The sequence below is a fragment of the Vollenhovia emeryi genome, unplaced genomic scaffold, assembly GCF_000949405.1.
Source record: "Vollenhovia emeryi isolate VEMERY1.0 unplaced genomic scaffold, V.emery_V1.0 DF939198.1, whole genome shotgun sequence".
NCBI classification, from domain to species: domain Eukaryota; kingdom Metazoa; phylum Arthropoda; class Insecta; order Hymenoptera; family Formicidae; genus Vollenhovia; species Vollenhovia emeryi.
The window spans coordinates 105,987-250,165 of NW_011967168.1; the positions used below are offsets into that span (position 1 = coordinate 105,987).

General features: G+C 45.5%; 4 protein-coding genes and 1 non-coding gene across 6 annotated transcripts in view; 3 read left to right on the plus strand and 2 right to left on the minus strand.

The window, feature by feature from the left end:
- The first annotated feature begins 939 nt into the window (after window positions 1-939).
- Trnas-aga lies at window positions 940-1,012 on the plus strand. Its single transcript has one exon. It is a non-coding gene; the product is annotated as a tRNA-Ser (tRNA).
- A 19,768-nt stretch (window positions 1,013-20,780) lies between these two features.
- On the minus strand, window positions 20,781-69,651 carry LOC105561886 (ankyrin repeat and SAM domain-containing protein 1A-like). Of its 2 annotated transcripts, XM_012012242.1 has the most exons (18): window positions 69,395-69,651; window positions 60,560-60,640; window positions 60,267-60,423; window positions 59,870-60,015; window positions 59,583-59,705; window positions 56,672-56,898; window positions 55,893-56,109; window positions 53,906-54,118; window positions 53,238-53,511; window positions 52,346-53,026; window positions 49,175-49,349; window positions 32,776-33,096; window positions 32,264-32,388; window positions 31,808-32,188; window positions 29,751-30,065; window positions 28,935-29,093; window positions 28,709-28,846; window positions 20,781-28,594 (listed from the first exon to the last, which is right to left on the minus strand). In XM_012012242.1, the coding sequence occupies exons 1-18, from the start codon at window positions 69,496-69,498 to the stop codon at window positions 27,983-27,985; spliced, it is 4,449 nt and encodes a 1,482-aa protein (XP_011867632.1). In that variant the 5' UTR covers window positions 69,499-69,651; the 3' UTR covers window positions 20,781-27,982. The 2 variants fall into 2 exon arrangements, with proteins under 2 accessions (XP_011867632.1, XP_011867633.1); XM_012012243.1 differs by lacking the exon at window positions 53,906-54,118.
- A 136-nt stretch (window positions 69,652-69,787) lies between these two features.
- Window positions 69,788-77,591, plus strand: LOC105561885 (transmembrane 7 superfamily member 3-like). The gene is made up of 8 exons (XM_012012241.1): window positions 69,788-69,986; window positions 73,255-73,596; window positions 74,032-74,300; window positions 74,505-74,676; window positions 74,960-75,127; window positions 75,228-75,368; window positions 76,413-76,676; window positions 76,746-77,591. Exons 1-8 carry the CDS (start codon window positions 69,893-69,895, stop codon window positions 76,976-76,978), a joined length of 1,683 nt encoding a protein of 560 aa, XP_011867631.1. The 5' UTR covers window positions 69,788-69,892; the 3' UTR covers window positions 76,979-77,591.
- A 3,167-nt stretch (window positions 77,592-80,758) lies between these two features.
- On the minus strand, window positions 80,759-105,424 carry LOC105561887 (paired box protein Pax-6). The gene is made up of 9 exons (XM_012012244.1): window positions 105,412-105,424; window positions 97,761-98,013; window positions 97,061-97,241; window positions 93,603-93,879; window positions 91,349-91,513; window positions 90,884-90,966; window positions 86,212-86,438; window positions 85,628-85,890; window positions 80,759-82,722 (listed from the first exon to the last, which is right to left on the minus strand). The coding sequence occupies exons 1-9, from the start codon at window positions 105,422-105,424 to the stop codon at window positions 82,634-82,636; spliced, it is 1,551 nt and encodes a 516-aa protein (XP_011867634.1). The 3' UTR covers window positions 80,759-82,633.
- A 31,834-nt stretch (window positions 105,425-137,258) lies between these two features.
- Window positions 137,259-144,179, plus strand: part of LOC105561889 (torso-like protein) — a 20,534-nt gene continuing 13,613 nt past the window's right edge. Inside the window, exon 1 of the mRNA XM_012012246.1 lies at window positions 137,259-138,033. The gene's annotated coding sequence lies outside the window, so the exon portion shown is untranslated. The remainder of the gene's footprint in view (window positions 138,034-144,179) is intronic.

A 144,179-nucleotide genomic window follows, 5' to 3' on the forward strand; every position in this document is an offset into this window, starting at 1 on the left:
CCAGTAACTGTTGTATCGCGATACACGAGAATGTTCAATTTTCGACGAGAGACGATCTTAGCTTCCGAGACACGCGCATTTCCAACAATAGAAAGTTTACCTAAGTCTTCTGAACTGTCAGCACGCGCTGATTCGCGAAATCAACGGGACCCGCGCGTTTCCCTGCCCTGCAAAATTCGTGCGAAGTGTTCGAATGTGTCCCGTTGTCTCCCCGGCCGTTGTATCGGCCGTTTATCAAATAGCTGCAGTTAATCCGGTTACGGGCGGTCGCGCAAGGCGGCGGAAGACAGCGGCGGGAGATCGCAAGAGGGAAAAGCGTGGCGCTTACGGGGGCGGATAGAGCGGGGGGTTCGCTGATTGCAGCGAGTAATGACGGGGGCCGAGGGGTGTGCAGTAGCCTGGAAGTAAGTAAAAATTTTAAATTTAGTTACACAGCTCTCGCGCGCGACCCCGATTCGGCCATCGTCGTCGAGGTTTGCGAATGCCGCGAATGTATGGCGGAACGGGATGAGTCAGCGAGTCGATAACAGTGTGACTACGCAACGACGACGAAGACGTAAGGCAAGCCTGGCAAAGTCGAAATACATATTTCGCATAAAAATATATCCGAAGTAGGGAGTGTAGAATGTTGCTAAACGTATCGTTCAAAATGCGCAACGATCAAATATTCCGAAAGTCTTTCTTTAAAAGATATTTAATTCTTAATTTAATAAGCGTTTGTATTTTACATTTTGTTATTAAATTGTCCGTGACTATATTTTAAAGACTACACCTTAATACCTGCGTACGGCTCGCGTCGGCCTTCCCCACCCTTCGCTGGTTTTATATTTAATTCTGTGGGTATCATAGACATAATATATCTAGAATTCAAAATTTTATTCGACCACAGCTGTGGCCACATTTGTTAATTTCTCTGTCAATGCAGAAAATTTATCATACGCCTTGGTGGTCGAATTGGTCAGACGCTCGCCTAGAGTGCAGAGAGGCCCAGGTTCGAACCCTGGCTGAGGTAATATTTTTCGCAATAACTTTTCTGCATTGACAGAGAAATTAACAAATGTGGCCAGCTGTGGTCGAATAAAATTTGGAATTTTAGTATTATACTGGCAATTTGAAGAAAATAATATATCTAGACCGAGCATTGAGCAGTGAATTATCACTGAAAACAGTGAATAGTCACTGAGTTACAGTTATAAGTATACCACTGCGATTTTCAGTGGTATACTTAAAGGCCTAAGCTGTGTCCACGATGCTACAACTTGGTCCAAGTTCCAGCATCTTGAACGCAGGCCTTTGTAACTGCAAATCAGGTTCTATTCTCTGTTTTCAGCGATAATCCGCTGATTGACTTTTAGAGAGCAGAGTAAGGAAAAAACTACATTTTATTTAAACGAGCTGTATATGTTCGACGTTAGCGCCCAGTCAGTGGGATAATATCGCGAGGAGGCCGATGATCCGGGTGTTGTTCGTGCTCGTGGGGAACGACGGTGGTATCGGCGTCAGGAGGGTGGTTGCGAGCTTTAATAAGGGCTGCCGAATTTCACACTGACTTGGCGGAGCCGGGCCGGGAGAAGGTTTTTCGCGGCGACGAGACCCACCCCCGTGCAGCGGCCCGGAGGTCCGAAGGGACGCCCGGGGTGAAACCGAGGGCCGGCAGGAAGGGAAAAGATTCCAGGGGGGATCGGCGAGATGGGAGGGAGGCGTGCGGCTGATCGGCTCGAATAAAGTTCGGCTCGCGCTCTCGGCGTGCGCGCGTGCCCGCGCACGCACACGCGCGTCTCGTATATATGGCTAGGCGAGCTAAGCGATCGACAGCCGGATTATTGGAGTATTAGAACTTGTCTCATAACTCACGAACCTAATGGCCTCTGACCCGGCGATTCGGCGATACGCTGCGTATTGCCTTTGACGCGACGGAGGATATATGTCGGTCCGCCGCTCTGCACTTTGCCCGATTCTGCTTTTTTTTTTCGCCTTGATGTTTTTTTCGGCAGCTCGAGGATAGGCAGTCAGGCAGTTACTAGGCTTTGGATACTTTCGGTACGTTTTTCCATCTTTTGCATTGTCGAGGCGTGCGCATAGATTTACATCAATTTTCGGCTAGGAAACTGAGGTTCTCTGATTTAGCAGTATATAACAAATATTGAATCGGCATGGAGTGCAATACACAAAATACATAGATGCAAGAAAAAAAACAGTACTGCAACAATGACGTGTAAATTACTGAATTGTCGCCGGGACACGGCTTATATCAAGCACCGAAGCGGAATCAAGATTACAAAAATCGGGGCGCAGAGCCGAGATTCGTCTCGCGAGGGACACTTCGGTCAGGAAAGCGAACAGCTGCGAGCGCGCCGGCTCGCGCTCGAGAGAGCGCGTCAGGCGGACTCGCAACAGGATTGTTTTAATGCCATTTAAACTAATCGAATTAGAGAATGAACCGATGTGACGATACGGCACGATAAAAAAGAATGGGCGGACGGCGCGCGGGGACCGCGGCTGAGACTCGAATAGGCGAGGGAGTGGAAGGGCGGCAGGGGGGGGGAGGGGGACAGGGGGTGGACGGATGGGCACGCAAAAGGGGCGCGTGGATGTGCAACAACAACCCCCCGGCCTCCTGCAAACTCCGCAGCTGCCAGGCGCAGCGCCCGCTCGACCGGAAGTAACGCGACTACTGCCTACAACACGTCTCCGTCTCGCTCTCCCGCTGTCTATCTCGCTGCTGCCACCCTCCTTCGCTCCGCGCCTGCTTTCTCTGTTTCTCCCCGTCATCTCTCTCTTCCTCCTGCTCATCATCACCCGCTGCCGACTCGCACACCCCTCCACTGTCATTTACATGCGTACACACTCGGGGGATGATGCCGCGTATCCTCTCTGTCTCTCTTTCTCCCTTTTTCCTCTCGTCGCGGTTGACTCCGCGCGGGAACGCGTGCGGAGCGCGATTCGCATCGGGCGGAAGCGAATCGCGCGGCTCTCTTCCGCGTTATGAAACTGCCGAGGAGAAATGCGACGTCGCGACGCCCGTGTCAACGCCGACTACGACGTCCCGACGCGATCGCTAACCGAAGAGACTGGCGGCACGCATAACATTTTTGCACGACCGCGTAAATGTTGAAAACCGGAGGGCAGTTTCTCTTTATGCAACTGACTTTTTATAAATCTGACATTTCCTCCCGAATCTTTTTAAATCGTACTCTCTAAAAGTCAATCGGTGGATTATCACTCAAAACAATCAACAGCCACTGATTTGCAGTTGTAAGTACACAACTGAAGATCGCGGCGGTACTTTCTAAAGTTTTTGGACTGAAAATAGAACCATGGAGTAAAATACTCGCTCTATCGGTTGTCGTCCTCCGACATGAAATAGTTATAAATCGTGCGTATCTTATATATGAGTAAATAAATGATAATTAACCGTACGTGCTGTCTAAAACTCAATCAATGGATTGTCACTGAAAACAGTGAATGGTCATTGGAGTAAATATTCACTCTAATAGAGTAAATATTTTACTCCGTGGTTCTATTTTCACTCCAAAACTGTAGAGAGTCTACTTACAGCTGTAAGTCAGTGACTATTCACTGCTTTCAGCGATAATTTGCCGATTGGTTTTTGGAGAGTACGAAGAACGGTCAGCGCAGTCTCTCTTAAACAATCGCGTCGTGTGCATTCGACGTATGACTTGACACGCGTCTAAAATGGCAATATTTTTAATGACACATTTTCTGTCCGATTGTCCACGTTTGGTTCCCGCAGCGTACGAAACGTACTCGCGTCGAATCGGATTTCTTCTAGATCAACAACTCGGCACGTGCTTGTCGAATGCGTGCCGTCTGCGAAGACAACATGTCCTCCGACGTGCAATAGTTATAAATCGTGCATATCTTATACATGAGTGAATAAATGACAATTAACCGTACGTGCTCTCTAAAAATTAATCAGTGGATTGCCACTGAAAACAGCGAATAGTCACTGATTTACAGCTTTAAGTATACCACTGCGATTTTCAGTCGTACACTAATAACTGTGAATCGGTGACTATTCACTGTTTTCAGTGACAATCCACTGATTGACTTTCAGAGAGTGGGAGAAAAAGTGGGGGGGGGGGGGGAAAGACAGCCAGTCGTTGAAACATATTGATGACTATTCAAGATCCGCAGTGGACTCCTCTTGGGTGTAATTAATTCACGCATTTGTGATAAATAAATTAATGCGCTATTATTTATCTACAATAATTAGTAGTAACAATGCGTTGTCCGTTATGAGAAAATTGATCGTTAAGCCTCAATATGTTAACAAAACGTATCGAAACATTGCGACATTAACTGTCGCGTTGCAATAAGCACCACAATGTAATATGTGCACTTAAACGACAAATTAAATTGCGCCGAGACACCCCAGCATATATCGGGTATGTAACATGCCTGTTGCCTATTACAGGTCTCCCCTTTGTTCTCCCTCTTTACCTGTTCTCTTCGTCAGTAAATTACGCACACCCTCTTCTCTCATTAATGCATTCAAAAGCCACTTCAATACTACGTACTCGTCTATTCGAAGGCATGATTATTCAATGACGCTATAACGAACGTAAATAAAACGTATAATTATAAAATATTCCTTGTCGGTATCACGTAATAATTAACGAGTTAATGTCCCGTATACGACGCAGCCGTAAAAAAAACTACGTTAATAAAATCGCGATTTGCCACGAAGAATATTGCGGTGCGGTATTGCGATATAAAAATAGTTCTCGAGAGGAAAAAAAACCGAGGAAAGTTGCGCGAGACAATGACGCAGCAGCGAACTAGGAATGAGTTGCGTGTCTCTCTTGAAAATCTCCAAAGTATTCTCATCGTCAGACTCGCCCTGCCATAGCGGCGGAACGGCTCAAAGTTCTTTGCGAAACAATTTTTCAATTAAGAACCGTGGACAATTAGCGATCGCCTTGGAATCACGCGAAATCTTAAGATTCACGCTGCCAATTTCGCGAGCCGGGAGACACCGGGAGAAGAAGTACCGAACGCAAAAGCATAAAAATCGCGCGCGCGTCGTCGCGCCGCATGCCGCACGCCGCATGTGGCCCGCGCGCGGCGCTGCGCCTCCACGCGCATAGGAGCTCGCGCCGATCCAACCCTCCATCAAGAGCATCGCGAGAGCGACCGGTAGCAACCCTCCTATCGACGTCGCTCCGCCTCCTGCCACCACTCTCGTTGCACCCCGATAGCCGTCTGGTGCGCATAGTCGCCTATGGGGCTGCAGCTCTCGTCGGTGCAACGCCATCGGGATCCGCCACAGCGTCCCTTTTCACTCTGTGCAACCCTTCAACGATGCGCCCGACTGTCTGTCCATCCGCATCCCTCTCGATCTGCATTCCGTCCCATCCATCTCAACCGCCGCGCCGCGGCAGATGCGAGCTCGTCGTCTCCAAATCAACGATACTAACTTTTCGCGGATGCTCCTCTTCTCACCCGCCCCTCCTCCCGGCTCAAAACTTTCAAGCTCCAAGTCCGCAGCTTCCATTTTCCCCGGCAATACGGTGTTGCTCGTCCCTTTGTTTATCGGGTCGCGCACTCATGAACGACACGGCACTATTTATATTTATATTTGGATATACAGATACGAAAATAAAAGGAACGTATCTCTCTCGTCTAGTTTGTTTTTCATCAAATATTTAATTTTCAAGAAATATCGCTTACACATTAAAGTCCTTCTTTCTATATCATATTTAACTGACAGCTTATGAAAAACGTTAAGCTTGCGTGTTGTAAACAGTAATTTTTATTGCTAAGTATTATCGTTAACTGATATTTAGACTTAAAGCACACATAACAGATTTCGAAATTAGATTTCAGGTGAAACAGTAACATAATATGATTTTTTTCGATTAAGTGCTGTTCAATTTACTTAAGACATTAAATCCGTTTATTGCGCCAGAGCGAATACGCCTGTCATTTTCAGCTGATTGTTATTTTATCCTCGCAATTTTACGTGCCGCTATTCTTTATTCGATATTAAAACAAATATGAAACGTTTCTATGTTAGTTGAATATCAGTCTATATAGTTTAAGGATAAATCGGTTCTCAATTAAATGACAAAATATATTTTTATTAATCCATGTATTTACTGGGTGATACAATCTTGCTGGGAAATGTAAGATTTTGCTTTGCACAGGCAGCTGTAACATTCTTATACTGTTCTTACTTATCTAATTCTAATACATTAACAAACAATCGACGCTCGCGTTCTTACGAACCAATATTCATCCTAATGCAAATTCTGTAAGAAATTTGCATATTCTTGAGGTATGTTTTTGAGCTTAGATTTACATCACAGATATTCGTAACACATCGGCAATATATTGTGGAGAAATTATTTTGAAAACTTATAGGCAAAGATTTCACAATTCGATAATGTCCTTCGTAACCGAAGATGTTTGATGTTATCAAAATTCAGTCAAATAATTTTGCTCAAGCGTAATTAATTAAGTATATTTAAACATTTTAACAAATTAATGAAAATTCGTATGGCTCAAATGTGCGATAAACACAAATTTAAAGGAATTAAGGAATAAAGTCGTGATAGGGTTAGTGTCTAAATATTTCATGTTTTAAATTTATTGCGAGAACCGAAGGGCAAACCGTTGAGGGCATTGTGGTGTGCAGATTTGCGGCATTACTGGGCATTACTAGGCATTACTAAGCATTTTTGGGCATTAGGCCTTGCTGGGGCATTAGAAAGATGAAATAACATAAAACAAGATAAATAAAATAAAATAAAATAATAAGCTAATAAGAGTTCTTCAATTATCTAAGTTCTAATTATCGCCAGCGATAATTTACGACGTTAGTATTTAATTATTTAATATTAAATCTAATATTAAGTTATTTAATATTAAAATAATAAGATAAAGTAATGCCCACCGGGCATTAGTAGGCATTGGTGTACAAGATTTTGGTCAGCGGTTTCCCCCTCGGCGAAAACATTTTAGTTTTCCGTCTTACACCATCGGTTGCAGCGATGTTACATTTAATAATTATAATATTCTGTTGCGCGTATTGGCATAAATTACGCAAGTGCCAGGCATAAATACCGAGAAACTCTCGAATTGCCGCTTACTATACACTTTCTACGAAGAGATATGGATAACTCCACGGCCCCTTATCCGCGTTCTCCGCGTCCTGTTTCGTATCCTCGTCGTGACTCACGATGAAGAGGACACATCGACTTTAAACCTCGGGCAAACGGGCAACCTCCAGACCCTGCTACGAATCTCCTTTCATTAGTTGGAGTGGGAAACCATCCAGCCAGCCAACCTACCTGCCAACTAACCATACATCCAACCACCGCAACGACCTACCCACCGTCACCACTACTACTACCACCACCGGCGCGGCGTCATTGCGAACAAGCCGAAGCCTCCATGATCCACTCTCGTTCGTGGTGCCCGGCTCCTGATCTTGCGTGCGGTTGACTCGTTTTCAATGAATACAATGCCGCGGCAGATCATATCGAATATGAAAACGGGAAATCAACGAGTGCTTCAGCCGTCCTGCTGCTCGACGCCACCGATCCGCGTCGGGATACCCGTCGATTCGGCGCTTTGTCGAATTAAGTAGGAACGATAGCCCGAAAGATGAAACGAGAGAAAAGGCCTGAAATATCCGCTCGAGCGTTGGACTCGTTGAAAGTTCCGACAATATGACGAGGCTCTCGATTTGATGACCGCCGCACCGAATTAGTGGACGTATGCATATTTCCCCGATGACATTTACAGAGAGACAGGCTAGCTTGTGCACCGATCTCTTTGTGTTATAACTTTTCACCGTCCGTGGATACTTGCGAACGACAGTCTCTTCTAGAAAAATAGTAAAAAGGCACCAACGTTGATTAATTTCAACTGCAGTTTCGAATAGCTCTTGCCCCCGCTCTAGATCTATTTCTGGAAAAGACAAAGGTGTATGTGTGTACAGCGGTTCGTAATGATTTACTTAGATTATGCCTTTTCTTTGTACCTAGGCCCCGCTCGCGAGGGTTCGTATTGAATCCACTTCGTTAGGCGAACCACTTCCCGTTGTTTCCAAAGCGCAAGCAAACTATGCACTTTATCCCCTAAACAACTACCAGTGCCTTTAACCCACTTACAGCCCCAACGTGCCGTAGACAGATATTCACAGCCAAAGTCCGCGCTCGAGTCGATTAATCCCGGTATAGATGATGCATCGTGTAATATTTAGCTCGATCGGGCGATGCAGAATTATGCGAACGTACGAGCGGATGCACATCCCACGTAGGCAAAGCGGTTTATCCGTGGTATGTGAAAAATATACACGCGAATAAAAAAAAAAAATTCGATTAGCCAGAAGTGTATCGGATATCGGAATCCTCCGCATCATTTCACCACGTCTTCATACGTAACATGCATGTCATATATAAAACACAGAAAGTTACAAGAAAAGCGTATTCTCGTAACGTGGCGTCGCGTCGATAGTAAAGGATGATAACCTCTTACGTCAGACCTTTCAGTATATATATGTATATTTTTTTTATTTCACCTGTTGGCAACTAATTATATATTAATAACATCGATCGAACGGTAATTAACAGTGTTTAGCTTCGTGGAAAGTTGTCGCGTACGCCGATTGAAGCGAACGCTCCGCAATTAAACGGAATAAAACGTACGGAAATTTGTCAAAATATTTTTTTACAGCTTGTCGTGCATGAGAAGAAACATGGTAAATAAGATACTCGTTAGTTTTGCCGTTCGGTAATCTCCGTTGGGCTCAGGACACATTACCTCGCGAAATAATGGAGACGTTACGATAGCAAGGTGGCCTGCTCGCAGATGTCGTGCTCGAGATAATATTTTTTTTACGTGGCGCAATAAGTCGTCGACTTGAAAGTCATCGAGCTGGAGACACGTTGTGGACGGCAAGGTCCGTAATTAACTTGCCGTAATTTTTTTTTCCTCGTGGCGTGCGTCGCGATGACGGCGCAATACTCGGTCGAGGGAGTCCAGGATGCGCGCACCGGGCTGACCGAAGGACCCTCGATCTCCCGACTGCTCGTACGTAGGCACGAGTACGAGGCAGAAGCGTGAAAAAGGAGGCAAAGGCTTCTTTTATTACCCGCTCCTCGGCGTTGTCGCTGCCGCTGCCGACGCTGATGCTTCTGCTCGGCTCTTCAGCCCTCCCGGTGAGAGGGATCTCTCCCGGTAGTCGGTGCACAAAGCTTATTATGCCGGCTTGGCTCTCTTCGTCCAAGGAGCTCCGGGAACGTGCTCGCTCTGCCATGGTACAAGTTAAGTTGATGGCACTCGACGAACATCCTTCCTGTCTACATCCCTGAATCGGCGGAATGCCTTTACCCTGCGCGTCTCTCGCGCGTTTCCTCTCCCGACCCTTTCACCCTTCGTCTCTATCCGTCGACAACATCGGTCTTCCATCTTTATGATGTGTCATAAGAAATATATCGGATAGATAATGAAATCCTTAAGTAATACGTGCATATTCGAAGGAGACGGCGTGTCTCATGTTCACTCGAATAATTGTTGCGTTCAAGCCTCGTAGCTTTAAGTCGAGACGAAGAAACCGCGAGAATACGTCGGCAATTCGCTCGGGTAATGCCGATGTTGTACCGCGGAGCTCCGCGGCTCAACTGATCGCCGTCTACCTCGAAAAGCCTTATATAGGCTTCCCCGAATTTTGTGGTCCACTTAACTAGAAAACCTGGTGCTTATCCGACTCCGGAGCCGCTGCAAAATTACACGCTTCGGCTTATCAAGCCGTGAAACCGGTATTAAGCGTCAGACGAACGAACGCGCGGGAGCCGCTGCACGCGCGCGAGAGGAACCTTCGCCTGCCTTCGCCAAAGAGCCAGAATGCACCAGTAAGCTCGTTTCCTGGGGTCCCTGTGTGTAACTGTGTATAAGCATTTCGTTCACCTGACCGATCACCCAGACGATATACCGATCAGAAAGTCCCGAACGACTTGCAAGCGCCGGAGGGACCCACGTCCAATTTTGCAAACAAACTTCTGTTACTGCAGCGACGTTGTTTGCGCTTATTGCTTAATGAAAATAAGAGAGAGAGAGAGAGAGAGGGGGGGAGTGGAGAGAGAGACAGTTAATAGATACATGTAAAGCATTATAGAATAGTGATAAAAAAGTTTAAGCTCGTGGAAGTTGGACCAGCGGGAACCAGAAAACAACTGTGGGGAAAATACCGCTAAACTTTTATAACACAGTTATGAATATTCCCTCAGTGTGCGTGTATTATTATTAGAGTGGAGATCGATGTGCTTTTTTTTTAGCAAAGTACGTGGAAAATAATCGTAAAATTAAAGAACTATGAACAATAAAATTCACAAGGCTCTGACGTGAAATTACAATTGGAAGGAGTAAAGGATATAAGATCCAAGACGGGATGTTAGTGTCCGAGTGGTTTTAAGTTTTAAATTTATTGCGAAAAATTAAATAATTATGCTCTGTAATTCGCCTAGTGTATTAAAACGGTCGTTTACGATGAAATGCAACAACGTAACAAATCGCGTATCTTTGTTGACAGCCTCGCTTAATCAATCGCCGTAACATGATATTATATGAAACGATGTCAGTGGATTGGAATTCTATTAATTATTTAACCCGTATTTCATCAATCTCTCGAGTACTCGCCGCCTGAGTGCTTTCGAATCAGCTGCTTTATGTCATATTGTAAAACGCCGTTAAATTGCGCGGCGTAATTGTACTCGGTAAATTAAATCAAACATTCCTCATTGATTCTAGACGAAATTGAAATCAAAATCCTATTAGGAATATGCGAATAATTATGTTGTTATTCTCACGCAATTCTGTTTGCTATTCCGATGCACGCATATTACTCTTTTATTGCTATTATGTTCAGCATCATCGTAACTTCGCAGCTAATAGAATTTGCCTCCATATTACATTGCTTCGTTATCCGACCTTTTTCTATCGCTCCAAATTGATTAATTAAGCACCGTTTGCAGCGATGAAGGATATCGAGTCAAAGGAACAAAATAACAGTACATAGGAGGCGCGAATTGTCGATAAAGAATAGTTGTGTAAATAACATTTTTCGTATTTTAAAAAGTATAATCGCTTCTCGGATAACAGTATCTAATAAAAAAGCGTGACTTTCTTCTAGTGGTATTTTTCCATAATTTTATCGAAACAAAAACTGCACAATTTTATGTTATGAAAAAAATTATCGATAAAAAAATTCGCATTTGTAAAAATTTCATTCTAAATGTTCTTTTAATAATATAATGGCGTGGTACGGTCGTTGCTTTATTCTTCGTTGGGGAAACAAAGGCTGTAACTTCGCAGCTTCGAAACAAAAGAGCAATGGAGAAAGGAAAAGGAGACGGAAGAGAGAGCGATACTGAGGGAAAAAGGATGGTGATGGCAATAAGGCGGATGAGAAACCTGGATACAGAAACAGATGCTTGCATTCTTGTTGCCTAGCTTCACCCCCTTCAAGCCAACCCCGTGCAATGACTGACTGTAGAGACACGGCTCCGAGTTCTCTCTTCGCGAAAGCTTTTTTTTCTGCCTAATCTCTGACAGTCAGTAAATGAAGCTCACGTCAAAGTGCGAAGAGCGAAAACTCCTTTCGAGACAGCATTTAACAACGAATGTTCAATCTTTAAAGGCTGATTATTAAGCCGGAGAGCTGTAGAAATGTCATTTGTTGCTCCGAAATGTTCTTTGTGGATCAACAACCGGGAGCGGATGTTTATTATACCAAAATTATTCTATACAAAAACTTTTACGTTTACAAATCCTTTTCATAACAATGAACGCGAGAGAAATGTGTGAATTGGATGCGCTCGCCACAAAATATCCGATGAGAAATTAATGATATTTCTACGTTGTCAAAGCTTTCAACGGTAGCGATAATGACATAATTTTGCTGGCGGTGTGACGTCGCGCTTCTTCCGCCCTTTTGGCATCGTATTGTTCCGCGTCCAGCCTGCGAAATGACATACGATGTTCACGCATGCGTTAAAAATGGGGAGCAGAGAGATATGCGCGAACGGTGTAACCAGGGAACGTGCGAAATGACGGCTGTGGATTTCCGCAGAAACAATTTGGCGTCTAAGAAGAAATCCATGCCATCATTTTAACGGAGAACTCCATAACGCTTTTAAACGCGTCTTAGTGCCAATTGTCCTCAAGGTTGCTTTTTACTATTTCTCATATTTCTCTTAAAATCACTCGATTAAGATCGAGGGGGAAAACCGCTGACCAAAATCTTGTACACCAATGCCCACTAATGCCCAGTGGGCATTACTTTATCTTATTATTTTATTTCATCTTATTATATCTTTCTAATGCCCCAGCAAGGCCCAAAAGATGCCTAGTAATGCCTAGTAATGCCTACTCTGGGAAAAAAAAAGACAGCAACCTATTTTGGGGCCCACAATTAGTAATCGAATTATTTGGATTGTTCGTAACGCTCTAATCTTTTACGAATTTTACCCCGCGTAACTAAAAATCGCAATTAGCTATTCTATCTATATCGAAGATTTTTAAGTAATACTAATCAATTCTCTCAGTTAGTTCTGTCGATGTTCAGTAACGCAAAGATAATTTTCACTTAAGCTAACCGAAATGTTAAGTTGCTTAATTACAAAATAAAAACGGTCAAAATTTTTCCCAGAGTAGAGTCACGAACAATCAAAATAATTTGATTACTAATTGTGGGCCCCAAAATGAGTTGCTAACTGTCTTTTTTTTCCCCAGAGCAGTAATGCCGCAAATCTGTACTTTCCCCTCGATTAAAACGTCGTTTCGTTAATTTTTGTACGCAAACAAAATGATGGACGTGCGAACGATTAGGAACGACAGCTTCATGCGATTGTTATTAAAACAGTTTTAATGAATCGCGATTGCGAACGTATATTAAGATTAGTTTAATAACAAATCTAATTGCGGGCTTTTATGGCGAGTCACGATCGAAGACCCGGAGACCCATGATTTTTATAATCTCTTTTTCTCGCGAAACGAATGCCTCTCTCAGTTGATTGGTGCCATGGAGACCGACGTGAGAATCGACTGTACGTCCATGACGGCATCGATTTCAACTCCGGCGAACAATGCACGTGGCTACGAGTGCCCAGAAACGAGAAAAGCCCCTCACTCTCCCGCCGAAACTTCGTTCCACCCCCGTCGCAACCCCTGGCCGCCGCCGTCGTGTTTCCTCCGTGCATCCTACGGCGGTTGTGCGCGCGACGTCGGGTAAGTCAAGCGTTCCGCACACAATGGAAGCGGCTTAAACGGCAGTAATTATATTTGCGGGTGAGTGTCGGCTGGGTAGAGCGAGAGACTGTGCGAGTCGACGACGAAAAGACGCCCGGAAAACGTACCGTCGATGACAGCGCCGACGTCGTTCCGCAAATGCACCGTGCGCGGACGGTTGCGGAGAAGCCGCGGAGACCTCGTTACGCCGTCCCTCGGTCTGTCCTTCCGAAAACGCGACATTTTCGAGACACCGTCCGAGCAATAGCGCAACGTTTGACGTGTCGTACACGCACCGCGCCTATAACTCGCAAACGTCGGGCATGCGACAGGGCGAGCGAATGCGGCTCACCCCCGCCTCGTTATTAATGGCAATACAAATCTCGAGAGTCATCGTGCGCTCTTCAATCTGAATGCCTTCTGCTCGTGACGTCACGCGGAACCGCGCGATTACTCTACGGTTCTTGGACCGCTTCTCTCTTTCTCTCTCTTTCTCGTATCGTGTCGTCAAACGCGTTTCGACGTCGCTCGCCACCCTCGTGTCCGCTATCGAGTTTGTTGTGTTTTTATTCCCGGTGAATGACTCAATCGACTCGACTTTGGGACCGCGTAGCATAAGTGCGCGTAGAGTCGCGCGTGCCCCCAATGGGAGAGCACTCGAGAGCGCGCGTATCACCCACGGAGACCCACGCACGAGCCCCGGCCTCGCCGGCGCGGCGCGAGCCGGGTAGGAAAGCGCGCAGGCGGGGAAGTAAGGGACGAGAAACCTTCAATTAACTTCCCTGATTACATCGTGCCCACATGTGGTGGCACTCTTCAAGTCCGCGTCGCGTGCGCTCGGCTACGGCTCTTAAATTATTTAATTGCACCGCGCGCGTTACCTCCCCACTACAAGCACGGGGCTCTCGCGCTTTCTTTGTGCCCGCCGTGCGCCGTCGGTTCAAACGGACTTAACCGTCTGGTCCTCTCAGATCCGTCGGCCGAGACGAATAAGTAATTGGAGTAAAACAATCGCGACGCCCACTGATAACCGCCGCCGAGACAGTGAGAAACCGATGGGTGTGTTTTTTTTTTTATATCACTCGTGAACGGAGGTCCGCCAGGAGCTGCCGCAGCAACTGTTGTAATACCGGATAATCTCGTTGAAAGCTATTTTCTATTTTAGTTGCGAATTTTCGGAGGCGCTCTCATTCGACCCTTGACAATTTTTACGTAGGGGCACGGTCATTCTCTGCCGTTGCCTCTATTAAATCCTGCATTCGATTTTTGAAATGCCTTTCCCACAGTTTCGAAAATAAGTAATTTTTCAGCAACGTCACCACCGTTGCGTCCGCGGCAGCTTTTCTCTCTTTTTCCTCTAAAAAATTATTACATCCCAACGCAACCAATAAACCAGCCGGAAATCTTTTTAAAAACATTGAAAAGCATAGCGCAAATTTCCAAGCTACAATGGAAGTTTGTTAACCCAAATAAACCGAGGAGTCGCGAAGCGCGAGAAAATGATACCGGAAGTACACCGGAAATACTGCAATACGATGATCGGCCGTACCTTGATTATTTACCGCTATTTATAGAATTGTACTTCAATCATGCATTATTAAAGACACATGCTACCATCAAAGCGCGAACCATCTTCCTCTTTTGACGAGGCGCGGTACAGCGGAAGTGACAACGAGGAAGGACGTTGGCGATGTAAGCGTCGGCCTTTGGTGGGCGGGAACATCGGCTCTCTCTATTACCGTGAATCGAATGATAATGAGATTGTTTGACGGCGTCGGGTGCGCGCTTCGTCGGGCCTTCTCTCTCTCTACGGTCATCGCCGGGGGCTACTATTCTCGAACTATTCGGCGCGCGTAGTATACACACCTACAGCTTCCTGCCACTCTCTCTCCACGTGCGCCTATGCATGTGGGCATATAAACGCACACCCGAAACCACCAACTATAATGCAAGCGCCAGCGGTGCATCAGGCGTCAGTAACGAGATGCAGGAAGTGCGGGCGAGGGTGGTCCACTGGTGCGATGCGCGGTTGAGAGAGAGCATGATGAAAGTGGAATGGAAATACAGAGGGAAAGAGAGACGGTGGAAAAGGAGAGTGTGAGAGAGAATTAGAATATAGGGGTGAAGGGGGAGGGGGAGGGTAAAAGTGAAGAAAGTAAAAAGACAAAATCGAGAATCGAGAGGGCAACGAAAGAGAGAAATGGAGAAGAAAGAAGAGAGGGAGAAAGAGAGGGACGTACACACGAGAACAGTGTAGGTTGACTGATACAGCTTCGGCATCCACCCTCTTCCCTGAGGGTATGAGACCGAGGGATGAGGTCGAGGGCACTGATATCCGCCCAAATGACTGCCACGTAATCACCGGCTAATTATCCGATAGATACCCGGGAGCTTCCTCTCTGTTTCTCTCTCTCTCTCTCTCTCTCTCTTCTCCCCTCCCGTCCTCCCTCCTCTCACTATCGGTCTCTTCATCTCGGTATCGGCTGCAGCCGTTGCGAGACAGCGCGGTGAATTGCCAAAGGGAGGATGAAACCAGGAGCGAAACCGAGAGGAATACTGCCAATATGGCGTATGCAGGTGGCCGTCACACGGAAAGCGCAATTCCTGCGTCAAGCCTAACCGGCGAGTGTCAATATCAGCGGTGATGACGATTGTTTTAACGTGCGTTGGATACGTAGCTAAAAAAAAGAGGATGTCAAAGAATTAGCGTCTTGTTTCATTTGTGCTCAGTAATACGTACACCGGGTAAAATGTCCGATTAAATATAATGGGATAATCCAATTACATAGTAACAAACGGATACATCCGATCGAATTGTATATCCGATGAACAATGTGATCGGTTTTTCAATCAAGTTTCAACGATAACTGCATTTCATCGGGTGTATTCATAATTTTTTCTCAGTATAAAAATGTATTGTATGTATTGAAAGCTCGATTCGATAATTGTTTGCTTCTCAAATATTGGACGAACTTTGCAAAGTAGCGGTTTGGTACAATTAGCAATATGAGTATCGTCGGTAAGCAATTAGCTATACGAAAGTAATATTCATAAGCGACTGGCTAACAATATTTCAGAAACTAATCTCAACGATCAAGTGACGATAACCGGATTCGTAAAGCGTTATTAGGACGTTTGTAACGCGTTTTCACATCGTTGAACAGCCGCTTGCCTATATTGCTTCATTAATGAAAACAAGGTCAGTAACCACTCTCCGGGGGCCTCTATGACGGATACATACGGACAGCTAATACGTGCAAACTAAATAGCAAAGCGATGCTAAATCCATCACCAAACATTGTACACACCGCGCTGTTAATATCAAACATCGACGTTTCAATTAAATTAAAATTAATACTCGATTCCACGTAATTTTATTGAAAAATATACAATACGATTTTACCAATCTATTCATCGCCAAGAAAATTTTACGGATAATATTTCGATTCGATCGCACATCTTTCAGTCGCGGGACAAGTTAAACACGCGAGATTAGATCTCTGATTTTTAAAGGTATACGATAGTAAAGATAAAGTCGATGCTATCGATAATGAGATTAATCGAACTTTTATCTTATATTTTATAATGTAGTCTTTTTGTTATTAAAATGTGAAAAATCGAAATACGCTAAGCGAATAATATCTCGTCTGGTCCAAGTGCTGCGAGGATTCCCGCATACCCGTGATCCTAATAAGCAGATTATAAGATAGCACAATTTATCCAGAAGCGACTGTGTGTTGCGCGGGAGAAATAAAGTGTTCGCTGTAATTCCATTTTAATAATGAAATATCGACGGTAAAGAATTCAGCCACTTTTTGCCGTGAAATCCAATTACTTACCCGGAGGCGCGCCTTTAGCCCCGTCGTCCAGGTCGCGGGTCACCGTTATCCCGGAAGATTTACTTTCATCGTGGTCACCGGCGCGGAAGACCGATCGGGCCCGCCCGGGCCACGCTCGATTCGCACGCGCGGTCGAAAGTCGAGTGCAGTTCGACGCCGTTCTTTCGATTCCGCGCTCGAGATGCGGAATAATTAGTTAACGGTGTATACGTACCGTGTACGAGTACACACATCCGTGTACTCGCGTCGTGTGTGCGTTGCGTCGCGCCGCGTCCCTGTTATGTGCACAACCGTGCGCCGCGTCTCTTAGATAACATCTAGATCCCCGTCCTAAGCCTGACTGACGTTTCTGTGCAGGCGCGTACCCCGAGTGTCCTCGTCGTCGAGGACCACTCTTTGCCGATCCCGTAGATCCCGGCGGATGTTTTCTCGCCGGATACCCTCCCCTGCATCTCGACAATCTCGTTCGGGTAAGGTCATCTTCCACTTTTCTCCCTTGCTTTCTCTCTTTCTCTCTTTCTCTCCCTCTCCCCCCTCCCCTCTTTCTTTCTTGCGTGTGCACGGTGAAAAACATAATTCGACCTTTTTTTTTCGGCCACGTGGCAGCGCGACACAATGCCGATTCATCGCGGTGACACGTAACAAATCTGGCCACGTACCGTTTGTCTCGGAGTTTGTACAAGCATTCGTCACGCTCGGGCGGGAGATACGCGTCGTCGCTGTTATAATAAAAGGATACGCCCAAAGAGTTACTGCGGCGAATAATTGCTTTTTTCATCGTATTTACGTATATGTGACGTAACAGTTCTTTAACCACCGGGTACGTTACATGTGACAGTGACGTTGCGAAAATTTCGGAAACCTCGTCAAACGACAATTCGAAAATCGAATACAGGATCTCTGTGGAATTAACGTCGAGGAAACGATATGTATCCTACGTAAATATTGTCGCAGAGACCGAATGGCATCGCCTCCGGAAACTTGCGACTAAAATAGGGATTTGTAGAAAGTAACTTTTGATGAGACGTTTTGTGAAACGTTGCAACTGTAACGGTCTATTATTACAGACTTTCGTCTTGATTGCAAGAATCGGTAAACGCACCTGCCTTTCTACTTCCTGTGGAATACATTTATCCAATGTACATGGCGCGTTGTAATGCCAATTTATTAATTAAAGAAAATATCGCAAATAGAATGAACCGAGTATTTTTGCATATTTAAGTGGACGGACTGGCTGGTCGAGAGGAGCTGACGTAATTATTTTCAATTCTGACATTACGGTCATTTTCGAACGGTCTATAGTTTGCGTATTAACGCACGCGTTTTTTGCCCTTATCGGCGAATAGCTGTTCCGCCGGCGGGCGAAATAAACGAGAAGAAAGCGAGAGGTCGAGGGCGCGTGGCCGGGCGGTCCGATAGGAAAAATACGGTCGCTCGTTCGAGTGAAGTATTTCAATGAATATGAAAGTGACGGGCGCGTAATCCGGGGCAAATTTATCTGACCTCCTGGATATATCTCCCTCGCATTGACCTGGGACCACTGAGGCGAGGCGGGGCAGACGGACAGAGGGGCCCGAGCCCCTCTCGCGGCAGATAACGTATCGCGGCTCGCGCCACCGTCGTGGATCCCATTCGTTTTATCCGCCGCCACTGCGTATATTACGCCTTGCCGCGGATCCGTAAGGATTGACATATAACTCGTGCCCGATGACCTTTTTACGCTCCATCGGAGCAAGCCCGGGTCGGGCAAGGCCGCGACGGGCGCGTTAATTAATTTGCACAGCCCACGCTCTCTCGTCTCGCCCAGGCTCTCCGCTCCGCTTTCCGCTCGTCTTTCGGGAAACTTTCGGGGCAGTGACTCGTGTGACACGCTCGTAAGCGCCGACATTTTTTTCACGTCAGTCAAGCAAATATTCCCGATTCTTCAACTTTATCACGCAAGAAAAATTAATACGTTAATATTTGTACTGAATGTATTGTAATTATTAGACACTTAACTTTGATCACCAGGATTGATTGCGTCGGTAGACGCATTCTAACATTATTACTAAACGTTATTCTATTTCGTGCGTTGTACGATGTGAACAATTAAGACCAGATTCTTAATTGATGATAAAAAAAATCCGAGGATTCAGTGGCATTGCGGTCGAGATGGTGAGATGATCGATGGTACAGCGAGGCGATGGCAGTTCCTCGAAATTGGATCGTTCGCAGGACGAAAGAAGCGAGGATGTGGGATCGAAAAAGGGAGAGAGTCACGATTTGTCGAAAGAATAGGCCTGTCGACGGAGTAGAGCGCGATCTCGTCACCGAAATTGACGATTTGCTCTTGCCAGGCACGTCGTCCTTCGCGGATTCAGGATTTTCGGGATTTCCCCCCTCGACCGAGTTGCGCATCGAAGCCGTCACGCGCTTGTTTGCACGCACCTGCGTATACATATAACAACGTCACGCACACACCGCGTGTTCGTTTATTTCTTTTGTTCCGCCCCGTAGCCAGGGGTGCTTGCTCGAGAGCGCGGGGGTGGTTCCGACAGCCGGAGAGAGATGTGTCAGATCGCGGTGATAAGCGGGACGAAAGTCAAGGATGAGGAACGCGCGCTGTAATATCGCTGGGTTCGTTACGAAAACGATTTGTCAAACCGAAATCCCGCAAATTATATCGCCATGCGCCCTTATTTCGACTATACGAACTCCTTTTTCTTTATATCGCGCGATAATGACATGGAAATATCCCCGGAGGGAATTTTCCCAACATTTTCCCTCCTTTTTCCCTTTCAGAATTCCTTTCTAATATTTTCCCTCTTTTGCTCTTGCCCCCCCCCCCCCCGTGCGGCCTATGTAAATTTTTATATAAACTCTTCCGAGATTTTTGCATTATTATATGTATTTCGTTGCTTCATTGGGTGATCTTTTAAAATAATATTTCTAAAGTCGAGTCTTCCCGGCGCAATTGTTGTAGCCCAAGAAAATCCCAGGGTTTTTACTCCACGGTTTGTAATTGCGTTCCCGATGAAAGCCACGGGAAGTTCCGCTGTCTCAGGTGTCAAGACTTGTGCGGACTAACTTTCTGAAGACGTAGCCGGCTTGCCAATTGATTCTCAGCACTTTCCCGACAAATTTTAACGACGAAACTTCCGGGCTTCCTATTATTTTGCTGCGTTTCACCGGTACGATTTTAGGTTTGTTTGGGAAGATAATAGGCAAGCCTGCCCGCCGCCACGGCAAGAGAGGCCCGCATCGTATAACAATTTACTGGCTAATCGAAAAACTTTGTTAAGACTGTGAAACTTGGTTAATTAGCATCTTTACCGAACTGCCTGCTTACCTTGCGGACCGGTTCCGTCGGTCGGAAAAGGAAGGAAGAAATTATACAAAGTACAAGCTGCATTATCGATTCGGCGACTAACAATGCCAATTTCATTCGGAGGAAGTTAGGATCGCCCGTGGTGCGACTACATTCTCTAAACTCTAAAGAATAAACGTCGTCCCTATGTTCATTAGCAAGAATTGTAAATTAATTTCCTTAATACACAACAAGTAAATTTACCGAAAGACAATGTCGTAATCGAATAGATGAACGTTTAAATGAATCGACTTAATCGGATTTAAAGTAGGTCAGCCGGGAGTAGATCGGGAGGGGTGGAAGCCGCTGGTCCAGGCGCAAATCAACACACAACGATGTCCCGCAAAGTATCTGTTTTATTTTCTTCAAGGCGTTATAGATATCCAGGGAATAATCTCTCTCATATATATATCATTCTAGTAAACATGAACAATAATAAATATAATGTATACAAGAACGTAGGGGGGAGGGGCAGTTTGCGTCTAATCAGGCTGCTCGGTATAAAATAGCGCATTTATTATATGGCATTCTCGGCAACAGTTCCGTACGGATTTGTTCCTTTTGATTTCAAAAGACACCGACCGTTCCTGTGTCTTTTTCTTCTCTCTCTTTCTCTCTCTCTCTCTCTCTCTCTCTCTCTCTCTTTCTCGTTCTCTCTTTCGCTCTCATACTCGCTCTCTCTCTCTCTCTCTCTCTTTCTCTATATATTTGAGTACGTACTTACACTCGACCGCACAAATCCTATGTCCTCGACCCGTCGCCGACTCGCCGGGACCTCTCGAGTGTGCGCGCGCGCGTGCGAGATCGTAAAGCGTACATAAATATTCATAGCGCGAAGTTTTCCCGACGAATATCCTATTCACCCCTGTCCGCCAGTGTCTGAGAGCCTGCGACTTCGCCGGGTCGACGTCGAGGAGAACCGACGTCGCGTCGGTTTCGCATATCGCACGGTCCTACGATTAGCGAGCACAATCGCCTCTTTATTGTTCCACCGCGAATCTTCAGAATACGCAACGATCAAGCCACTATTCCCTGCCACATCATAGAATCGTAAATATCCCGAGATCGATCATTGTTAGCGCTTTAACACCTATTATGAAGGGGAAAGTAGGAATGTACTCGTTATATGTTTTATGTGTGGCGTTTTTAAGTTTTATCTGCGCGTTCCTCCATGGTACAAGTACAAATCATTCAATGGACATGGCTAGTGTCAAAACTCGTATGTTTTTATAAATGATATTTCGCTATTTTACACGTGAACCTGCATTCTATCGCACATTCCCACCTTCCTCTATCAATTGCAGCGTACCGTGAAGCCACGATAGTGATGTTCCCCGTGGTAGAGAAGTATAGAATTTTGTCCTGTTTCCAGACAGTAGCGAATTATGCCCGTTAAAAGGCGAGAAAAATCTATCGCCACTACGCTAAGAATTGATCGCTTTAGCGACAAGTGACATAAATGCAATTAAGCGACGATTGCAATTACATCGGTATGTTTTTTTTTTGTAAAAGTATTTAGCGTAAACTCACACTCGCGTTATTGCCAAAATCTTGATTCGCAAACGATTGCGCCATAGCCGCAAATGCTGTCGAATGCTATTGCGTAACGATAAACGGATGACTCGTGGAAAACTGATTATTTCCTTCATTGGCGCGCGGCGTGACTGCAACGTAGGATAGCGATGTTCGCTGCCTCTACTTCTAACAGATATATCCGATATATCCGTACAAATATCGACTATCTATCCAGCCGTTTCGCACAAGTATTACAGCTACTCGTGAGGTTCGACGAACACTCCGTATACACATGTGTTGACAGATTGCGCACTACACAATACGGATTGTTCCCATAAAAATGATTTAATTGAGATAATTGAGCTAAAAGAACTGAGATTTTATCTTGCACCTCGTCTCTTTTTGATTCTGCGCCCAAACAGAGAGAGATCTTTTAAATTTCAGTTAACTTGAACCAATATTTTATGGAAATATCGCTGTGCGTGGGACAGAAAAAACCAGAGTTATATCCAATTTTTTTTTTCGAATACTTCATTCGCGCTATATTCGAAAAAGCGTGACCATTCGATACCAGATTCGTCTACTCTTCCGTTTCAGCGATCGCGGCATTTCGCGCCGTGACATTTCAACTTTTAAATCGCTTCTGGTTCGCTTATTTTACATTTATTCCCGCTATATACACTTCCACACGTGCGTATAGATGAAGATTCATTTTTCACATTTCGTTCTTCTGGCCCAATTATTCATCTACTTTCGACAGAATTCAATTTTATACCATCTCGGCATTTCTATAATGCAATCTTGGATGTAGAGGATACACAAGCCGTCGCAACACACTTGATTTCTTTAACAAGAATTTCTATAGGAGATCTGAAATTTACACGGTACAGCTTAGCACTATAATAGAGAATGGCGCTAATAAAAAGTCGTTTCAATGTATATGTGCAACGATTTAAGTGATTACAGATAGGTAGATTGTGTTTTCATTTTACGCAAGCGACAGACACTTTTTTTTCACAGGTACCAATTTAAAGTTAGTACGAATTATGGCTAACGAAATTATTGCACGAAGAGCTGAAACGTAAAAATTATTACGAATGATTAGCGCTTACCAACGAATGTAATTATTTATTTCGGCAGTGAAAAATTCTTTTGTTTGGCACCCGCTGCCAGTCTCGCTGAAAAAAATGATGGTCGCGTTCGAGGCGAATTTGCGCGCACTTCTTTTCGACTCTCTGACTTTATCGAGGAATTCGAAATGGAAAATCTACGTATGAGTAATCACGATCTGAATTAGAATCGACGAAAATAGTCGCAAGAGATACCTAACCAGCTAACGAACAGCATTACGTTACATTAACGAAGATACGAATACGATTCTTAAAAGCGCTAAATCCACCGTCTTTCAATCTATCTCTTTACGTGTATATTTGAAAAGTGTAGAAGATCGATATATCGTTGGAATCTGGTGGAGTGAAGTGAAACCGATGAAATGTGGCTTTCCAAAGTGTTGACGGCATCAGGAGGAAAAGATGAACTCGCGAAAATTATGTCTGAATTCAATCCTTATACCGTTCGAAATTGGACGCGACGCGCCGGACGAGAATACACGTGTCCGCGATTATCTAAGCTAAGTTGATAATTAATTGCGCACTCGTCCGCGATAACGCGTCGTCAATTGTGCGCGTATAAATCGCGATTCTCAGCTGGCCGCATTAACACGGACGGAGAACAATCAAAGGAGAGTTAGCGTTCGTTCGCACGTAAAAACATGTCTGTCTCGAGGAATGCCGCTCTTTTCGCCGCATCTTTGTGCGCGCATTACTCTACACATTCATCTCGCTTCACGAACCCTCACTGGCGCAGGTACGCGGATTAATACCGGGGAATATCATTTTTCGGAATTAATAACTTTCCGGGACTAGAGATCAACTCGTATAGAGAGTTCGTATATTAAAAAGTACAGAAGTTCGTGCTCTGAAATATTAACTCCCGGCTTTAATATCCTTGCTTGCGCGAAAATCAGGAACAGTTGCATTTCACGTGTAACGATCCGCGAAATGCATCCAACTATGGCCTTAAAAGCGCACGAATTCGCGCTCGCGGCCGGAACGAAGGTAATATCGACAACTGTACACAGATTTTTTTTCTATTTACCATACAAAGTACTGCGGATACGCTACCACCGGAATCAGTTTACAGCGATTCGCATTTACGCATGTAATTAAACCGCTATTGTCGAAATCTGTATTGTATAATATAATCCGCATTTTTCAATGTTCGGCCTTATTACACATAAAATAACAACGTCGTAACAAAAAAAATCATGTTTTATTGCCAGCCTTCGATGAATAATAACAAAAAATGTACAGAAATAATAAGTTCATAAATTATGATGTCATGATATAATTTTAGAATGCCATTCTTGCGATACTATTTATTTATCTAAAGTTCTACTCAAGGGAATATAAATACATACTAGCGAATTGCACTGTTACCAGGACCTTTGTGGAGTTAACCGACGACGTGTCAAAACGCATTTGCTATGCAAATTTGATTGGAGTAAAGCAAACGAAACTCTCACGTTTATAGGATTGACGTGCATGCGATAAATACATTCGATTATGTAATTACACACAACACCACGTCCATACAAAATTAATCAACTTGAAAAAAAAATTGCTGTACTGTTAATAATAATTCTAGCGTTAATCCCGTTAAAATTATGCAACATTCATTATTCAATTATACAGTCGTGAAACATAACTTTGTATAAAAATCATAAGAAGTTTTATTTTAACGAATTATAATGAAGAACAATCGCTATGCGCTATACGGTAATCATCAAATATACAAATCACAATGATGAAAGGATCACACAATCTCTTTGGTATGTCAATGGAAGAAACTGATTCGCGGTGGTCCGTGTAATTTCTATATATACAATGTATATATGTACACATACTCTAAAAATTGTATATAATATCGACAGCATAAATCTTATGCCGTTATCGCGGTAGCAACGGGCACAAGGTTAAACTCCATACCTTTGTGAAAAAGCGCAGCGACGAGACACTGCCACTAATATCTCAACGATCCATAACGAGCAAAATGCTTTCGCTCGTTCTTGCTTGGTCCGTGATTCTTTATGTGCTATTTGCGCTTTACATCTTTCCAAACCCATCGTGGTAACGAAAGTGCGATCGATATTGATCTCACCCTTGTCTTCCGGATCGATACAATTACGCGCATATAAAAGAAAGGACGATACGAGGAGTAAATCACCGTCCAAATGTGTATATACGCGCTTTATGTATTAATTTTGCAATATCCAAGTATTAGACAGCGGTCTACTAATATACTCGTTATTTTTATTAATAGATGTCTTTCTTACTGTATTGGCCGGTGCTTTAACCCTCAGAGTTACCGAGAAATATGTGCGTTTGTCAGTCATATAAATGTATAAGTGTCGTATCCAAAAATGGAAAAGGGAAGTTATTGTTCTCTGTTTCCTGCAGTGTATGTTCCTGAAAGACAAACAGCGAGATCGAATCGAGAATGTACACGATGGGGCTCACGCATTGGCACTATTTTCAATTGCTCGCGCGTTTCCGCTGCACGAATTCTCGCAGCCGGGCAAATCGGTGGAATTTGCTCGCTGCTGTGAAGAAAAAAAGAAGCAACAATCGTGCGGCCGTCATTGACCGCATTATCTTCTGCACGTTACGTACCTGCTTCTCCTCCTCGGTTTCTACGCGATATATCGTTAAATGGTACCTGTCGACACATCGATAGAACATGCTCCCTACCGATACTACCCACTAAACATAGCTGCTAGAACATGAATACATCAAATGCGTAGAATACTTAGTTACACTTCGCGGCGAAGGATTACTCCGCCGTCGATGTCCATGGCTGTTCCGTAGATATCTTATAATCGTTAATGCATAATGGGCTACGTTGTAAATGTGATAAATACAAAGTGTGCGCACTGCTATCGAGGTGATGGTGACGATGGTGTATCGTTTTGGCAGTTTGTCGGTCTCTCTTCCCCCGCGATGGCTCGATAAATTCTGTTAATTTCCCCGTCCTTTCGCGTAACATCTTTCGCATATATAAGATATAAGTGTGTGTGTCAGACTGCGTGTATGTATGTATGCATATTTATATTTATACTTCTTTGGTTTAGATGAGTGAACATACGAAGAGGACGTATTCTAAGTCTACACAAAGTTTCGTTTCGCTGTAGCGATTCTTTCCCTTACACGTTGTCGATTGTACGAGACAGATATATATATATATATCGTTAAATCGGTAGTTTCACAAGGCAGCTACCCCAGGTCCTTTAGGCCCCGCGCGTAGCAAAAATGGATGAGTATCCAAGTTACGCACGTTGTTATCGATATAATGCCATGCTGCCCGGATTCGTGTGAACCGATCAACCTCGATTCTTCTCTGTATCGTATCTCTGGTTAGATCATAGACGGAGAAGACACTTAACAATGCTTCTTCCTAATTAGAGGTGATGCATGGTGAATATACTCTGAATTGCGATCAATCGTGATACGTTTGAAAGCGGTCGCACGTTCTTATTTCCTGCTTCTCAACGGGTAGCAATCGAGTATCAAACAAAATTCGATAGGCATTCGATGCTACGTTCGCATGTACTTCCTGTCCGCGAGGCTCTCGCCGGATAAATATATTAAAATTCTTCTCTCTTCTAGTCCCTCTTTTTTTTCTATATTAAATATTATTACTAAAGTCGCGAAATATAAAATGAGATACGGACTCTCAGTCTTGGAGAATAAAATGTCGAGGAAACGGTGGCAACTCGAAATCGGAACTTGGGAACAGGGAATGAGAAGTCACGAAGAGAGAGAGGGAGGGGGAGGATACGGAACGGATTCGTTGGTCACCGTTAACGTTTACGAGGGATCGATATTGAGCATTGGCGCGCTTATTATCGCGCCGTACCTTTTCCTTTCGTGTCCTTTCTTTTCCCGTGATCCGATGGCGAATGTCAGCGTGTTCTATGCCACAAATGGCATTTTCAAGACAAATAAACGCCCGGGCACGTATACGCGCCGGGCGAAAATCGAAACCGCCGAGCCTATCCAGATTAAAGCTGCACATTGAGAATTGCACATCCAACATTATTGTAGCGATTTCACGCCTCGCTAAATAATATCGCGGCGAGCGTATTTCAACTCACTCCCGTTACCGTTTAATGACGTAATAATACTGCTTACTTTAACGACGCGTCCTAAGGAAGAAAGATCTAATGCGTTTCACATTGTCCGCCGGAAGTGCGCGCCTGTGAACGATCGCTTGCTCGTCTCGATGAATCATCTTGGCCAGTGCGCGTCCTGCATGGCGTTCAAGATCAAGATCACAGCGTCATTATTGTAGAGTCAGTCGCGAATGCCAATCTGCGAAGGTGCGATACGTGGCGAGGAACGACGATCTTACTTACCTCCGTCGTTCTCGAGGCCATACATGTGTCATTCGTTATCCCACAATAGTTGAATCCCATAAAAGCTTTCGCCTTCCGGCGGTGAATATACAATATATATATATATATATACGAATGCGCCCCATCGAAAATACGCCGTTGGCGTACGTAATGGCCAAATCCAGTCGCATAAAAAGATGTAATAAAAGATATTAATTCCTTTTTACGCGTCAAGGAACTATACTAGTTACAGTAATCCCGATTAATACCATTAATCAATCGAGGGAATATCGTCCGCATTTTTGCAATCGGTATTAATCTTAAAATCGCGAGAGAGTCTATACTGATGCCCCGCTTAATTCTTTATGCAAACTCTGACGAGTAACGACGAAATATTGCCATCCCACGTTCATTGTAAATGCCATTAAATATGTTTCTAGATCGAAAGATTGGAAAATCGTCATAACAGTCGTGTCTAGATCTCTCTGTCATTCGCGTTGACGCGGTTTCGTCGTGGCGAACGCTACGCAATCGTGTACCGCGATATCGTGCATTTTCGAGGGAAAATGCAGCCTACAACTCCTCGGAGAGCACGATCGGAGCTCTGGAGCCGGGCTTCATGTCCTTCACCCCGATACCGATGTCGTCCACCGGCGCTGGTGCTAACTTCAATTGATTACCGTTTACCTTGATGTCGTTGACGGAATGAGAACGGCCGTGGGTGACCAAAGGCTTAGTGGTCTGATTAGTGGTGCTGTTCAGGTTGGAGCTGCCGATCGAGTTCGCGCTGGGGGTCGTGGCGGAATTCGAGCTCGGATTGCAGTTCGCAGTGGTCGTTGTCGTCGAGCTGGAGTTGGAGTTACTGTCCTGTGTCGGATTTGGATTAACGGTATGGAGATTCGGATTGGGTACGGACTTCGATCTCGATTTCATCTTGGGATTCGCGCACGACGTGGAATTGAGAGTCACGGCATGATCCGTGTCTCGGCCGGTGGGATCGGACGCGGAGTCGGGGGACACGGACATTTTGGCGGGAGTCGTTGACTTTGACGATCCGGCGAGCGTTGCTATTTGATTGGCAGATTGGGATCGAATAGCGTGGCCACCAAGCTTATCCTTCAATGCCATTTGATAAGCTACCTCGAAAGCCTGACCCAGAGTCAGGATGACCTCCGTCGCTTGATCCTGTAACGGAATGACGGAGCTTCGTACGTCCGAGCGTAAAGTCGAATAAAATAATAGAAAGTTGAATGCTCGTGTGACTTTTCCCTTAGTTCGCTTCGTAAAATAGATATTTACCATCGTTGGCACGCAAAATACGTGACAAAAGTGCGTGCGACTGGCGTGGTCCTTCGTGATGTACGCAAAGTGCGTAAGATCGTCAGCATCTTGGCAGGCGCAGTGAATGTTACGGATCTCGTGCTCGCAAATTGGCTCCTACAGTACATTAGCTCAGTCGTAAAGAACATGCTTTTCTATATTTTCATCTTACGCATATGTTTGCTGTGACAAAAAAGAACCTTACATTAGTTAACGTGTTGAGAAAACGAACGCCACGATAGGAGATGACCAGCATAATGTCAGGGGTGATTCTAGGTTCTCGAAAGGTCTTCTTCAGCTTCTGTATCGACTTTTTCGTCGACTCGGTGCCGCGTAATTCCTTGACGACGGTGGAGCCCAGATACTATATTATTTATAAACAGAAAGAGCTTTTTTCCTAAGAATCGAGAGCCAACGATTTAGGCCAAGTTTTCAAGCATCAGCAATTACAGAATATCTACAAGAGTTCTGAAATTACTACTTAAGTATTCTGAATACAATTCCGGAATGTAAATGGATTCTCTCTTGGATTGGAATATTCCGAGGAATTAACAGCACAATTTTCTGCACGAAGCCTATTAACGCATCCTACGAATTAACTACAATTACGATCGGCCTTGGTGCAATTTAACGAGTGTCATAATTCACTCCGTCACACATAATTAACAGAATAAGACAATAGACAAGTTCAACAAAACGTTGGACAGGTGAAATTATGTAAACTTACACACAATTGGTTTAAAAAACCCAGCCAAAAATAAGTACCGATAATAAGTTAACAATATTTTTTAAATAAAAGATTTCTCATGCGCACAAACTATATCATAGCGAAAGACGAAAAAGTTTGACGTAACTCGTATATATGCAATAGTTGTGGAAGAAAATTTGCCATTCAAATAGGCTTTAACGAGTATCAGAAGTGATTGTTACTCGTTACGTTTAGAAAATAAATAGGCAGATGGTTTTTTTTCCCCCGGAAATACGCGATGACAGAGCGGCAACGTAAGCGAGCGGGACTTACGTTAGCGACGTACGTGACGCAGCCGGTGACTAGAGCCTTCGGCTGATGCCTCCATTGTGTCTTGAGAGTGGAGGGCACTCCGAAGAGCAGCTCGGACGGAGCCCTGATCTCGAGCTGTTCCGGCGCCGAAATCGCCCCATTATGCGAACTGGGTCGCTGGGGTGGCTGAGGCGCCGGCCTGTTTTTGCGGTGCCTTAATGTGCCCGTGGTCGTCGAATTCGTGCCACTGGTTATCGACGTGCCTCCGTTACCCTCCGCCGTAGCTTCCGGCAATTTCTCCTGTATCTCCTCCTTCAGCTGCTGTATGTTCGTCTTCTGCGGAAATAACATCGCGCAACCAGATTTGAGAGCCGTGTCCCCTCGCGTCGTCCAAACGGTTCGTCCGGCCGGCGATCCCGAATTTGCCCGGGACTGATGCGCGCCGCTTAGGCCGTCTGTTCGCGGAATACGTAATCTCTCGTGCTTTAAATGCGAATTGCGACGCAACAGTCGCATATACATTACAAATAATAATAAATTTTCGTCTATATTTGAAAGTGCAGATATGTATGCTTCGGCAAATTTGTTATTATTGCCGAAAATATTCAAATTGTTTGCATTTGCCGTCTGTCGTGCAATCGTTGCGAAAAATTGCATACCAAAGCAGAGTTTTCGCATTCCCTCTTACAGATAAATACCAATTTCCGTGCAATTCCGAATACAGACTGCCATGTTTGCCCCGAGGTTGCAATTTCTCTGGCAGATATTTTTTTATAGCTCATGACAAGAATCCGCTGGACCAACCAGCTTTAACGAAACGCTAGGCTATGTGCAGTGTAAAAAAAAAAGAAAAAAATGTTGTCCTATCCAACTTTCATACGGCATATTACCAAGTCGAATTCGTCCCGAGTTTCCTTTGTGCAACGTGTAATTACCTACGTAAACGTATTGTGTTGTAAACCGTTACACCAGAAAGAAACCTTTTACCGGCTGTGCCAAAACGCTGCATCATGTAGCGCCGATAGTCGCGATATTTCAGCTATTGCAAACAAATTGGATTCGAGTCGGGCGGGTGCGACACTCGAATTCGGATTACAACCCGAATCGTTCGCTCCATCTGGCTTTTGCATATAATTCCGGGTATCGCTATTGCGACAAATTGCAGAAGACTCGAATGAAAGGGAGGTGGAATGAAAACGCGAGAGTGATGGGGAGAGAGAAAGAGGGGGAACATGTGAAATTCGAATGTTGGGGAGCGTATGGACTACGAAAATCCGCGGGCGTTACCAACGAGAGTGCCGGAGTCAAACTATGGTTCGTCGGGTTCGATAGCTGCGAAAAATCACGAGAGGAAGAGACCGGCTGACAAGGCAGAAGGGACCAATTTGTCGGGATTATCGAGTGCGAGGATGACGGGAGCCGAACGAATCCAGTCGCCGAACACGTTTACGGGATTTAATGAGCTAATTAAGAGAATACGAGTGGGGGAGGCGCGGATATGTGAGCGGCGAGATGTACTTATCGACGCTTGACATGGTGGAGGCGCCCGAACAAAGAGCATCGAGAGGCGCTCGAACGATCATCTCGGAGAAAACACATGTATACGCGTGCATCACAATGCCGGGCCTCCAATTAGCCACGATATTTACATTATGACGCGATCGAGCGAAAGCACGTCGAAAGTGATCGAGCTTGCCACATCACCGCCCGCTCTCGCTGTATCCTACCCTCACCGGCGAAGTGTGCGCTCTTGTCAGACACCCCCGTTGAACGTATTATCCTCGTTCACCGATCCTGCCAATGTATCGATTCGCAAGACCGGCGAATTTTGCTACTTAATTTGTCGGTAGCGAAAAAAGTCATTTTCTACGTTCCATTTTTCAACTGTTTCTTTTCTCGATATTTTCCAATGAAATAAGCGTTACTTTCTGTAATTTTCATTCGTGCCGACTCCGACGATTATTCGTACGGAAAGGCGCATAGCGTGTCCCAAAGAATATTATGTGGAACGTTTTATTTACCGCAAGGGGAATTAATTTTGCATAACGATATTATTTGCAAATTAATCTGTCACTCACCAGCGTGTTGAGGTCCTTATTCAAATCTTCCAAGTTCGCTCCCGTGCCGTTTCGAGTCTGTGCGCGCGCGCTATTCGGACCACTCACGGACGCAAGGATGCGTTTGCGATGCGCCGGCTTCTGGATCTCGAGGACTGCCGCCAGCTCGACCTCCCAGATCCGTTTGACTCGATCCATGTCGGTGTACAGGTGCTTCCTGAATGTCTCCGCATAATTTTCCATGTGAATGCTCTTTAGCCACTCCTCCACCGATTGGCCGTGACCGCCGCTACGCTTTTCCACTCGTTTGTTCAGCAAACCGACCGCGTCCATGATCATAGCCCGTTCCTGATCGCTGCTGATCCCGATGTCGCACAAATCCGACTCGTCCAACACCCCGTTCTGCAATCGCGCGCAATTAAATACAATTTTCCGCGTGTCCCCCGATAGCAATCGTGAGATGCGTCCTATACTCACTATGAACTCGAGATCGTCGAAGCCGTAGTTAACAAAGAGTGACTCGTAATCCGCCAAACCCAAGTTGGACAGCCATTGGCCCACAGACGTGGAAACGATGGGACTACTACTGTCCGAACTTAAACCTGAGATGTAGGAAATAGATATTTTTCTATAACTTCATCGTGACACAGTAATCACTCGCCTTAAATATATATTAAAATATGCTAAACCACGTGTCACGTTGAAAGAAATATATTTCTGCTATGCAAGAAATAGAGTAAAATGATTTTGAATAATTTCTCGAAAAAAAAATAGCTCGCGAGTAGCACTACACCTTATATAAACTTCGATCGAGAAATCGCTCAAGATCAACGCTGGCGAAATCGAAAGCAAGAGCGTGCATGCTCTCTAAAAGTTATCACTGAAAACTGGAAATTGCAGTGGTAGGCTTATAGTCGTAAATCAGTGACTGTTCACTGTTTTCAGTGATAATCCGCTGAGTGACTTTTAGAGAGTGGCGGCAAGATTACCTAGTCTCGTTTGGAATTCTTTCTCGAGCTCGCTGACGAACACCGACTCTCGTACAAGACCAGTTCCGAATGACGCCATGATCTCCGAGATCTTTGCCCATTCCTCCTGCTCGTCGAAGGGGCTCATTATGCTGAGAGACTTCTCGTCCCTGTCGCGATCCCGGTCACCGGTAAGCCGAAAGGCGACCTCGCCGTCCTCGAGACGATCTCCGCCCCCGCCGTCGCCGCCGGTTCCCATCCCGCATGCGGTCTGACCGTAGACGTTCCGCAGGCGGCGCAAAGTACGCGGCCGTTCAGCCGTGACGGAGCCCTTTAACAAACCTATCAGTACGGCGCTAGATTACTACCTCGCAATCCCTCTTCTTTCCGTGCTCCGGTGTCGTCCGTTCATACGTGCGAATTTTATACAGCGTTTTTAAATACGAATTTTAAGTCGCGCACACTTGCGTTTGGTAGGGAAACGGATAAAATTGAAGTCGCTTACTTTCTACAGCTCGCTCAGGTTTCGTAAGAAACATTTGAACGTTGTGCCATTCTTTAGTTTGCGAAGGAACTTGTGTCATTAAAATAATAGCAGCACTAGGAGATTTTATCCTATTCTATCGCTACGATTTCTACGAAAATCTTGAGTCGATCTGGCGTGCTTCAAACATTGCGTCAATTTGGTCGGTTTGCATTCTGCGATTTCGACAGCCTCCAAGTCTCGCGGACATGTCAATTATTATTGTCTACCAAGTCTTGATAATGCATATGCAGCACACACCAGCGAATTTACAGACACGTTGAATATTCATTGTAGATGTGTCATTGTCTCGATGGGAGAATTAGCCGCAGGGCAATCAAGACTGTCTCGTGGCATCACGATCGTTAAACAATTATGTCGACAAGGAGCTTCAGCGACTTGGAATTTGTGCGCAACCGCGTGTCTTTTGCGCAAAAAAATTTGACAAACGAATGTTAGCAATTAAAAAGGCTCTAAACGTGAAAAGAAAGTAAAAATTTGAAGGAGATAATGCTGGAGTCGACCAATCCGCCAAATTTATTAATTAAACGTACAACGTTTCGGCCATGGGTTTTGGCCCTTTTCAAGCAGAATATTTTGTTTGGAACGCCATCGAATCTCTAATCATAATTACTTAAATTAGTATTTGCAGAGTTTGAAAATTGTTTTAAACTTACAGTTAAACACGTATAAGTGTAATGGTAAGCGTTTGACAAGACGAGGATCGCATGTCTTCTCGTTGCGAAGGCTAATCAAAGACTGACCGTGGAGAGATTTACGTACATATTCAGAAATAAATTAAGAGTCATGAAAATAAAAATACAGAGGCTAAACAGAGTTGATTATCTTATCGTAGATCGGGTTAAGGTTATCGGTGTCTTTCTGTAGGTTGATCGTATCATCGAATTTTTTAATATAGAACATTTCAGCGATCTCTCTTTTTCTCCTGTGTTTCTCACTGTGTAAGATTCTAGGAGATTGCCAATGAAAATCGTGGCCATAATTAGTGCGATGTTTAGTTACCACAGAGTGATTGTCTACGTCTTTTTTGATGTCGTTCAAATGTTCTTTTATACGAGTTGCCAAATGTCGTTTGGTTTGTCCTATGTAGCTCGCGTTACAACTCTCACAAAGGATCCTATATACTACATCGGTTCTTTTTTCGTCGGTTAATCTGTCTTTTCCTTTCGTTATGGTAGTGTTGAGTTTCTTTGGGATTGTGTAGACAGTATTGAGACCGCACTTTTTTAATTTGTGGGCGATGTTCTCACTTAAACCTTTAATGTATGGTAATGTCATATAGAATTTTGGATCAAATTTCATAATTTCTTTGTCATTCGGTAACTTGATTCCGTGTCTTATTTGGTTGAGCCGTTTTTTTATCTGGTTGTCAATTAAATGTGTTGGAAAGCCATTATTAGTGAGGATCTCCTTAACAAGTGAAATGTTGGAACTGTGAAACTGTTCATCCGATAGCAGAATTGCATGGTCCACTAGGTTGATGATAGTGTTAATCTTGTAATTTAAAGGATGGCTCGAGAAAAAGTTAATATAACGGCCGGAGAAGGTTGGTTTTCTGTACCAATTGGTCAATAATTTATCGTTTTGTCTAATAATTGAAGTGTCTAAAAAATTGATGGATTTGTCATTTTCTATTTCATATGTAAATTTGAGTCGAGGGTGATAAGAGTTAAATATGGTGAGAACCAAGTCAATCTTGTCATCAGGTATGATAGTGAGAACATCGTCCACGTATCTGTAATATGGAGGTAGATCGAAGCCTAGCGATAGCAAACATTGTGATTCCAAATCATCAAGCACAATGTCCGCTAGAATTGGTGAAAGGGGGGATCCCATTGGACTGCCAAAAATCTGTTCGTAAATAACTCCATTGAAACTGAAACTGGTGGAGTCCAGAACTGTCTCCATTGCGTATAAAAATTGTGTTAGGGTGAAAAAAGTCGCTTCAGAGATTTTCTGCCATCGTTTCTCAATAGCCTTGAACACTAAATCTTTAGGGATGTTGGTGAATAAGGCATTGACGTCCAATGAAATTAATAGTTCATTGTCCGAAATTGGTTTGTTCTTTATGGCTAAAAATTTGAACTTTATGCTCGTGCAAATATAGTAGTTTCTGATTATCGCGTTACAGAGGAGCTTCTCTGAACGGCAGGAAAAATATTTGCGTCCTTATACGGATACCGCGCGTACACTCTCTCTCTCTCTCTCCGCGCAGTGAAAAGATATTCAACGTACGTCTCATAATTTCCCCTCAAGCACTCAGGAACTGCATTCCTTCACATCACACAGGTGCAAATAATTTCCCAATTTCCCTCTTCCCATTCCTTTCTACGGTCCTTCGCTCATTTATCACAGCCCCACGCATCCCGCGCAAAAGAGATGCTTGTTACAAGCTCGCGTTGCGGCGTCTCCACAGGGGCGATTCGTTATTCGCGACAATCGACGACCTACGAGCGCGCGATAGAAATTCCTTCATACGAATTCCGCAAATGAGGATTCGCCAACAGGACGGAGGAGGGAAGAAAAAGGACCAATTTAAGCCGCCGTCACGGATGCTCTTTCAAAGACATGCTCCCGCTCCTCCGAGAATACGCTGCGTACGACACAAGTGGCATCCGTGCTCAGACACACGCGCGCATACACGCGCGTCCTTAATGAAAAGCTCATAAAAATATAAAATAGAAGCGAGGAGAAGGCGAGAGAGTAACGTGTGCACGTTCCGAGAGGCAAACGTACGTAATTTTAATTAAAGCTCCATCGCGGAGGGCGTCGTCTGCTTACCGCCGTCGCTCTCCCGCCTCAGCCACGTTATATTACGTAGGTAGTTATTCAAGTCATACACACAAATTACTATATAAATTGTCGCCTTTTCCGTTCTCCGTTGCTTGCCCTTTTTAACCTACCACTATCTAAAGAACAGATTTGTTCATTTGGCTTCGCGGAAAAGCTGTAACGATCTTCGGGTCTTAGATACCAAGTTTTTTTCTTCTGCAAAATTCTCAATCTTATATAAAAATCGAAATCGAAGATCACAATTTCAGCTAATTAAACTTGGAAATATTAAAAAAAATTTTCAATTTATCCTGGGGCTATTTGACATCATATTACGTAAAAATAAATGTGAATTTTGGTGCTATTGTACAATTTTATCATAAACAATTACAAGTTCAACGATATTATATAGACAATTAGCCGTCAAGATAATCAGTTCTTTCGTTCATATCTTAATAACTGGTAATTGTATTTTAATTGCGATCACTAACCTCGCCTTTGTAACAGAAAAGCGTGTTATTTCCGCTTGTCGTAATGCTCTCTTTACGCCGCGGAAATTTTCGCGCGGTCCATTACAGCGAAGGAAAAATTCGCGGACAATTCTCTGGACCATAAACATTAAAGTAATCCTTGCGTAAATAAGTGCGTGTGCCGCACGAGTTCTGGTCTCCAGAAGGTAAGAGAGGGATTTCAGGGGATATTAAAAACGTATGACTGTTAAGAAGCTCGTAAAACGATACGCCATTACATTTTTTTTAAATCCGTACTCCTGCCCGCGAACTATCAGACCGATCGGCAAAGTTATTAAAATCCGCAGTAAACCCGTTCAATCTTATATCGCGATTCGCCGGATAGGGGATTATAAAAACCGAAGTTTCTCCCTGCGCAGATAGATGCCAACAGGTCACGGACAGCACCCACAAGAACCGTGAAACGGCACAAATTAATTTCAATGTTGCAGCAATTTGTCAAGAATCGATTTTAATATCTCGCGGTATTTTAGCCGCTTCAGTTAACAAGAATCCCCTCTTATTTATTAAATTATCAAAACTCAATATATTATATATTTTATTCTGCATTTCTGTAAACAACGTGTGCGTTTTGAATATTGTTTTGTCTAGATGGAAATTAGTTCATTGAAGTAAACGAAAGTTTCTCAACGTTCGCTTCACGAACGAAATTCTGTGGGCAATAGGCGCCGTGCGATCATCCATAAATTACTGCGGCCCTCATCCAATTCTCCGTAGTATTATCATCTCCTAGCAGCTCATTTATCTTATTAAGTAACAAAGACTTCCTAATATTACTATTATTCTCGTGATTATGAGACTGAGTTGGCGACTAGTGACGCCGAGAAACGATTAATGCCGTTGATACACGTTATTGCCACATACAGAGTATTACTATTAAAGTTGTATTAAATCCACGTACAATGAATTAAACCCAATTGGCCGTAGGTGCGATGAATTCTTGGATAAATTACTACTCCCGTGAAATCGTGGGGCTTGCAATGAAACCACGCGATTTACGCAAGCGATAACGCGGCAGATAATTACTGACCTTGCGTGTCGTCGGAGTGCAACGTAAGTTTTGTGTACGGACTTGTAGCGGAAATTATTATTTCAGAATTCCGTGTATTTCATGATACCCTCTTAATCGGTAACGTTCCCTCCGTCTAATATATTCAGTTAATATTCTACATGTGTAACAAGTGGAAAAATTAATTTACTAATTTTCTTAAAAACGACACGAGTCCTCTTTAAAAAGTTAAACGTTATCTCTGATATCCTCTTGTACTTAATGAGTAACGTTCCCAGCGTCTAATTTATTTAATTGACATTGCACATGTATATTCAATTAATATTGTACAGTGGAAAAATTAATTTATTAATTTTCTTAGAAACGAAGAGTCCTTTTAAAAAGTTAAACGTTATCTCTCACGCGAAATGTATTTTCTCGGTCGATTATTTTACGAAATAATTATATAACAAGGCAATGTCGGGTCCCGATTCTTTGTCTGCCCCGCTGCACGGATTATCTTACGGCGATAATCGTTATCTACATCAAACAAGAGGCGTGCCGCATCGCAGGCGACCGCTGTAACGCTTTTCTATGTGTTAGCTGCCGATTATGCGGTAATCGCTAATTAGTTACGCGAATTTTTCAAACGCGTAGAATTCGATTGCTGTCGACATTGAGACTAACGTAACGCGCAAAATCATTCTGTGGAAGGCCAGCGTCATAGGAAGCGCTAATGCTAAAGCGAACGAGAACCGAATGAGAATGATGCCTGCGATTGACGTGGGTTCAACTCAGATAAAACCTTCGACGGTTTCCGTCCTCATAATGCTATACTTGGTTATTCATGGCGGAAATTTTGCGAGAATGAACGATTCAAACAGGTAATTTGCTGCATAATATGCACATTTAGATTTCGACGCAAATTTTTGTTATATATTGGCGTTAAAGATAAAAGAAACGAGCGAAAACTGGGACATTATCTACTTCTAATGCCAAAACCTCGACTCCAAGCGTATTTATACACTATCTGAAATATTTCAGCCGGCGATTTGTCAGAGTTTGTTGTTTCAATCTGCTGCAGCTTCAGGTAGCAGACGCGAGACTCACTTTATTCATTGTTGCGGCATATACAACTTTTAATTTTACATGCATCCTTTATGCGCAGCAGTATTATTTTATACATCGTACTCATTAAGCAATGAAAGCAGAATTTTGAAACAATAACTCTTGCTACATACGCGACTGGCAAAATATTTTCCCTCGAATGTGAAAACACGCAGAACGATATTGTTTCACCGAAATATCGCGAGCTGAAATTTTTATCGGTGACTATATAATGAATCAGTTAGTGAAAAATAGGACGCCTCACATTTCACGGCGGCGTGACACAATGCGTTTGTTCTTAATATCACGTGTATCTAGTACTCGTAAGTTGGGAGTATAACGTAACACTTATGGCAAGACGTGTGTGCCAGAACTAAAGATAGAATGCCGCCCAAGAATAACAGAATCGCGAGTCTAAAATAAACGGGGCGAATAACACTCGGCGAGAAAGCCCCTTGTTGTATAGTGTTGATTGTTAAAGTTGATTGTCAAATCGCCAATGGAAATGCAACTTTTTTCACGCTCCCATTTTGTATAATAGATATACAGAAATTGTGCGACACGCAAGTTGCAAAAACTGTTTTGCAGCAGTTTAATTTACGTAATTCCGCTAATAAATTTAAGTTTTAATACATGCGTTTGTTGTCAATTCTTTTCTAGGGAAAACTTTTCTCTTTCACGAAGAAGAAAGGAATATAGTAAAAGAACCTGTTTCGTTGTAAACGGGTCTCTTTTTGTCTAGCTTTCTCTTTTTTTCCTATCTAGCCGCGCTTTCCATATGCGGGGCACAAATGAGTGCGCTTGGATTTCTTAACAGAATTTGTCGTGGTGAAATTGAATCATGTACACACAATGTGAAAGATTGTTAAATTAAGAGGAGCACCGATAAGATAACGTTGCTGTACGAATACAAATAAATTTATATTATATCCGATATTGAGTGATTTAGTCGACCCAACTGGCATAAACTTTATTAAATTCCACTACGTTTCGACCATGCGGATTGTGGTCCTTCTCAAGCACAAACCACTTGAGAAGGACCACAATCCGCATGGTCGAAACGTAGCGGAATTTAATAAAGTTTATGCCAGTTGGGTCGACTAAATCACTCAATATCGTTAATTATTTACTGGCGACAACAATATCTACCTCCGTCATTATATTATATCCGTTGTGTGCGTATACATAATTCACCACACTGGATCTGTCATATCTATATCGTGTGTACGACGCTACAAAAGCCGTATCTTGGGCAGGTGCAAGCTGTGGAAAAAAAAAACAGCTTTGTTACTCGCGCAAACTCCCTTTAAATTCCTCTTTTCGACCGGCCTTTCGTGTGACGCGCCACAATCGCCGAGGACGAACTATTATAACATCAGGCAGCGTAACGAGCAACAAGTATCGTGCTTTTTGCGAGGCACGCCAGGAACTTTGAACACATAATGTTTCTGCGGAGTGCACGTGGCATGACAGCAAACACAGACACACGCATACCCGCACAGGCACGCGGGAGGAGGGCACGTACCCAAGAGTCCACTATCCCCCTACTATCGGTGCTCCTCGATGTGCGTTCTCCTCGTCTATCAGTGTCGTCTGTATCCTTCCTTCTCTCTTCGCGCCGAATGGTCCACGTCCCTTTCTCACGCGTGGGACACGTACGCCCCTCGTAACGCTCTCGCTCCGATCAACGGACGAACGAACTACCGGCCGGCAACAGTTTTCAGACCGACGTCGGCACGCCCCGCGCGCACGATCCACCTCGATCCACCTGTCCGATCGATCGGCACGACACTGAAGAAACGATCGCGCTGCTCGATCGCGAGCAATCACGATAGCCCCCCCCACCACCTCCTCGCGCGAGCTCGTGAGCAGCGTTGCACTTGATCGACGACGAATTCCGGGCGGGCTTCCTCAGGATTTCAACCAAAATCTCATCAGCTCAAAACTCACGGTAACGAGCAAACCCGGAGTTAATTGCTCCAGGAGTCGTCGACGATATCTTCCACCTCGGGACGCCCGTCAGAAATTACGTTTCACTACGCTGTTCTCTTCAACCGGTCTGGTACATGCGATAAACGTGGGAATTCTACTCCGGGATTGAAAGTGTCGGCGCAGGTATAAATGACTCAATTCACCAGAAGTCGACTGCATTCGACACGACTGACCTACTCAAGGACGTTCCATGGTCGTTGACCGACATGGTCGACGTATGACAACCCATTGCCATATCGATGCGACATCGAGGCGCTTCCACTTGACTTACAGCCGATTTTATACGAAATGGTCAATTTCCTCGGTTACTCCGCGCTATCGGGAAGACGTTGAAGACGAAACGCGCGCTCGGAATCGTACGACTCTGGACTCGTGGCTCCGGTGTCGCTTGTGGCAAATCGGTCAAGCGATACGTACGCGCCGGGCTCTTCGTTGTGCAGCACGAGTCTGGTTAACGAGACGACTAATTCGAACGTGTTAGGTCCACGAGGAGGAGGTGGTCGTGACGGCATAGCGGCGGCGGTGGTGGTGGTGGTGGCTTAAAAGACGGCGGGGAAGGAGGCGGGAACGGACCTCGGTCCTCTCTCGCCACCCGCACTCCTGATCGACAATAATGCGCGCGAGAGGGACATCGTCGCCGGAGGAGGCCGGGAGAGAGAAAGAGAGTGAGGGCCGAGAGTGGGACCGCGTTGGTTCAGGGGGCCCGGCGTGTTGGTAGCGTGGAAAAGGATGACCTCAGAGATGGGACTATCGTTCCCCGGGACCCCGAGCCGAAATTACGGCTTGCTGCACTTGCCGGTGGTGGGGCGAGGATCTCTCCGGCCTTGCCTTGCTCCGACCTGCTACCAGCGCACTCGATCATCCACCTTTTGCCTTTATTATTGATACTAACACGCAACGGGCGAAATTGCTCGGGGCATTCATTTTCGTGCGATGGTAGGTACACACACCCGGCAGGAGCGCGAAATTTCGAGAGTCACTTTTTCTCTGGTTATCTCGATGTTTATCGAGGTGTTTCGGAACCGTATACGCGACTCGGGTTATTTGTCAAATCACTAATTCTTTAATAGCATTGCTTCTGGTGAATGGGAATTTCGTAATTCACGGTACCGAAAACGCGGTTTGTTTTCATCATTTATTTTTCTCCAATCGGAACTTTTATACGTCCGAAGGGAGATAGAGTTCTGCCAGAAATTCGCAAATAAAAATAGATCTCTTTGAGCAGCTTACGTAAAACTGGCTGCACGACTGTCACGGTTTGAAGCATCGAAAAGAGTACCTCTCGTCGGGATTTCTATCGAACGTCGACCACGATCCGCCCTGCCGAAGTACATTTGCTACGCGAACGTGACACGTCGAATCGAACTCAATTGTGCAATTAATCGCGACTGTATCTTTGTTATTTAAAAAAAGAAATTTGATTGCCTAAGCAACTTGTAGTGTTCATTTTGAGCCAAAGCGACTATGTCTTGCCGAGGTCATGTTGCGATTATAAAGTCTCTTCGCATGCATAACTGACACGCCGGCGCCAATAAAGGTAACCGTCCACATCCGTTCGTACTTTCACGAGCGATTCGTTCGTCAGCTAAAAATGTCTTGGGTAAAACCTGCGGGATGTACGCAGGTCGAAAACGTCTATTTGTATTCTACGTAAGTTTACTCTCCACTGGTGATATTCCGCGGGCGTACGAATTTCGTTAAACGCGTTATTTCGAGCTTTAGGGGCCTCGGAAACCTTGACACGAACCTGACAAGACGCATCAAGATGACAGCACAATGAATACTGACGCGTCGAGCAGATGGAGAAGTCGAGTCTTGTCGCATCATTGTCATGCAAATAAACAGAAAATCTATATTGATCCAGGTGAAATAAGACCGTAGATATAATTTCACGTTTTCACGTGTGCAATTAATTCGTATCGGCAGTCACATCGGCGTTTAAGGTTTACGTTACTCGAATGCAAATCGATGCATTTTGTTTCCTATTTAATGATTTAATTTTGACATCAAGACATGTTTAACAATGAGTAATATGTGTCGTACAACGGAGCCCTAGCTCACGTAGGCGACAAACTGGTGCCGAGCAGTCGACAAATTCATTACTCCGCTTTTCTAGGAGACTTCTTGGAGGTCATGACTAATGCAGTCTGAACTCGGTGAAACGGTATAACGCGCATCAAAACGCTGCGCATTACGCGCGCTCGTATACGCGAAACTCGTTCTTTTCCCACCGCAATTAGGTCTCAGACTCATCTTGTCAACAATACCAATCACATGTCTCAGAAAAACAGAGTCACACAAATGGAATAATTATTCCTAAACTTATTTGCAATGGGACAAATGCATACGTACGCACACATACGTGTAACTTTCAAAATGACAATCGGTGGAAATTGTACGAATGACGAGAAATTTCACACGGGGGAGCTAATTACCGATTGACTAATCACTGATTAAGGCCACGAGATAACTTCCTGGTGTCCCAACGCTGTTGATGACTATGGCACGAATCGCTTATCGCTACACAAGTATCCATGGGGATCGGATTTATCGCAAGTTCTTAAAGCGAGGAGTGATTGTTTCGAACCGAGGCGCAATCGCCGAAAGAACGAAGAGACTTGATATCGCGTGAGTCACGTCCCACGGTCCACACATTCCTGCGTGATGTCATAATATGGCTCGCACGCACACATGGCTCTCGCGCAGTGGTCAAGCGTTCGCCGAGAAGTAAACCGACCAAAGTATTTTATTTCCCTGAATACGAGTCACCGTTACTGCTAAACGCGTGATGCGGTTGACACGTTAACGATAGCCGCGAAACAGACCTTCGATTTTGTTGGCGTTGCCTCTCTCAAAGTGGCTCTATTAACTCGAGAGATTTTTTCGATGATGTAAAGCCAATATTTTTTTTATAGAAAAAGATGCGGTGGATCGTTTAAATAAAAATTTACACATTTTTTATTAAATTTTTATGGACTTTTAAATATATGAGAAGTTAATTTAATTGTCTCTCTATCTACTATTTTTATAAAGACATTTTTTTTTAAATAAAAGGATTTTTAAATAATTATATTAATCTTGAACAAATTTAAAATAATTTAAATAATTTATATTTTGAAGTACTACTATTACATATAAGCTTCTTTTTAAAGTCAATTACCTAATTGCCAAATTGTGTCCATCGCTTTGAAACATACAATTTAAATTAATCGTTAAGTATAGACGCACAATTTTGTACAGTCAATGCGAATCAATCATCGGTTCAGTGATCAAGACATTCATTGCCGAATGGAAAGCGTCGCTAATGGCAAAGTGCTCAGCGCTCATAATTTATGGAATTACCAATGACGAGCGAACATAACTAATGAAGAATGACCTTTCGTAACGTCCAGTGGAACGTAATTTGTTACATACACGTGATTCATTAGCCACAATTTTTCATCGCGGACAAAAAGATTTGACCCTAATAACCGCGTGTTCCTTCACGACGCGACGAGAAGCGGGACAGACATTGAACGTTATCGAATGCATCGCGTACTATCGTCGCGGCGAACAGGGTCGCGAACGGGAGGTCGGCTATCCTAGAACAATGGGTGGCTTATTTTCGCAGCGCTAAATCCATAATCGCGAAAGGGGGTCCTATAATTTCGTGCATAGAGTTTACTGTTCTTCCTGGCGACGACAAAGGCAGCCACATACTTTCCGTTACGGTCATAAACGGAGCACAATGAGCGGGGTTAACTAGCTGCCTGAAAGTACATTCCGGTTCTGCCTCTTCCGAGACTGTTAAAGCCACCAACTGATTTTTGTACCGTGACACGAAGTTACTTTTCTACGAAGTAGAGGGCCCAGTTGCTTCGTCTCTTCCGATAAGATCGAAGTAGCGTAGATTGTTATTTATTCGCGGTTATTAGTTCAAGAGAGAAAGTTGTAAAATTACGGTGATCAAGATCGCGCATTGTATCGGTCTTAAATTAATTTTAAAACAAGAAATCAGGCTGTCTCTCTCTCTCTCCTTTTTAAAACTTGCAACTTGTGAATCACAGACATTGATCGCACGAAACAAAAACTGTGTAATTAAAATTATTAATGTTAAATTAATTTCTCGCGATATCCATCAGTTAGAATCGCTATGTGAAACGGTTGTATACGTATGTATATGTGCAATTGCCGTATCTTATTACGAGTTAATGCAGTCGAGAACGCACGGTCAACATGTACTCGCTTGTAACACGTATCCTACCGGATGTCATAATGTCGTTCGTCTTATTGCAAGCAACATATTAATCGTCCACTTACCAGCTATCAAGTGTAACGCGACTCGTATTAAAACATATTATATTAATGAAATAGGATCACAGATACTTCGGAGACGATATATCAGTCACTGATTTCAATAAACTTCTTGGCACGCATTTTGTCGTAATAACAAACTCTTGTGAAAATATAAGTGCAAATAAATATAGATAAAAGAATCAATTAAATAGACTGTCAATTGATCTCGTATAATCTAGGACAAATGATTTGCTCGATAGCGGTAGAGGGTACGAATTTTGCCTTTATCTTGAAGAAAGTTGCGCGAGTAACACTTATGATCTTGTTATGTATAATCTAGGACAAATGGCTTACTCGATAAGGAAAGAAAGTACGAATTGTGCCTTCATCTCGAGGAAAGTTGCACGAGTAACACTTATGACATTGATAAAGAGCACTTGAAGTCTGAAAGTCTTATCAGTAAATATCACTGCGCATTCATTTTAAGTTCCTACACACTCGCACGAAACGTGAGAGGAATTGTGTCGTGTCGCTTATATAAATTTTGAAAAATGCACATTTCACGTACATTATGTAAATAAAAGAAAAATTGTCTCGCGCTTGCAACGAAAAAAAGGTCTAACTTTATAAAGTAGCATAATTTGTCATTATGTGTACGAGTGGCAAGGATAGACCAGCGAAGTAAGTTTGATAAAACAGTGTGTTATTCATGGAGACTCACCTTGCTCCACTTTTATCTTTCGTCGCAAGACGCACTGTAGTATTTTTTTGCATACGAGTTTTAATCGCACGCTTCATATACTCATACGCTGAACATAACAAAGGTACACGATATGTAAGACTATCACGCAGCTGATCACTAAAAATCACGTATAATATTCAGAGTATGCAGCCACAGAAGTTAAACAAATTGCAGAGCATGCATATATAAAATATAAACGCGGATTCCTTATATCATAAGTAACGTTTTGGCCAAAAATTAAATACGTTTTTCCCTTGACAAATATATTTAGTTAGGTTGTTATTCCTAGCCCATATTTACACATTTTAGGATTAATATAATTGCATTCTGGATTAATTAGAAAGATATCGAAAAATAATACTTCAAATATACTGCCATAAATTGTGCCAGGATTTATCATCAAATATAACGTGTTTTTTTTTACAGCCGCGTAATTTGGAATATATACAAGATGTAACAACAGGACAGGCTCTCATTATGGAAGAGAAGAAATTAAATGCTAAAAAATTTTGTCAAACTTACTTGATTAGAAACGATTAGGGAAATTTCTCTTGCTGAAAATCTTGTATATGTTCTATCGTATTTTTGGGACGGGATTTTTGGAAAAGAAATAAGTATAATCACATGACCGGTCTATTATTACTGAATAACAGAGATTATAGTAAAAAGGATGACGAATCTGCAAACTACAACGGCATTATAACGGATAAAAAAAATTTTGCGAAAGCTCAGAGGAGAGACATAAGCGACAAAATGACTCAAGACATCGCATACAATAGCAGCATAACGTTTATTAGCACATGAAGGATATTATAATTGCTTAAATTTAAAATGTAAATATATCGCGCATATTTATATAATTTTATATACGTATACACAGAGGTTGAGCCATTATAATATTTGGACGAAGCATTTGACGCAAAATAAAATATTAAATCAGTCGCAAAACAAGATATAATATTATCAGACCTAATTCAATGTATCTCAGATGACACCATCTCTTATTTTAGGATCTCGTGATTGTCCCTAAGTATATTTGAATTATAAAAAAAAATCACAGAATTGATCACAATTTAAGTTCGTTAATTCATAATTAATTTGCAATTAGTATGCTTGAAAATGAATAAATAGATAATCGTATATGTATGCTGCATGTATATCAATTAATATGTATATAATAAAGATAAAAATTATGCAGTTGATATTGTTAACATTTAATATTATCTCGTAAGATATGCCACTTAATTGGGGAGAAGACGTACTATTCAGGTTCAGCAATGTTGTAGAGCAGATTAGTACACTCTGGATATGTATATTTAAATATCGTATACTCATTTGAAAAAAAAAGAAATATCAAAATGAACTATATCTCTAATATATGTATGACTCGATAAAAATACATGGTGATCCTACAATACATACAATTTACTATATATAAATATCTATAGAATATCTTTATTCAAATATATCTATTTATATAATTTCAATTTGAAAACATAACAAAACTCTCTTCTCTGCGATATGATTTCCAGTCTTTTCAATCCTTAATCTCAATTCCTCTCGAGCATTTGTAGCCTTTTTCTTATATAATTATATAAATATCAAATATCGTGAGATACCAACTACGCATTATATACAAAATAAAACATTATAAAATAATTTAATTTCATTAAATCCTAATAACGCGAGATAAATGTACAAGGTCGTACATAATATATATTATTATTTTGTGCATGTAATTAATTATTGGGATTATTAAATATCTCGAGAGAAAGGTTTTATTTGTGCGAACAAGTCTCTATAGACTAGCTGTGTATTCATTACTTATATCAAGTAATATATAACGCAATCGAAATCTGCTTTGTCCCGCATACATCGCTGACATATTGAGGCGAAGGTAAAAGGTGGAAGAGAGATATGTGATAAAGCGACTATCGATATGTATACATCGCAATGCTATAATGTAATAAGTATACAATCTAAGGAACTATTTATGTTTCTTTTGCTTCTAGTCGTAGCATGCGCAAAATCCCTAATATTTCTAACGTTTCTACACGACGAACAACTCTGTTTTCGAAATTTCTATCGTTCGCTACGGAGGACTTCGCCTAAATCCATTAGATTAACCGGGAATAACTATCGATAACATGGAGCACCGAGCTAGCCCGAATAACGAACTCGGATCGTTAGCTTTTTGCACAACGATTGTGCTTGCGCGGCACGTCTTTCGCTTTGCGTCGGCAAAGATTGAAATCCAGAACCGACAGATTTTATTACCGTAGGAAAACCGGGGCCGCGCGTTTCGGGGAACAGATGCGCCGAACGTATATTCCAAATCGACGCCGCCCAAAATCAAAGAAAAATAGAGCGAATTTCGATGAAATAGATCACGAACTACTACCGATCCGCCGGGACACGACCGACGAAAATTCGGACTTCTTTTTCGGTGTTCCTGACGCTAAAGTACGTCCGGCTCGATCAAGCCGAAGAAGATCTACGTCGCGCACTGTACAGAACGTTCTCTCTTGTGCGGGGGAGGGTGGGGTGGGGGAGAAAACCACCCCGTGTGATTTATCTGTTCTTTCGGGAGCAGACTCGGAAGGTTCGTTTTGTTACGGCGTTACAAAAGGGCGAGTGTACGATGGGATACCCCTTAAAATGGCTAATGGAAATATAAATAGCATTTTTATTGGATTAAACGTCGTGTGGATACACATGCACGTAAAGTAACTCCGATACTTGGTAGTTTGTGCACAATGCGCATGTTTCGTCTCTTACGAAGACGGCGAGACTTGGGTGATCAGTTGCACGTACCAAACTATTATTAGAATAAATTTTAATTGCCAACCATGTGTATGCACACACGCACGCGCACACAATTGCCGTAAAAATATATCTTCTAGATATACTGCGTTGCGCAGACCAGCTGCTCCTAACATATTTGCACGAGTAAGAGTGAGGTCTGTGTGTCGCAATCTTCTTTACGTCCATATACCGATAATGAAAGCAAAAGAAGAAAAAGATGAAAAGGATGAAAATAATAGCGATTCCCGTCCTCGTGCCGTTATTACGTAACCTTCCGGGTCGCGATATAAAAGTGTGCTGTTACACGAACGCCATGAGTAAATGTTAATGTCGATAACAAAGAGGACGAAGGTAATTGAATACATACGTAAAATGATTGTAGCATCAACACCATCACCTTTAGGTGACACTATACATATGTACAATTCGCCTTGTAGCCTTCCACGTAGCCCGTTTTCAGCAATGTAGCACGAGTCAACGACACATTGCGTACTTAAACGGGAAAAGTCGAGAGACTCGCTTTAGAGTGCATGTCCCCCAATCGTCGCGTTAGCGGTGTTTCAGACAGACGGTAAAAAGACAGTAACGTAACACAACGGTTATGCATGTACACGTGGGCAGAAAGAAGCGTCATGCGGTGCAGCCAAGCGTGCGTTGCTGTTTACCTGCGAACGGCACGTCGCCGAAGTATTCCTCGACATTGTCCGTGGACATGCTCTTGTCGGACAGCGATACGCTGGAGAGCGAGCCGCTTGACGCGTTGAGTGATCCACCGGTGGGAAATTGCAGCAGATCTTCGTCCGTTTCCGTTTCCATGTCGCGGGATCTTCGCTTGTACACCTATTGACAAATCAGCGCCATTTGAAGAGGAAGCGAGACTCCTCGCCTAAAGTACACGCTACAATATTGCAGTAAATACTGCGGGAAAGAGCATTTCTGACGCTTCGGTTTCCAAGCCTTCAATATCTGCCCCCGTGAAACTCGTACTGATCATGTTGTTGGATTTATGGCAGTTGCGTTTTACAATTTGCCCGCGACCACTATTACTCTGGGCATATCGCCGTTATCACAAAATTGTCAACATTCGTATTTTATACACGGATATTTACAGTCGATATAAAAATTCCCCCGTGAGCCGCGTCGCGTCGAGCCGCGGCAAATCACACGATGGAAAAATGAAGCCAATCCTATCGCGATGAAAATTTATTGAAACGAAACGTCCGCGCGCAGGCACGCGAGAAATATGCCATGTAAATCGGAGGGAAAATAAATACGCGTGGTCAACCTAAAGCATATTTATTTATTCGAATAAAAATCTATACCTTTTGACATTAATTCTTTCGATTCCGCTGACGGCGAGTCATAAATGACAAATATAATATGATTTTTCCAGCACTCTTGAATTTCATGATCCGCAAAGAATTATTGCTGCAAATATTGCAATGGAGTTTACATGGGAATTACTTTATACATCGAAAATTATTTTTATTTAAAGAGAAACGAAAGAGAAAGAGAGAGAGAGAAAGATGAATGTGAACTGAAGATGAAACGACCTTAACACCTAAAATGATTAGAGTTACAGCTCGGTATAGTTTGTACGGATTTTAATTACATATGTGTATTTTATGAATTTTTATATGCCATGTTATGCTAATAATAAGCCACGACCAACGGTCAACGTAACGTCATTTATGTTTAACAGCGGGGCACATTAAACCACCGAAAATTGCGTTACCGCCACTCAAAGAGACCTCGCATTTTGATTTACTAAGTGCAAACTACGAAGCGCGGCAAGCTGCTATTTCATCGCGCGTTCCAGAAAGGCTCTAACGCAATTAAAATTTGACGTCAGAGGCCCGACAGACGCTCGCGGTATCATCTGTAAAACGCCGAGAGCGTCTCGAGGAGACAGCCGGAAACCGTCGCTACAAATTCGTGAATTTCTCTCTCTCCTATGGCAACCGGAGAACGAGCGTTCGCGAGGCGAAGTCAGACAGGCATAGAAGCCGAGGGCTTCATTATTCAAAGGGTGTCGGCGTCTTGCATTCTGCCGCTCTACTGGATTCGCGGAAGTTGACGGGTGAGAAGCAACCATCCGTAGAGGGTTCTCCCATCTCTTCGTCCTTCCTCCGACAGGTTCACGGAGACTCTCTGCCTCCGTGTGCCGAGCGCGCTGTCTTCAGCTGCCGTAATAGCGTTCGATCTCCATCATCGAATCATATCAGCTGCTCAACGAATTGAGAATACTCGTACTATCGTGACTCGACCGACGAACGTTGCGATATTAGTCGTGTAAATTGTGCGATATTAGCGATATTAACCTTCGCTAGCTCCTACCAAATATCTTGCCGATTCGATTTCCCAACGCGTATCTGTCTCATCCCGTGACTCGGATCTTCGGAGCTTATTTAAATTGAGAATCCGAAAGTGTGCGGAATCGCCCGATAGTCCAATGGGAAACGAAGGATTTACAACTCATCGACTACCAGGGAAGGATGTACGAAGCACGTTACGAGAAGAAGGTATCCGTGTCTATCAAATAGACGATTTGCATGATGAAGACATCGATCATCTTCCAAGCAAGCGACGTTACATGGTACCACACCGGCTGTACACATGAGTTCGCCGTCTTCGCCGCATTCACCGACTCCTTTCTGGATATATTCACTGTGTGATATTTCGTCAAGCGTGTATAGCCGACTGAAAGACACGGATTGCGAATGCATATAGGGAACGGCAGAGAGAAGCTGGGATGGATGGCGGAGAGATACCGTGGAAAGAGCAAAGAGAGTCAGAGAGAGAGAGAGAGAGAGAGAAAGAGGGGGAGGGAGAGGCAGGAGTGCGCTGGAAGCTGCGTCGTGTGCTATGGATATCCATTCGCGGTGGATGGGAATTGAACGTAGTCGGTCTCACAGCAGAACGATCATAGGACGACGCGCAAACGGCAGCAAACGAGCGGAGGCAGGCCGAAAGCAGCGGCGGTGGCGGCTGCGAGCGAGGCGGAGGGACGAATCCTTGTAAATCGCATCACAGATCAAACACAGCTTGTATATTAAACGTAACCTGGTAAGACGCCACGTCGACTGCTTATCTACTGTCCAAGGCACCAGGTCAAGTGAGAGCGTTAATGGCAACCCTTAACGAGCCCGCGCTGCCAAGTTCTTACGTCACGAGCGGCTTAAAGGATCGGCAGTTTCGCGTAACCCTCACCCGCGCGTCCCGCTGAGTCCCCACGTTCCGACGCGTCTTTAGCGGTGACTATATCTCCGCTATCCCTCCGACATATGAGACGGATGTACGTGCGTATAAACGTCTACTGATTGCCGTACTTCCGAGCAGCAGCCGAGAATGCAAAATTGAGCGCCGCCGTTGCACGCTCCGCCGGGTGCCGCGCGACAAATCGCGGAAACGCTCCCATTTCAGATTGCTACCGTTTGAAACGAACTGCGGAATTCTCGCGGGGAATCGGGAATCCCGCATGCACGCTCGTACGAGTTAATGCGGGGATCGGAAGCGACGTTAGTCGCTCAAGAACCATCCGTCGATTCATAACTTGATATGATTTTCGAAAACAACTTTATTTTACAAAAACAAAGGTACGATTTTCTCTCGGAGAACTCCATAGAGACGCACGAGGAGCAAGACAATCGCCGCGTTTCTTTCGACAATCCGATAAGCGCGGCTGAAAATTGCGTTGCTTCGTAACGAGATATTATCGTGCAGCGGCCATTACACGTTGCTAATGACCTGCCATTAACTGCCCGCTATCTTTTCGGCATTACACATCCGTCAACACGTTGACCTCGCGTCGAGTAATAGTCGCCGATACCACTTACCTGGCTCAGCGGACGAATACGCTCGTGGATGGACTTTTCCGCTTGCATGGCGGACGGCGGCGGATGATCAGGGGTAGGCGGCTGAGCGTAATGCGTAGGGCTGGTCGGCAGCATCATTTGGACGCGTTTGAGACGCTTGTCGGTGGCCTCGCGACCCTCCGACGCGGACTGTCCGTCCGCCATCTCGCGCCTCTCATCGAGGAGACTCTCCTGGGAAGACTTGAGGGTGAGAAAGGCGCTCGATACGAACGTTTGCTCCTGGATCACGTCGCCGTCGCTGCACGGTGATTTGTCGGTGCACGAGCTGTTCTCCGGCTCGTAGTTGTCGTACGCGTGCCTACGCAATTTTCTTCGCGGATTCAGCATCTTCATCGGCCGGTTCTCGTAGATGGACGTTATGGCTACCGGCTCCACGCCGGACTCGCGTTTCTCATCGGTCCCGACCAGCCGCGACTTCATCTCCACGTACTGGTCCACGCTTCGCGTAACGTGTCGCAGCTGATCGCGCCGTTTCTGCAGCTGCTCAAGATCGATGTGACTTCGCGCACCGCTGCGCGCCAGGAACAAGTACTCGTAATTGCTCGGCCCTACCGAACTGTCGGCCGACAAAGACATTTGCGTTTGCAGGTGCGTCGGGGATACCGAGAGATTTCGTCTAGGCGGCTTCTTGGGCGGCGTCGGCTGCGGAAGAAGAAGCGAATATTTCTTCGCGTTCGCGGAGACCATTCGAGTTATCCTCGCGTCATAAATATTCGTCGCGTCACAAACATTGTCAAGAAATTTAATTGGCACGAGCGCGCAAGGCAATGTTATCTCTCCAATTTACGCCGAGAACATATTATTCGTGTCTCTGGATATTTCCTCACAACTTAGATAAACCGGGGACTCTTACCGAGACTTTATTGTTGGAAGCGGGGCTGTGTAGCGAGCTGGACAGGGGTGCCATTGGCAAGTAAATCCCGGCAGCGCTGGAATCGTTGGGCAAACAACGACGGTCCCGTGGGCTCGGTCCGCCGACGCTCGAGGATGACGATACGCTCAATTGGTCGGACTCTCTGCCCCCGTATCCCGTGGGCAATGTCAAGGACAGGTCCTCTGATACGAAGCTACCCTCCATTGTGCCGCGTGGCACGGGTGGAGTTTGGTACAGTCCGCTGTCGGAGCCCCTGTGCAACCAAAACTCGGGGTTTCAGCGGAACCAATCGGCCATCTATTACTGGTCGATGATAAATCGACCCGATAGATCGAGCACGTCGGAAACGTACGCTTCCGCTCGATTAATCAGCAAGAAATACAAAAACTTCTCACGCCGTTACATTTTGCGCGCTAACAGCATATCTCGGAATTGTAGTATTTGCGTCTCGAGTATTATGCAATATTCTCTAGCAACGTCAAGTACGCGTGAATAGTTTCCGAAAGATACGTTCTACAGACGAGTATACATGCATGTAAGCTACTCTAATCAAGACTACCTTCGGAAAACGTCGATTCGACAATTACGAAGTATTCATGTTGTTTCTAATGCAACTAATGCAATGCAGAATGTTTGCGTGTCATTACCGTGTAGTGTCGAATGGTAATGGTGTTCTTTTGGTAGTGTTTTGTGGTATATCTTCAGGAGTTTGGTCGGAACTTTCGAGAGTATTTATAGAGTTGAGAGTGTCGGATAGGGACATAAAGACGCTGTCGAAGACGGAACTGGGGTCGGAGTCCTCTGTCTGCTGGAGGGCCCTCCGTACTCCGTTCACCGGTTCCCCGTTCTGCTCGTCTTCACTGAAACGCGCACCCCGGTACGTCAACCGTTATCGATTAGCAACAATTAACCGCACATCCAAAGCCAAGCAACAGAATATCGTATATCGACTAAACTAGAATAACTACTATCCGGTTATGCCTCGCTCACTGGGATTTAGACAGAGTTTTTATCTTATTACGCTAATGTTATTTAAATCGTGAATATAACGGTGTGCTTAAATTAAAATACTCGCGAGAGCAAAAAGTGTGAAGATCGTTACACATAAGGATGTAGATGTAAATCGCGCTATAGAAAAGACAGCTGCTTCCATTGACAAAATACGGTTCGGTTAAAGACATTCACAGGCAAGTGCCGACTTTTTAATGAGGCCACGTCGACGAGAACGAAACACGACGAACGCGGGAAAGAGAAGCGAAAAAGGAGTTTGCGGCCCCGGGGGGTTGCGGAGGCCACGCGCTTGTAACACGAGGGAGAGAGCAATGGTTATTAGTTTTATGCTGAGACGGGCTAACATTTACATTGTTTAACGTGATGGATTCATTTCGAGGCGGCCAAGCCGGGGCTACCGACGTCAAACATTGATGGTGGAAGTGCGGAACATCAACGGGAGCAGCTCCCACATTCTCTCTGCTCCCTTCTCCCTCTTCCACACGTACATATTGCGTATCCCTCTTTCTCCTTCGTTCGCTCCCTTGCTCTCCACTTTTCCCTCATCGTCTCTCTATCACTCTATGTCTTCGTCTTTCTCTTTCTCGCCCGCCGTACCCGAGCCAACCAGTCGGGCTTAGCAGCTAGAGCGGTAGCACTGGCACAGAGTACCAATGGGGTGATGCAACGGGGGTGACCTAGGGGCGAACGAGGCGGTCGGACCCACCATCTCGCCTGCCTACATCAGGAAAATTAAACCAAGCCAAGCGGTGCTTAACGCGCTGGGGCTACACGCGGCCGTGCCACCTCCTCCAACCTCTTCCTCCACCTTCGCGTTTCACCCCCCTGGCACCGCCCCATATTCAGGTTCCCTTTTCGGTTCGAGAACCTCTACCTACAACCTTCTCCACCTCCTACGGATACCAACGGTAGGCAGCAGCGCCAGCACCAGCCGTCATCATCCCGGTGCTTGGACGGTACTCACTCATTCACTCCGCGCTCCGTCCACGTCTACGCTTTTGTTTGTCCAACATCTTCTATATTAAAGCACAGCCGCAGCCGCTGTGCGCGCACGGAGCCTTTTTGCAAAATATTACGAGCCTCCGCGCTTACCCGATCCAATCGCGGTTTTACTTTTTTTCCCCGAGGGCTCTCTACGAAGATGATCTCGATGATAGAGGGATACTTTTTCACTATATTTTACGTGCCAACTCGCAATCCTCTCCAATGATTATTATACATGAGAGTACACGTGTATGAGCATTCTCGATATACCTATATTACAATTTTCCTAGTGTAAGAAGTCTATGTAATTTGTGTCAATAACTTTTACTACTATACACACGCTATCGGATGTTATGCAATTTGTTTTAATGTAATAACGATACGTCGAAATATTCAAACAGTGCAACACGTCTTATCCAATCATGTACGTAAATAATTTTCTCATAATATTACACTCATGTAAATTATTGGCTACTACCGAATTAATATCACGAACACACATATTAGTTATACTGGATATTACGTACAAGCATGTGTCATTATCACGACATCGCAATATCAGTGGGGAGAAATAGGGGTGTACGATGTAAAAAAATATTGCAACGCACACATGCAACATACGTGAAGAAAGATACTCACAAGGACATGACGGAAGTGCCGGAAACGCGACGATCGTCGTCCCGAGGCTTATGATAGAACTGCCATTGAGTAGGCGACGTACCCTCCGCGGGGGAGAGATCATCCTCCGGACGAACATTTTCGTAGGGGCTGCCCAGCGAGTCGCCACCCTGCACCGGAATCGGCGGCAAGTTCTCGCTATCGGCGTCGCTTTCCACACCGGAGGAAGACCGGTGCCCTGTTACGAAATCGACGAGGGTATTGCAGTTACGAACACTTGGAGACGATTACAAATACTTTTCAACAAACAGAGCTATAACAAAATCGCGTATGCCGTAGCAGCGAGCGAGAGTGGAAATGCAGCAAGGAAAATTCAAAAGTGACCTTTTTCCCGATACTTCTAATCTGTAGCCGTTTTAAGAATGAGAATTATCGCGGCCGTCGTCACTGTACGATGTAAGTGGTAAAAATTATAAACGTGTCGTTTCATTATTCGCATGTAATGTATGCAAAAACAGAGTTCGGGATTAATCCCATGTGCTTAATATAACGTTATGCAAATACACGCAAATCTTTATATGTGGCTAAGAGCGATTTAATTAAACGCTGCAGTAAACTAGAAACGTACGTCCTCTCGACAGAAATTCCACTAATTACATATACACATATATATGCACACGTATGTACAGGTATACATACATGCACGTACGTACATACATGTACATAGGATACACGCACATGTACGTGCGCATCGATCCGTGAACGTTACGGAAATAAATTGTATGCGAATGCAGCCGTACTTTTTATCACCGCTGTGATATCTTGAGTGACGTGCGGCGGGAACTGTCCCAGAAGATCAAGCACCGTGTTTTGCCGTGAATCCCTAATGCCCAAATCCACTCCGCGATCTAAAAGCGCCCGCACCACTTCCATCTTGCCGCAGAGCGCGGCCTCGTGCATCGCGGTGCCTGCCGATGTTCTCGTATTGACGTCAACCCCAGCGGCAAGGAGGACCTCCACGACCGCTCTGCAACACAAAATTAAGCGAACGTCTCATTGCATTTTATTTCACGTTTCGATCGATGCAACGGGCCAATCGTGAAATTCGCAAGGCGCTTCCGCAATTTTAACGTCGCTACGTAAAAGGAGAAATCAGATTGCGCCTTTCGTGCTTCATATGCAAAGGTGAAGGAAAGAGAAGCCCCGGCTTCAGGAACGTTAGGAAATAAAGTAACAAGTTATCGACTTTAGCGCGTGGACTTTGCGATAAATCTCGAGCGGGGGACCAGAGACCAGGGGCTCTTCGGGGTTTTAAGCGGCCTCGAAGCGTCTCCCGCGACCTCCATCCATCGGCAAGCCATTAAGACTATCAGAGCCGCATTTGCCACTCGGCGCCTAATCGAAACACAGATTTTGCCCTCCTTTTATCGGATGGGCCGCGCACCGACTGCGGTGACCGCAGCCGTCCGTCGCATATAGGATTGGCGGCTGAAGATCGGATTCGCGTGCACCTATGTTGTTATTACCGTAGCATAGGGGTATTTGTATACTGGCTTACCGAGAGCATCGATATTGAATCCGATAATAGACATTACTCCGCGTCCGCCTCCCCCAAAACTGATCCCTCTCTGCCATCAGTCTCTTCCCCCTACCCCATCCTGTTCTAGCCCCATATAGCTGCGCTGGTAGATCCACTAAATATCGTGGTGCGCGCGTGAAACGCGTGCGTGAGCCCGACCGTCGCAATGTACGCAACCCTCCCTCCCCCACCCCCACCCCCGTACGTGTTCGCGTGCGCGCATGCATCCACCTCAGAGACTCTCAAACTTGGCGGTGTCGGGGATCTTGCAACGTGTTCAACAGATGGATTCAAAGTGGACAGAGGGGGGTCTCGATAGTCAAGAATGTGTCGCGTATAGTAGAAAAGACACGTGTGAAATATGACAGGAACGTAAGGCGCGAAAGTATCAATTGTTGTAAATCGCTGTAACATTATCGGCATAGATCTACGTAAACTCGCGGACGTAAACAGATCCACGTGGACGGTTTTTGGATGAACGCGTCGATATTTCCCTTTTCGCGGCTGCAGTTTGAGAAACGCTGAAATCCAAACGCGCAAACAGCTCGTGCGTACGCGTTCGCACTCGTACAGGCGCAAACGTCTCGCGCGCCGTTATTTAACCAAAATTCGAGCGATAAAATGTCACGTTCCGCACGCTCTCTCTCTCTCTATCTCTCTCATGCCCACCCCACGCCGACACCCCCGGCCAATTCTGCTGCACCCTCGCGCCGGCATCGACGGAAAATGCAGCCGCCGGACTGTATATCGCGATACGATCGCATTATAAGCGGCAAGCGCCGGTTAAAGCGATTACCGGCTGCGAGGCTGCATAGAAAAACCGGCGTTATACCCGATTACAATGTGACTGCCGTTTCGCGGCGATTCACGATTCGATTCGACCGCCAACCGGGCTGTTACGATCGTCGCATCCCCCCGCGCTCGTCCACCGCTCACGTCTCCGTGGCGTCGATTATACAAAAAGCTCAGCGGGATTACGGACCAGTGTCGCCCTGTTAAACGGGAACGTTTCGCTCGGCACCAAATGTTAAAATGCGAAACGACCAGGTAACGGAGACGTTACAGCCCGAAATTCGCCACCGCGCGCCTAAGAGGCCACGGGGTTTTTCACGATTATCGAGGAATATGTGTAGCGGCGGTTGCACAGTATCTTCGCCATCTGATCATGTGGGTTCGACGTAATCGATTATCCGCTTCCTTCTTTGTCACCCTATTACGCGGCTCAGTTAATTGAATAATATTACACAAGATACATGATTATGATTATGACATTATTTATTCCACACAGAAGGTTCTTCCACTCCAATTTAATACCGACTTATTATTCGTTGTGTCGTCAGGTTTACGCGACGACACGACATCCCGACGTGACGTAACGACAGCGAGCGCGGTGCAAGAAAGCCGACGTATTTTTGAGACGCAAAGGAATAGTAATTTGCCGTTGCTCCGCCGTCGCGATTAATATAGGTCGGTACGTTTCGGCGGCAGTGATTAATACGATTCTCGTAATCGGGAGGCGGTCAGCAATCCGCACGGATGGACAGAGCGGCTGCCGGTGTGATGCGATCGGACGCATTCGCGTGGCTCGAGGAGGGACGAGAGGGCAATCGACGGGACGGTAATATGGGACGTGTAACCAGTAGAGGGTTGGATCGGATCATGCCAGTCGGAGGACGCATATATCGTATTCGATGGGATTACGCAACGCGGTGCTCTCTGATTGGCTCTAATGGCCAGCACTGCAAATGGCTCGACATCGTTATGGTTAGCTCGAACGAATCCATTGTTGTACTCGAACACAATACACGTTGCGCATTATCCAATAATTAGCGTGACCATTTCGCGGGAAGAAGCGATACGCGGTCCTTAGACAAACAAAAATACCCGCGCACACGTGACGGCAACGGGCACTGCATGACGCGCGCTTCGTCGGAATATCATTAAAACCGCTGAGCCGAGTCGCGCGAGGTAAAAAGGGAAAGGCAGCTACGTTTTTCAAATACATGACGTCTCATCTGTGTACACCATTAGATATAATAAACTCGGTAGTTAATTTCACTCGCTCGCTTTCTATCGATTATGAATTACTCTTTTTTTTTTTCCACGTACACGCCAAGTAAATTAACTCTTACCTGTGGCCATTGCGCGACGCTAAGTGCAATGGCGTGTGCGGGAAGATCAGAGATGAGGAAGAGTTACGAAGTGATTCGATTAATTCAGGATGCGTTCGCACGAGTAACTCCACAGTTTCCAATCTGTAAGAAACGGCACGGTTACATGGGTGATACCTGGCCCCGATCGAAGCGCGGCGATATCGATCGCGCGATTTTATGTCCGCGAGTATCGCGAGGTGTATACGAGAAAATATGTATTTGAGTCGCTGGAAAAAAAAGAAGATATAGTCGTGTGCGCGATTTACCTGCCATATTGCGCGGCGAGGTCGAGCGCGGATTCTCCGCGGCTGTTGCGGATACTAGGGTCGCATCCGTATTGCAACAGCTGTGCCACCACTTCCGTGTGCCCGTATTGCGCGGCACAATGCAGTGCAGTTTCGTTATCCTGTGTCTGTAACCAAACAATATTTAGAGGGTTTTTTTTTAGATAGTGCACATTGCGACATTCATCGAGGCTATTTCCGCCAAACTGAGTAACTATTACTTTTGGCGTCCGTAAAACAAATTTCGTTATATTATTTTACCGAAAAGATACTGCAAAATCTATTCTGAATGGACTCTTCAAGTGCACCTTAAAGCGATCACTCTGCGCGTTTCTTTATTGCCGTGTAATTTTTATAAGATCGACATTGTGCTACTTACCGCAAGATTCACGTTTGGTACCGATGGGCCTTGATTGAGAATTAATCGTACAATTTCCGCGTCTCCAGCCCAAGCTGCCAAATGAAGCGGCGAGGAGCCCTTAGCATCGACGACATTGGTGGAAGCCTCGTATTGGAGCAGCAATCTGACCACGTCTCTGCGAAAGAATGTTTCAGGGAATGTTAGAGACGGTTGTTTCCGAAAACAATCGATAAAGGGAGGAACGTTGAAATTTCAACACTCCGAAAAGTACTAAAGGGGAATTTTTTACAAGTATTGAACACATATTGTACCTATGTCCATTCAAGGCTGCATGGTGAAGAGCTGAATATCCACTGGCGTCTTGCACATTAGCACCCGGCCCTCGTCGTAAACTGCAAATAAAAATATTGTTCAATCGCACGGCAGAAAGTGTCGATTAATTAAAATTTCTCACGCAATATAAATTATTGTTGAATTAAAAAAAGAACACTTTGTTTCGTGGACGTTGGCCGCTGAGTCGGTAATTAACTTGCGCAAAGAAGTGCCGGGTGGGATCGAAAATAAAATATCTCAAATCTTTTTATAGGATCTGGCAGGAGAATTCGCGAAGTTTAGTTCGCCAGGAATTAAATTTGCGCGTACCAAACGTTTTTTAACTCGAACTCGAAAGCTATCGGCGACTCGATGTCGAGTCAAACGCTAGGTCTCGTCCTTTTACATTCGCGATTCGAAGAAAGTACAACTGGCGCGCGCGGACACGGCGTTAATATCGCGGCATCCGCGCATCACAGACGGTTAGATGACATAATGCGCCGCGTGAAAAGGAACAGACTCGCTAATGAAGCTTCCTGCGTCCAACACATGTTCTCATTATATGCCTTTGTTGCGCTCGCGCGAAGATAAATGTCGCGCCCCCGCAAACACCGTGTAAACGGCGGCACCCTCGGGAAAAGCAGAAGAGGCGCGCTATATAGCGGCGCTCCTCTCCGGGCGACTTATGATTCCCGCCCTCGCCACCTTTCTGCTTCCTTTTATTGAATCGGATATCCAGATATTCCTGCAACGCTTTGCCGATAGAGGAATTTCTCGTTATCCCGTCTCTCTCCAAGTGGATTTGATTGGAGGAACGCGAGGGGGGAGGAAAGCCGGCGGCTATTCAACCGTCCTCGAAGCGTTGAGTATCCGCGTTCAAAGGCGCTTGAATTGACTGGATTTCGAGAATATTCGAAAAAAAGATCAGAATAAAGTTTATATAAAAGTAAATTCTCTCTTCTTCCTCCTCTTTTTTCTTTCTTTTACTTTCGCGAGATACGAGGGCGGGCGGGACCAAGTCGCCGGTGAAAAAAGAAAATTAAGCGCATAATCGAAATCAAAATCTTTTAAAAGTCCGTAATGAAGATTCTATCGGGGACACGGAGCGCGGGCGTTTACGCGCGGTGATGGATCAACGTGAAAAGCCGCGATTAATGTTTTCATTTCGCAGTAATAAAATTCCGACGATCGTACGTGCCGTAAGTGCGATATTGCCTAACCGGCATAGTCATCCGACGTAGTGTCGTTGCAATGCTGGACACGTAACAGTAAGTTTATTGCCAACACCTAATTAACCCCAGTAAATACATCGCTCACATTATATTCTCGCCGCGTCCGTAGGTAACGATTAAAACGTTATAACCATTGGAAAGCGCCAGTTTAAGAAACGATTGCGAAGGAAGGATAGATATTTCGGCGACTTGACACGCGTGTTAGATAACAGTGGCTGATAATCGGCGGGGGAGTAAAATAATTGGCGATCCGCGTACAACGAACACGTTCGGCTCCCTTTTTATAATACACTGTACACGTATGTTCTCATCAAAGTGCGTCTTAATGAGAAATGTTATTAGACAGCATATTGACATTAGACGACTAATAAATGCCACAACTCGGGCACAGTATTTGCGCAGCTCTTATATACCTTCGATATGAGGATTGAAGCGCAAAAATATATATGTACATTCCAGCCTCGATCATCTGGAAGATAAACGAATAGCGGGCAACATTATGAATGATCTTTAGTAGAGGAGATTCTCCTATTATGAGACAGGTTCCTAATACGAGACAGCGGAGTTTCCGCTAAATTAATAGGCACCGTCTGTTGGCTCCATCGTGAATTTATTGCCCTCGGAGTGAAATCTCCGTTTAGGGGATTTAGGGGAAAATGGATTGTTAGATCGTGCGATCGTTGCGACAAAAGATTTGTGATTGAACTTGGACGTTGAAAACCTGCTGTCTCATATTAGAATCCTATCTCATAATAGAGGACTTTCCTCCACATAATAGACGCTATAATTGTCGTCTCCGTAATGCCTGATAGCAAAATGTATTCGAACGTTCTACGGTGCGCGAGACAATTAATTAAGCTGCGCAAAGAGAGAAAGAGGGAGAGCGCGATCGATTCGGGCGATATTTAGATTTAAAAGGCAACTTATAATTAAATCACTGATTACTATCGTATTAGTTCCAAGCAATCTAAATCGCCGGAATCCATTATCGATCGCAAACTCGCGTGAGGAAATGCAGGAACTTTTCCCTCGTTAAAAGAGCGTATATACACACATTTTAATCCCACGCCCACGTGACGTCGCCGTCAAAGCATCGCGCTCAGTTTACAAAACAATTACGTAAGCGGGAGACTTTTTTCCAGTATACGAGCGGTACATCAAAGCACGTCGTCATTAACTAACGTCGTCATTAACCCCTCGGATACACGCACTCTAAATCGCTGACTTTCCGTAGGCGGCACGCGACGCGATCGGCGTGCGCTCCAAGCTCTCCCCTTCACCTCCTCGAGAAACTCTTATCCCATTGTAACAGAGAGATCAAAAAGAACATTGTGTCGCACAAGAACGACATTACGGACGTGGCGAAACGTACGCACCACTCGAACTAAAATGGAAATCGTGCGGTATGGAAAAGAAAAGGCTGTAACGAGCTTCATCGGCGCCGACGAGAGGTGCGGTTTGCTCTCGAGCGCGTCTCGCAAAATAAATTTTTAATGATCGATTTTACTAACGACGTACCTTTCCTGCTTTTATCTTTTCTCCGTTTCTTTTTCTCGCGCTGTAATTTGTAAGCTTTAGACTTCGTATGCCCGATCGCACAACCTGCCCTCTGTCTCCCTATCGACGTCTTTCTCTACTTTGCCTTCTCTTTCGCTCGTCGAGCCAGGACGGGTGTTTGTTTTCCGCGTTCCCCGACAACGCGACGAGGGTGGTGCGCGATTCTTAAAGCCGTGTACACGAACGCGTTGCGCTGTCATGCGTGTGCGTTTCCGCACACATGCATGCGCAAAGTGCACACGTACCCCGGAATGACCAAGGAGCGCGCTTCGCGTGCTCCGATCCTGGTTAGTAAAGAACATTTGACTCTCTTTTTCTACACCCCCTCTCCGTTCTGCCAACGTCGCCCTTTCACTTTTCGTCCGCCCCATTCATTGAGTTCATCCGCTCTCCCAAGTTCCTTAATTAAACCCTGAAGATTGTCTGCAAAAAGGACATCGTCCGGTAACCCTGCCGTCGCTGAACATTACGAATGAGACGAGGGGCAGGGGAGATACAGAGGGGAGGACGATCATTGGTGGAGGGACCGTCTGTTGGACACCGTATAATGGTAATTTCTTGTTGATTTTAATCAAGAAGTTGCGCGATCGGAATGGGCATCGTGGGTCAGCATCCAGCAGCGTTAATAATTGCAGCTATTGTTCTTTTCCAATTCGAAAAGAAGGGAAATATAGGCAGAATAACTGCGATACCGACGCGTAACGTATTTAGCGTGTCGCTCGCACGGGGCAGAGTGAATAAATAATGCGAAATATTGAATAAGTTGAAAATCATAAAACTGAATACGCGCGAGTGAATAAATAATTTTATCGGCGCGTTAAAAACACTCGATACAGATATAAAATTGTGCAAACTATATACTGCGAACTAAATGTAACGCATTTAAAACAAATTAAAAAAACGGCTCTACGAATCCCGATGTTTCGTTATCGCTGTACATATTGTTTTAGGCGGGCACGGAAATAGTATTTGCGTATTGTAATGACTGAACGATACGACGTGGAACATGCTTGCGGCCAACCATAATGTATTGATGGAACTTCCGTAAACATCTCAAGGATAGAAATATAAAACGCGGTTGGATAAACGGAGCTCGGTAGAGCTCTTTTCGACTGCATGAACGTGAGTGTCTAGCGCGAACGCACCCTTATGCCGGAGGCAAAGCGTAGAGGAAAACTAGGCTGAGAGGGAGAAGGAGCAAAAGAGAAAGCGATGAAGAGGAGAGAGGAAGAGAGGGCCGAGACGGGGAAGGGAGGGAGAGGACACGGGTGTGCGAGAGAGTGAGAGAGGCTGAAAGCTGTGAGGGTGTATACATGTGAGGGGTGCTGGGGCATCAATCGATAGTTTCCTCCGGCAAAGAAGAGAGGTACGATACGTGCTGACCTAGCCAAATGTCCTTCTTCGGGAATATTTGACGACAGGTGCCGCGTTAAAAAAAAAAAGAGAGAAATACTCGCATTTACTGCAAATCGTGCGAAGCGCCCTAAAAGTGGCGACAATGACAAATTTCAACTCGAGGAAACATAATTTCTTTTCGCGATAAAAAAATTAAAAGTAAAACATTAATATATGCATATTAACGCGTGGGACGTGTATTCACTTAGTTTTAAACTTTCAAATTAACTTAAGTTATTCCGAAATATACTGATGCGCGGCGCGCACGCAAGCAAATCAACCGACTACAATTTATCGGATTCTGATTATCATACGTTACAATTGACTCGCGACATTACTTCCGACAAATTTGAACTTACTACGGGTATATATCACGCGTGAAGTGCGAATATTTATACTCTCTATATTACGTAATACACGTTACATATCGATTTTCTTACGTTCTGTCGCGTGAGAAGATTTTTTTTTCCAACTTTGTCTTTCACGAAGCTGTGATTAAAATTATCACACCTGCGTACAAAGCGAAAAAAAAAGAAGCGAACGACGGACAAAGGATAAACACGCATTCGCGGGCGCTCGTACACGAAAAGTGGTGCGTCCACTTCGCGATTAGCATCGCAAAATATTCTCAGCTACCTCTCGCCGGGGTAGTGTCGAGGAGCTCGGAGACGTTCTCTCAGGGGACGGTCGCGTTTTATATTGCTTTTCTGTGATCTCGACGAGGAGGGCAAAAAGGCGAGCGCGTGTCGGGCGGTGAAGAGGTCGCGGAATAACGAGAAGAAGAAATCGCGCGGGAGAAACTCGCCGCGGGCTGGCTTTGTAGTGGCGGACAAGTTGCGCGCTGCCGACGACAGGCACGAGAGACAATTCGTTAGAGAAGCGCGTTCGTTACGATACATTTATATAGGTATCACCGAGACGGCGGATCGTCGCCTCCTTCCAGCCCTTAAATAGATAGGAGGCGGACGAAAATTGCAAATCTCCCCCAATCGCTTTTATCTGTGAAGTGGTTTCGACGTAAACTCACCGCGGCACATTTTATGCCATTCGTTGAGTTGCTCAAATTCGATATCGCTTTGTTTTCTAATATTACGGGTATCCGGCCTGGATAAAAAGTTTATCTCAACATTTGATAGCGCCAATTGTATTGCCGAATATTGTAATAAAAACTCTTGTCCTTTGTCATTTCTCCTGCCTGGAACTTTGACATCTGTCACAATCCGAGGGAAAAATAAGGCTAGTAAATGTTTGTCAATACCGTGTATAATATCATTTAGATACACTTGTTCTTATCACTGCACGGAGAGAATTTTCTTTTCAAATTTATTCTGAAAATTACGTAGTCGTGGGACAACGTGGCACTTTGAAGAATTTTATGAGAGGTTTTGGAAATTTGGCCGTATTTTTACTACTAGAGAAAAGTCCCCTATTATGAGACAGGCTCCTAATATGAGATAGCGGAGTTTCTGCTAAATTAATAGGCACCATCTGTTCCACCCTGAATTTATTGCCCTTGGAGTGAAATCTGTATGGGGGGAGGGGGGGGGGAATTGATCGTGTAATCGTGGTGAAAAAAGATTTGTGATGGAATCTGAACGTTGAAAACCCACCATCTCACGTTAGAATCCTATCTCATAATAGAGTCCTCTAATTATACTTAGTATACATTTTACTAGTAAAGTGGTGTACATTTATACAGTTTACTAAAATTTCACAAACTCTCATAGAGTTCTTCACAATGCCACGTTGACCCACGATTACATGATTTTCAGCGTAAGTTTGAAAAGAAAATTCTCTCCGCGTGGATAATAAACAGATTTTCCCTCGTTCTCTCTCACTCTTGACGTCTCTTTGCCTCTTTGCACCATCGCGCGGTGCAGTCATTCTTAAAATACGTGAATGCGCTCGCAGCACGTGCGCACGCACGCACGCACGCACGCACGCACGCACGAGTCCCTCGAAATACAAGCCGTGAACATCTTGCGCCGTCGTCGTGGTGCGACTTAATTAACGGGAAAGAGCAAGTAGCGTCGACAAAGTCCCTCTTTGTCGAGGAGTTCGCGGCACTGGGTCAATAAAGAGCGCTGCCGAGTAGACGGCGGTGTTTCACTAATTATGCGAGCGTCACCCGCTCGGAACGACATCATCGGCGATCGCGGTATAATTGAATGAGGCGAGGACGCGACGTGATAATAAATTCATTCGGATTCGCGTTCGATCGACTCGCTCTACACATCCGCTAACTAATCGTCTGTTTGAATACGCTTGTACAAGGCATTAAAGCTCCTTTATACCCACATGACTTCGCGATCATCTCTTGAATGGACTCGCATTGATATTTGTCTTCTGCACTTACACGGAGAGAATTTTATCCTGACAATCACGTAATCGTAGGACAACGTGGCATTTTCCAGAACCTTACGAGAGTTTTTGGAAATTCTACCGTACACTTTACTAGTAAAATGTACGGTGAAATTTCAAAAACTTTATGAGGGTTTTGTGAAATTTTACCGTACACTTCAATAGTAAAAAAAAAACCCTCATAAAAGTCTTCCAAATGTCGCGTCGTCCCACGATTACGTGACTTTCAGGCTACATTTTAAGAGAAAATTCTCTCCGCGTGTGAAGTGTCTGCAAGTCTTCTGAGATTAGAACGAAATTAAAAATCGATTTTATTAATCAAGGCAAAATCCTGTACTCCCGAAATCATAGAAACTAGTGTCGGAGAAGATATCGATTGGAAATAGAGCAGTTTATTTCTAGGCGGTATGTTTCACGCTACTCGGAAGAGAAGTCCAAGCCTCGCGTCATTCCGAAATGACGAGGCACGCGACGACATCGCGCGTCGAAAAATGGAGCAGCGTGGTTAGGGCTTTAAGCGACGCGCAAATCGATGCGAGTATCGCGGTGCTCGGCGAGCGTGCGACAGCTTGACAGATGAATGAACAATTGTTTTACTCCGATTTCGACCATAATGACGACACTGCGCGTACACACGCCGGTCGTTAATTTATCTCCGCGCGCAACTTTTTCGCCGGGCCGAGCGCACGCTCGGTCGCGCCTGCCCGATTATTCGTCCGCGCGTTCTCGCGAATAAACGCGAAATTACGGCGTTCCCACGGTGGTGCGCGCGCCCGCGAAAATCGCTTGCAATTAGCGCGAATTCATTCGCGCGCGGGATGTCTCGCGCCGGGGAGACGTAGAATAGATTCGATCGCGGTGCCGCCGTTTCTTCGCGCTCGCCCGCCGCGTTCTCCGCGCGTTTCACCGATGACCCTTGAGAGTATGGTACACACAGCCACTCGCCAAATAGATCCCGCTATCTATCGCCGCAAATAGAAAGTAGAGTGACTCGAGACGCGCCGCGCTGCAGGTGAAGCTCTCGGAAATAGAGGCGGTATATTTTAACGGGGCCTCGTACTTGCGCCTTTGCGCACTTCTGCGACCCTGTCGCACATTCCACGACGACAAAGCGTATATTAATGCTAAACGATACTAATTGTTTCGCGTTAACAGCTCGGAGGAAGACGTCACAGGAAGCATCGCACACGGCTCCAGATAATTGACAACAAAGTTCTCCTCGCTCGGCGCATCCGCGTGCCAACGTCATCGAGAATTCGATATGATTCATGGCCACGGCAAAATGACGAGCGGTTCGACTGGGCGATATAGTTGCCGGACGAAACGCCGCTGTCAGTGCACTGTAATAGCATTATTGCGCTTCTAAGAATAGGACGAAACTCAACCACCGTATTGATTTTGTCGTTAATTGGCGGAATAACTGTATTGCAACTGGGTTAGTTCAATCGCACGTGGAGAGATCTTGATAAAACAAAATTGCCACGTCAAGAGGACGGGCGGCGGCGGCGGCGGCTACGGCGGGGAGGAGGGGAGGAAGAGAGAGGCTAAACCGCTTAAATTAAATGTCGCTGCGCGAAAACGTTGAGCGCGGAAAGTCGAGGCGTAAAGTCGCGATAACGCGTACGTGCCCGCGGGCGGGATAAAGGTGGAAACGCGGGCGATGATTCGTGTAATTAACGGTAGAACTAACGGCAGAAATCCTGGCGAGCGGTCAATCGCGGCAACCACGGATTAATCGAGCGACGACACGGCACGTCCGATCGAGCGCGAGGGAATTATCGTAAGAAGCGTTATCGTGACGAAGGGAGAGAGAGAGAGGGAGAGAGAAGAAAAAAGAAGGAGCGAGAGAAATGAAAAGGAAAGAAAAAAGGGCACGCCGGTGTTCATTCATCGTGGGAGTTCGTTTAACCCCGTTCGCGCGAGACTTTCCTCGTCTCGGAGCGCCGCGGAGAAAATTGCGAAACCGGACGGGAGCGGGCCGTGCGTGGGCGACGGGGCGAGCCGGGGAGTCCGTCGCGGCCCCGGGCTTTATCGGCCGCGAGGCGCGAGTCGGAGTACGCCGAAATGAGCGTGCGGGCAGCGTGCGGTGGCGGTTCGATAATGGAATGCGCGAGGGACGGAGGATGCGTCTCGCGGCCGCCGCCGTGTCCGACGCGCTCGGGGACGTAGACGCGTGTCGTCGACGGATCGCCGGACGGGCGTGACACCGGGAACGCGGAAACGAGCTCGGCAACGCGGAGAGGCGACGGCGAGCTGTCAAGCCTAGGCTCGGAGCACGGTGACACCCACCTTGCCAGTGGACCACTCCTCTTGGCTCGCTGGCCGAGGATCTTCTCGACCACGGTGACGTTGCCGCTCCTCGCTGCCTCGAGCAGCTCCTGGTCCTTGCCCATGGTCCATTTACACCGCGATCAGGCCGCGATGTTCGCCCGCACACTTGTCAATTTGTGTTTTCACTACGATTACTCGCGTTTCATTGATCCAACGTGGCCATCTTGGGCGAACTGCTGCGCCGCCAGCCGGCGGCCTCGCGAGGCTGCGACTCCGCTAAATACGTAATGAGGGTGAGCGAGACCGCGACGCCGGGGATCCCGTGCGGCTCGTGAATGGAGCGAGCGAGACGGCGCGAATATCGTGCGTACCGCCGTTGTGTACGAGCGCCACGAACGAGCACGAGCTCGTAGAGCCGAGTGTCAAATGACAGCTGTTGCGCCGTGCCGATTCTCCGCCGCGGACGCCGGCGAGCACACTTTTCGGGTGGGAACCTGAGCGAGTAAATGCGCCAGCATGAAACGTGCCATTATCCTTCTATTGGCCTCGCCGTTATTCCTCGGTAACGCGACGACGGCGGTAGAAAATACGACTACCGAATCAGTGTCTGGTAAGCGCACCTAACCTCAACATTCGCCAAACCTCTTCTCGCGATATACTGAGAATAATATCTTCCGTGTTAATTAAATAGAACGAAGAACGTCGGATCATTACTTAGGCCGGTATTCATGGTCGAGTCTTATTTCAAAATCATCTTAAGTGTTGTCTTAAGAGGTTAATACTTTGCGACTGGTTAAAAACACATTAAGAGTCCACTTAAGATGATCTCAAATATAAGAACGGACTATTAATACCGGTCTTAGGTCCGGGCAAGCTGAAGGTAGCCGAATCATTTTTTAATTAAATATGTGAACTCGTATACTGTCTTTTTCATCCTATCCTGCGCGCCGTTACTTACTGTCGGACGTATAATGCAGGTTGCAGTCAGGTGGAATCGTTGTCGTCGGTCTTCTGCGCAAACCTCCGAGCTGATAAAATTCAGGTGGCCAATTCTGTATCTTGCGCTATAGTGAAAATGCTCAAAGTGGAGTAGCTTTGTCTCTTTCTAACCGTCCCCTGAGAAGGAGACAAAACCGCTCACTTTTAACACTTTCACTAGTCCTGTTCGAAAATTCGCTGCCAGCGCTACAAATCTGCTGGATACTTTACGCGCTTTATAGATCTTTAGCGCTGGCAGTGAATTTTGGGACAGTCCGCATTATAAGATACAGAATTGACTCCCAGGTATTCAAATGTTCACTATTTCAAATTAACAAATAATACTTGCTTGTTACACTGAAAAGAATATTTGTAAAATTACATGATTATGCTGGGTTTTTTCCGACCCAGCATAATCATGCAATATTACTACCCACATGGAAAATTGCAGACTTTTTCTGTAATTTTGCATGAAAATTAGTGTTTTTACACAAAAATAGTAATTTCACCTATATTTTACCATTAATATGTATTTTCACTTTAAGAAATCTGGAAAAAAAATTACAGTTATAATTAGGTAATTTTCCGGATTTGAACAAGTAATTTCCATGTAAAAGTACATTAATTTTTTTCAGTGTACTTAAAGTGTGGGGCCACTTTGTTCCTATTGAAAGAAACACACTGCGCAAAATATAATACTCAAATATCTCATTGTCAGAATATTCCCTCGTTACCCAAAATGAGAAAGTAATGTCGGAATAATTGAAGATTCACACATTTCCTAAAAAGTGCTACTTTATCTCCTTCTGAGGGGACAGTTAAAAATATTATTTTTATACGCAAGATTACGCAAAATATAATACATATCTCAATGTCAGATATGTTCCCTTGTTATCCAAAATGAGAAAGTAATGTCAGAATAATTGAATATTAATTTACACGTTTCCTAAGAAGTGCTACTCGAATGCTTGAGTACTCGTTATTCAAAATATATGAGTGATATTCAGGTGCTCAAGTATTCGATTAACACCTGACAACTACTTGAAATATCTGAATATCAAATATACATATTTAATAATCGTAGACATACTCGTGCATTGCCCTCACGAATATTGCTCGTGTTGACTCATATGAATAAGTATTCAGGTATCCAGGTATTATTCATATTTGTCAGGAAATACGTAATTAATCAATATATACATAATATTTAATACTCGCTCATTTTTTCACAAAGCAAAAAGTATCCAGATATCTGTACATTCATTCGTTTACCTGCACTTAAAATATACAAGTAATATTCAAATACCTGCTCGCGAGTCCAACTGTACCAGCAATGAGTATTTGAATATGTATTTTTCTAAATGTGCGAGTAGTAATTAGAGAGACGAATATATCAGAGTGGCGTTCAGTATAAAATGTGTGGGTAAACTCTTATACACTCATTGTCAGTCGCAAAAAAGCGATACACTAAAAACTTGGGAGAAATGTACCAAATTTCACGTAATCATAACTTGGTAAATAATGAAGATAAAAATAGATACAAAAATGGAAAATGAAGCTCCGTATGTCCACTTTAAGAATATCTGCATGGCAATTATGTTCGACTATTTTTTTTCCAAATGGCGAATGATAAAGTGAGAGCATGCAAAATCGATAATCGAACGTCCGAGTTTGCGACGGTGCATGGCGTGAATCAGGTATCGCAGCGTAACATGACGAAGTGCACATGAAAGTATAGAGTGTTAGCTTTAAAATGCTTTTCACCGAGCACAGTACGATCATTTTTCGCGGTGTTATGCACATTTAAAGAAAGAAACTGCATAACTCCGCGAAAAATGATCGTATCGTGCTCGGTGAAAAGCATTTTTAAGCTACACCCTGTACTTTCACATTATGCACTTCGTCATATTAGACTGCGATACCTGATTAACGCCGTGCACCGTCGCAAACTCGGACGTTCGATTATCGATTTTGCATGCTCTCACTTTATCATTCGCCATTTTGAATAAAATGGCCGAGCATAATTGCCATTCAAATATTTTTTAAGTGGACATACGGAGCTTCATTTTCCATTTTTGTATTTATTTTTATCTTCATTATTTACCAAGTTATGATCACTTGAAATTTGGTACGTTTCTCCCAAATTTTTAGCGTACCGCTTCTTTTCGCAACCGAGCGTATATTCCGTTAATATCGTCTGTCTTTGCTATTTGTTATATTGCTCGAATAATTAAGATCCGTGCATCTGTAATACGTAAATTACATTTTTAGCATAATAATTAAATATTTCAAAATTTATTTTACATATAAAAAGTAATGTACCGAATCTTACGAATCTTTATTATTTCGATAATACGAATAGCGAATAAAATAAATACTGAAACGATATGAATAGATAACAAGTAATACAGATTGTGTTTTCATGTATTCAATTGTTATTCATATTTTAGATAATGAATATCTGGATATCCGGGATACTACTCATTCGTCTCCTTTGTGCATTATCGGCTCTAATATGGTATATTCCTATCTTGTGTGTCAATGATTCTGGTCGATAAATGTGAAGTAATTTATTGTTTGTCGAAAAGTAGATCCGATTTTTTTACATTAGATTTATGCACCAGTTAATTATTATTCGTCGAATTGTTTCCATTGCGCTTTACTTAACACCTCATTGCAAAATATGGTGCAGATCTCTTGACGTCTGAATATATATTCCTTGTATTGTATTTTTAGAACAGGGTTATCTATGACTCACCCGTGTCGCGCGGCAAATTAGATAAATAGCTTTAATAAGATACGAGAGCATAACACAGAAAGTTTAATTTCGAATAATAAAGTAGCGTGTAATTATCGTAATCGTCTTCATTAATATCGACGTTTGATGTATTGTATTGCAGACAGCGTCGGGATAACCGTGTCTTTATGGAATCATCGTGAGAATAACGCATTTAAACAACGAATAAACGTAGCCCCATTTAATCGCTTAAATATCACTGTGGCAGATGTTCCATCAGATATTTGGTTTATTGTTTTGCAAATTCACACATTTCAATATAATGCCACGCTATCTTACGATAAAGCGCTACTTGACAGAGTGTCGAACAGAAGTTTATTCGGCACAAATATTGGCCTGTACTTAAAAACGCACGATGTAACAGCTCCAATACAAGTGTTCCTGAAGCACGACAACGTGCACAATCTCGATGCGTTGCTCGTGATTGTCACATACGGTCGAAATGGTAAGTACAAATAACAATAATATTAATAATAATATATGCCTGTCTTTGTCACACTTTCCATTTCGAGTAACATTTATTTACGGAATTAAATCTGGTGCCGCGGCACAACGCTGCCCATTAATATAACATAAAATTAATGGCCATATTATATGTACAAAGACAATTGCAAGAGGACAATATTTGCATGATAAAGACCGAAAAATTATATGCTGTATTAAATTAAACAGCCGTGTTACGTCGATCGCGATAGCACAAATAAATCGCGAATCATACCAAGATGTGCATTCGATTAATTTGCGGCGCATCTCTATTATCTGTCGCGCGTAAATGGGTTGAATAGCTAACCGTTTTCGACGGCGGGCATAATGGCAAAATTGGTTGAGTATCGAGAGAAACCGCCGGCGTCGTTCATTGGCCGATTGTTGTTCCCCGCAGCACCGATACCGGGTGGATGCAACATGGAGTTCGATGTTGAAGTAGCGCCGTATCAAAAGCTCCGTGCAGAAAACGAAATGATAATAGTAGACACGCAGCCGGCCTCGGTTTCCGCCCCGAACGGCTCGCCGGTTGCCTGCGAAAAGAGCGCGGTGCAATACAAAATGTATCGTCTTTATCTGCCTAGACGGGACTTCACCCCGGATACATATTTCGACGCGATCGCGAGTATGCTGACCACGCAGGACATTGCGCGAAACGGCGACGAGGTAATATCGCGTAATAAAACAGATCCGTTTTGATAAGTCGTCCCAATATACCATAGAACCGCTATCATTATTTCCGCTGACACCGCTATCATTATTTCCGCTGATCCAATTACTACTACAGCGATCTGCGAGCTAACAGAGATTGCCAGTGCGCGTTTGCTATATGTGCGTCTGAAACGTATGATTAAGAATCTTTCTTGGTAGATACCGGAAGGTGCGCTCACGAGTTCTATGAGACGTATCTACAGTGCGTACACCGGCACGGGATCCGTTTACGCCGCAGTTGCCACTTATGAAAATTATTCCTCGGCTTACGTCCCGACTTTTACGTACGCTTGCAGCCCTCTGCTCTATCCGGAGAGTTGTCAAGTTTTAAGTATGTTTCACCATCTTTCTTTTTAGATCGCTATTCTGCGCTCCAGCATAATGTGACGACAAAGAACATTTCAATTATATTCGGAAAAGTTATATATTTTTGTGCGACATATATACGAGGGTATATATGTCGCCTCTCTTGAGATAGTAAGATGTTTTTTCGAAGCAATCATTTTTCTCGATCTTTCCAAACCTGCAAATATTTCTCAAACGTCACAGCGTTGTAAACTTATCGTCACATTACGTGTTTCTATAATTATTTGTTATTTCGTCGTTTTTTTCAGATGACGGATTCGCAAAGGTGATATGTGCACTTGTCCTGATGATAGGTTGTCTGTCAATTACTATAGGGCATAAGTACACTTGTATAGATCGTTTATTATCGAGTTGTATGGTAGGTGGTATCTCTGGGTACATTATAGCGACGAGTGCCGGTCATTACAGCGTTGCAAGTAATCAATGTTTTATCGAAATGCTTTATTGAAACGATGTATATTTAACACAACTTACCTCTCGAGAAGACGCGCGCTGAGTGACTCTTGTCTCTTTCAGTCAACATCCTGATAGGTTTGGTATTTGCTGTACTCGCTATGGGCGTCTCGGTACTCTTGAGTGCTTACGAGTTATGTCTATCGTTACACAATGTATCATTGGGATTTCTGTGCGCGTGCATCACATACCTTTACGCACCAGGTACGTATCGTGTCCCAAAATCGTGTTTCAGAATACCGAATGTGGCTCGCATCGATATTGAATAGGGAATACATTAACAGAGTCGGGGTTCAATTTTTTTTTCCAAAAGGCACTATTTTCGTATTTATTTTTTCCACAAATGATTAATTTACATTCTAACCGTCGCGTTCAGTGGCTACAAGTGTTAAAACGCCCCGCGTAACGCAACGCAAAATACAGCCGGCGCGAAAAGGATAGGGAAACGAGGGCGGGAATCGTAGGTAGCCTCTCCACGCCCGCGGTGCTCGCGAAGGGCTGTTGCGAATTATAGGAAAATAATGAAAGCCAGGCTTAAAAGCAGAGGGATAGAACCGCGCTGCGCCGCCACCCCGAAGTTAGTTCGAGTTTGGCGAAGGGATGAGAGGCGCACAGTCAGTTTCTCCCCGTAGCTTCTATCAATGCTGGCCGCTCATGTGGAAACCTCGCCCGCTGAATCCCCCATGCAGAAGCGGCATGGCGCATTCACGTTGCCTCCCACCTTTCTCACCATAACGCCGCGACTACCCTTCGTCTACCCTCGCCTGGGCACAAACGCAAAAATGTGCCCGCCGCCGCCGCCGCCGCCGCCGCCGCGCGTGCACGCATACGCGCGCGACGCTGGTCCACCCTGTCGACGCTGGTCTACCCTGGACTCCCGCGGCACGGTGTAACCAGCTTGGAAGATTCGCATTTACCTAATTGTGTCCCCGTTTATTTATTCTACGCCGGGACCTATTTAGATTACGCGATGCATGCACGCGCAACTGCACGGGAGCAAGCGAATCGGGGCCCATCTATCCCGCCCGAATTCTATCCCGTCGACAGATGATCGCGATCGCTGTTTACTCTAAAACCGTCCGCTCGCACTCCGCACGCCAGCGGCAAAACGGACGACTATCGTGTATTCGAGCGTCTGTTAATTGGACCATCGAAATTTTCGCGCGCGACAGCGACGTACAGCGGCGTTGAAATTGCTGGACAGCAATGCGTGTTACGCGCTAATACATAATTTATTATTTTTTGTAGTATGGGCGTTTTACGTCCTGGAACATAATTGGTTATTCTGGCCTACGTTCACATGCCTGATACTCGCAATAACCACGCTTCTGATGACGATGTCCTATGCCGCTGAAATGATTACACGTGCGATTTTCGGATCTTACTTCGTAGTCGTCGCGCTCGATTACTATGTCGGCAGTAACTTGAAATATATCATCATTACCATAATCCGGAGGATAACTGTACCTGGATTTTTCTTAGCATTCGTGTATCCGCCATTTCAAAATGCAGGTACGTTTACGTTACTTTTATTTCACGTACAAATACCTCGATGTTACACACCCCTGAATCTGTTTTTAGATGTAACTCTGGTAATTACCTGGAGTGTTCTGATATTAACACGATTCATTATACAATTGTGTGCTTCTTTTCGTCATAAGAATGAGTATGAGACAGAATTTGTGGGACACAACGCAGAAAGAGTATCTTTGCTGCCTGACTATAATTATGGTGTTACCGACTATTCTGGTGGAAGACATACAAGAAAATATCGTCAATACTATCGTCGATATAATCGTCGATATCGTTTATAATAGTGTTAAGATTACTTGTGCAATGATTTTGATATTGAAAATTTGTTTTTGCGATTCATTTACAATTTCCAAAATAATTATATGCTTCCGTTTGTTAAAGATTGCTTAAGTCGCAAATCTCAGCTGACAACGTATCTTCTACAGGTATAAATATCATACAAACCTGTTCGCCTCATCGCGATGTCCTAAATATTAAAATAAAATGTGATATTCTCTTTAAACAACACATAAACGCGTAATAATGATGCACAATATTTATATTGGACCTTTAATATGTAAATTTTTTAAATATTTTTTCAACATTTTGTTTAATAACTGCGACGTTTGTTTTGATATAAAGCCATGTTCACCCAGAGCTAATTTTATTTTTCACGAAACTGAATTAAAATATTATAATTAATAGCCGTGAATTACATAAAGTTGTGCAGCGTTATTAAATATTTAACTGTAGTGATTATATATGTTTTTGGGGGGGGGGGGGGAGAGAGGAGAATTTTTTTAGTATTTTGCACTGCATTGTATAAGAACTTACGTAATGTTAGTGCTGGAACGTAAATGTAAATGAAGAATGATGATTTGGCATTAAAATGAAATAACATTTATTGAATCGAGACAGTGACACCTAACAGTGGTTCTCTATTTCCTACTACTTACAATCTTAAAGTTAATCACAGCAACAATATTATCTCATTATTCACAACACTTACATAGATTACTGTCGCAATAATATATTATTCTCATTAATAAATTTGTTAATACTCATACACTGTTATTAGTAGTATCATTACAGATAATAAGAAATTCGCGTAACCACTTCCGCGTAATTGTTGGTTGTATAACGATTAAAGCATAATTTCGCTGAAACGCATTTTACATGCATAAAATTACGGTAACGTTCAATTCGCAAAAGTTCTATGCAAACGCAGATTCACAAAGGTAACATAATATAAATGAGAAGTACTTTAATCTACTATTCGCGAAATGCACAGCCTGTTGCAAGTGCAGCGCCTATTTGCGGAGGATCTTCGTGCAGACGTGTATAATACGCAACCTCTTAGTGGATGCGTATTCAATTCATCCCGGAACACTTCCTCGAATAGAGTAATAACGTCGATGAACGTAAAATTCAGTTTTTCGGTTTCGGATGGTCTCATTCTTCCAAGTACTGAAGAAGCGTATGACACAGTGAGAATTTTGAGATTAATTCGTTCTTTCATTAAGAAAAGCAGAACTAATTAATAGCCCAAACGCGTAAATATATGTAATAATTGGAAAATTTTTTTTAATTAACGAGATGTCCAAATTCATTCGCATAGAGAAGATGCCAAATATTCCAGTCTACTTCGAATCCCTGTGAATTCTTTGAATTCTGGGCGCTTCATACCTTTCTCGTATGTTTAGCTCTTTCTCTATTTTATTTTTGAAATACATATATATGCGTATATGTATATATGTATATATATATATGTATATATAAGGTGATAATATTTATACAGAATTATAAAACATTTTACAAATCTAACACAAAGAAGGAGGGGAAAGATTCTTTGTATAAAAGAGAATTTAACGTTGGAAAAAATTGTTTGAAGATTCTTTTCACGTTGAATGAAAAAATCTGTTCACAAGGAAGTGGTATTGGCTGATTCAAATGAAAGTTGTCTCGAACTGGAGTTTATCGTCGCGAGATCGATTTAATATCGGTGCCGTTCAGATGTACCGAAGATTTCCCAGCGTTTCTCAATTCACGCTGCTTTTATTTTCGTTTTCTTCCAAAAATATAAATTTACTAATGTACACAGTACACTCTCCATTAAGTGCTCTTCACGTATAAACGTTCAACAAGTTTACACGAGCTCTACGTGACCGTGTAAATGCCGACGAGAAACGAGCGACGCTGCTCCGACTGGCGTAATTTTACACATACTTCACACGTTACTGTTTAACACAATGTATATCGTCCACGGTTATCTATTGGCTGCTGATTAATTGTAGAGAGTTCGTCACCTACATTTATTACGACACGCGTTAGCATTGTCGATAAAACGATCGTTACGCGTTGCGAGAAAAAAAGGAAAAACGCTTGCAAATATTCACATCGCGACAGAAAATATCGGCACACACAATGCTGCCTCCTGAAAAAAAAACCCCCCCGTCGAGTTCTGGAACGATAAAATTCGAAAATATCGAGTCGCTGTTTTCACGCCGTTTTTTCCACACCTACGAATCAGTGACTAATTATTCGACGCGATCGTGCGGCGCGACTCAATTACTAAAAAAACGTGCTGTCCTCCCGTTAGGTGGTGATCGAAATGCATCGATTAAATGGATCACGCATATACACACCCATTGAAATCACAATAAGGCCGCACAGGTGGTTGACATTTCTCCTTGCGAAAGTTATGCCATCTGGTTTTACGAATAGTAGAATTGTGCCAAATTTTTATCTTTACTGTAATTGCTATTGCAAAAATTTCACCGTGTAAAGTAATAATATATCGCCCGTGAAAAGATTGTAGCTTTAAAATAGCAATGAACGCAATCGCCTTATTTGCAGGATTACCCTTTTAAATAATACGCGTGAAATGTTATGCAAAAAGATTCCAGTATTTTTGTCTGGTCGGTGATTAATTTTTACACGTATCTGTCTACGGAGGTCCGTTCCAAAACTCGTCTTCGAACGAAAAGCTCGTGCGTTCGACGCGTTTCGCGAAATGATAGGTAAATAAATGTAGGCTCAGATCATTTGATTTTATTCAAGTTCTGCTGCTGCATGGTGTAAGTAAACGGAGTCATCATTTCGGTGAGGGAAAACATTGAATACACGGATAAGATGTTGCGTAGTTTATAAGGTGGTAATACGTTCGAACGTAACTGGAGAATTCGTCTAACTTATTTACGTGTATATACAGTGATAATTATTTCTAATTTACAGTACTGGTTTAAAGAGAGTAACAAATGCTATCTTACAATTATCTTTATACAGCGTAATCGAAAGAATGTGCTTCGATCGTGTGCGCGGCGACGATTAACGAGTTCGATACCAATAACATTTCTCGTTACTGCGAGCACCAATATTCGCGATTCGCTCGAAAAGACGAATCCGCCTCCTCGGTCCATTAGCTCAGCGATACGTTTACATTAATAGCAATAAATACCGACGCAAACGTCCATGCTACTTGCCCCCTTCGGGCATACTGCGACACTTACCCAAATCTTTCCTATGATTACGTCGGTTTATTCCTCACGACCTCACACGTCACTGTGCCTTCATTATGGTAGTAACGATGGTACAAGCTACGGATTGGATTGTCTTAATCTAGAATCGTGTATCTTGGACCGGAATGAACATTGTGGAGAGACGTGCAACTGAAAAGTTTCGAATCGAACATTTCGGCCTGCTGTTCATTGCTCGCAAATGTGTCAAGTAGTTTACGCGGAGCACTTAAAAAAGAAAATGCTTATTCGCGTTATTACGTTAAAGGGGATCCGTGTGAAACTGTAATATTGCTATTCTCGATAAATCCTGCACACTGATCTCGATGAGGTTTAAATCTAGCGTAATTTCAAATACACGCGGCGATCATTATTGCGTGTCCGGTTGCATCTGCAAAGCGCGACGAACCCAGGCGTGAAGAACCACTCGCATTAATGATAATATAATAACAACATTTTTATCAAGTACAACCCCCCCCCCTAAAAAAAACAGAAAAACGACAGAAAAATATAAAACGATTGCAAGTTTTATTTCAAAAGGATATTTTCATTTGCAAGCGTAAATAGAAAATAGAAAACATAAATAAATATAAATACATATTAAACAATTATTTCCTTTGTGTATCCCTGGGGTACTTTTCGCGAATAAGTTGTGGATCGATACACCCCGTTCGCAAAACGAGCATAGACCGTGGGGCCGCAACATCCTTTCGAGAGCGGTGTCTTCCGACGCCATATCTGCCGACAGACACGATGGCCGGCCTCGGCGCAGCTGAAAAAAGCCGCCCTCCAGGCAGCTATCAACCCCCGCACAAACCGTTCCCTCCCGCAACGAAATCAGCCTCATCGGGAGACTACCACCCTAAACTCTCGCGAGAATATATTTCGGCGGGAGCCGCCTACGTGTCTGCGGCTCCCTTTCAATTTCCACGCGGTTCGCGGCCGCCCTTACACGAAGGAAAATATTTGCCGGAAACCGATACAACGTGCGGCAAACAATATGCGCCCGGCGCTATCCAATAAATCCGGTAATAAAGCTCCCCGATACCGAAAAACGAGAGCCGCTGTAAATTTAATGAATGCTCTTGACATCGATCGACTTCGGGAAACTATGTAAAAGGGGGGGGGGGGGGAATTCGCACGCGCTGGGCCAAGTGAAAAATAACTTGCCCGGCGCATTATGTCGCTCGTCGAAATGATTCTTTTTCAGCGGCGAAGCTATCGGCAGATGTGCGGGAGTCGTTTTCCTTTTAAATTACGTAAACGAATGGCTGAAAGAAAATTTCCTTCTCGCACGAACGTGATAACAAGTGGTTCTTCGCGCGAAAATCCTCGGCGCGATAACGATGGTAGCGTAACGTAAATCATTTACACACTATCGTGAACAGGTAATTACCCTGCGTGACCCGGGGTCATGCGTATACATCTACGAAATCTAGATCAGACATGAAGTGGAAGATGGGTAAAGTCCATTGGTTCCAACTCGAATTATAAAACTTATTGCGCTGCCTAGTTCCGCTCTGAGTAATCAGATCGCGTTGATAAAAAATCTTTTCATCCAATTTCAAAGGGGATTTAATTACGACGAGCTGCTGCTCCGATGCATTACGATCGCCAATGCGGGCGTTGGCAAATTTACAAATTGTTCAAGAAGGGGAAGGGAGGGAGGGAACCTATCCTATCTCCTAATTCTAATCGAATAGTTTCGTAGATAGGTATTGCCATTCAGAAAATTGACGGTCGTAAACATTCGAGGACGCGAGTTGTTAATCCGGCATGCGAGGACATTACACGATTAATAATATTAACTCTACGAGCAATTAAATATTGCCCGATCAATCGGAACGTTATAAGATAATTGCAACTGTCATTTATCAAACGTGATCTCCCGACGGAAAGACTGTTGGCCAGCTTGCACTTGCCGGTGGAGAAGGTCCGTAAATAAATAAATAACCGCGGAATTAAACAAACGGAATTGTTCAACTTACTAGGGACGACGGAGAAAATGTTTTGGACACTCGCATCGTCATTCGGAAGTGTGTTCGTTCCAGGCACAACCGACACTAACTGCGCGTCTTCGAGGCGATCGGCGTGACGCTGTCGCGCCAGCTATCGAAAGGGCGAGCTTCCCTCGTAGCGTCTGTCGTCGCGACGGCGTCGCCGTCGGCGGCGAAACGCGAGGAAACACCCTGTCTCGGGACGAGGGATCACTCGCGACGGTGCACGGGTCACGGAAATTGAGTCGTTTCACTCACTGGTGTCGGAGTTGTGCACGGGGGTGGTCGCCGGTGTGCTGGGGGCCTGATTCTGCGTCGACTGCGTCGGTATCCCGAGGGAAGCGAGGAGCGGTCGTGGCACCACACCCGGGGTGGCGCTCGGCGGCGGCGGCGGGCTCTCCTGGCCTACGAGCAAGCTCGCGGGCGGGAACCCGAAGAGCTGGGATCACTGGAGCCTCGGCCAATAGTTGCCCGCCAGGTCCGGGGTCTGCGAGGGAATCTGCACCGGCACCGAGACGCCGGCTGATATCACTCCTGGAACAATTCGAGATGTCGGGGGATTGAGCGCATTTGCGACGGCACGAGGGCTCTGTCGAGGCTCTGGGAAACGGAACGGCCGGATAAAAAGTCATTCCGAACGGGCCGAAGCGGTACGGATGCGATACGAGTGACGTCGCTGAACCGTGGCACACGAGAAGCAGAAATTTCATTTTCTGGGGGTATCGCGTTCGGTCACCTCGACCAAAAAAAAACCCGATGGGTTATTCGGAATAAAGTGTAATCGTCTTTGTCGCTTGAAACGTCGCTCGTCCCGCGTACCATTGTTATTTAATGATTTCATTTATTCCACTATTTCGTAACGCCCCGCTCATTATCCTCTTGATTAAGGAAATACAGTTTCAGCGACTCTCGACGGTCGTGTCGCGAGCTGAACGCGTCATTAATCGCGTGAAACGCAGCAGGGCTAATTCGCTAAAAACAACCGAGTACGTATTTACGGAAAACGACACGAAGCGCACTCGCGAGTGCCGCCCGCGGCGACGGTTGCATAAATAGGATTCGGTTATGATAGCACACGCGGCGGCTTCGCACACTTCTGCAATTTGAATTAAACACCTTAACGAGCTACGTCTAATCCAATATAAACTTCCGCGAAAACATTTACGCTCTATGGGACCTCGCGTCGTAACTTCGTTCCTCGCATGAGCTATAATTATGGCATAAATGCAAGATGGGTAATTTGGCGAACGTTACAACGAGGACGCGTGCCATAATTACGTTAACCGTGGAACCTACACCTTTATTCGGTCGAAAATTAACGTGCTGAAAATATCGATACGAGAATTTAATAACGGTGCGAACGTACGAAGAAAGAAAAGACAACGGCAAGCGGCATCTTATCCGTTCGCGTTCCCGACGTAATTCATCGATAACGCCGGGACGCGTTTAATTCAAAGGCGATCGACGTGGTGAAACAATTTCTTGACCACGCGACTTCTTTGACTCCGACATTCAATCGCGCCTCGGTAATCTCCTCGACTCCATCTTCGACTTCATATCCGAGAAACGCTGTCACCTCGATGCCGGGGGTGGGCCGGGGGTGGAGGATTAATCGAATATCCGTGACTTTCTCGTTCGCCACGTCCTCCGCCAACTGCGAGGCAAACTCGCGCGGTTACGCTCGTTTCCGCGGTCGAACCCCGCTAACTCCGGGGGGCGGCTACTTAACTATGAAAACGGCGCCGTTTGAGCCGGCAGGACAGACGCGGCGCTAACGAGCGCGGTGAAAGTCCTTACGGCGCTCGTGCACGTAAAGCGATTATGATGGATAACCCGCGGCTCGTTCCGCACGTAAGGAGCCCAGGACCACGCGGAGAGCAGGAGACGAGCGGCGGGAAAACGAGGGGGGGGGGCGGGAGGGCGAAAGAGCGGAAAGGAAGAAAGACGGTTCCCGCGAGAAGAGTACGCGGGACGGCGAGAGGAACAGCGGGGGGGTGGGACACAGTGCGCGCGTGTTCCGCAGTATTCCACCATTCCGGCTTGCGCTCCGCTCCGTTCCTGTAGGTACGCCGCGCACCCCCGTATTTCCTCCCCTTTGGGTTCGCACGTTATTGAGCGCTCGCCCAGCCGAGGCGAGACCCAACCCATCCACATCCTCTGTTCACCCCTGTATATCCTCAGGAGGGAGAGGAAGCGCGAGAGAGAGAGAGAAAGAGAGAGATGCGGAGAAAGAGGCGAAAGGGAGCGCCGGCGGAGGGTGACGAGAGGGACGGATAGATGGATAGACACGAAGGAGCGAGCGCACCCTTTCTCCCCCCCCCCCGCCCCGAGGGTGGAAGGGTATAGAGGCGAAGGGGATGAGAGAAAGGGAGAGAAGAGGCGACGGAGACTGTGAGAGGAGGCGCGACCCTCCGTGGCTTTCGCTAAACGGAAGACGAGGGGGTGAGATGTGGAGATAGACGGAGAAAAAGGATAATAGAGGAAGAGAGTCGGGAGAGAAAAGAAAGAGCCGAACGCGGAGGAGCCAGCCGGCACGTAAAAAGAGAGAGAGAGAGAGAGAAGTTGAGTCGAGAAAATGGAAAATTCACCAGCTACATCGGCGGGGTTGGAAAACCGCCGAACATCCCATTCTTCGATTCAACCCAGCGGCGCCATGCGAGATTTGTTTTAAAATCCTTTTACAATTCCGTGGGCGAGCGTGGAGCCGCGACCGCGTCGTTGCCCGCTCGCTCTTTATAACTCTCTTTCTCTCTCACTTTTCTCTCTCTCTCTCTCCCTCCCTTGTTCTGTTAGCAGGACTATGTAGATTGCGTGTGAAGAGGCTCCCAGGTAATTCTCGACGCTTTATTTCGCGCTTTGAGCCGGCTAGAACACGAGGAAGAAACGGCGTCCGCGCGCCCGGTGAAAATTGGAAACGAAAACCTCTACTGGTTTTTGGCGAGGATTCGTTCGTTTTATCATTACACTCTCGTATCTCGGTACACGTGTGTGCTTCTCTATATTTTGTATCGATAAACGCACGGACTTTTTAAAATCTAATCTAAGCAATTGGAAAGTTGGGATAGAGTTTTATAGCTGCAGATACGGGGTACACGTGCATCTGCATAACGCTTTGATATTTTTGCCGGGCAATAATGGTATGAAAATTTTGCTCTTGAAATAATTAAGAAATAATGAATAACAAAAAAGCCGATTGCAATGTCAAGTACATTTTTTGATCGAAGGAAAAATTTCAGGAAAAAAATAAATCTTTCAAATTTGACAGAGGATATTTTGTCGTCAATGAATGTTTCGGACATGTACAATACATTTCCTAAGCAACGTGCATACTAATGGCCATTTTGGCAAACATAAATTATTCCTGGCGCTGCCTAAATTATCCTTGAGTAACCTTGAAAGCACGAGGCGCAGGGGACAATTAGTCGCGGCGAGAACTCACCGGTTGCGGTCGAGGTCGTCGGCTGATAAGGTCCTCCACCTGGTCCGGTGGGTTGTCCCCCTGGCGTTGTGGGGGTGCCACCGTGAGACGTCGGGATGCCCCGATGCGGTTGCGAGTGCGCGGCCGCGGCCGCGCTGTGCGCGTGAGAGTAAGACTGCGTGAGCGAGTGGAGAGGCTCGTGAAACACGTACGCCGGATATCCCTCGGCGCGTTGCTGAAGACAGCTTCCACCCATTGACCCGCCCAGGCTGCTTGACATCGAGCTGCGAATGAGAAAAGCGTCCATATTGAAAAACAACCAACGACTCGGCAAACGATATGCATTGGCATGCACGAACGGCGAGCTCTAATTATGCTAATGCGTAATTACATTTGCAGACGGAGTTTCGGGATCTAAAAGGAAAGTTGTTGGGATGTTTATATTGAAATTTTGAGATTTCGTGCGAAGGGTTTAACAAAATGTCAGCGGAATCATTTCAATTTTCGCAACAATGAATAGCAATGCTGTTGTCGAGCCGAGATTGATTCGTGCATTTGAGTAACAATATGTGTTTTACGTTTTAACGTAAAAGAAATTCTCTTACCTGTACGTGTCGGGCATGGTGGCAATCGGCTGCGGTATCGACGAGTACATGGCGTTGAATCCGGCGTTTAAGGGCAACCGTGGCGTAGCAGGGGTGGCCGCGGGAGGCGCGGCGCCGCTGCTACCCCCGCCGCTGCCACCGGCGACCACCTGATCGACGGCGGCCCTCCTCTGGTTCCGTAATTTCTCCTCTCGACGCCACTTCGCCCTGCGATTACTGAACCACACCTGCAACCGACACAATGACGGTGCCTTTGTCACGATAAGTGTGCAGTCGCACACTTGGCGCCGCCGGCACGGTATTTCGCATCATCCGCACTCGTCCGCATTCGCACTCGTTCGCGCTCGTTCACGCTCGACGACTCTCTTCTGCTTCCTCTCCGAGGAGACCGCCCTCACCCTCCCCGAACCACCCTGTTGTCTCGCTCTCTCCCCCTTTTTTTCTGCCTCTATCCGACCGAGGGAACACCCGAGATAGCGCGAGATCTAGACACTCTTTTCGCACATCGTGCGAACAGACGCGCGAGTTTGCACGAGGCGCTCCTCCAATTTGTTAATTGCGATTGAGCGGTTGTCAGACGGGAAATTGAGTTACTCTTGCTCGCTTGGCCCTATCCCGTGCAGCACCCTTCGCTCCGGTCCCTCGTGCATCCTCTTTACATGTTTTTACCTGCCGCCCCTACGCTGGCGCACATTTACCCGCGTCTCTTTTCATGCTTCTGATAGTACTACAAATTGCATCGAGTCCGATATCCGAGAAAGAGCGTACTGTACGTAATATACGTAGTTACAATCGCGCCAGTCTCGCATTAATAGTATCGGGACGGGCCGAAGGTCTCCGATTATTTCTATCTGCGATGCTATTAGTTTTTTAAAACGTCGATTAACTTTAACCTTTATGCATTCAATCGATTCCTTGTTTCTTTACAGAACTATAATTAGAAGGAGATACAGAGGACGCGTCAGAATTATACATATAAAAATGTGACAGTGTAGCGCGAAAAATACTAAGGAATTAATAGCGGCTTCAGCGACTGTCCCTTTACTATGTCGAGGCGATATCCCGAACAACAGAGACTCGTATAATAAAAATGGAGACTTTATCGTTCCCTACGCTACGTCTGCGCGGATTTTCTGATTTTTGTGATTTCTTTCGGCGATAAGAGGATTCGTCCCCTTCGATATATCGGTTTTCCCTCGCCGGCACTTAGAGCAATCCATGAACCGTGCATTTGGCTTTCACATCTTTTTTTTCATGTATACGTGCTGCGATACTGTTCAATAGCGTCAATTTTATACAGACCTACAATTACACGAATGTTGTTGTGTTCTTCAATTATCTTCGTGTACAAAGAAGCATTTTAATGCCATTCTATACGATTGCACCGTACGGCAACGTCTCACGATTCCGAGTGTTGCCACTGACGGATATTGTGCGATTTTTATTCGCGCAGTCACGCGAATCGATTATTAATCGAGAGTGAAGCTCGAATATTAATAAATTGCATTTAATGCCGGTGATAATTGCGATTACAGCGCAAGTTTTTGGAAAGAGTAATCCGCATGCTTTCGCATGCTAGTGCGCACAGATGAAAATAGAGGACAAAGCAATAACGACAATTTCCATTTCTGTCGATTTCGGCGTAACGAATTATCGCGTGTGCGATACAGGAAAAAAAAAGAGGGATGTTTTTCGCAGCGGAAAGAAATGTCATCAACGTAGAAATACAAGCCTTCCGCAATCTCACGTATAACGCCGCGCTACAAGCACGACAGGGGTCCTCGATTGAATCAAAAAATAAATTCTATCCTCCTGTCCTCCCATTGGCGCAGCAAATCGTGTTCGACCACCCCACCGTCAAATATCTGCCATTCGCCCGCAGCGGGCTTCTTCCGCCCAATACTATCGTCCCTCGTAAACTCGTCCTCCCTCGTCCCAAAAACTCGTCCGAATCGATCCGCGCGAAAGTCCGTGATCCGAACGCGTTCGGTCCTTAGTGTTACCTACTCGAAGAACACGGTCTCCTCTCAGTGTCGTCAACGGCCGAGATGCGGCGGCGACCGGTTTCCGACACTGGTTTCCGACCTTGAAACTTTCGACCTTCATTCACGATGTGCCGACTGGAAGCGCAAGAAATTCGCTCATTTATACGCTTCGCCGGTGCTTTCGGAGACTAATGAAGCGTACGAATACTGTCACGCTGCGAAGTCTCACATTTTTACCGATGAAGAGAGATGTAAGCGAGAGGAAAGTAAACGTCTTTATTCACAGAAATTGCCGGGCCGATGTTAATATTGATCTCGGCAAATCTCGCGCGTATCCTAACATCCAGCTTTACGATTTATCATTTGCCCTCGCTTTATCTGGCGTCCCGGGGTAAAAATCCCGCTTTAATCCTCGTAGCGTATCGGCCATCGCGCTCGCACGAGTCGACTTAGGGAATGCCGCGGATGATAATCGGCCGGCGACGTGGCGGTAGTACGGCGTGGCGAATCTCGTGGCCATGGCCGAGGTATATAGGTGGAAAAGCGAGGGATGGGCCAATCGGAGGGCGACCTCCCTGGGGACACGACCATGGTTGCCATGGTTGCGTCCGAGAACCCTCTTAGGCCTTTTGCACGATCCCTCGCGGTTCGGGCGGGCTGCGTTTACATGCCGCGCCATGCCGCGCCATGCCGCGCCGTGCCGCGCCGTGCCGCGCCGTGCCGTGCCGCGCTACGGCGTGCCGCGTAACGTGTTCTATGTTCCATTAGAATTCCCGGCACTTCATTCTTCGTCTTTCACATACCTTCGCCATTCAACGATCGTCCGGCAATCGGTCCGACTCGGCGATCTCCGCGAGTTCCCTCTTTCGTTCTCTCCAGCGAGCTCTCTACTATCTTTTTCTCTCTACCCTCTTTCGGTTTCGCCCCGTCTCCCTCAATCTTCCTTTCTCTCGTTCTCCCTCTTTCTCCTCTCGCTCTCTCTTCCTCGTCGAACTTCTCCTTTTCCCTCCCACGCCGGAACTCCCGGTTTCCTGCACTTAGCAAGATCAATACCAGCCAACGAGGCTTGAAAACATGCGTCAACATGGTCTTGCACTGTTTGTACGTCCACATAACGCTCAGCGCGCCCGGTTACTACACCACACCGAACCCCGCCGGCCACTTCGTCGACCCTTCCGTCTCTTCATACCGCGGTGGTGCAGGTGAGAGGCGGTAGGAGGTGGAGAGTAAACACGGCCAAACAATGTTCGATAAGGCTACGTACGTATTAGCTAACGGTTCGACGTTGATATTAATTATAATTATACAACACGGCATTTTGCACCCCTTGTATGATTAAAAAGTAAAGGGTATTATCGAAATGGGAGAGTTACTAAACAACGTCAACATACATAACGGACACGATTACATACGTAACAAGAACTTAATTGTATTGAAAATAACATTTCTACGTTGTTAATAACTGTTATTATAGAGTAGATTATTATGGCAATGAGACGAATATATAATTGTAACTAACATTGCAACATTGCAATTGTCGATAAAATGCAGCGAATAATGTAATAAATTAAAATAGGACCTTAATGTAATCCGTCGATCCTAGACAACACTTGGACAACGGAAACATTTATATATAAAGGATTGTAAAAACGAAATAAGCGCGTTCCAACAATTTACATATATTCGGAGTTCAAAACGTTTCTAAGTTCTTTATAGGCTGTTTGATTCTTTTAGTTATCGCAAAAAATGAATATTTATTTTTCTTCTACTTTGATTATCGCAATTCTTTTCCCATGTCACATGAAGAATGTAAACTTGCTTTGCGGAAAAGCGATGGCGAACAGAGAGTTCGTGGAAACTTTATGAGGAAACGAACAAGGGTTGCAGTGGTACTACTCACTTTAAATGCAAGATTTTGTGAGTTTTCCAGATCTTATAATTTAAATGATTCTTGGTCTGTCGAGATTCTGTCTCTCGTTTTCCATGATTCTTAGCTTTGTCGACGTAATCAAAGATTCTTCGAATTTGTAGAACTTTCAAGTCCTTCAGAACGTCGGAATTCAATTATCGTTTTGCAGGGTTCCATCTAATAAAACATTTAGATTTGTGGTAACTTTGCTTCCGTATTCTTATTATTTAGCAAAATACGGTCTCGTCTAATAAAGTCTTAGAATCTGTGAGAATACGCGAGGAGGGGATGCAACATAGGATATAAAATTTTCAATACAATTAATGCAATAGTGTCGAAGAAATATATGTTCTAGGTTCTAGCGCATATTTCTAAATTCCACTAAATAAATCGCTCATCAGCCTGTGTCGCAAACCGACGAGAAAAGTCCCGTCCGCGCATATAAGAATACGTAAATGGCGGCGAGGCAGTCGGACGAAAGAGGTGACAAAATCTCATTGGAAGTCTCGCGGGCGGTATCAAGCTCTCACCGTCGGAGGTGTTTAATGTTCCCCACGTACGACCACGTGGCCGCACGTTAAAAGCGTTTAATGAAAGGGCGTCGTCGCACTTACGCCGTTCGACCCTCCCGGCAGGAACGGGCGGAATAAGAAGAGAGAAAGACGCGCCCGGGGAAAACGCTGCGAGGGCGAGAGGGTCGAAGAGAGGAGGACAAGTGGGTGGAGCGAATGTCGGTAGAGGAAGCGCACACACGCCGCATTCGCACATTCACACTCACCTGGATACGTGCCTCAGGTAATCCGATCTTCTCGGCGAGACGCTCCCGTGCAAACACGTCCGGGTAATGTGTCCGCTCGAATTCTGAAACGAAACCAGTTTGCAACAAGTGCTCGTTATTTAGCCGCGTCGTCGGCATTAATTATCGCGATATACACGAAGCTTGCCGGCCATCGCGTATTTTCATTCGACCGAGCGGATGCCGGAGACTAAATGGGAAAGAATCTCGATATATCGGAATGTATGTGCCGATGGCTTTTGTATCGTAAACGAGCGTACCGAATTTTTATTTGAAGTTCAAGCACCACGAAAAACCTATAAGCGAACGAGCATTATCCAATGGAATTTAAATAAAGGGGACCCACCATGGAAAAAGAATCCAGTCGAAAGAAAGCACGTGATTTTTTTTAAGTCGTGCGCACTAGAATTGATTATCGAGATTGATGTTTTTAGATTTTCTACTAACCTTTCTCGAGGCTGTCTATCTGCTCGTTAGAGAAGGAAGTTCGGTTGCGCTGCAATTTCCTCTTCAGCCTCAGCCGCACTTGCGAGTCCTCGTCGCCAGAGGAGTTGTGCTCCGAATTACCGTCCGAAGTTGTCTCTTGCTGATGCGACAATAGAGATCCGGTATCTGGAACAAGAATTAATTATCTTTCCCTCAAATATATTGCTTCGGCCATCTTAAATAAAACTTTCATATTTAGGATTACACAATAATGTTTAATATGTTACATCGAAGCGCAATCATTTCGTATGTAACAAAACTGGCGTTCTGTTTTTCAAACCGTATCAAAGCGCCAATTATTTTTCCGTCACCTAATCAACAAAGATCGATCGTTGAAAATCTCCGGTGTCTCGCTCGCATTTTGTGCGAGGCATCGCGATCTAATTAAAAAAAAACCCCCGCTGTTCCGCGGTACATCAATTGGTCGATCCCGTAACGCGATCCGCCGTTCTCGAGATTCCTAGACACCGCCGCGCGTTCAGGCGTGCGCGACCGGTCTTCGGGGTCGCGTCTCGTGTTGGTGCGTCGGTTCGTACGTGCGCAAGGGTAGCCCCTCGTCAAGCCCCGTGGGCCGCGATTACTTTCCGCCTCCGCGCACCACACCCTCGTCTCTTTCCATTCCTCCCGGTACCTTCCCTGCGTCCCTCCGTGCCTCCGCTCTGTCCGTGTCCGTCCCTCCGTACGGCAGCGGAGAGATGTACATATATACTTGCGCCCTTACGCTCGCGTATATAGATATGTACATATGTATTACATGTATATGTATATATATATTTCACACACACATATATGTAATACATATATATATATACATACACCGTTCGTTCGTCAGCTGCTCGCTTTCTCGTTCGCTCATCTCAACCCCCGCGCAACCCCCAATTGGACTCGACCCTGCGAAACCCCCTCGACTAGAAATACCGGCACCCCAAACACGCCTCTTTCTTTCCCTCCGGTTCTTCCTGTCTGCCTCATCGTTTCAACCATCAGCTCCCGCTTCTTCTTCTCCTTCCCGCGGAACCCACCCCCAAAATCTCCTCGCGAATATCCCTGCGCGTAACGACCAGGCCGGGAACAATCCTCGGCGGTCCGCTGCAGACGGATCGTTGGCTTTAATTTTCTAGGTGACGACGCACGCCCGGCGAAGAAAGAGAAGAGATTAGCCCGATGCTCTCTACAATCCGGCCGCCTAATGCGCCCGCTGTGGCCAAAGTGGCCGCGATCGACCGTTCGATGCATTCTTGTGCATCCAAGTGTACGCTATAAGCGGCACTTTGACGTATCCAGTAAGGCATAAACCACTACCTTATAAGTGGCGACCGAGACATACCTTTAATACAAATTTTTGAAAAATTGTTTGCCCTTTGGTTTACATTTTACTTATTTGCGTCATTATCGTCATGCGAAGTTATTTTGTACGTAAAGATGTACTTTGATATTCTAATAGAGATATATTAGAATATTTATTTCCGTCAGGATAATCGGATCGACATGTATAATTAAAAGACAGTTTCCAAAAAAAAAACGGAAATGAGTTTCAAGACTACGGAAAAGCATCAATGATGGTATTTCGGGATCCGCAGAGAATACGCTGCCAGTGAAAGCACTTTTCTACCTGTTACTTTATCACGATTCACGTAATCTGTCTATTGAGGGCGGTCGCATCTGGGTTCGTCATTCGTGGAGTGATTCTAGTTAAGAACCGAGCCGCAGCCCCGATTTTCGTGATCCTATTAGACTTATAGTGCTGCAGGATGGACCCTTTTTCTCTACTCGACCGCGATGTGCACGTACGTGCATTGTGCGAGGTGTCGAGGATCCGGAGTCGCATAATGCAACGTACATTTCTCACGAATCGAGAGAGATGATACAAGTAGAGAGGATGTAATCGTATCTCTTTAAAAGCAAGATCGTAATTTTGGTCTGCAAAGGCAAACGTTCGTTGAAATTGTTATCAATTTGAACTTTAATGTTAAAATTATTATAGGAATTAGCTTTTGAAAGAAAAGTCATTGTGATCATGACGTAAAATTATTTATAGATTTTGTCTTTCGTTATTTGAAAGGTAAACTTGATTTAGAGTGAAAGCCACCAGGGAGATAACTAAGCGTGAGTCTGCATGGTCTCTAAAATGATAATCAAGACAACTAATAGCGAGTCTCCTAATATTTCCGCAAGCGCTTGATTGTGATGGAAGCAAAAGTAAATTCCAACTTACCGCTTCGCTTCAGCAAGGAATCGTCACGCCCGTGAAGCTGACTACTGGGCAGAAGAGTCTGGCCGGATCCGGGAGTCGCCGCGGATGGAATTCCCGTGGCCAGGGGATGATGCGGAGGTGTTGCCGAATACCACGCTGGCGGCCAGCCTGCTGCCTGCCCGTTAAACATTCTCAGCTTGTCGTAGACGCTCTCAGCACCCTGATGCGCTTGCACCGCAGCCGCCTGTTGCTCCTTCTGCGAGGCCAGGTTCCTGAGTACCCTGTTAATGGACGACACCTACGAAATTTTCAATTAGAATCAATTCGAATCACTTATTCGTTCCAATTCTGCGAGCATTAAGAGAGTGCCATAAAAAGATACCGCTAACTGTCTGCGGTTTTATCCAAATTGCCGACAACTATTCTTATGGCAATTAGAAGTAAATTCGTAACCGTCACAATTTGATTTCTGAGTCTCTTAAAAATATAGTACAAATTATTTGATATGCAAATTATATCTATTTATTTTTCTTATAAATCTAAAGTTATTTAAAGAATGCATTTTAATAGTTAAATAATCTTTTTAATTGATAATGAGTGGAATTTCGATTCCGACAAATGATTCCTCGGCAATTCACGTAAAATTATTAAGGCGCGAAGATCCAGCTCGACCGAATATGGTCTATCTCTATTGGGGTGTACAGAATTTTTAATACTAAACATCTCTAAATATAATTCGATTAATAATTTACGTATCTGAGAAACTCTTGACTCTCTAATATTAATTAATCTCTACAAATATTCATAATTCAGAAACTGTTGAAACAATTATCATGTTGCCAATTTTGCCCCTACTATTCTTACAATTAGTTTCGAGAAAAAACGAGCGATTGAGAGAAAATGTTGCATTGCTTTTCGACACTAATGATGCGTGGCGATGTATCCGAGACAAGATACTTCCATCGTCCGTTCCTGATCAGAGGAAAGGAAGACGGAGGCGAAAGAGGCCGGCGTGGCGGATCGGGGCGGGTTCTTTGTAAAATCTCGCAACCGCAGCCACTCGTCGTCGCACGAGAATCATTTCCGTCGTAGCTGCGCACTGATTGTCCGTCCTTCGCCCCTTGCGCGGGATCCTTCTTCCTCTTTTTCGTCCTCCCGCAGTCGCAGAATGCGAAGGGGGTCATATCCAGATGAAAGGACACCGCCATCCAATTATTATTACATAAAACGGTCTCCATGGCTCTTCGTCCCCTTCCAATCCGTGGAAAGGTCGTCATCGTTGTCGTCTTCACCTTACGCCCGCAACCGAGCCACTGGCTAACTCCAAAGTTATAACGAGCCGGCGTATAGCACAGGGATCCAAGCTCTCAACTTGTACATAATGGTCCTCGGCGCGCTCCATACACGCGCCAACCCCATCCTCCACACCCTTCTGTAATCGACGCCGAGTTTGGTGCAGCAGCCGGATATACACGACCGTTAATGCAGCGCGGACGTCGGATATCGAGCGCAGCTTCTTAATTACGAGGTCGACAAGCTTCGACGAGAACGGCATGAGTGCGCAAAGCCGATCCTTCTCGCATAGTTTGAGTCAAAACCGACGGAATAATGGCCTGGCGACGCCGAGGGAACGTATCCGTTAGAACAGCGCACCGCACGGCCGTCCATTAGAGCTGAATTAAAGACGTGGAGCTCTGATTTCGATGCTTTACTTGTATTCGGGTACATTCGAATATCGCGCCTCGCTGTAATACCGAAGCTTCGTATGTAAACGCACCATGATGAAAGTAATCAGGATGTATGAGAAAAAGTAGAATCTTGTTTAAATCCCCCACGATTGGTGTATTAGAATATTGGGAAATGTCGATCTTCATCGATCACGCCCGGAGCTCATCGAGCGTGGGCAACTTCCACCGTCTCGACTTATTCCAACGCTACGAGACAGTAACAGGCGAATAGCGGAAGCGACGTTTCGAGACGAGTTAGCCCCGGCTAACCCGGACCAGGCTCTCCGTCATCAAACCGTCTATCCAGCCTGGATGCCGGGAGAGAGAGATCCCGGCTGTACGCTCCGGACCGCTCCACTCTCACCGCACAACAGCCGCAGCGTCGATGCAGGCCATTACACGCGCGACCGGACACGAATAATTGTGCAACACGCTTAACTGATCCCATTCACCCTGATTCTACCCGCTCCCGTCCGCTCTCGCCGCCGACTAACCCCGCGCGCACCCCCGACACCAACCCCCGACGCCATGTGTACCAGCCGCAATAGCCAACGTCACCGCCAATGCTACCAGCGATCCACCAGTAGTCGAGAAAAGATTGAAACAAACGAAAGAACGATCTGTCGATCAAATAACGTCTCCCCTCTTGATGCTGACGTGGAATTATTCTCAAAAAGAAATCTAGATTGATTTTTCTCATTCACTGATTTCAACGGATTCGTGTGTTTATTATAGATTCGATATTTGACCATTTCATTATTTTAAAGAAATTGAAAAGATACATTGTCGTTAATAGAACGATGCTTGTGACTTCAGAAAAATGATGGATAATAAACGTTTTAACGGGTGAGATATATTCCTGGTCATTAATAGAATGACGCTTGAGAGAAAAATATACGATAAACCGTTAAATGTATTAAAAGGTGAGATAAATTATAGAGGAATGTTCTGAAATGTAATCTCGCCACTGGTCGGCGCATTACACGCCTGACGACAGGAGCGCGTGCTAGACGTTCTGATTGATCATCCTGGAGCCCTCAACATCTCCCATCAACCTTCTTCATTCGGTTCCTAGGAATACATCGACAAAAGCGAGTTTGCTCCACAACCCGGTGGATAACGACTTGTACGCGTGCCATTCCCCTCGGTATTCCTGGCGGGCAGTCGATAGAGGGGATGCTGCTGGCGGGGAGAGCGTCCTCCGAGGAGCTAGACGAGGACGATCGACCTTGGAGGATATTTCGCGCGGCCGAGAAGAGAGATTGGGTGGGCAGGATGTTTGGTAGATGGACGGACGTACAACCGGAGAGGATTCTTCGGGTTCGGAGAAGGGCGATCAGCGCCCGGGAGGGTGGACAATGCCGAGGTCCGCGTAATGGACCGATTACCCCACCCAGTCGATCGTATTGACGAGACTTTGATTAGGGTCGAGTGGCCGGATCCGACGGGTAAGTACACCCGACCGGCTGCGCGCCACGATAAGTCGACGGCGGATTACGCGTAAACTTATACCGTATCTAATCAATGGTGTGGCGCCAGCACAGCGGGAAATTTATTCGCACGTCGCGAGTTTATGCGCGAGACGAGAGGATCGGCGCGTGCAACTTTGAGTGATCCGCTCGCCTAAACTTGCCTTGTCCCGATCTACCTGGCGCGTTACGTTCGGTCAAGATGTTTGCCAATCACCTGACAGTCTCCGCGTATAATCCTAAATTAAAAATATCCTACAGTCTCTCGACTCTTGTTACTTACGCTGGGAATATTGTCGTTATTGCAAACGCCCTCTTGCAGAAGTCGATCGCGTATCTCCCAGGCGAAGATCGAGGGACATTCTCGTTTGTAGTCGGCGATTTTGTTGACCACAGGCGTCGTCGCCACTCGTGGCTTGCTACCACCAATCGCCCGCGGCTTGATTGAGCCGGTCTCGTAATACCTGCGAGAAAGATTATTTTCTCTTAATGCGTGTTAATTTACGTCAGTAGCGCCGGATCTCTTTTAAGCGTGGTATTGAAAAAAAAATGCGAGTCTTTAAACGGGAAATCATTGGATGAAAGCTAGCTTTATTAATACTCCGCAATTTGCAGGAACTGTGTTATATTCACGTGGGCATTCACGGGGGTATTGCTGTATGAAAAATGAAGATATAACGTAACGCACTCGCTTATTATTACATATCCAATTATTTTTAAATCTGTAGCGCGAATACATCACTAAAAATAGAGGGAAAAAAAGTCCCGTGAATTCCGTCGCAAATTTATCGATTGGCCGCTAATTGCATCGAGGAGATGCGAGCGGTTGTGTCTTGCGGCCATTGAACCCGGTTCACCGGATCCAAGTAAACAATAGCAATCAAATTCCGTTGCTGTACAAGCCTCGCGGAACGGACGAATTTCCGGCACGCGCTCATCCGCGATTTCGCGGGAAGAAGCCCGTGGCGCGGCGCGGTGCTTACCTGCCGAGGATCTTGGAGACGCAACCGTTGCTGACCTGCAGTATGCGCGATATGTCGCACGGTCTGGCCCCGCTGTGGGCCAGCTCGACGATCTTCTGCCTCGTGGAGTCCGGCAGCGGTCGGCCGTTGACGTAAACGCCACCGAGCTGGTTAACTCCGCTGTGTCCTGCAGCCGAGCACCCAAATATTGAGTTCTGTCCGACCATAGAACCCCCGCCAATACCCACACCACCCCCGTGCATCAAGTCCTCCTCTGTGAATCAAAACGCGCGCAATGTATACGTCACCTCTCGAGAACATCTGATTGGTAAACAGCGGATAGTACGCGCGCCGTACGCGTTCTTATTAGTCTAATTAGCGCTCGCGCCCGTCGCACGGATCCGGAAGCGTTAGATTGAACACCAAGGGAGATGTTTGCGTCGCGATCACACGGTCCGCCGCCCTGCGGATGTTACGTAACGAAGATCAGTTTGACCCTTGCGCGCCGATTAATTCGCTGCCGTGTACCTTATTACGGATACATCTGCGTACGGTACGTAACGTGGCACGGAGGAGTCGCCGAAACGGAAACATATCGCGTAGATACGTGCGATGTTGGCGACGACGGTAATTGCGACGCGAGTGGACAATGGCAGGGTATAACGAATAGATATACGGTACGGTATCGTGTAATTCGATCATTACGTGGGAGGCTTCAGAAATTGTAACATTGTTGCGATGCAGTCTACAGTTGTAGGTGCACGCGTATAAACGAAAATGCGTTCGACTTGCCCGGGGAGCGCAGTGTCGGTGAAAACAACCCGAAAGGCACTGGATCTCCTGATGAATAAAACGGCTTTTCACATGTGGGTAAAGTGAAGCTTTCAGCTTGTCTCATCATTTTGTTAAATTCCCGTGGTGCGTCTTCGTCGACGCGGGTAGAAAAAATGCAGCGTGAGAATGTCCGCGCGCGCGGATGACGCGGGGGACGCGAGAGGAGCCGGCGTTACTAAATGCATCTTGCAATTAACAAATTTAATTAATTCCCGCTTTTACGCCGCGCAAAACGACAAGAAATAGTTGGAATGTAATCTTGGATGGCTCGCCCCGCCTTTGTCGCTGTGCGAAATCCACTTCGTAGGACGACGCGAAGTGGTTTTCTCGCTCGCTGTCTCGCCGCCTGTCCCTCCCTTCTGTCCTTACGCCATTTCTGTCGTACCTCATTTTCACCGATGCGAGAGGATCGGGGATCGCCGCATCTTACGATCAATCGACGTGTTGTAAAAATGTAAAAGGACAGAAGGTCCCTCGATAGAAAATCACGACGACTTTTCACACAGAAGCTAGTAAGTTTTAATGATGGCAATCATTGAATCAGATCGTATGTGAAATAATTATGTTTTACAATGCACCCGTATTTGCGTAAATTTGAAATTCCCAAAATTAATGCTAAATATTTGGAGATTCTTTTTATGCCAACGTTCACAATTGACCGTCCGAATCTCGAGTTTTAATCTCTACATAGATTCGCCTCTGACGGGTGGCTTTTTTCACTCGTAACTATCCGCTGGCAATAATAGATCTATTCTAGAATTCTGCACTTATTGCGGAAGGTTCCCCGGCTTCAGTCGTCCCTGCATTATAATCAGAGCTTTTTAAGCGAGCTTCAAGCATGCTGAAAGGAATGGAATATGGTGATGAAGAACGAGAAGCGAGAAATTGGAGTCGAGAGTCTTGTTACAAATAATTCCGCGGCGAGGCAATGCGGAAATTTTCGAGAGGATGCTTCTTACCCCTCCATTTTATCTTACCCCTCTATCCGGATGCCACGACTCACAAATGCAAGAAGAGAGAAATGTCATCCTTTTTTTTAGGACGCAATGTTGTAACTGTATTTAATTTCGATGGCCTCTTATGCGACAAAACGATGGTAAAAGTTTCGAAATATATTGAGAAATATCTTACAGAGTTTTCAAAGAATTTAGAAAAGGATGAATGATTCGGATCGGTTCACGGCGACCGATTACGAACGTAAGAGTGCAATATCAATGATTTTACAGAGAAGGGAATTGATCTTCGTTATCGATTTGTCGATCGTAGTCGGCACCGCTTTCCGTGAACTTTGTGCCCCGGTGAGTTTAAAGTTCCTTTGATTACGCGCAAAGCAGATGATAACGATAAGAGCGAGGCATTTTCCTCAAACCAATTAACGCGACACTCCTCGCAATTTCTTTTACGATGAGCTAATGAATATTCATCCTTTGCTCGAATTAATAAGAGCACATAGATGTCCGCGAATACGTGCAGCTGTCACGTTTCTGGAGGGGTACATCGTGGAATTATAATTTCTACAGCGTATCATTCCATCGTGACAAGACGTACCGAAGAGCCTCTTGCTAAATAATTTAATAATTTACTTGGTGTGTCGCGATTCAATTTTCAGACGATAATTGGCAAAGCATTATTCAGACATAGGCGAGTACTATCCGAAGACACTTGATCCTTTCGACAGAGTAATTCCTGTTAAAAATAGGCGACGGTGAAAGCGAGGACGCGTCGCGACGGCCTCGTCCTTTGAAGGGACGGCGCGCAAGTCTGTGCTGTTTTTCACAAGTTTAATTCGTTACAAAGGGGACAAGTGTGCACGACTTAGCTGTAAACGTATACGCGCGCGAGATTCACCCTTTCGCTCATCATCTTTTGCCTGACGCTCTCCTCCCCAGAGGGGGGAGGCGGCCACCCCCGACAGAGGGGGATGATGTCGGCGAGAGGGCTCGAATATCGCCCGAGCCCGACGCCGTCGACCCGTGCACACACCCGCCGGCCGCACACATTCTTTATATATAATTTCGCGTTAATCTACGCGGCGGTGCGGCGCAAAAGCGAGTCGCGCCGCAAAGTGAGGCAAAAAGGTTCCACTTGGCTGAGCGTGAAACGGGACACAGATTAAATCCCATCCTGTGCAACCCCGGCGCACGACGTCGCGGCACCCTCGTCCTCCCCCCGGCCACCCCGCGTCAGTTCGCTCGGTCGAGCCACCCCTTGCCACCCTCGCCAAACATCCCCCTCCTCCGTATCCCCCGCGCCGGGCGAGAGGCGGTCTTTAAGCGCGAAAACGATCGCCAGTATTTAAGATGCGCGAATAGACCCGACGAATCGATGTAACGTTTCACGCTAGTCGACTTGGTAATTGGATCCTCAATGGAATCCTCGCTGGGTCCGCTTGACAGCGGAAACGGAAGTTAACCGAAAGATTTATTTGCTGGAGACGTTGCGTCTCCTCGAGGCGTCCCTAAGCGTAAGAAATCGCCCAAGTGTTGGCGGCACGCTCCGAAATTTTCGAGGCACTTGATCAACCTCCGTGAGTCACTGTGTACGTACCCTAGACGAACAAACATTAAACCCGTTGGAAAGGAACGATTGATCGTTACCCGATAATAGAAACAAAACAGCTCAACGGAGCGGCTAATGCGCCACTCCAATTTCCAACGATGACGGAAAGTTTGCAGCGGAATAGTTGTTTAATGGGATGTAATAATAGTTTGCGGGTAATTAGTCCCGCGTTGCGACTCGAAACCGGCCGAACGTAATCAGTTACAGAGTACGTCGGTCCGAATTTATTTAACGAACTGCTGTTTATCCGCCGACATCCATAAAAAATATCGCTTTCGCGGCCAAATTGCTTTCACCTCTCGTCGTTGCGTCGCGCATACGCTAAATAATATAATTATGCGCGCCGACCGCATTAATTAGACACATAAATCGTCCAACTCTCTGAGCTTGATATAATAGAAGCGATTACAAAACAGATATTTCGGTTGCGCGGTAACACAAAACGTATTATTAGACTGCCGGTGATGGAAAAAAAAAAGACACGTGGAGTCTGCCGCGGTCTGACGGCATACACAATCGGAAATTAACGAACGTTTACTGCGACTCAATTATCCCAGTCATTTACATTGAAAATTAAGACAAACGCGACGGGAAATAACAAATAATTTGATAAACAATTCGTCGCGGAAGAGAGGCTCGCTCTAAGGAATTTTGCTGCGAAACCGACGTCGCGTTAACGTGTGCTCCATCGCTCAACACTTGCAAGATCCAGTCGCGCTTATTTCCGGCGATAGCCCCGGAGTCTGTTGTACGCGGCGTAACGTCGCGTCGGGTGGTCCCAGGTTGACGCGTTTGTCGAGCGTCGACCGGCTAAACGTTATTATCACGTCGGTAGAGATTCTGAAGGATGAGCAAACCGGGGAGCGAGGAAGAGGGGAGGGGGGCAGGGGCACAGCCTCCGAGCGTTTCGTGATAAACTCGCCGAGTACCGCGGAGTGAGAGAACTTCATCTCGTGCGCGTCTTTCAACGACATCAAAGATGGCGTGCCAGACATACGCTCTCTAATGAGTTGAATCGCGGTAAGAGCGCCTCGCGCCCGCTTCTCGAGCGACGACGAATTCATTACGGACGGTGTTAAGAGGCGACGGCGCAGTATTAGCAGCCGCCATCCCCCCCCCCCCCGGGTAGCGCATACTCATTACCGCGCCCGTTATTATTGACACCAGTGTGTAAGGGTTGGCTCGCGCAAGTGTGTGTCTTCTCGTCGTAGCTTTTCGCGGGTAAATACCGAACTCGTGGCCGCGGGGCTGGTAATCGTACGCTCGCGTTCGTTACTATTCACGGATAACAAGATGCTTCACGCGGGAATACGCGAGATAACGCGATAATCTCGGCGCCGCGCCGCGCGACGATTAAATAAGTTTTGCGCCCGGTAAACGGGATAACGGACCGTGAAATCCCGACTCGATAAACGGCTCGTTGCGAAACGAACTATTGTCGTAACGAGCGAAGGCGACAACAATCCTCGATATCATCGAAGTAATTGGCCTGTCGTCCGTTCGCGGTCTTGTCACATCGTTGACACATGATTTTGAAGCCTTTCGTCAGCCAGTTGGATCCAACGTTTTCCACTTGGCAATTGCGAGTGAGACGCGTCGCGCACGTGTTGCAGCAGATCTAATGGCTTTTAATCAACCTCTACGGTGTAATGATTAATTGGTCGCCTCGCGTACACGAGACGTCCCAGAAATCGCGTGCAATTACTCTCTAAAAATCAATCAGTGGATTGTCGCTGCAAACGGTGGAACAGTCGCCGGTTTACAGTTACAAGTGTACCACTGCGATTTTCCATCCTATACTTATAACTGCAAATCAACGACTGTTCACTGTTTTTCAGTGACAATACGCTGGTTGACTTTTAGAGAGTGCTTCCAAATGAAATGGAATGCCGCATCTTCCACCGCGATATGCCGGCGGCCACTTGGACCGAGGAGCCAAATTCCGGCGCGCATTCGACCACCCGCTCCCCTACATATACCTACGGGCAAAAGTTATCGGCGTGCCTCGCGGACGTATTGCGGAGCCCCGTGGTCTCTATTGATTGGTCGCGGGGATAATCCCGCGCCGTCGACATTTATTACCCCCTTGGAGCCGCGGAGGCAGGTAATCTCCGCAATCTCGGTGCTCTGGCACGCGCGAGATCCGATCCCTGAGCCCGTAACCAACGCGCGCGCGCGCGGGGCCCATAACCATTAACAAATCTCGTGTAGCGACGAGAACGAAATAAAGCGCTCTCGTGAATCGGCCGTTTGATTCCAATAGCTACCGGGGTTTTTATGGAGAACCGAAGTAAGAGGAAACGCGCGCGCTCCTCTCTCTCTCTCTCTCTCTCTCTCTCTCTCTCTCTCTCTCTTTCTCTCTCACTTTTTCTCTCTCCCCCCTGATACATACATATAGCACACGGGAGAAAAAGAGAGAATGCGAGAGGAGGCAGACTGGTGGTTGGACGAATGAAAGAGGGGCGCGCTCGTGCCACGCGAGCATTGTCCGCCTCTGCACACGAATGCGAGGAGGGGGCATTATAGGAAGGGAAAGAGGGGGAAGGGGGAAGCACTTACCCTCCTACAAGTCCCATTATGATCTCGCGTGGGCCATAGCCCACGTAACGCGATCCCGCGTCTCCGTTCTCGAGCGAAGTGTGGGTAAACTCCTCGACCGGAGAGAAAGATTACGTTGCGCCGAGACAAATTGGCGGTGTAAGAGCGGGCCCCCCCCCCCCCGCTTATTGTCGGGGGGGTACGAAGGAAGGGAGGAGGCAGCCTAACCGATTGTTGCCGGGTGTGCTGGCGCGTTGGGGTCGCGAGGACGAATCTCTCGAGGTGCAAGAGAGGGCCTCCACCCTTCGCCTCGGCGGAGTCGCTGGCGAAGGGGCCGCTGGCCCGACAGAAGCCGACCAAAGGCGTGTCAAGTTACCAACTAACCCCCGGGGGTAACCGCGAGCTCACCTAAGCTCATAAGCGTACGCGTATTTACTCGTCCCGTCTCTCGTATAACTCATCACGAGTTCGCTGGAAGGGTTGCAAACTTATCGAAACCATCTCTACCTTGAGAAAACTTTGATCCGTGTATGTTGCGATTTGCTTGTCGCCATTAGGCTAAGGGTAAGATGAAGCGTAATGCGACGACACACGAGGGTCGACGCGTGTTCGAGCACTACCTGCTCGAGCATCGTCCGCGGATGGCAACGCAACGATATAACACAATATTCGCCGCAAAAACAAACGATAAAGTCATGCACTGGTCGAGTTGCTGTCGTCCCAAAACTTGAACATCAATTAGTAAATACTTTATTCTGATGCTTGAGATCTTATGAACCGAAGAAAATTAGGCGCGACGTTACCTATTTGATATTTGCTAAACAACGTGTAATCCTTAAAATATATTTTTAGAGAAATCTTATATTACCCAAGTTCTCTTAGAGTTGGTGCGAGGTAACGCGATTGATTCTTAACTAGGTCTGCAAAATGCGCATACTTGTGAGTTAATGAACTTGGATTGATTACTGCAATCGCTTCTTACTCTATTTAACTTGCCAAGTGAGTCAGACTGCAAGAAGCCACTATAGTTGAAGAACCCGCGAAAACGCGCGACAGTCCGGAAATTTAGACAAAAAAAGGACCAAAGTTTTCTTCGTCTCATTCAGCTTGACGCAATCGGTATTAGCGAGTGGGCCAAGTTTTACACAAATTTGTTCAATTTTCTTGCGTTTCCGCTTCTGCTCTAACACTTTCTTTTTTTATAAAACGCCCTGTATATCGTAACTGATTTTTCCATTATGATAATTGAAATATCTTTTCGCAATCTATCGCATTCACGATGAAATGCGATGTTGCCCCGATCAACGCTCTGCTGACACTACGCAATTCGGAATACTATTTCAATTTCTGCAACTCTTTCTTTATTTCATCAGTTTTGAATATTCTAAGAGAAGCCAATGGTGTTAAAAAATCTGTTCTTGAATTTAATATAAAAGAATTGTCCACATTGAACTTTATTGATCAAGTCTCATTTTGACTAGCACAGTTGCGAAAGAACTGCCTTAAACAAAGTGTTCGGTAATTGACAATTGTTTCCTCGCGGGACAAACCAATTATGGTTCTCGCAAATGACCCCGTCCACCGGCAAGAGTTTTTGCCGGCAATGCTCATTTGCCGAGCGAATTTAGAAAATCAGCCATTTGTTTGCCGATTATCGACCACCGGCCGCGTCAATACTATCCCGGTGAATCGCCAAACACCTCGTTCTCTCGCGCAAATGAAGTGAACCGTTTCCACCGACCTTTATGCGGCATCTTCCAAAAGGGCGGCTCGGGGGTGGGCGAGCAAGGGTTAGCCACCCCCGCGCCCAACAGGGTCCTTGCCGCGTGCAGCGCCGCCGCCGCCGCCTCCCTGCTCCGCACTGCCGCAGCGCTCGGCGGGTATTCCGGAGCGCTGTCACTTTCGGCGATGCCGCCGCCACCGCTACCTCCGCAAGGACGAAGGTGCAGGCTCAGCCGACCGCTGCCGACCGTGCCACTGCCGCCTCCGCCTCCGCTGCCGCCGCCGCCGCCGTCTCCACCGCCGCCACCTCCGGCCACGCTAACACAGTGCTGAAATCATTCGGAATGGCTCGGTCAGGCTTCCACCCGCTGCAATCTGCCTTTAATTACACGCTTTTGCGCCTAATCCGCTCGGAATGGAAGAGAGTGAAAGAGTATTGATTAAATAATATCGCGTGTCCACTTTCGAGTAAATACACTTGCGCCGCACGATACGACGAGGATGAAGATACGTCTACTGATCGGCGGCGCGCTCCTTCCTATAAACCTGTTCAATGTGTATCATATGCCTTTGTGCCAACTTTTCTCGCCGAGGTTTTTGCTCTTTAACTTTCTCCGAAAAGTAAACGCAATCTTATTCCCATTAAAATGATATCTTTACGATTGTATACACAGGTAACGTAATATCCTCAGGAGCAAGTTTCAAGAGAGGAGGAAATACTAATAACTCCCCTCCCCCCCTCCAGCGCGCTTCCTTTGGAGCAAAAAATAAAAGTGGAAAAATCCTCCATCGTTTTCACAAAAAAAAAAAACGACATGTTGATCGCAAACATGTTAAAATTCGTATAACATGTTATAACGCGGATACCATATTATCGGAGCTGGATAATATCGCCGATAATGCCGTAACTCTCACGGGGGAATATATCGCTGCGCGATGATTATTTAGTGCGGAGCGCGATCAAAAACCAATTTCGGGCGTAACGACGTAACGTATCGGGAGCATGGATTATTAACAGACGCGGGCGCGTTTCGATTTACAATTTCGCGTCGTTCTTAATCGCATTGCGAAATTTTTACTTGGCGATACGCGAGAAAAAAGGCGTTGCGTAAAAACGAAAAAAATAGAAAAAAAACCCCCCGCAGCGACAACAACAACAGCCGCGGCCAACGACGGCGGCGGATCGCGTAGCCGACGGCGAACGGCGAGCCGGTGTTAACGATTAACGCTGGCGCGCAACGGCCGAAATAATTTTACATACGTACGCAATAATTTTATAAATTCACGGCAATTTACGAAAATTCAATTGATCCCTATACCTTTCCGCAGCGCGACGCGACCCGGCGCGACGCGTCGCGACGCGGCGCGACGCGACACGATGCGTCGCACACGCCCTTCCGCGCGCGTAAATAACGCGGCTTCAAAGAACATAATTCGGGGGATTATCGCCCGCGAAGCGCGGTAAATATTGGCGCCGTCGAAACTGGTTCGCCAAAAGCAAATTTCAAAGTGCGCCAAAAAATAAATAACGCCCGGGCAAATAATAAACATTGCCGTGTCGGCGGTAAATTTCCGAATTTTTCCAAGGCTGATTACGTCCCGCATAAATTTGTTCGTATTACTTTGCGCGCCGCGTACAACAAATCGAAAATTATGCGCGCGGCGCGGAAGAAACGCCGGCTGTCTTGTACGAAAACGCGCCGCTTTTCGCCGTCGGGTTCGCAACGCTTGTCGCGGAGGTGATTTAATAATCGTGAATAAATTTTAGATATCGATACGTTGCATAATATTTCATATTCCGTAACAATAAATCACTGTATTCGTAAACGTGCGGTGTTATTACTTTCTGAGATTACACGTTGACTTTGAAATAACGCATATTTATCAGTGGTTATTCTATTTTTGAAAGTGCAAATCGCGGAAGATTACGTATGTGCATAGACAACGAGCACCATTCCTAACGGAACGCACGACATTTGCGCGCAACCCTATCTTCTATTTATCAAAGCCTCCCGATAATTGGCGCGGAGCAACATTCTTCATAAGCAAAAATAATTAGCGTGCGCGTGCAAACGACGCGACGGTATTTTTGGAATCGAGACACGTCGAAATCCGCGTACGAGAAATCATCTAATCACCGTCGCGCTATCGAACACCTGCCGTAACGTCTTCAACGATCCCTGACGATCGAGAGATCCGACGTGCGCGCGCGAAGTGGCTGCGAGCGCAGCGCGTCTATGCGCATTCCGGCGTGCCCCTCGTCTCATCACGGTTAATCATCACACGCCGGCGTGCGTCGGGACGAGCGTTAATTGTCATTCGGCGAGACTCGTAGATCATTAGCTCCTTTCAAGCCCGGTCGCGGTAACGTCACGACGGCCGACGGCAAAGCGGGGGACATCAATACCTGCGCGCCCGGCCGGATCGAAAAGTGCAAGCTGTAAAGCGGCGAGCCAAGGGTCGTTAAACGTGGTCGACCGCGAGATCATTCCGCGTCTCGTCGCGACTCACTCCCGAGACCCTGCTTCTCCAAGCAGAAGGGAGAAAGAGAGAGAGAGAGAGAGAAAGAGAGAAGAGAAAGATAGAGAGAGAGAGAGAGAGCGCTCGTATTCTCCCGCTCTACCGAGATCTCGATTGGATCTACACTGTCAAAACGCGATTTTGCGCGACTGGCGAAGGGATAAATAATTTAGTCGTTGATACTTCATGTCCTGCAACTTGACATTACAGAAATGTTTCCCCGCGGTAGCTGTCCACGTCACTTGGAATGAAAACAGATAGATTTGCATAGGTATCTCGCGGATGAATACGAATACGCATACCGCTACTACTAAACTATATACTCATTTCGTACGATAATGAATAATTGACACTCAAGTGGACTTGGCGCGAGCCTTGATTGATATTTAATTGGCGCTAAGCGTCGTTTAATAAGACCGCGGGTAACAATGTCGCGGCGAAGATTGTTTTACATCGACGACACCCTCTGCCGACAGCGAAGATTGATCGCGGTTCTAATTGCGCGGGTCATTGAATAAAAAGGACCCGAGGACACGTGGAAACGGTGGACCACTTGGCGCGAGCGCTTGAGGATTTTCAGGTAGCGGAGCGTGGAATGAAATACCAACGAAATTTACTGCCTCAGAGCTATCCGGACAACCGAGGCGGCGCGCAGAACGCGACGGGGATCTGAGGAACGAGCTGCGTTTAGTCTCGTTGAAACGATGCGACTCCGCGCGCTACCTTCTCGGCACACAAAAGCGGAATATCTCACAGGCGACCTGCATCCCGTCGAGCGCGAAAGGCGGAAGTTTAAGCACGATGCATTAATTTGCGCCAATTAGGACGCCGGCAGTAAACTGCGAGCGTGCACCACTCGCTACGTCGCGCTAATTCGAATCGGATATATATGCGAGTTAATCGTTTTTAATTCCCCGACACGCACCATCGTGCTGCGACGGGTAACACCGGCGAATCAGATTTGTATGCGCGCGCTAAACAATATAATTTGATTTTTGCCCGCATACACGTGAACCCCGACTACTTTTGCAACCTCAGAACGACCGCTCGTCGCAGCATTGACATTGAACGATACCCCCTTTTTTCCCCGATTTTAATCGATCAGACGAGATCCGCGCGCGAGGCACAAAACGCGGACGTGAGTCAATTCAACGGAATAGCCGCAAGAGAGGAGACGCGGAATTAGTAAATAATTGAGGCTAAGATTCTTCCCCGCCCTGTCCTTTTTTTTCCCTGCACCGCCGACGCTTCAGGCACGACAAAGGGCTTTTCACGAAATCTCCGAGGTACGCTTTCTTTGTTAAGCACTCGAGGAGACATCTGTTATTTTCCGAGATTGTATCACTTTCAATGAGCGAAGCGCGTTCGTTTCTCCCTTCGTCGAAAAATAATGGCGACTATCGTATGCTTCTAGAATAAAGAATAAACACGCAAGCTGAAACGGCGCAGACAAGTTCAAACATTGTATAATGCGGCTCCTGCAGCTATACAAAAGCATTTTTGATGAAAAATAATTTAGCGTGCCTTTCATAATGTCCTTTTAAAAATTACCGCTTACGAACGGGACAATATAAGAAACGTTGCAATATGCACAATACATACTCTTCCTTTCTCTTTACCTACCCCGCTGAAATTGCAATATAAATAATTACGAGCGCGCGAAACGGAGGAAATATTAAAACTACAATGTTGAGACTTACGTTTAAGTAAGCTAGTAGCGTCTAACTGCGAATTACTTTCGTTGCACAATGAAGGTGTAGAATGTAATCACAATCGTGAAAAGGAGTTCACTGAGAGCCTCTTTCGCTTTATCTAAAATGTAGCCATCGCACAACTTTCGTCATCAAGCTGTACTACTTGAAATACGAATCAAATGGAACGGGATTGAATAGGCTATCTGTCGCGCGTTAGAAAATCGAAGTTGCGTTAAAAGGCGCCGCGATAATGCCTCCGCGCACTTGCGTTAAACAAACCCGACGCGTTCCGCTTGTAATCGGCAGCTTTTTTTTCGCAATCATAATGAGGTACCCGGGCGTTAACAACGCCATTGTGCCACGCGCAATTTGCAGCTAACCGTAGCTAACCCCGTGCCGCGCGTCCAAGTTATTACATCTATTTCGGTTTATTACACTTTTCTATAGATAGTAGAAGACGGTCTCTCGCAGAAAATTCGCTTCCTCTGTCAGTCCTAGATGGGATATTTCCGCTCTTATTAGATGAAAGAGACGAGACTCTCGTAATCTGATAAATTAGAAGGAAATGCAAACAAAAGCTTTGTTTCAACTGACGAAATGTGTTGCATGAAAATTGATACTTCTCTATCAGAGAAATATTCTAATTGCGAGGATGCATAAGGGCCTGAGCAGAATGGCTGTACTCTTAAAACAATGTTTTGTGTTTTAAATCTTTGAGTTAAAGTAACGCACAATAACTGTCCCGTGACGTAAGAATATAAGACAGCCATTCTGCTCAGGCCCTAAGGTAGAATTTACACGTTTAATTTTGCAAACCGCTTTTCAAAGATTTATATATGTTGCACGGTACGTACAAGTTGTGTCTAAGCAAATATTAATTACGTATAGTGTTACAGAAAATGTGCAGAATAAAACTTGATATATTTCATAGTTTATTTATTGTTTTAAATTGCTAGTAATTTTCGCACGAAAAATTAAAAATTCATGATTTAATTCTTTTCCTTAAATTATTTGTTAAAAAGAACATTGTTAACGTAGCGATCAACTATTAAGTGTCAAGTAAAATTGAAGATTCGACAGCTATTTGCATCGTATTGTTCGAAAAATGCGAAAAGGTACAATTCGTTGATTAGAAACAAGAACGATATACTTTAGGCAGAAAGTACATATTGAAAGTCGATCCTCCTTTACATTAATGACACAATCACTACGGTATGTTAAGAAAATATCACGATAAGCAATATAGTGATCTTTCAAAGGGAGCACGGTGATTGGTTAGCTGAAGGTAAACCTAAGCTTGAAAGAGCCCTAAACTGTGCACTTGTAAGTCCTAAACTGAACAGTTACGTAAGCTGTTATACGTAAATTGTAAACCTTATTCTTAATGGTTTACATGCGTTTGGAAAAGGTTCGCGTCTACGAGCAAGTAGTTGTCGAGCCCGCGCGCGATCGAACAAAGTGTCGGGACGTCCCGTTGGGATCTTTTCATCGCAAAAGTGAATGCGAACGTACCGTGTCGAGAATGGCCGTGGTCAGGCCGGATCCAGCCACCAGCTGAAAGCACAATCCGCGACGGATGCGTTGCTCCGTTCACGGCACTTTCTTGGCGCGGCTGGCGTCGATCGGAGCTTCCACGTTCCTCCGTTCGCCGGTGAGGAACCTGAAGAAAGGAGCTGCCGACGAGCTGCGCGATCTCACTGACACACTACAGTCGCACAGTTTAACGAGAGTACATCGAAACTCGCTACGGGGAATCCACACTATTTGGCAATTAACGCGGGTCGCTGCTGTCAACTTTGGGTTTAGCGCGGTACCGTTGACGTCGACGGATCCGAGACCGGGACGCGTCCTCGTGGGCGCGTCAGCGTTGAGGGATGATCGCGAGACAATTGGTCAGGGCGACGAGCGCGCAAAGGACGCTGTCAATACGCCGTACACCGCGTTGCAAAAGGGGATGCAAAAGAATATCCAGGAGCTGTCTTCACATCGGTGTCTCCCGGCACGGGCGTGGATGCGCGGCTTCTCGCGGTTTATCGGCGTTTATCGCGCCTGGCTGGCTGCGGATGAGCTGCCTGCGAGCAACCGGAATGCAGTTGAACGCGCGGCGTCGGTGGAGAGGAAAGAAGCACGTGCCCGACTCCCAAAACAGGGGTGCAGTGACGCGTCGCTGCTGCGGTGCGCGGCGCCCGATTGACCACCAGAGTCTGCCTTCCCGCATGCGGAGATCCCTGCCGCACGATTTTGGCGTCCCCACCCCTAAAGCGCGTTCCCTACATCGTATACACCATCTCCCTTCGGTTGGTGTTGTCCCTGCTCTCTCCTGCCGCGCCTCACGCCGTCTCCGTTCCTCATTCTTTTCTCCCCCCGTTCTCGCGCTTCCTCTCTCCTTCGACCAGGCAGTTGCCTTGCCTCCGGGCAACGTTGCCCCTGACGAGGCTTCTCGGCCAGGACCAGCGCGGCGTAGTGGTGTGTATCTGGGTGGAGCCATGCCGGCGATGGCGTGGCGGTGGCCCGCTCGCGCTCGCCAACCGTCGACGGTGGGGATAAACCGCAATTGTGCCGCGCGGCGCGGCATCGCGCAACTCCGCGCGGCGCCCTGAAGAGGCCTTCGCGGCCAAGCCACGATCGCTCTCGCCGGACGGGGGCGGCGCTTGCCGTGGGCGGTGTTCCGTGCCCCGTTGGATCGGGGAATCCCGGCGACGCCATTGTTTTCGGCGCGCGACGCCGAAGGCACGGCGCGTGCGAGATCCACGCCGACGCCCGGCGTCGCGACGCCACTCTCGCACGCAACGCCGTCGCCGACGCCGCCGACGCCGCCGCCACCGCCGCCGCCGCCGTCGCCGCCGTCACCGTCACCGTCGTCGTCGTCCAACGACTCGTCTTTTTCGCGGATTTCACGCGGATTTTTTTTCACGCCGCCGAGGTAAGTTTGTCGCCTTGTGCACGCGCGAGTGTGTGAAAAAGAATGCAAAATTGCGACACCGTTTGAGCCTCGCGCAGATTTTCTCCCTTTCCGCTCCGTCCAATTCGTGGCCTCTCTCTCTCTCTCTCTCTCTCTGTGGCTTTCTTTCGTCAGTATGATCCTTCGTGATGTGGCTAGAGCAGTTCCTCGTACTTTTGCTTTACTCATTTTTGCTCAATTTAGTAAGCGCTAGAACTAACGAGACCTGAAAGTGATCCTTGTAAATCATTAGTCAGGCCGAATCATCAGCCTTAATTAAAACGCATTGATCAGCGTAGTGCACCCTGTACCACGGTTTCCTGTAACCCACATTGACCGTCGTTTATTATATCCAGCACAACTTGACTCCCTGATTGCGCATCATTCTCTGCTGCAGGTTATCAATGATTAAGTGTTATCGACCTTTTTAGTTAAGGCCTAAGTCTGATATTTCTCTCTCTCGCTCTCTCTTATCTTCATAGTGCGGATTACCTCGTCACTTGGCTTCCTTGGGGCAACAAGATAATAGGATTAGCTTTTAATTTATCGGTTCCGCGTAATTTTCTTTGCGAGCCTCCACGCGTGGTTTGCGCGGCGGACAGGAACGGCCTGACACGAATGGACGTCGAGTTTGACATCCCTACGCCGCTTTCACACATAGCGTCCATCACGACCGTCATAATCCACCTTGCGATTTATCTGCCTTCGACAACCCGTCAATTTTATTTTACCTTGCCTTTTTTTCCTCGAGTCCGTCTGCATGCGCAATCGCGTACATGCGCGCGCGAGCATCGTGTCGGTACATTTTGTCCAACCCTCCTTTGTCGCACCCCTTTCCTCGAAACCCCCTGCCTTTATTTTATCTTTCATGTTTCCTCGGTCTACACACATAAGCGTGGGTTGACATAAGAGGGACTCGGGATTCCGCTAAAAGAACCCACTCTAATGAGAGATAATGGCGGCCGCGACTAAAAACCGGCGTTTGCTCTTTCTTTTGAGAATTAGCGAGCGTTTTAAAGCGATTACTTCGCATACAAAGCAAGTCGCACGAAGCGGCGTATTAACGTGGAATTAGAGCGAATGCATTTTCGAAACGTGTATCTGACGAATGACGTTTGCTGATGGTCGGACGCCAGAGAAGATGGTGTTACGTTTATAATTTATTTCGTGGTGTTTACTGCGCGATTTACAGTACTGTAAGAATTGTTGTTGAAAAACACCGTAAAAGATAAATAAAGTTGCGGGGATCAAAAGAGGACCGCGTGGAAGAAATGCTTCGCTCCGATCACGTTCGTACGCACATAGAAATACAACGTACGTATTGAGATTTAAAAAAAATGGAACTTTTATCAACGGTTTAGTTTTGACAAATGGAATTTACGAGATCAAGCACATGCTTTGGCGGAGAACGACTTTTATAGGGGCTTGAAAGAGCAACGTCTTTATGAAAATCCGTGATTCGTCGTTGTGGGAATTGACACAAGTGCTAAGTAATCGAGAGGCCAACCCCTTCGCTTAAAATAAATAGCGTAAGAGAGTCGAGATTCCTTTGCCCGGCCGGATGGAACAGGTGGGTCCAATTAAGCGCCAATTACCTGCGTGCCTAGCTCTTTCTCGCTGGTGTGGCAATCGGCGCGATTAACGACGCGCTCGGGGGAAATAACGCAGCAAAAAAAAAAAACACGCAGCGCGGATACAATGTGAGCCGTCGAGAAAGTTGCACGGACGCATCCAGCCAGCGCGTAAATGATTTCGATCATTCGTCGCAGCGCGCGGAGTCCGCGGAAAAACTACGTCGACTACCAATTATTTTTATATTCGAAAAGCGCATATATGCCTGCCAATTATTCGCATCAATCGTAACTTCGTGTTAGCGACGTTATACGATGAGAAATTGATTTTACAATACGATTTGTTCCACGCTGTTCCCTGCCATTAGTAATGCGCGAATGAGAGTACTCTGGGAAAAAAAAAGACAGCAACCCATTTTGGGGCCCGCAATTAGTAATCCAAATAATTCGATTACTAATTAATGGACCTCAAAATGGGTTGCTAACTTTTTTTCCAGAGTAGAAAGCTGTACAGGCTCGGCATGATTGTCGCAATAGAAGATTCGTACAGAATCCTTTTTCTTTTAACGCGCAATTATTTTCCACTTTAAGAGAACTTGAAATACATCTTCGTGAACAAATTTCCGCTCTTTCCGCGCGATAGCGAGTGTAAGAAAACTTAAAATCAATTCAAAATACGACCAGTTTAGATCTCAGTGTAATTGTATCAAGCGATGAACTTTATATTCGGGCGAACATTCGCGTGACTTAATCGCGAGTACGTACGCAAGGAATGTCAAGAGGCGTCTAAGTATCGACAAAGTACAGATGATCTCTCGCTATCGACACTAAATATGTATCCGATCGATACGCAATTAATCGGCCAGACGTGCTTAGAAGACGAGAATCGATGAACACGCCGAACACGTCGACGCGCGCGGGTTGTTTGACGAAAATTTGATGAGACTTGCAAACGGTCCTCGGAGCACCCGAAAGGGAGAGGATCACAGTTAACAAAGGATAATAATAGAGTCGACCCGGCGAGGAGTCACGAGATGGAAGTGTAGAATTGAAATAAACGGACGATCGGCAGATTGTCAGATTAACGCGGGAGAAATGAGATCGTTGGAGGAAAGGAACGCGACCAGATCCTTCGGCGGAGCAGACCCTCCCCTCGTTCGTTGGTCAGTCTTAACTCCTCGCGCGTCTCTCTGTTTTTATTTCGAAAGCGGCATAAGGCAAACCCTGAAGATTCGAGTTACGAAGATTCTCAGCTCCGCTACCGCCGAATTAGCTTATCCACTTGTACCAATATTTTGCTTAAATACGTTATACACGAAAACTTGATTCGCATCGTCTACAAGATAAATACATTACGTGGGAAGCGGGCTTTCCCGGGTTGTATCTTGAGCGCTCCTTCCGCTCCGACTCGCGGAGAGTTTGAGAAAACGGCGCCGCATTCGGCGATGAATGCGGAGAGTGGACGAGAGCCGTCAGGATAATAACGTCTTTATGCGCTGCAGCCTCCACGCTAATATTGCCTCCAGCTAAGGCAGCGCCCGGCTGATAGCCGTGAAACGCGCGGCAGCGAGCTGCTGTCAAAGCTCGGTAGCGCGTCTTTCGACACGGCCCTCGTGTACCTTTCGGCTTTAGCCGCCGCGTTACAATTGGATTTATCAAGTCGGTGTCGAAAACGCGACGGGTCCCATACGTGCAGGGCCGCGTCCGCGACGTTGACACTTGGGATAATTATCGGCGCAGAACTAAATGAATCAATACCTATGCGGGCGTCCCTATTGGGACGTTTACGGTGCCGCCGCTCCCCGTGTCTCTCTCTCTCTCGCGTCCATTTTTCGCGATATCGTTCGCGGACTTGTATATCTCGCTTAGTTCGATCTTTTATTGTATCGAATATTCCGCAAAACAACCAGCGCTTAGTGGTATTTTTAATCGAACCGATTCCATGCGCAACGGTGTTATTCGAACGTTTAACACGAACAGAATACTATCGAGGCCGCATTGTTGGCAGCATTTTCATCCGAAGCATTTGCAATTCCTCTTTATTGCCTTTCGGCTTATCCGGATTGCGCCTCGCGCATTTACGAGTTGTATTTCATCCTGATAATCGCCATTAAGTTAACGAACTGCAATACGGGCATTTGAACGCATGGAACACGCGGATTAACGTACATTAATAAAATTATCCGTGTGAACAATGGATTATGCGCTCGCGGGCTTTAAATGTCTCGTTCCGCGACAAAAAGAGACCGGCGCAATGTGATTATCGGGACAAAAAAAATAACGCGGGACAAAGATACGCCGCGGAGAATAATAATTACAATTTGCGAGTAATTGATTTAGCTACGTACGTATAATAACAACGGGGGTGGGAAGGGGAGGGGAGGGGGGGATGGCAATCGAGCGATTTGCTATAAATGCGATATCGGCTTCTGCCGTACTCATCACTTCGGGGGGGAAAAAAAGTGTATTGAGGATAATATAAACTACAATACATGTAAATTACACACGTCCAACGACATTTCCTCCGAAACGGCAGCGAATAACAGAGCGTTTGAGTACCCAGCGGTATCCATTGGTGCGCGAGAGGGAGGAGGATGCGAAGCGCGCCTCGATACATCGGCGCGCTCTCTTTAAAGGGCCGACTTTGTCGAAACATAGTTACCCTCGCGGAACTTGCGCCGTAACGTATCGGATTACGCCTCGCATTTGCCCTTCTGCGATCCGCGGCCGCCGCTACGCGGAAGCGGGGCCGCGTCCGGGGGGCCCGGATCCCGTAAACGGCGTTAGGTGAATTTTATTATTCTCTGATTTCAGGCTTCGGCGCCCGGCGACGAAGGCCGCGGGCGCGGCAAGTGCATCTCTCTTTGCGGCGAATGCGGCGCCCGACATCGCGGTGTAATCAGACACCGTGGCACGAGGGGGATGGAGGCGCGGGAGGGAGAGACGTAAACGTAATTGGAAACATCCGTGAGGGAAGATTCGCCACGCTTCTGATCCGCGCCGCCCGTTTCCATTCTCCCTTCGGCCCGTTTGCGCCGCGGCGCGCATCCTCCGCTTCTTCTCGCGTCTACGCCCGTTAACTTTCGCGTCGCGTCGACTGGACAACGGATACGGGGACGCGTCGTTTACCCTGGGAAAAATGTTGTCCCACGATATACCGTGGCGCAATCGACCGTTCGGAAGATCCTCGACGACGAAAGTCCTCTGGCGCTGAAGGGGATGCTGGAGTGATTCGGCACTTTTGGCACCTTTTGCTCCTAGAACCAACTGTCAATTCGTGAAAACATTTGTGTAATATACAAATTATCTGGTTTTTGTGTACAGACCGACAGTGTCCCACTGTTCAGATTAAGTGAAAGAACAGCATGGTATCATTGAAATTAAGTTTAGGAGCTTAACAAGAAGTCTATTCACTCGAATAAGTTATAGGTTACCTAACCTATGTTTTTTGTTAGGCTTCTAAACTTAATTTCAATGATACCATGCTGTTCTCTGATTTAGTCCGAACAGTGGAACACTGTCGGTTCGTGCACAAAAGCCACATAATTTGTACATAACACAAACGTTTTCACGAATTGACAGTTCTAGGAGCAAGAGGTGCCGAAAGTGCAGAATCACTCCGGCGTCCCCTGTCGGTGCTAAAAGCGTGACACGAATGCGCGCTATAATTACGCGATTTCCCGGTTATTAATAATATGTTTATCTTTTTTATGCGGCTTCAAAGATATTTTATATTTACGCGGGAGCCGTCTTACGAACGTGGCTGCGGGAGAAAAGCGCTTTCTTTGTGACGACGTTTACAATTACGTACGTGCGGCTTTGTAAATGGCAGGGCGCGCGCGCCACGCATGATTAAGCAGAGCCCGGCGATAATGCGCTGCGTGCGGCGTAAAGAAGGTGTAAATACCTCCCGATGATTCCTCGTAGGATCGAAGCGGATCGCGCAAAGGGAGCCGACACGGAGGCGGCTCCTTTCTCGTCGATAGTTTCAATGGAGAGTTTTTCTCATAGAGCCAGTCCCCCTCTCCCCTCTCAGTCTCTCTTTCTCTCGCGCTCTCTATCCCGCTCTCTCGCTCCTTTCTCCCGTTCCCCCTTCGTGCCGATGTACGCGTGTACACGGAGAACGATAAAAAAGACGAGATCTCAAAAGGTACGCGGAGCACCGCCTCTGATGAATGCCGCAACCAGTTGGCCACCATGTTTTCCCTCCGCCGGTGTGTGTACGCCCTACTCTCCGAAACATCCCCTGTGCCGCCGTCCCTCCGTGTGCCGACTTTCCAACCCCTCGCAAAACCGCGATTGAACCCTTGTACATCCAGCGCGTATACTGCGTACTGCGGCGTCCAGAGGTGATTTTACGTGCGCTTTGTGAGCGGCCGGAATGGGTAACTTTTACAGTTATCGGGCAATGCCGTGCAGAAATGTACACCGACGAATTGGATTGCCGTCGATGATTTTAAAGCGCGGACGAAAGATCAGCTGCGCGCGTCGTGAAACGCTGCGTGTATACAACGCGGCTGATAAAGATTGAAATCGGTCAATGAAGACAGACGATAGAAATTAGCATTGTTCTGAAAAGAAGAGAGGAAGAAGAAGAAATGGAAAATCAAGAAGTATCACTTCGAATGACGGATACTTGAAATGAAATCCGGACAATAAGATAAGGGAATAATCAATATTCTTCAAGCAGCTACTTCGACTTCCGCAGAATATCATATTGTCCCGTTTAATTGAAACGCAAATTCCGCTTTGCGAAGAAAGCGCTTTTCGATTCTATTGGTTCATAATACGTAGCGAATCCGGCGCATGCACGTAGAAGAAGGCACGAATGAAGTAGGAGAAGCGGAAGACGGAGGAAGCAAGGGAGAAAAAAGGAAAACGCGGGCAGGGCAAGAAAGAGAAAGCTGGCCGATAAACAAACTGCCAAGGATCGCGGCACTTTAATCTTCCTTTGAAGGCATCGGCCGCTCTTTGCGGCATTGAATGAAAAGAGAGCAGGGGAGGGAGGGGACCTGAATCCCACCCCATCTTTCCTTCTTCCGCGCGTTCGACCCCGCGACTCATTATGGCAACATGCGGTAAGTATGCTCGTGCTTAAGTCTCGGCGTACCCTTCGGCCGAGGGTTGCCCTAAGCGACGTCGGTATTAGTTACACGTATATACGTGAGTGTACAGGGTGCCGGATCGCAAAAAGCGGTGGTCGAGGGCCCGGTACGCGACGGAGGTACCGCGTTACGGCACTGTCGAAAACCGTCGGTGCCAGGGACAGGGTGGAGGAGAGCGCATCCCTTATTTCGCGGCGGCTCGTTGCACGGATCGGCGCATCCGAATAGTATCCACTCCCTTGATCCGGGGGTTCCAGGTGGTTCCTTGCCCCCTCCCGCCTCCCGGAGGACACTCACAAAAATTACGTATCGTGGATGGTACGCGCTTCACAGCTGCGGCGCGATGGAAACGGCCGAGCGCGCGTGTCTCCACCTTTTGTCCTTCTTGCTTCAGTCGCCATTGTACTTTCTTAATTCTGGCAGCTTGCCTATGAATCTAAAGCCTAGAAATATAAGGCAACTCGATTCGGCATAGTTTGTGAAACACAATTTGAAAGGGTTAACGAATAGTAAGTTGTTTACATTACGTAATTAGGATCGTATTCGTAATCAGACCTTATACCGCGAAGACCGTCTTAAGTTTATTTTAAGGTGCTGTGCGGAACATTTTATTGGCTACGGAATATCTAAAGATGATCTCCAGACGATCTTAAATATAAGATCCGACTATGAATACCGCCTCTACTGTTTATAGAAGCTTTAAAAAAACATATGAAAAAGTACATGTACTTATCTCATAAAGTATTAATAAAACTCAAGTCAGATTATATTTTCGTTTATTACTAGCTTTACAAAAAAATGAAATGTAAATGAGAAAGTTGCTGCGAACTCAGTCTCTTGCAACTGGAATATATTGACAAAAGTCCAGAACTCTTTGCGAGAACTTTCGTCGCGAAACTTGAAATTCTGTGCGACTCAGACCTTTGTACACCACGAAATCTTAACTGAATAATTCCCGCGAAAAAAAAGTACCTCTCCGTGAATAGAACGTTTCTATTAAACACGCAGAACTGTAAACTGAACGGTCGCGTTTAGGCGTAAACGTGCATGGGATGCGTGTGAATTCCATTCTGTCTGTCGCTACTTCGAGCTAACAATTTAGCGCTTAAGTTCTCAGAGAGTGCGATCAGGTAAGAGAAGAAGAGAGCCGCAGCAGCGTGGTACCAGGACCCGAAGATAATCCGAACGGTGATGGCGACCGGTGCCGACGTGATGGGACTTACCCCACCCCTCGCGCGGAGTGCCAACCCCTCGAGTAAGAGGCAACGATACCGCCGAGGTCTGAAAGGCCGCTGCGAATAACACGCTTACGCGCGATCATCCGACCGCGAGTCTCGATGCCCGTGACAGATCGTGCCGCGGCGTCCTTGTGAATATCGCGGGACTAAAGCCCCGCACTAAAGAGCGAAAAGGGCGGAGGGTGGGCACTAAGTCTTTCGTGGATGGCCGGGCGCGCGCACCGCCCGGCGACAATACGGTGTAGATTACTTTTCAGAATGAGCGGCGTGACGTAAACACGCTCCGCCGGTTTTTTCTTCGCGGACAATACCTGTGTTTGCCGACACAATTTGTCTCGGATTTAGGTGCGCTGGCATAAATGCCGTGCGCCTAGATGCCTAGATGCCGAGCGATTGCGGCATCAGGCCTCCAAGTCCTGCACTTATCGTCGCTTATATTAGCGAGCATTAAACTTTTTCTTGACGCATCGTTGAAACGGACAATGCATAAGAGTGATTGGCATTATTCATCGTGTTTATTGAAGAATTCAACGAGCCGGATAACATTTGCACTTATTTTTACTGTAGAATGATCTGGCTGCGTGGCAATGTATGTAGTTTTTCAATGTTATCCTTTTAAGTTTCTAGGTATTGAGTTATTTTGCTAGCTTAGAGCCTTTTAGAAATGCAGCCGGCTTGGTAGCTAAGAGAATTCATTATACTATGGGTAATATTACCTCACATGGCATAATATTAACGCGGACGTCTCAGAAGAAGTTGGAAAAGGGTCGAGCAGCGCGTCGCGATCGAGATTGATTTGATCTACCGCCGACAGGGTGGCAGGCGAAATGATATGCCCTGGATATTGGGGTCTGATGAAGGCTTCTCAAATGTCGTGTCGGACTCGGACAACGAGCAACAGAAAAGGAGAAAAAGAGGGAAAAGGAAACAAAAAGGGGGAAGGAGAGAGAGGGAGATAGGGGCTTGATTGAAATAGAATAGGAGACTAAGCGAGAAGGATGCATTCCTAGACGGCTTACTAGATAGACACGCCGCGTCGGCCGTTGCACGTTTTCTCATACCCAAAGGTAGCGGATTTGTTTCTTCCTCTTATCCGATCTTGGAGCAGGAGCTTCTTGCTTACAGGTCGCGACCCTGACGTACAAAGGCACTCTGAAGATGCAACGTCTCTGGTGTCACCTTCGAAGAAATCGGAATTACAAGATTACGTGGTACCGTTGCTTCCTTATTCCAACGACGTTACCAGGCAACGAAAATATAAATTTACACAAGCAATCAATTGACCAGAGTTAACAATTCTTGTATACGTCTTATATTATTATGTTAAAAACTTCTGACGTGATGTTTTACTGTTACTTGCGAAAACGGGTACTAATAAAAATTCTCTTTGAAATGCCGATACTCTTTATGATTTATGCATAAGGAATACCGATCCCGAATGTTCGCTGTCAGATAATTATCTGTTTTATTATCACGATCCATTAAAATGATCAGAGTGACGCGCCTATAAAAGATAACACTTATCCGAATCCTTAACTTTAAGTGGGTGAGCACGCCGATATTTATGGAGTACTGATTACGTCGTATAATGGCAAGTCGAATCACTGGGCGCGCTCCCCCAATGCATAGATCCCTCTTCCATTATAGGGAGCCAGCCGAGTGTGAAGTATTATCATACAAATATAATCCTCCCTCGACTCTGTTCGGAGAGAAATAATATTTGTCTCGATCGTACGACCAATTATCTCAACTTGTGCGATATGCCAACGCGCATATATGCATACATAGGGTAGCCGTATTCTTTCTCCTCCGTTACGATTGTCGATATGTACAGGCGAATAAACATCTCTTTATACGCGAAGCACAGATGTAGTCGGAATGAATGGAATCGGCTGTACGCTCTTGTTAAAGATCCAAATTTTATTATAGTGCATATGCGTGTTCTGTACGAAATATTAAGATTTGATAACAGCTTTTCGAACGAAAGAAGGCGTAACCTGTTATCAATAAATAAAGGGCCACTTTTGTGATATAAAGTTTGAAATTATTTTTATTAAAATGTCGAATATTCTTTTCGGGAAGAGAGCATCAGGTACAAAAGGTATTAATTTAAATCCGCGAGAGGAGAAAGATATTTTGCAATGTAGCTTCAATTAAATCATGAAACCGTGTTAAAGTTGATTAGATCTGTTTATTCCCTATATTTTTGCACGGGGGCGACGAAGATAAACGGTAAGCAGTACAAATACAAAAGACAACTTGAAAATAGAAAGAATCTCGCAGAGCGCACTCACAAGATCGTAGTGTGTAACTAGCGACAATAGTACAATCGTTTATGCTTTCCAATCCACCACGAAACAGTTGGACCTCTGATTTATTACCACGGGATCGGTTGTAGCATACGCTACGAAATCAATTCGACAACGTTTCGCCTTTTCTGTAACTCCGCGCGATTGATGAAACCGCTCCTGAGAATCTTCAGTATCAATCTCTGTACGATCCCGTTTATCGAGCCGCGTCTCTCAATCTCGCTAGGTTTCGGATAGTAACGAATGTCCGAACCAGAATCGATTATCCTGGGTTTTCTTCTTCCGCAGACATTTGTCTCCGCAATTTGTTTCTGTAACAGAGAACCTCAGCACGATATTCCTCCCGTAATTTTCTCCACCAACTATCAAAAAATAATACGCTTTGAAATTAAATTGAAATAATTAAAATGAGAGATTCGACGTATCACTTTTTTAGTAGATTTAATTGGCGAATATTGTAATGTCGAAGAATGATTTATCCTCCGTTTCAATTATTGTAGCTAAAACTTAAATTTTTTATATGGAAAAATTGCACTGCGATAAATACAAGATATTTCTGAATTTCATTGAGATAACGCGATGGCAGGCTGTTATATATCTAATATCTCAAACACAAAGCATCTCGTTCGATTTGTTCGCAAACCGCCGCGGTGAGATTGGCGCAGTTTCATCCACATTATCATAGCGTGGCAGCGACTAATATAGTAGCATTCAAATTAAATGCCTCGTTTCCTCCTGCGGGGCCTCTCTCCCGCCGTGACAGATATATCGAGAATTAACATCATCGAAAATGGAAAAAAGAGCGCGGGATATGGTAGCAGGAGGCAAGGACCTCGTTCCTGACTCTCGGCATCGGCAAAGCATTCCTCATGTCAGAACATCGCTGTGCATCTAATCCACGGTGCGGAGGGAGTCGGACGAGGTCAGCGGGGCGCTTCGACGAGAGGCTACTGGTTTCTGGCCCCGCACTTCGTGCACCTTCTATCCCGACCGTTTGTCCGTGCCCTCGTCAAACTCGGGAGCTCGAGCGCTCGTCCTCGGGACGACGTCTCAGCGTGAACCCCGTGTCCGTCTTCAACGTCCGCACGAATTTCAGCGGTGACTTCGCGGGTCGAAGGGAGAGCGCGGAGCACGACGGAGAGTAAGGGGGGACCTACGTTTTTTTCTCTGACATCACGGTAAAGGGCATTAGCTGGATGTGGAATGAGACAGGTCATTTTAAGACCTAAATTGGTTAGAAAGAGGACCGATCCACAGATAGCGAATACTTATACCGTCCAGTTGGATAGCATTAAATTTAATTGAATTGTAAAAAGTAAAATTTAATGTAATTTGTTATATTAAATTTTCCTTGATTTTTCATCACCCTTTAAAACCGTCCGACTGGATGGCAGGTGGCTAACTTATTATATTAAATTTTTCTCATTCATGATCGAAATTTTAGAAGGGAAAGAAACAATCGAAATGCAAGGACGTAGAGTTGAACTTGCGAACGATCTCGCTGGGACGCTCGTGCAGGTCTCGATTCCACGTAAGGTGGCGATCGTATCCATGGAATGATATTGCGCGAGTCGATGCGGGCAAAGTCCGCGGAAACGCTACTCCGAAGGTCTCCCGACGAGATATCGGCATGCGAGATCGCGCGCGAGTCCTTTTTACAGTCGCGTTCACCGAACACGACAACGAGATCGCTCAGTCTGGTGACAGGGGTGCGTCCGGCCGCGTTCCGGCGTATGTGCGACGTATGTGAGGAATACGACGGCATGGACGTAGGAAGCGGGCAGAGGGAGAGGAGACACACGTTCGAGAGGCAGAAAGGGGAGAAGACGGACACGGAGTAGCGGTGGACAAACGGACCACCCCGCCTGCGAGCGATCATGTCCCGATCACGTAAACTAGCCGCCCCCTCATCCATCATGCCTTCGTCATGCGCTATCACGTGTTCACCGGTCCCCGCCGGGCTTCTCTCGTCTACTAGTTCGTTTTTTTTTTCTGCCGCGTCTTCTCTCTCGCGACGTCGCAAATTGGTGCCGGAGAACGCGCGGAACTGGTTGCGCCAACCAGTCACTATTCTCAGACACACAACTTGTGGAATGAAGCATATATTTATCACCTGCTCCCGGGCGCCTAGGCGGCAGATTATGCGCAAAATTATTTCTGATCCCAAGATTTCTGTTCCTCCAGCGCCGAGAAGAGGCACGAATGCTTCGTTGGCTATTTTAAATACGCTTGAAAATACGTATACGTAATTTATATAAATCATTTCTAGAGGAAGAAAAACCACGGGGAATCGCCGTTATTTTAGTGGACATTGATAACCGCTTTTCGCGTATTCGTTATTTCGCAATCGGACTTTGCAAATTAAGGCCGCGAACGCCGATGTTTGATTAGAAATTGTAATGATACGGTTAACGCGCCTTATTCAGGTTGTACGATTCATAATTCTATGTTGTATGTTTGAAGCGGCTTTCATGCCGCGGATAGCAGCGGTCCGGCGTCCACCGCTGGACAGTGGATCGCTAATTGCTGATTGATCGTTTCTGAATAACGCAATTAACCGAGCGAGAAGCCTGCACGATTGCACGAGAATATCAGGCGGATTGCGAAAAGGGTGCTTTAAGCCGACGGACTCCGAGACAGGAGGCTTCCGCAATAGCCGGCAATAATCAATTCCTGCATAATCCTCATACGCGTATCTCCATAGTTTCGTCACTTTCACACTTGCTCAGGCTATCCGTAAATCTATCGTCGAGATTGTGTTACGAATTATCGACACCCGTAGAAAAAAAATAACCGACGAACCTTTGAAGTCGATGAAGCGACATCGGGAGAGGACTTGTAGAGTTGCGTGCACATTTATACATGCAAGAAAGTATGTTTAAAACTGTTTAGATTAAATGCACATTACATGATATCTATGAAAATTCAAGAGAATATTGGAATATTCGGAAATGAATCGGGACTCTCTCTCTCTCTCTCTCCCGATAAAGCGCTCTCAGTCGGGGGCGTGAGAGGGTGAGAAACGAAGGGCAGAAAATGAATAAAAGAGGTTCTGACGGCACGTGCGAGGGCTACCGACCGCAAAAGAGGCGGCTTATATTATTACAGCGTGGGCAGGTGGGCGAGACCGTCTATTGGTGGCGCTAACGAGGGATCGGTAATTATTACCCACGACTTAACTCCTAGCTGCTCGTGCAAAGACCTTTTATTGTGGCGACTCACCCTTCTTCGTCCGAATCGATCTGGCACGCGGGGGGTTTCGTAACACACCACGACTATCAATTTAATAACCATTATGACAACCGACCACAAATTGTACTACTTGATTGTTGTAATTTCATACGCTCGAGAGTCGAATTTAAGAAGAGATTATATTCGAAAGAATTAAATGAATGCGACTTTCTGAATGTGAATTGGAATTTTTGCAATGAATCATTTTACGTCTGCTTCATATTTTTCTGCCACGTCCCTTTCAGTTTTACTTTTATATTTATCCGGAAGAGCACATTGTACAGTCGATACGTTTCACTTTGTACGTTGTTTATATCGCTTGCACACAATTAATAGTATATTATACGACTCCGAGATTTGATGGAGTTGTTGACCCTTGTTAGTGTACCTGCGTGCCGCAACGATTATACACTTTCAGCGCATTAGTGTGAAAGCACATTTATCTGTCCGGTCAAGGTAGACGATCCATCATCGTGTCAACGGACTATTATAATATACGAAACATTTTGTATGTTCTCGTATCTCGAATTCCCTTAAATTCGGCTACAAACGACAGATAATATCCAAAACGTAAACAAATATGTGCGTATAAACTAAGAGAGTTCGCAAAAATTAAATTAATAAAATTAACTTGACAGTATTAATTTTTCGTAAGCTTGTTTGAAGAGAAAATACAAAATGCGACAGAACGACTTGGTATGCAACTGACAATAAGTAAAAATCTTGCGGCAATTGTTTTCAAGTATGACAGAGAAACGTCAATATAAAAATGTCAAATACATTCTCATGCGTGTGTGTGCGCGCGCGCGCGTATGTATAAATCTTGTAAATAAATAAATAAATATATACTATATATATCTAAAATATATTTTAGATAGTGACGAAAATTCAGATGTCAAAGAGAAATGAGCCGAAAGCGAACAAGGTCATTTTCACTCAAGAATTCTTTAGAACCTTATTGGGGTGGCAATCCTTTCTATATAACAAATCCTTTCCGATAAATTTAGTAGAGCGTTTCGTCTTATGGGACCATTTTAACCATAATTTTCGGAAGCTCCTTTCAAATGCGCACCGAAAGCGAGCTGAAAGAGAGCCGAAGCTAATATTACAATGCGGATACACCTTCTCAGTCTCGTTATTAGCCGAGACTTGGATATTTGGATCCAGATAATCCTCTTTCTTCCGTCCAGGTCTAATCCACCGTCTGACTAAAAAGTGGCAAATAATATTATGTATCTTGCGGCTGTTGTGTGTTCCTCAAAGCTTGCTATCTGATTTTGAAAACTTTCACCGCGAAAGATGATCCACGGCAACACAAAAGCCGCCTGATTCCCTCTGTCCAGAAGAAGGAAAATGTCGGTCCGCTAAAATTACCACGATGCCGCTACCTAGGGCTGAAGGCGCAACGCGGTGCGTGTCTACCGCAACTTATACTTGCGATGTCCAGAGAAAAGAACCTGGCAAACAAAGCTACACTTGAACAATTGTGTCGGTGTTTTTAAGTTCTGCCCGAGAGAATTTACATCGAGATAGAAAAGCGCTATTAGCTACTTGATCAAATGGTATCGGTTTCTTCTGGTTAAACTGGTCCCGTAAGACAAAACGCTCTACTAAATTTATCGGGAAGGATTTATTATATAGAAAGGATTGTCATCCCAATAAGGTCCTAAAAAATTCTTCTGACGAGAGAAAAGGACAGACACGCGCGGAATCAAAGTTAAAGCATAATCTCGTCGGAGTCTCCAAGTTGTTACAAATCTTGAAATCACTGGAGACACATATGTGACGGATGTCGGTGAACGTTGTCGCCGCGCGAGCATAATGCCGCTCTTTGACGCGATAAGAATCGCAAAGGGGGATCTCTGGCGAACGCGGATAAAAGAATACGCGGGACGAGAGTATGGGAAATCTTGAAATAAACGAAAGAGCGAAAGGGAGTGTGTGTGCCGGTATGCGCCGTGGCTGCCTATCACGCACTTTCACGTTTCCCGCTCTCTCGTGCTCGTTATTGAAATGAATGCCCGATACATACGCGGCGCGGTGGCGGGTTCCGAGACGTCGGTTGAGAAGCGAGATAAACGAGGGCGGACGCGGGGGAGACGCGAAGAAGGAGAGAAAACCAGCTTCGCGGATCGAGAACGAGCGCGAGAAAGAGAGAAAGAGAGAGAGAGAGAGAGGGGAGAGAGAGGGTGGCGGTCTCTGAAAGATGTCGGCCGCTTTGATGTTCGCCGACCGTCATCTTGCGCGTTACCTCACCGCGGCTGCGAGAGCGAACGAATGGCAATGCACCCTCTCGACCTGCGGACGCGTGTGGGAGCGCACATGTACATACGCAATCGGGACGCACACACGTGCGCACGTGTGCCATCGCCCGAGGATCGTACGCGGAGGGTGGAGTTGCATGCCGCGGCACCCCTAGCTCTATCGTACTCGACTGCTCGCATCGATACTCGTCACGATAACGCGGACCCCCCTTCAAACACCCCCTCTGGCCCGCGCCCTTCGACCTCCCGCCGGCGATACAGTTTGCAAACAGCGTAAAAATGCCACTCGATTATTCTCCCCCGCGATACGAATCGCTGTCGGCCGGAGGCGGCAAAGTCGATTGGCAATAGAAAAGGTGATGAAGCGGGACGAACGTTCTTAGCTGACGCTTAGTCCGTGAACGTCGGTAAGGCGAGGTAGAGCCTGCGCTCCGAGGACTAGCAATGAAGGTTCGTTTCAATTTTTCACGACGAGTTCAGACAAATGCAAGTAGGAAAATGAGAGAAACGTGGGAAAATAAGAAAAACGATATAACACAAGTTCATTGCACAGTAATGCGATAAACTAAGCGCCAAACTCTCCGCCACACGCGTAGGCGCAACCGACTGCAATGTCTCGCAACGTGGAGGATATTGAAATGAAACGCGTAATATTGTTTCCCTCGCAAGCGATGGCACCGTTAATTGCGCCGACCGGCGCGATTGAATCGGGCGAAGAAATCACTATGTCGCAAGAGATCCATCGGTCGCGATATCACGATGACCGGCTCGGATCGGCGCTCCAACATCAATACTCATTAATGTTTATCACATCGGCGATCGGATCGCGCAGTGGACAAAGATTTCACTGGGGCCGACCCACGAGCGGTAACCATAACGAATGACCCGCCGGTGAGCGTGCAGGTCTCTGCTTATGGATGCGTCCGGGCCGAAAACCCTCGGACTGGCGTCCACGAGCCGGCTATTGCCCCTGAAAGACCAGCGGACATGACAATGATCTGGCTCGAGGTGGCTCGTTGCACCCGGCAGCTCTCGCAGGGAAACTCTCAGCAGGTTACTTTAAATCTTTTCAGAAGCTCTGATCGTTAGCTCCACGCTCCGCGTCTCTTGAGAAAAGGAAAAAAACTAATTAGTCCTCCAAGTCTTCGGTGAATTGCAAGAGAGGAAAAGAGAACAACAGTAATTGGAGACTGCGTGGCGAATTGTCATTGTAAATCAATTTCGGATAAACGAACTTTTTCCTACGAAATTTCTCGCTTGTCCCGAGGTAAGGCGAGTAGTAAGATTAAGATAATCCGCTTAAAATATTTTTCAACATAAATATATAGCAGGTGATCGACTCTTCGGAAGTTTAAACGCGAGTATCAAAATAAACAGACACAGCTGCAGTTCTACCTAAGAGAGCCCGAGAGAAGTATATTTCCTTTTGTGAGAGATGAAGTGTCCGTCGATACACACTTGACAAATGCCCTTTTTGTCGAGCAACAGCGTAAGGTCCGAGTTTATAGTTACCGATTGTCGTCCGTTGTGCACGAAATAGAGAGAACCATGCGGTCGTCCCGCAGGACCCTCCGAGCGGTCCGGTTGAATGCTATTATAAGGATACTTTTTCAAAAATCTTGCCTACGATTCGTCATCATCGAGAAATTGCCCCCAATAAAGACGTCTCTATGAATTGATTCACCTGTAACACCCACGAAATTGTTTGGATATAATGTCGCGACGGACGGTGGCGATTTCATTGAATCCCTCTTTCGTTGAGTTTCGCCCGAAAATGTGAAAATCGCTTCGTCAGAATGAATCATCTCCGCGCTTTTGAGAAGGTCCCCCATGAATAAGCACGCGGTGTTACTTCTCGCGAGGACGATATTGTCCGACGGTCTAGTGATCTCCGCACAGAATCACGCGCTCTCGAGGCGACAATTTTTCCCGGTCCTTTCGCCGACGCTCCGCGATGAGCGAGTGGGCTATTTGTCGAACGAACACGTGAATATTTCAGTCGTGGTGGAAAGCAGCATCTTCAGAACGGTTGATCGTAGCAAGCTGCGATTTATTGCAGCACGATTATGGAATTTTAACTGTTTACGAGAGCGGAAATGTGGCATAACTAAAGTAGAAATTAATGGCATCAAGATATAATTTAATCTTCTCTGTCTTTTACAATGTGTCAATTGTTGGGGCTGCTATTTTGATATTATTTATTGCCGATGCGGGTGGGACAATATTCATAATTGTCAGTAATAATGTGAAATTCCTAAAATATTGCGGAAAATAACAAGGTTTATCCTTCTGGTCAAAGCAGCTTATGCACGCCGATGCTAACAATGTGCCGATTGTCCCCAAGCTTCGTACCGACGTAATCAGGGAATAGGGAGGGCTGCAACTAATTGTAATCGCGTAACGGAACCGCGCAGAATGGCGAGAGGCGTCACAAAGAATTGATTCTGCCAATTGTAATCTTGTAGGGAAATTCGGCGCGGTATCTCATCATCCGGATTGTGCCCCTCAAATACGAGATGTATGAAACGTATGTTCTGTCTCACCAAACAAACTGAATAAACCAGAATATATATTTGTTGTGCATTTTTAAGTTTATTTTTCATCCATTTATCTCTTTCCTCTCTCTTTCTCTCTTGTGCGCTTCATATCAATACGAGAGTTTCCATGGAGAAAATGTTGCCATCCATTTTCGCAAGAGCGAGAAGGGACTTTTAGAAATCAATCTAAATCTAAAGAACGCTTACATAAAGAGTCAAGATAATTGAATAATAGGAATCTTTTTCGAATACAGTGGCAAAAAGATGCATTTAGTGCTGAGACCAGAGGCTTGTTTCCTGCTGCTACACTGGTGAATTAATGCAATGAATTAGACAAGTATATTCTTACCTCATTCTAGCTTACTGCGCTAGTTCACCAGTGCAGGAACAAAAAAACCAACCTATTAATATTAGCCGCGCTGATCCCAAAATTTTGGCAGTCAGAAATTCTTCCATTTTGTACATCTCCGCATAGCATTGCCGGATGAGCGGAATCAAAGGCAGCGATGAGTTCGTACAAGTGGCCAACATCGTCCGTATCAAAAGGCATCGGCTTCCCTTTCACCAGCGCACAAAACGAGCGGCCGCGCCGCCACGCCGCCGTCGACGATGCGAGAGAGGCTGCCGGGCGGTCGTCGCGTAATCAATCAGTATCGTGGGAGCACCAAAGCCCGCGTTGATGCTCATCGCATGGCCCCGCAAGAAACTGTAAGCGCCTATCATCGTGCGCGATTTACGAATATTCGTTAATGCCGTCTCCAGAGTCGGCAAATCTCGCGCGATATTTCTTCCGCGAAAGGAAAGCCTCCCTGTTATGTCACCGACCACTCCTGCAGTGTTTCATCTTTCAATAGGGAGCTTGTGTCGTTACTTCTTACGCTTCTGCTCTACTGCGGAGATTTCACATTTCTCTCATATGTATTTTTATATTTATTGTAATTCTGCGTACACGATCACACTATGCAAATATTGAGAAGAGTTCAAGACGAGTAGGGATAACAGGCAGATTACGTTTCCGATATGAATGCAGAAAATTGAACCGGGCGAAGCAACGTGTTGCACACCGGAATCGTTTTCTCCACCTGATATCATCGTAGTTTTCAGAGGTTGCTACTGCCAGGTTTGCTCTCCTCTGGCGACCTAACGCAACGCAGTACGCCTACACTCTCACCGTACAACGTAACGCAATGCAAGCCGGTTACGCCACTGACGAGCTCATTGTGCAGCCGTGGTGAGTAAACGAGTCACGCTGCGTCACGCTTCGGCCCGCCGCCGCCGCCGCCGCCGTGCCGTCACCGTCACGCGGCGGCAGTAGCCCTTCTTCTCCTGTGCAAACACCCCCCCGTCACGTCATGCGTACACGGGGTGAATTGCGTTACGTCGCCTCCGGTTTGCATCGCGGGGCCCCGCACTTGCGCCGGCTAATAACGATCACCAGGGACGCGGTGAGCATAATGAGGTTGACAAGTCGTCGACGATGATGATGGACTGCGCCGCGATAAAGGCGAGGGGGTTGAAACAGTCCCGCCGTGGCCCTCGCCGCCAAGGAGATTCGACACGGCCAGCTGGAGGCAGCGCGCCGTGTTCCGCCTTCGTTCTCTTTCTCTGTATTTCCGGGGGATATAAGTCTTCCGATCATACATGGGCGTTCGCAACGGGGGGCAAAATTAGAACACATTGTCACCATTAAGCACTTATTCTACTTTATTCTGCGATTTACGTGCGCACGTAGATATCGCGACAAGAGCAGATTTTTTCCCCGTTTTCTTACGAATTCAACATTTTTTTAAAGACAGTTTGAGAGTAAGAACGAGTACACATTAGCGTTTAACAACCGCATTGTTTACTTCTACGTTGTTAAATTTAATTGGTTTTATTGAATTGCTCTTAATATCTGTCGATGCAGCGACACGAGGCTGTTTGACCAAAAGAAAAAGAAACGGGTAAAAAATTTTCAAGGGGTGGTTTTTGAGGCCTGTGTGTTTTTCGACTTTTTGGCGTTTTGTTTAAAAAATTTATTATCCAAGTTCTCTTTAACTGAATCAAAGCCTCACCTTACCCTGTGCCGCACGACTCAACGTTTACTTAACTGCTAAGATTTTCCGTAACATTGAGAAAGAAACTCGTACGCCTATGCTCGCGTTGCGTTATGATGAGCGTATAGAGTCGATCATCGTGCATATACATGTTTTATATAGATGACTTTCGTGTTTCACGTCGGATACACTGTGAACCCTCCTTGTCGAACTCAAGTGACCGAGCCGCGAGAAATCTCTTTATTATGCGAAAGCTGAATTTTTATTCATGAGGATTGGCTACGGTTGTACAGTTTTGGGGATGGAGACATTCCGGAGATTGATCTTCGAGCACTTCGCACTCTTCGCTTCTGCCGCAGCAAATCTAATTTAGAACACGCAAATCGACCTTAAAATTTTTGCAATAAAGATAAATTTATTTCAAAATCTTGATTGACGTTGCACCAAGATAAGCGGTAGGACATTTTCTGCAAATATCAAATGCGGACAATATGAATACTGATATTTACTGCATGTGGTGCATGGAGAGAGGAATACGTACGGCTCAGCAGATAACTGTTCGAGATGAGAACAGGTTCTCGGTGTCCCCAGCTTTTAACCGCTCGCTGATAAAGAAAGGATCTCTAGGTCCGAGTATGTGATGAAGCACTGATGCAACTGGGGAATACAGATAGTCGCCGATAAATAAAATCTCTAATTGTATTATATCATAATTAATATTTACGTAGTCAATTTTACAAATATAAAAATTCTTAAGATATTTTGAGAAGAAAATTGCGTTATTTTCATTCTACCCTAAATTATACCTAAATGTTTCTATTGTACAACGTTCGAGGTAAATTTATATCGACTGGAGAGCAAAATGTTTAAATGATGTAGCTGCACACAAGTTTCTACGCGGTATTGTGGAAAAGGTAAGAAGTATATGGACTGACCAAGTGTTAAGGGTATGCGAAACGTTATTTTATCTTGAAATTGATTACTCTGTAATCAGACGATATCAATATGTATTCGAGAGCACCGTTTAGACGTGACGTTGATACCATTATGTACCTCGGAAACACGCCTAATCGAACATGGACTTTCGATTTATTACGAAATGGCTTCTGTTTGTAATAACAGCACGCCGTCATGAATATCGAAGGAGCTGTGGAGACTCTAGCACATAATATGGCTGCAGATACTACATTTATGATAACACCCGTTTTCAAGGCTGCATACTCACACAATCTCACTTGTACAACCGGTTCCATCAGGTTCCTCCATAATCTGGTAAATTGGTGCACTTGGCTGTACACCATAATACTCTTATGGCGAGAATCAGCAGTCTCCTAATCTAAATCATTCAATTTTATGAGAATTAAGCAAATTGCATATTTAAGATTTAAATTGGCTAATTTATCAATTATATCTTATAGCGTCCCAATTAAATACTTTGTACCCGTTTATAGATAATAAACTAATCATACTAATTGCTGCAATTATCTAAACGTCTAAGCTTTAAGGAATATTTTACTGTATACGTAAGAAACGGATGCTTAAATAGTTTGGTAATAGCCGCTAATTATGTTGAAAATGTTTTCTGCGAAGGCAAAGTCCTCGAAAATTATTACCTCGAAGGATACAATTATACAATTTTATCGGTTCCCCGCGCTTCTCAGGTTGCTTAGGATGTAAAGGCATGCCGCGAAGAAAAGAATTTCACGCAGAATGCGCTCTTCCCGTCCAGCCCGTTATACACGACCCCTTCACGCTCATTTTCTCGCCATTGTGCTTGGTAATTACCGCATCGTTTTGCAGCGGTCGCAGCTGCGAAATCTCGCGCGCACTTATCTCGCGCGGATGCAAGAAAGCCGAGTGGTGGTTTATTGCAATTTTAACGCAGCATCCTCGGGAGTAAAAAAGAAAACAACAGTATCCGAAACATCAAGGTGGAGCATCATAATTTAAACTACTGAAATCTTAATTATTTCTTTTCTTATTAATTATTTGCCATCTAATATACTTTCAACGTTCAATTTGCAATATTTTTGTAACTAACATAAATAAAAACATTCGAATAAATTAAAATCGACCTGGAATTAAATGTGTAATCAAGTTCGATCGTCTGTGTTGCTAGAAATGATTAAAAGCTTTTTTACTCTTTCTTATTGATAATATTAAATCGTTACAAATTCATTAATAAAATTCTTTTTTATAGAAGTCAATTCGAATTTGGTCAAACAAAATTCCAATGATTTAACATATTTTATAAGAAAGTACGATGAACTCTCCTACATTATTCTAGGGCCTGACGTCTTGCTCAAGATGTTGAGTAAGGTACGGATGCACGGTCAATAACGCGTACGTATTCAGAACTTGATATCCGTGGCTAGCGTGACCTTCACCCTTGCTCGGTCGTTTCTCTCGTAATGGCCACCGTACGCTTTAAGCTAGTAATCCAGCCGGTCTGCGCGAGATGCTCTCGGAGACATAAGGGAGGTGTAAAGGACCGTTGGTACTAGGAATGAAACGCTGCGGTAAACGCGGCTTTGCGGTTCAGTTTATGTGCAAGATGGAAAACAGTGGCGACCGCAATCCGAGTTGAAGATCATGCGGCATTAAGGACAGAGTTGCGCGTTAAGTTATTAACTCCGGAGATGCCAATTTCTTTCTTGTTGCTCACGTATATCTTCTCCCTGGGATGGAAAATGCAGGCTTTAAGGCGCGATACTCCTGTCATATTTACCGCAACCGGTTCGTCTGCATCTGGACGAGCATGTGTTCCTTACATAAGTTTATGCATTGGCTTTTTATGTTAATGTGTGACACTTCACGTAACACCAAGTGACGTTAAGAAGACTGCCTAGATTAAGCTACCATGGCAATGTAATTACATGTGATTACCCATCCTGTCCGTTATTCGCGAGTAGGTGAAACAAATCTAGACTGGATTTGTAGGACGCAGTTGGAGCGAATGCGCTTTAGCGTCCTTAAGACTGGATCATCCCGTGGTACACAATGAAACATTGACACAGTTGCGCGTCCTGCACGGCACCTTGACGTGGGTTAAATTTAAATGCCTTTCACCGACTGTACTCGCGATCATGTAACAGTTCACGTAACACGTAATAACCGGGCCCGGAATAAATCGCCCGGTGAAGACGGTCGTAAAAATCATCTCGCTCTTTAGCGAGTAAACTCTAAAATTCCCTTCCGCCCGATCGCGCTAGCGAAGGTGCAAGGGAGAAAAGACAATTGCATCTATTTGCTGGTGAATGAACGTGAGAACGGAAATGGACGCTAGAGGTGGCGCAAATTAAGCTTTATTGTTAAGGAACGGCAGGAAGAGGCATTATCGTAAGAAGGAAGTTAGTGGGTAATGAAACGGCGCGCAAACCAGTCCGAAAATTACGAAACAGATTACCATTATCGAGCCTTTTGCGAAATGTCGGTTGAATCCGAGCAGAACGATTATTATTACGTGCGCTATCTATCCATTTATACCGCGTTAAAGAGCTAATTAGCTCAGGATTACAGATAACTGAATATTCGTGTGCATTAGTGGAGCAGATAATCCGTACGTTCTACTTATCGGTTTTATTAAACGATACGGTTCTTATTTTTTTAAATTACCCTCGCTACATTTTTCATCTCCTTCGCAACATTTGCCATTTAGAGAGAAAATTGCTATTTCTTTGGAACGCTGCTTCGCACTCATGGATTTCCAAGCCGGCGTTTAAGCGCAGTCTTTCCAGATGAAGATAACAGGCACAGCTGAGTTATACTTAAGCGAAAATGGAAAATGACATGTAAATCAGATCCAAGAACGGCGCCTTCGCTCGCATACATGCACCGGGGTATAATTGACATCGTTCTCCTACTTGCTCAGCGAAGGCCGTCCGAAATGGTCTACGCACAAAGAGATTGGAATAAGACATTATGAAACATATTCCAACATATTCTCGCGTAGTGTTTGTGAATAGAATAAGTAATTCGTTGCGGTATTCTGAAAGAAATAGCAAGATACGATACAAGCGGTAAGACAAATAAATCAATACCAAAACAAAACGACACCCCCATTATGATTATACCCTCTCTGCAATTGCACCAAAACCTCGCGTTGTACAAGTTGTTAGAAATTATCAACCGAATCTTGGAAGACGGTCGGCCGGCATCCGGGAGACCGCGGAGGTCCACAGAAAGCGAGGTCCTTCTCTTATCGGGGGTCTGTCACCCACAGCGAGACAAAATTCCGCCCCTCTCTCGCCCCGATCGCGCGCGTGACTACACGTGCACACATTTGACGTACACGCACGCGACACGCACGTAGTGCCACAAGCCGTGCTCGCACACGTTGTGCGCTCTCTCGCGGTCGCTCATTTGCCAGTTCGCTCACTCGCTCGTTCGCTCGCCGCGAGTGGAGTCAAGATTTCAGTCGCAGTCGTAGACGTTCGGTGCCCACGGTCAGATCGGGGGCCCGGCACGGGAGAGAGTCCGCGTCAATCGCGCTCGAGATCGATCGATCGTTTAGCATCGGCGGAATCGCCGAAGTGTCCTCCCCCCCCCCCTCCCACCTCGTTGACCGGGAAAACCCTCTTCGACGAGGCGCGCACACGTGCCCGCGCAAAGCAGAGGACGGTTTCGTTATCCGCCGATCGATCGGTCGATCGAATCGCGATCCAGCGCGTCGCCGTGCGATCGAACCCCCAGCATCCCCCGCGAGAAGGGGAGGACAAGTATCGGACATCGAGGTGGGTGACGGGGACGAGGACGTGGACGGAAACACGGTGCCCGGTTTGTTATCGATCGACCGAGAGCCGACAGGTTCGGGAGATGGATGCGGCCGCAAAAGATCGCCGACGAGATTTCGTTCCGGCATAGATCGATCGGTGTACGATCCGTGCGCGATGATCGGCTGTGTGTGTGTAATGTAACATGGTAGTTGGATGATCCAGAATTTATCGTACGGGACGATCCGAGTTGCGTGGCGTATTGCCCGATTTCGTAGTTCGGCGACGCTTTCGTTAGATGTTTGCTAGTGTCCGAGTCGTGATAGAGATCGCAAGGAGAAGCAACCATTTGACTTGCAGACCGGCTACTTGAAGAATCGGTAACGATGATCGTTAATGCGTCGAATTATGTCGTATGACTGCTGCACGATTCCGGATAAACAGGCTCAAGTAACGAAGATGGGGAAACCTTAAAGTACTTAGGTAAGATTTTACCTCACAATTTTTGATTGTTAAACACAGAGGAATGTAGGACTGAGAGCCACGACAGGATGTTAGTGCCTAAATAATTTTTGTCACCTGTAGAGCATTTTTGTCGATTTCATCGTTAATATTGATAATAAATTTAATTGCGACAACGATGATGTCCAAAGTTTCGAATGAGAATTAAGGAATGAGATAATCGACTGAAAATATCCAGTTACGATGCAATTGACGTGTTTTTTTTTTGTATAATGAAGTATCGATGCTGACATAATCGCCAACAATGCCAACAATGCAAACATGGTGCGGCTATCTACGTGAAGATAGTCGAGAGATAAGCTTTCCTTATAAATGTAAGAATGTTCTTTGTGTTCCTGAGTAAGAATCAGCTTTCATTTTCCTCTCGTATCTTAGCTCTCGATAGTGTGAAATCTCAAACCGTGTCTAATCAAGTTGTGCCCGGTATTTTCGATCGTCCGATTGTTCCCTATGCAAGACCCCAGATTCCTCTTCGAAACACAAATTGCTATAGATTAAAGTTAAAAGCATCTCGGAGTAACTTCTTCATTTTAATAGCTTCCAGGTTTTGTATACAAAAGAGTGAGGGGCTCTTTCGATTGTTAAAAAATGTTTCAATTTCTTCTATCTACAGCTGTGTAACCGAAACGTATCGGTAGAAACCCATCGGATTTTATGACATTGGTTAAGCACCCACGAAAGGCACAGTAATTAGGACCAACGTTCTTTACGACATTTCGCCAACGACATTGCGAAATGTTTCTCTCTAATTTGGCATAAATTCGCGATTGGTCGCCAATGGCCGGAGACAGGACCAATCTGTCGCGCACTGGCGTGGCAAACTAGGCCTCCCTTTCAGGAAGAGAACTTACCGTCGAAATATGAACGTGTGCATGCGTGAACTCGCTGCCTCCAATATTGCATATTACCCAACCGTTATTTAACAACGCTCCCCGAACGCCGTCGCATTCCATGGAATCGATCGAAATTCTATCCGGATTAGTTGCGCTAATCGCGATTCAGTGCGCTTCGTTTATTTCACCGCTCGACGAATAGGATATATTTGTAATTATGCAATCGCAAATCACCTAAATCTAATGAAAATCATAACGGATGATCTCTTCACCTAAAATGAAATTTACGGTGTAAAATCTAGAAATTGATATAACACATTAAGAAAATAAAACAAATGTTATAGACAAAGAGGTTTACGAGATGGTGATAATGCAAATTACCGTATTTTAAAGATCACACTTACAATTATACCAATATTACGGCTTTCCGGTTTAGAATTAGGGAGACTTTAATAAAGGTAAGTCGAGTGCGTTGCAATGAGTGAAGAACTTCGGGATGCATTAAATTACAATTCAGAATGATATGTTCACACTATCGTGTACTAGGTGTCGTACAAAAGATCGACGAAGCGAATAGTGCGTTTACCTCGCGTTAAATTTATCTTATTAAATATATCTCGTCGGTACACGCAAGTTAACGTGCATTATTAGCAGTAAAACTTTTTAATAATAATTACCGAAATATATATCGTACTTTATTATTAACATTTTTACCGTATGACATTCGGAGAGAGATGAACGCTTTTCTGGACATCTTCATACACAATATTGTTTAATAATAACAAGAGTGCATAAAATATCGTGCCTATTTTATCGCGAGGTGCACTACGCGGGAGGAGAAGTGAAGCACAAAATATTTAGCAATCAGTGCCAGGCCGAAGAGGACAGACAACCTCAGCAGAAAGTTAGATTACGGCATATCAGCCTTGGACTCATTATACTTAGGGGGTCGAAGAAGTTTGTCCTAGTCATCCGCTTGACTCGCTGCGATCTCAAAAGAATTTTAATGCACGAGATATCCGCGCCGTGAAAACATTAACCTTCGGTTTACCGCCGAGCCGTCGCTTTTTGCCAAACAGCCTGAAATAACAGAGATACGTACTGTATCGGTCTCGTTTATATGCAGCAGCCTTGTCAAACTCGTTCAGGGAAAGCTTAGAGAGACCGAAGGATCAGAGACAGAAATTAAGGAGCGAATAGAAATGCGTGAATATGCGCGTCTCCGTCTAATTACGAATGCAACCTTCGGCGAGTGAAAGCAGCATGCGGCCCGTCCGTCTACAGCGTGCTCTCGCACGCACTTATGCGTCAGACTAATAAAACTGTCCAGACAGGATCACCGAGAGCGATTTATTTATAAACTCGCGCAAAAAGCTACGTGCACATACAGATTTTTTATTGCGATCGATTACTACGAAGGGATATCCCCTTCCTCGCCCGGCGATTGCATATGCCGTACGTGCGAGTGCTCGGATTCCGATTTCTGGCGCGGCATGCGAGCGCCCGATTCGTTCCTTGCCTGCTCATCAGTGCGTATAATTAACCGCGTATGATTTAATGGCCGCTTCTTGAAAGAGTTCATACTTCACAGTTTGTTACGTAAACCGTGACATTTTGGCTCGTGCTCTTACCCCATTTAACGCTAAACGCAGTTCTAACATGATCTACGTGATAGATAAGTGAAATTAGTTTCGCATTACTATAGTTTGATATGCGAATTGTGTTTCTGTCAATGTGACATGACAATTAAACAGTCACTTACAACTTCACGCCTACATTCGTGACGATCTCAGCCCGTAATCTACGTAACGGTACGAAAGAACTGTATGAAAAAGATGCACTGTTCGCACCTGATTTGCTCCAGAAATCGCTGAGCTACTTTCGACGACGCCGAAGCGAGTGGTTCGTTTACCCGCGTACAGTGAATGTCGTGGAGTGAATTGCGTGTTAACAGCTGATTTGCCACGTGGTTTCTACGTTACCTTATTATGTAAATTGGATAGGAGTGCCTACTTTTTTCGAGCGATTCTCCTTCAATGATTAACGAGCATCGTTGATGCCGCCAGACTGCAAGTTCAATGCGATAGTTTATACTTTCTGATCAGATATCGCGATACTTCGCAATCGCGCGTCAGTAATTCTTTTTCCATCGCGAACGCAATCGAGGTAATGTAGACATTGCTCGCACGCGGTAAAGTTGTGATAATATTAAATACAATTGGTATTAATATTGCAATATATACTCGAATAATAATATTCTCTAATGTAAAATATAAATATGTTCAAATATTTATTTTTATTTATTTTATTTATTATAATTTTACTGCTACGTAAGAGGTACAGAGAAATATGATATAGAATAACGTAAAAGGTGAGGCACCAGCATAGTAGTTGCTTAAATATGTTTTTTAAATGTGTTATCAAAATATGTAATCCTCAAGTTACTTTCACGTTACTCTTCCGTATGTTATTCTCCCATTGATTTCCGCTGAATTTGATTAAATTCGTAGAAGCATTTAGTGAAATATCTTGTGTATTTTTCCGGAAATTTAACGAGTGCTAATTGCTTGAACCTCGTTAATAGTTTATGATAGATAGTGAAACAATCGTTTTTGTATTATATAAGTGTTAAGGAAATATTTAGGTCATGGTATTGATGCTGCTCACCTGATTACAGTTAATTAACGACGACCCGTCCTTGATGGAAACCTTCAGACAGGATGTATGTTGTTCAAAAAAGCACACGAGTTTTTACTAAATTATGGAGACGCTAGGACTTACTGTAATTATTGTTTATCGAAAGTGTCTCTTTATGTTTTCTCCTACTTATAAGTAGTAAAAGGATATTGCCAAACTGTATGAGTAGTAAATATTGCAATACACGTTTAATAAATTTACTGATGTAACTGAAAGTATGTTAAAATTATATTTTATAATATTTCTCAAAATATGCAATTTTACTTAAACATAAATTAAGTTTTACCAAATAATAATTAAATTGCCGATATAGTGCGTGGCTTCATGTGCCGACGTTTGCGATTACATGTGTGTTACATTTTATTTGCAATCTCTCGTCATAGTCCGCTGAATATAATGTGAAAACTAAAGATCTATATCAGATTAATGGTGGAACAGTTAGGAACGATAGGATGTCTACGCACTCGCCTTTTTCTTATATTTCGCATTCGCTGCGTCTATTCCTGCCGTTTACGCCGCGAATTACGATTGCACGTCATTATTGAAATTACGCACTTGCGCTCACTTAAAAGCAGGATATATCTTATTGTTCGCCCGAGGATTTCGTCGATAACATTTATCGCGTGAACAACTGCGCTGTCACACGTGGCTACGATCATCGTTAATAATAAACCTTATATACAATGTTAACGGAGTTACAACATATTTGTCGAATTTATAATCGATGCAAATTAGGACGTTAAAGAAAAACGATTATCTCCACGTTTAGCTTCAAAGGTCATCAGTTAAGATTAGTCAGTCTTCTAACGAGTATTGTGGTAAGAGATGTAGCTTTCGAAACGCTTATTACCGTATGGATCTAATCAGTCTTCGGCTGCAACAAAGCGCCAGGTGACGAGACTGACTCAGCTTGCTATTCGCGAGTTTATTATGAGCAGCTTATTACTCATTGATCTAATCGATTGTCTCGCAGGTGCGGGGGAATAGATTCTTGCGCGCGGGCACAAAGCGCTCGACTACGCCACTTAAAGTTACCCGTTGGTTTTCACCACATCTATCACCCGTATCATGCACGCACTTTCACACTCTGCTGCGACCAGGTACGCGCACGCGATATCATACACGCCAGCACCCGGAATAAAAGGAGACTCGCGGACACCGTGGTATCATAACACACGTGCGCGAACGCTGGTGACCGTCCTTATGCCAGTTACCCACATTTTCAACCAGGAACAAGGCTTATAACAGTAGTACCTACCATATAGCGTTACAAGGCTTCGCGAACCAGGATACCTGGCCGCGAGTGCACTTTCGAGTTATTGAAGCAGATCGCTCGTAGATTATATTTACTTCACTGACCTTAGCGCCGCGGCTCGCCTTCGTCCCCACGTTATCATTATTTTAATTATTCCGTACTGGGCACGCGATTCCTCCGCATCGATAACGCGGCGGTTCGGTGCCGTCAAGGCGTACAAGTCGCTGATTAAAAAAGACTAAAATGCCCCGTCAAGGAAATAAATACGTTTGTTTTTACGCAACGTGGCATCAAAGGCAAATCTGCATGGAAATTATGATTAAGCTTTCAGATTCTATCAAACGGCCGGGGAGGAATAAAAAATGAGGTATAAGTATTGTCGCATTGATACGATGTGGCGTTGATGGTTACACGTTATTCTGCTATTATGTAAATGTTAACGCAACGGCAATGCGCCGCTGCATGGAAAACGCAAAATAGTTAGCGCCTATCGCGGCAAACACGCTACCTACTGTCCACCAGGAAATCGCAAATCAGATGGCAGGTTGTATATCTTTTTCATTAATCACGAATGCAACGGGGGACAACGCGACGATTGTCGCGATGCTAAAGCCTCACGCTACGCAAGCGTGTGCATTTTTGACACCGGTTAACCGAGATAACGAAATATTAATGAACACGGCTACCATATTTATGACGTTTCTATTTGCGAGTTTCTCCAGGTGGAAACTAATGCCACGAGGGAGACGGAAATAAAAATGTCTTAAACGAGTCTTTAACATTTAAAATTCATTCGTTTCAAAAACAATTATATCACCGTGTTTCCTTGCGGCTGCAGGCTCTCTTAGAATCCGTGCCGAGACAAAACTCGAGCATAAATCGAGATATTGACTTTGACGTGTTGCTTATGATAAGCGATTTGCATCGATCGTGGTAATTATATGCCATTAACAACTTGCCACTTGTATTACAACGAACTTCAACATGATGCGACGGGTTGGAATGATTTACAGTTTTGATTATAACAATTAGATCGATATCGCGCGAGCACGTGAAATCGAGTTTCCCCGAGAAACATGAGTCGTCACTTTCCATCGAAACTACTCGATTTCCTGTCAATATACTTATCGTATGTCGAAATTCCGAGATTTGCCACATTGAAATTATTTGTCGGTTCATGCCCGAGCGCTTCGTATTCTGCATCGTCAGCGATCACGGCTGGGCGAATCATGACCGAGGCGAAGAATTGTTCTTCGTGACTTAGTTAACATCTCGGAGATATTCTTATTTACTCTTGAGTTTGGTATTAAAGAAGAAATTTA

Coding starts and splice junctions, on each gene's coding strand:
- LOC105561885 (XM_012012241.1), top strand. CDS start 69,893: ATGAAACGTGCCATTATCCTTCTATTGGCCTCGCCGTTATTCCTCGGT. Junction 74,301..74,504: donor TTGCGCGAAACGGCGACGAG/GTAATATCGCGT, acceptor CTTTCTTGGTAG/ATACCGGAAGGTGCGCTCAC. Junction 74,677..74,959: donor GGAGAGTTGTCAAGTTTTAA/GTATGTTTCACC, acceptor CGTTTTTTTCAG/ATGACGGATTCGCAAAGGTG.
- LOC105561887 (XM_012012244.1), bottom strand. Junction 86,439..90,883: donor TACCTGAGGCACGTATCCAG/GTGAGTGTGAAT, acceptor TGTCGGTTGCAG/GTGTGGTTCAGTAATCGCAG. Junction 85,891..86,211: donor ACCATGCCCGACACGTACAG/GTAAGAGAATTT, acceptor TCTCATTCGCAG/CTCGATGTCAAGCAGCCTGG.
- LOC105561886 (XM_012012242.1), bottom strand. CDS start 69,498: ATGGGCAAGGACCAGGAGCTGCTCGAGGCAGCGAGGAGCGGCAACGTC. Junction 49,350..52,345: donor GTATTCGTCCGCTGAGCCAG/GTAAGTGGTATC, acceptor ATTTGTCAATAG/GTGTACAAGCGAAGATCCCG. Junction 33,097..49,174: donor CGGCGACGTGCCGTTCGCAG/GTAAACAGCAAC, acceptor CCGTACTGATAG/GTTTGTTAAAGGGCTCCGTC.